The 121,896-nt window shown below is 39.5% G+C and overlaps 1 protein-coding gene across 5 annotated transcripts; it reads left to right on the top strand.

The window, feature by feature from the left end:
- Positions 1-1,136: 1,136 nt before the first annotated feature.
- WDR59 (WD repeat domain 59) lies at positions 1,137-62,662 on the top strand. Of its 5 annotated transcripts, XM_031949998.1 has the most exons (27): positions 1,137-1,280; positions 10,152-10,201; positions 12,236-12,371; positions 15,627-15,712; positions 19,298-19,378; positions 21,319-21,356; positions 26,447-26,535; positions 30,399-30,515; positions 31,678-31,755; positions 33,590-33,746; positions 35,889-35,968; positions 36,980-37,112; positions 38,213-38,337; positions 39,539-39,703; positions 42,414-42,509; positions 42,627-42,783; positions 43,806-43,875; positions 44,367-44,520; positions 48,408-48,464; positions 53,243-53,376; positions 54,068-54,149; positions 56,445-56,557; positions 58,016-58,163; positions 58,258-58,330; positions 59,146-59,272; positions 59,955-60,097; positions 60,776-62,662. In XM_031949998.1, the coding sequence occupies exons 1-27, from the start codon at positions 1,227-1,229 to the stop codon at positions 61,009-61,011; spliced, it is 2,979 nt and encodes a 992-aa protein (XP_031805858.1). In that variant the 5' UTR covers positions 1,137-1,226; the 3' UTR covers positions 61,012-62,662. The 5 variants fall into 5 exon arrangements, 3 of the variants coding, with proteins under 3 accessions (XP_031805858.1, XP_031805856.1, XP_031805857.1); XM_031949996.1 differs by lacking the exon at positions 48,408-48,464 and having other exon boundaries at positions 1,176-1,280; XM_031949997.1 differs by lacking the exon at positions 10,152-10,201 and having other exon boundaries at positions 1,197-1,280.
- Positions 62,663-121,896: the final 59,234 nt, after the last annotated feature.

Below are 121,896 nucleotides of genomic sequence, written 5' to 3'. Positions count from 1 at the left end.
TGGCTTGGTGAGGAGGACCTTGCAGCTTTGCCAGCAATTTTGCTAATGACCCTTGCTAGTTTCTAAAACAGGATTTAGGTTAAGTAGTTGGTATAAAGTTTTCAATTTTGTTGTCAAATCCCAGATCTTTAAGGGGCTGTAAGAAAGTTGAAGTTTGATCAAGGCCAACCTAGGCTTAGTTCTATGCATGGAATTCTGGCTCTTAGGTCCTTTTTTGAGCTTGGTTTTATACTAAGAAACATGATTTCATTTGAAGCAGGAATCTCTTAATTTGATAGTGTTTGTAACATTAGATACAATTTACATGTTCAAATATTTGTAAAAGGGCTTAGTACAATTCTTGGCATACGTTAGGCATTATAGAAATCTTTATTCTGTTTCTCTTCTCTTTGAACAGAATCCAAGGGAAAGAGAACCAGTTTGAGAACCAGTGCTCCCTCTCATAAGAAGCCCTCTTAACAAGTTCTTTATTTCTGAAAACCTTAAAGACTCATATTTGCCAAAAATGAGAAAGTCTAACCATAAAAAGCTTGAAAACATGAGCTTTTCATAATGTTCTGACATGTTCTAGATACTGCCTGGTAAATGTTTAGCACTTTGGGGGGGGTGTTAACAAGGATGCTGGGAGAGAGGATATCAACATCTTTGTCCTTCCATTCATCCATTTATGTGTCCTTGTATTTGTCTCTGCATCTGATCATCTATCCCGTGCTTCCGTCCGTCCCTCTGTTCTTGAACAGAGTTTAGGATATCGGGAAGGAGGAACCTGAATTGGTCTACCTGTTAAGTAATCTTGTTTGCCCCGCCCACAGCTTCTGCCCAGGTTGGCAATGGACTACAGTACCCGACAGAGCCCGCGGTAAAACGGAGTGGGGCGGGGCTCCAGCTTCAGAGAGCTGAGGAGAGCTCGTCTCCGTGTTACGTCACGTCACCTGGAAGCGATAAGAGCCCTAGCTGGGTCAGGGAGGGGAAGAGAAGTTAAGGAGAGTGGCTGGTTATGTTTGGCAAGGCGCGTGCACGCTAGACCACGAGGGTTGGGGGAGGAGCCAATGCCGATAGAAGAGCCAATGGTTAGCCGGACAGCAGGATGGGCGGGGCGTAGAGGGGGTAGTCTGAGGTGAAGGGTGCGTCCTCCTGCGTGCCGAAGCCCCGGCGCGTGGGGCCGAGGGGAGGAGCGCGGCGGCGGCGGCGGCCGTGGGGCGGCGGCGGCGGTGGTCTGGCCGGAGATGGCGGCGCGGTGGAGCAGCGAGAATGTGGTGGTGGAATTTAGGGATTCCCAGGTGCGCAGCGGGGGTGGGGTGAGCCGAAGGGAGCCGACTGAGCATGCGCCTCGTCCCTCCCCTCCCCCCCTTCCAGGCGCAGTCAATCGTGGGGCGCCACGGGCCGGGAGCGGGGGGGGGCAGGGACCGGGGGTAGCGCTTGCCGGCCGGTTGGGGGGAGAGGAGGGGGACCGGGGTCTGAGCAAGACCGATGGCCGCTGGTGATCGAGCGTTGGGGTCGGCCCGGGGGGCAGAGGCCCGGGGGCCGAGGTTGGGCGGCCGGAGCCTCCCCACGGGCGAGGGGAAAGGCTTGGACCAGCCAATGGCGGAAGCCGAGAGCTCGTCTCCCATGATGCTTCCCTGCAGGAGAGGGATGCAATTCCTCCCACTTCACTGATGGGGAAGCGGAGGCCGGGGCCGTGCCCGTGCCCTTGGTCGAGGCAGGACTCGAACACAAGCTTGGTGACCCCCCCCCTCCGTCCTACCCTGCTTCCCTGGGGCCGCGGCTGACCGCGGTAGCCCCCACTAGGGGAGCAGGACCCCAGACTCACAAAGAGCCCAAAGAGCCGGGGACCTCTTTAACCCAAAACGGGAATCCTCTCCCCAAAGATGGCCTGGCTTCTGCCTCTGGCGTTGACGAAGAGAGCTCCGATCCCCTTTTTAATAGAGGAGGAAACTGAGGCCGGAAGGGGTATCCTAGAGGAGAAGGCTCGGAACCTGGATCCTCTGGCTCCAGAGCAGGGGTAACCACCCGGCCAGCAAACGCTTAAACTACAGAGATGTAGGGACTGAGTAACTTCTCCAACCAACCCTCCCCAAAGCAAAACCCTTTTCCCTGAGAAGCTTACGTTCTATCGGGGGAGGCCCCAGATGGGGGCAAAATAAATGTCGGTATTTGCAGTTGTGTTGAGGGAGCCCTGGCAGCCAGCCTGAGCTTGTCGGAGGACTTGAGGTTGGGGGCAAAAAAGGGGAGCTGCGGGTGCAAAGATAGAGCCAGAAGGATATTCGTAGGCACAATAACAACAAGCAGCATTTACCAGCGCTTTCAGGGTTAAAACCCAAGGGGGTTTACAAACATCTCATCACAACAGCCTTACCAGAGAAGGGTCATTGTTGCCCGTGAGGACACGGAGGCAGATAGGAAGTTAATTGCTCAGGTCACACAGGCAGCAAAGTGAATGTATAGGAAGCCTCAATAGGTAAATTGGAGGGGAGGGGGTTTTCGTTGAAAAGGGGTTCTAGACATAAACTGGGGATCGCAGCAATGGGAAGTACTAGGGACATTATCAGAAGTGAAATTCTCTTCTTTAATTGCCATAGATGATCTGAGAAGCAAAATGGTGTAGCGATAATGCTAATAGCATGGATATAGCACCTACTATGTGCCAGGCATTATGCTAAGTGCTTTACCAATAGAATCTCACTTGATCTTTGCAACAACCGTGTTAGGTAGTTGCTATTATCTCTATTTTGTAGCTGAGGAAACTGAGACGGGTTAAGTCAAGCCCAGGGATCACAGTGTCTGGGACCAACTCAGATTGAACTCGGGTCTTCCTGACTCCAGGGTTGCCACTCAATCCACTGCCTTACCAGCTCCCTTGAATAAAGAGTGAGTCAGGAGAAAGCTGATTTCCAGTCAAACTCTGCTGAATACTGGATTTGTGGACCTTTATTTAGCCTAAAGTGGAACAAGGTAGTAACATCTTATCTCTTTGGGCTTTGGGCTCCACAGCCAGTGTTCTTATCGATACACCACATGGATTCTGCCCTGTAAAAAAGCAGGAAACAGAACTCTTTCCTTCCATAGTAATAAAAATGAATGGATAAAAAGAGGCCCTCATAAGTTCCTTAGTGGTGCCTGGGACTCAGCTTCCCATAAGGGATTTCAGTCACATCGTTTCTCCCAGAGGACACTGAAGTGCTTTGCACTGACTCGCACAGCATGTCTGATTGTTAGGGTTGTCCTCTCCAGGGAAGCACAAGTTATCCAAGGGATAAGAACAGTGTCCCCCTTTATGTTTTTGTTGATTGTTTTTGGCTAGAAGAGACTTCAGAAGCTATGAGCAAATGGGGCCAAATGGGGCCCACTGGGAGTTTGGCTGGTCCCTGGTCAGCCAGCTCGAAGGGCCCAAGCAAGGTGTGTCTTGAGTTCTGGGCCTCTGCTCTCAGAGCCAGTGTTCTTTCCATCCATGCTGCCAGCACAAACCTACCTGTTATACCTCTAATGTGGAAGTTGCTAATCTTCAGGCCTTTCAGGTCCAAGTAGCTTCACCTCCACTTTTCAGTGAAGATGTAATTCAAGCCACCTGCAGTGAGGCTGCTGGCACATGTATTAGGAGGCTGTGAAGTACTATCGGAAATAATGAAGGGACAAAGGAAATTTGCCAATTTCTCTGTGAGTTTTTCTTTCTGTGACTTTAGCATTTAGTAGGAATGATGTGGTTTTTACAGTATATCCTAATCTGTTAAGTAGACTGTGCATCCCATAATTCACTTCTTAGAAGTGTAGTCACTTGGCCCAACCCCTTCATTTTAAAGATGAAGAAATTGAGGCATTGGGAGCTTATGACTTGTCCCAAATTACACAGCCAATAGTAACTAGCATCTTTAAAACTCTTTAACTGCCCTGGCCAGTTTTCTTTCCTGCATAGAAAGAAAGGGGGATGGGGAGATTAAGTAAGGCTCCTTTTGTTGCTGTTTTACAAATTCATTTATGTGTTTTCAAATTAGTCCTAAACCTTTAAAAATACATTTTCATGTGGCTTTCAGAATTTTATAGTGAAGCAATCCTGGGTTCAGATTAGCTTTTTTTTTTTGTTTTTAATTTTAAGATTCCATGAAAAAGTATCCTGTTAGGTCTACCACCATTTAGCCAGTAGTGCTCAGGACCCAAGTATTGGATTAATCCTTGAGCACATATTCATGTCATTCTGAGCTGAAAGTCCTTCAGAATCACCTGATTGAGGGCTTGGGGGATTTACCTGTGTGAAGGGCTTATTCTCTAGGAGAGAAGAAGTGGAGAAATGGTGAAAAAAAGCATGCAGAACCAGGAAATATGGCTAACATTACACAGAAAACTATTGTACAACTCTCAAGCTGAGGGAGCAGCATAATAATGAGCAAAAGGACCCAGGCTTGGCTCTGCTGTTTGATGCTTTATTACTTTGGACAAGTCACCTGGCCTCAAACGGGCTTAGATTCTGCATCGTTGCAATTAAGAAAGTTGGAATAAATGATCTGTAAGATTTCTTTCAATTCTAAATCTGTGATGGGGCATTCAGTATTTATAGGAAATAGTTTCCTGAAAAAAATCATTCCTGTGGTGTAGGATACACTTTGGAAAGACAGGACAGGAAGAACTGGGGAAGATGTTTGGATGCTAGAGCACAGGAAGTCCTTTACTGGGACTTAAATGTCAGTATAGGGTGAAATGAATTCGGGTCCCTCCCTGAGGCAAAGTTGAAGGAGATAGTTTCAGGGTCCTCTCTTCTATGGGAGGAATTCCTACTTCATGGGAGAGATTGGACTGGATCAAGTGATCTAGTCCAATCTCTCCCATGAAGTTGCTTTCAACTCAGGAACTCTGTGTTTCTGTGATTTAAGAATTTTTTTATTGATACTTTTTTAAATATTGCCTTCATTTCTAAATATATCACTCACTTTCTCTTTTATCTCAAAGAATTTTTAAATAGGGGGAAAATTCAATAAAACCAACTCACTTATTGAGTATGAAAGATTATGTACTATTCAATGCCAGTAGTCCCCTGCCATAGCAAGGAAGGGAAGAAGCACATTTTCTCAGCTCTCTCCAGTGCCAAGTTTGATTATTATATTATGATTACAAAGCATTCAAACTTTGTTTTTGTCATTGTTCTTTCCTTTTACATTGTTTAGTCAGGCATATCATTTTCCTGGTTCTGCTTCTTGTTTTTCTTTTTCTTTTTTTTTTTAATTAATTTCATTTTGCATCCATTCATATGTTCTGTTTTTTTGAGTTTTTCATGTTAATTGTCCATTTTTATTCTTTCTAGGATGTACTCCTAACAGTGAGATATGTGGGTCAGAGCATATAGACTTTTTAATAAGTTTTTTAAAAAACATAATTCCATATTTTTTTCCGGAATGGTTGAACCAATTCATTGTTCCATCAACAGTACAGTGTACTTGTCTTTCTACAGCTTTTCCATCATTGACTGTTTCCCTCTATTGTTATATTTGCCAATTGTAGAACCTCAAAGTTGTTTTGATTTGTATTTCTCTTATTAGTGATTTGGAGTTGTCTTTTGAGTGGTTGTTAATAGTTCCTTTGAGAATTGTTTATTTACTTAATCCTTTGGGGAATGACTCTTGGTTTTAAGAAGATTTCTTAAAGTCTTTCTTTTGGGATTATTAAACTCAGGTTTGACTGCTTGATCCCCACCTCCTGGTTCAATCTATCAGAAGATGGGTAACTAACTTTCTTAGACCATTATTTTTTGGATCTGGAATTGAAAATTAGAAAGAGGAGCATTATGTAGACTCTCTGTTGCTGTAATGGTGTGTGATTTATGAGTCTCATCTTTGCTGTAACCCTTCTAGACAGATAGGCAACGGCAGATATCTTTTGCTTGAGGGGAAAAAAATCCATTACAAATTCAAGGCCTTAGCAGTTCTGGCAAATTTTTTTTTACTAAAAAAGAATGAGAAAAGGGGGGCAGACTCTCTTTACTAGTTTCATTTGTTCTGGAAAACAGCAGAATCATTTCTAATAAAAATGACTAGAATCTGAAGGCACCATTTTCATTTTTATTCTCTAGAGAGATGGTGATGCCCAGGGTAAAGTCTGCCAAAGAAAATCACACACCTTCCTCAATATTTCTCATTCATTCAGCATTTGTTGACGCACAGTATGCCAGGGCCTGGAACAAGGTGAAGTTGAGATGAGACATGGTTTTTGTCTTCATTAAGCTTAGTCTAGTTGGAAGACACAAACCTAGACAACTGGGATATACATTATATGATCATGGTTTGTGCAGAAATAGGTTTTAGTTGTCATTTAACCCTTTTACAAATAAGAAAACTGAGGCTTAGACATGTGAAGTGATTCTCCCTGACACAGATAGGTAATGCGCCTTTTATTTAATAGTTTACTGTAAAAGGAAGCTCCCTCTCTAGGAGGAGTTGTGCGCCCAGCAGCCATGATAAGTGTTCAGAGAATATCAGCTAATTTTCAATAAACATTCAGTAAGGGGATGAAGAAGATTGAATACATTAGATCAAAACAGCTCTCCTAGCATCTCTAGTCCCTAATTTGAGAATATTGGATCATGTTATATGAAATTGTCTGATTCTTTTATGCCAGTGTATTTCAGTTCTTGCTTTTCCAGTATGAAATCTGATAATGCAAATATTATAGTCCTTGACCATAGGCCTTGACAAACTGATGTTAAAGAATTGACTTGACTGATTTGCATTGAGTGAATGTTTCTAACATGCATTATTAGAAGAATGAACAGAAAAGTGCTTCCATTTCTTTGACGTTTATTACCATTCTCTCTAGTTCAGCTGGGATGTCAAATAGGAAGGTTTGATATATGTTTTTAATTTTTATTATTTTTAATTAAAGCTTATTTTTCAAAACAGTGGATAATTCTTCAACATTAGTCCTTGCAAAACCCTGTGTTCCAATTTTCCTCTCTTTCTCCCACGCTCTCCCCTAGATGGCAAGTAGTCTAATATATGTTAAATATAGTAGAAATATATGTTAAATCCAATATATGTATACGTATTTATACAATTATCGTGCCGCACAAGAAAAAAAAAAAGAAGCAAAATAAATTGTAAGCAAACAACAACAAAAAAAGTAAAAATGCTATATGGTGTTGCATGCTCTGTTCCCATGGTTCTCTCTCTGGGTGTAGATGGCTCTCTTCATCACTGAACAATTGGAATCGATTTGAATCATTCATTCATTGTTAAAGAGAACCATATCCATCAGAACTGATCATCATATATAATCTTGTTGTTGCCGTGTCCAACGATCTCCTGGTCCTGCTCATTTCACTCAGCATCAGTTTATGTAAGTCTCTTCAGGTGTCTCTGAAATCATCTTGTTCGTGTGTTCACAAGATATGTTTCATAATAAAATTCATCACAATGTTGAATTCATTTTGCTACTACAAATGAGTTATCTTTTCATTTTGAAAACATTTAAAAATAGAAATAGTATTGTTATCCTAGACATAAAGACTAAGGATACTAATCTAAGTTTAGAAAGCATTGAGTGGATCTTCTTGAGCTCTGAGTGGTGGAGGACAGTGGCTTCAATGCCTGGAGTGGGGGACCCCTTGAGGCGAGGCTACCCCTGTGGCTTTTGGGGAGCCTGAGCCTGAGCTGAGGTGAATTTGCATAATGCAGAGTAAGTAAAAAGAGAACTGTCTGTATGGTCTGCGGATCTTCATTTATCAGGGCTTAAATTTTTCCCACCTCTTTTCAAATTCGAGAAATTTTTATATGATCCCCTAGGTATATAGGTACATAAAATAGGCATACAAATCAAGCATTTACTAATGGTAATCATAATTTTGCAATCTCCACATTGAGTTACAAGACTTCATATAGGATAATGAACCACAGTTTTAAGAAGCTACCATATAAATGAATAAATGAAGGGAAAAGCATTTATTAAGTCTTTGTGATTTCAAGCACAGAAGTTACAAATAGAGTTTTAGAGACTCCCTGCTTTAAAGGAGCTCAGTCTCTAATTGGCCATAAAAGATAATCCATCTCCAGGCAGGCAGAAAGGCCTGGACATTCTGGGAGTGCTGCAATGGGGCAGACAGCAAGACCTAGAGATCTTTATAGAGTTATGGTCCTAAGACAAAGGATGGTTAGTGAAACCAAGGTGTTCACTACTCAGATACTGAGAAGACCAATTGAAATTAATTTTTTAAAATCCCAATATTTTCTTCTATACTAAATGTATTTCAAACCTCCAGTTATGGTCATTCTTGAGTTTAGCTTTACTTTAGTCAGTAAGAATTAGACTATGAGTAATACATTTTTATTCCTGCTTATTGTAATGGAAGAGAATATTAGTGTGATAAGTACACTCAAGCCTAGAAGGAGGGTGATGTTAAAAGGAGAGATGCTTTTTCAAAATAGTACAACTATCATTTAATAAGACCAACCTCTGTTACAGTTTGTGGAAATATAAAGCAAAAGACAAAGGTTTTAAAAAAAAAAGTCCCTTCTCTCAAGGAGTTTCTGGTCTCATGAGAGGGGATTCTGTTTGCACATAGATGCTTCCTGTGTTAAGCAGAGCCTCACAACAACCCTGGGAGGTGGGTACTATTGTTATCCCAATTTTACAGGTGAGGAAACTGAGGTCAACAGAAGTTAAATTGACTTGCTCAGAGTCACCCTTTTCAGTGTTTAGGTCTGTATTTGAACTCGGGTCTTTCTGACTATAGGCCCAAAGTTCTATCCACTGTGCCACTAGCTGATAAGTATTAGTACATGGTAGGGAGGGAAGGGGGCAGAGGAGGGATCAGCCCAAGGTATTCTAGAAATAGTTAATAGCAGGAAGAATCTGGGGAGGCTGCATAGAAGAGGTGGCCCCTACTATAAATTACAAATCTTTTCATTGTGTGGAAACTGATGTCTTCTTGCTATCCTACCCTTTGATACTGTTCTCTTACCACCAACTTCTAAGTTTATCAGGCCCCCAGACTCAGGACCAGACTTCCTGTAGAGGCCTTTCATAGCTAGCTGCCCTTGGATTGGCTGCATCACCAGCTGGATTTCTCTTTGCTCACGCCCACAGAATGAAGGCGCACCTGTCAGCCTCTATACAGTTCAGGCCTGAGTCTCTTGTCCCTGGTACTCTGACTTCTTTCTTGAGGTTGTACAACTGTAAAAAACAGCTTCTTTCTAGTCCACCACTTGTGATTATACCCAGATATTCAAAGTGAGATCTTCCTTGATAGTCTCCTAGAAAAGGCATTCAACAGGAGGATAGCAGTAATACAGCTAAAGCCTGCTCAATGCAAGAGGGCTGCTGTGAATGCCGCCAGGAGTAGCAGTATCTAAATTGACTTTCAGGCACAACAGGATTTGAACTTGTCCAAATAGAAGAATCCAGGGCTTTGTAATTGCAGTGATTAAAAGCAACTTCTGACTTTAGTTTGAAGACAGACTTATTTGGTTCAGTGCTTAATTTTGGGAATTGGGTATTGAATGATGAAAGATGCTTCTCTCCAAGAACTGGAGACCACTGTAATGTCCTGGAAACTCTAGATTGAATATGAGCTTTTATTTTGCTAAAATTTAATCTCTGGGGTACCCACTAAGAGGAATTCTTAAGAACTTGGTAACCAAGTGTTTGCTTGATCTTAGATGTACCAAAGATAAGATTTGAATATGACTGACTACCTCTCTGGCACCTAAAATAAATCACGGCCCTTTGAAATTACATTGATGCCTACCTTGTTTGGTGACGTCTGGGTGGAATTTTGGTTCACAGGAGGAGACTTTTCTAATTTCTCTAAATGCATTTGCTAGTCTAGCTTATTTTGTCAAGGTCCTAAGGGCTCCCTATCCTAAGATCTCATCATTAACTCCTTTTTACCTTTTTACGTTATTGTTGAGTATGTGATCAATAACAATTAGAGCTGCCTCTTTTAAAGTTAACTGAAAGATAAAGAGTTTGAGATTCATATTGAGAATATAAGGAGAGAATTAAAAGTTCATCTTTATAAAATCTGATAATTATTAGCCAGAAAGATTTTAGACTCTTGATCTCAGTGATGACAAAGACACAATGAAAAATAATTAAATCTCCTCTATTTGGGGCTTGAGTGATTCTTTTCAGCTCATTTTTAAAATTGAACAATTGTTTATGTTTTTTAACAGGCAACTGCAATGTCTGTAGATTGTCTTGGGCAGCATGCAGTGCTTTCTGGGTAAGTGAGCTCCAAAGTTCTCTTGTTGTATGATTTTTGGGAACAAGAAGTTTCTGATCAAGTGAAGGCTACCTTGTGTTCCCTGCAAGGACTAAGGCTTTGAATTCATGGGGATCATGCTTCTAGAGCTTCTGGAGCCATCCAGCCTGCTTGTTTTATAGAAGAAGAAACTTAGGGGTTATGTGATTGACCCAAAGTCACAGGAGTCAAGCTTTGAATGCAGACCTCCTGATTGCAGATCTGATCCTTTTCCCATTTTCCTATGCTGCCTCCCCACTTCCTAATTTTCATGATCCCTAGGATTCAGAAAGATTTATCTTTTTTTTTTTTTTTAATTCCTGTGCCCACTCTAGTACCTTAGCATGAAACTGTATTTAGTCCTGAAACTAGAAAGTTTAACTAATTTTTACCCGATTTTAGGGTGGGGTAAGTAACTTGTCCAGGGTCATACAGCTAAAAAGTATTAAGGTCTAAGGTTGGTTTTGAACTCAGATCCTCCTAACTCTCTCCACTGAGCCATTCAATTGACCTGCCATTTACTTTTATTAGAGATTCTACTCTTGATCTTCTCACTTCACTTTCTCTTCTTTAACACTGCCCTTCAATCTTCAGTTTCTTTTTCAAAGGGGAAAACATCATCTTATGTACTTGACTTCTCTTCCTGCCCATCTCTTTTATTTGGAGAGAAGTGTCCAAAGCCAAAGCTTGCTCTTAGAAAATCAGAGTTTCTCATTCTCTGAGAGTGTCTTACCATCTTAATGCTCTTTGGAATTTTGCTTGTAGAGCTTGTGCTTCTCTCTCTAGTAATGATCTGATTCTTTAATCTGATAACTCTCATCTGAACTTCTCTTCCCACTTATTTTTATGCTCTTTTAATTTTTTCTTTACTCTTTTTCCTTTAAGTAGGAGCTAATAGTTTTCATACTTTTCTTTGGCAGACCTGCTTATCTTCATGGGTATCTTATGATTCAGAGTTGTTTTTAGCAAAGAGACTGATGTTTACCCAACATGTTTGTGCATGTAGCAAGGAATGTAAATGCACATAACTAACACACTAAAAGTGAAATAGTTGGGGAACAGAATTGAAACACTTAAATTCATTTCTGCCCCTTTCAGTTCCAAACCTTTCAAGCACCTGTTATACATAGTATACACTACTAGGTGCTAGAGATAAAGAGACAAAAAGGAAACAGTTCCTGTCCTCCTGAGGGATATAGGTCATATATACAGATGAAAAATAACAAAATCTTTCAGAACAGCAGAGAGCATTAACATTGTAAGGGGGTAGGGGAATCCAGAAAGCCCTGCTTTGTGAGAATGTTGCTGAGCTGAGTGTTGAACAGAGGGATTCAAGAGATCTAGGGGAGGAAGGACTCACACTCACTAGGTGAGATGTTCTTCCTCACCATAGCCCCTATGAGGGATAGCTTGAAGAGAAAGTTAGGGGTGAAAAATAGAATAATTCATTTATATCAACCTTTTGTGTAGGATGCATATCACTGGCACTCAACATACTTGTTTAATTTTGAGTATAATTTATATTGCTTCTTTCCTCATAATAATCCTTTAATTTGCTTGCTGAAAGATTAAATTTGGTGCCTAAAATAGTCTATTTGCAAGGGAATTTATAGTTTTGTTCCAGGATGTGTGTCTGTCTGTTAAATAGTGTCTTAAGAGTTTGTTTGCTGTTTGCATAGCTCCCATGAGATGAACTTGTCATTTGCCCATAGTGGGCTGCCTTTCAGAGTGGGTAGATAGCACAGAACATGAGTCAGATGCAACCTCATTGTTGCCTTCATGCTGGATTATACCTATATTGGAAGGGCTGCCTTCTAAAATTATGCTGTGACCCAGCTACTTGGTTTCTATTTTGTTCTTTTTATACTCTTAAAATTCTTTGTCCTTTCTGAGGTCTGAAAAATTTTTCTGTTTGGGAGAAGTTTTGAGCCCCTGCCAAGTAGGTCTGGTTTAAAAGCAGACCCTCCACAGCAATCCTAACTCCCTTGCATATATTTGGTACCCTTCCCATTTCAGCCGCCGATTCCTGTACATTGTGAATCTGGATGCCCCATCTGAAGGTCACCGCAAGATCTCTCGTCAGAGCAAATGGGACATTGGGGCTGTGCAGTGGAATCCACATGACAACTACGCACACTACTTTGCAGCTTCGGTGAGTGCACTTTGGCAGCAGGACAAGTTAGTAAACATGAAATGGCAGGGTCTCTGTTCTGAGTGGAGAATGAAACCATCAATTTTCCACGCAGAAAGTCAGTCAGTAGGAAATGAATTTGGATGATATCATTTCCTTCCTAGAGAAGAGTAAGAGAGGCAAATCAAAAACCCAATCAGAGTATTGTCATGGGTGTCCCATTTTGTATCTAGCTTTGAATAGTCATATTTTTCATTCTAAATTTCTTAAAGGAGAATAAATGCTACTCTTTTCATTTGTGTCCCTGTTGGGTGTGTTAATGAGCTTTGAGTTATCTGACTGGCTGATAGAAATGTGCTAAAGATCTCTAATACTTGCCCATTGCTAAGTATTATTGAGATTAGAAAATTTTATTCATTCATTTATTCATCTATTTATATAACATAAACACATATAATATAAACTCAACATAAACACAAAACAAAAAAAATTTCCATATACACAGCAGAATTGAGAGGATTCAACATAAAACCATGAATTTCCATTTCTGACTATTTGCTTTTTTAAGAAGCCGTATAACAAATACTACATGTTGTTTTCAAAGCTAGCCAGCTTTTGTTGTTTGCACTTTTCATTTTTTTTCCTTTCTTGCCCACTCCACTCTAGAGAAGGCTACAATAAAACATAAACATAACACATGATATATGTATATGTTATGCACACATACACATATATACACACACAAAAAAAATACATGTTTCTAGTTATGAATTCTTTCTCTGGAGATGGACAGCATCTTCTTTCATAGATCCAAATCTTTGTATGTTTTTCTAAAATCAACCAGTTCATCATTTCTTAAACAGTAATATTCCACTACAATCATAATACTACAATTTTTTTAGACATTTTCCAATTAAAGGATAGCTATCATTTCAAGCAGTCTGGTAATTGTAAAATAGTCTTCCACTGCATCCAGGCCACATACAGCCCCCTGTTCTTTATCTGTCCAGTGGACCCAGATGATTCTCCAGGAGAAAACGAGGCAAGTGACCCTGCCCAGTCCCAGTCCCCTTCACTCGGATCCGATTAACTTATATGTCCTCGCATCACCTCCCTGCTGCCATGGTGATCTTCAAGAATGAATGATAAAACAACAACACTGTAAAATTAAAACTTGTTTTAATTGGCATTTCATTTCTCTAATCAATAATTATTTAGGGCATTTTTTTCCCCACACAACTATATATGGTTTTCATTTCTTCTTCAAAAACTGCTTGTTCATATCCTTTGGCCATTTGTCATTTGGGGAGAAATTGAAAAAAATTATAATAAATTTTGATTGCTGTCAAATTTATAGATGATTCTATCCTTTTATTGAGGGAAGCAAGTACATAAATAAATATGAAAGATGTCTTTACAGGAAAAGGAAGCGATGTCTAAGGGTGAGCAAGCTTCTTTTCTTCTGTTTAGTGAACCCAAGAGTCTCTGCCCACTTACTGGGCGACCTTGGCTAGAGCACTATTTACTCAAGTCTCTTAGTTTCCTTTTGTCTAAAGTAAGGTCCCATCCAGATCTATAGGACAGTTAAACGTCTTAACGTTGCTTTTTTGCCAAGGTGAGGAGAATGTTAGGAAATCCCTTCTGGATTAGTTGCAGGTAACCAGGGAATGGAATCAATTTATAGTGCTGCCTGGGATGAAATCTTTTGATATTGTCAGCTAGTGAAGAGACAGAGAGCATGTGAGAAAGGAAAGAAGAGTGATTCTGTTTTAGCTACAGAAAAAACAAAGAGCTTCTCTTACAAACCACTCCCTGAAAAGTTGGGTGTCCTGTCAGAAGAGAAGAGGAGAATTAGCTTATTACCTTTCCTTTTTACTCCTTTGCCCAGCTTCTTGTTACATTGGAAGAGTACTGTCTTGTCATCTTCTCTCATTAGTCCTTTAGTTCTCTGCTTTATTCTCATCCAGGTCATTGTCCCAACCTCTTTTTATTGGACTTAAATGTATTATCATTCTATTTGCCACTGAAGATGCTGGCCCCTGAAAGGAGTTGAGACATGTCTTACCTCAGGACTGAACATCTACCTTGTTGCTGTGTTTTATTTTTTTAAATAATATTTTACTTTCCCCCAATTACATGTAAAAATAATTTTTAACACATTTCTTTTAATTTCGAGTTACAGATTCTATCCCTTTCTACCTCTTCTGCCTCTTCCCTGAGACTATAAGTAATCTGATACAAGTTATCCTCCCTTTTTTCAGAGGAGCTTTGGAGCTTCAGAAGAACTTGGGCATCTGTCTGCAGGCTGGATGCAGATGGGCTCACCCCAGTTGTCAGCTCACTCTCCAGCCTCCCTTTGTGGGAAAATCTAAAGTGAGGTCTTTGAGAGCCCCAGCTGCTACTGTTACTGCTGCTCCTTTTAAAAACAGTCACAGTCATCTTTGAAGTTTATTTTCTGCAGTTGTGGCTCCTCTGTAGCCAATATTTCTTTGCCTCTGTCCTGATTGAAGTGCCGATGTAATATTTTGGTGAATTTTAAGGGTTCTGCTTATTCCTTCTTCCTGGGAATGTCTTTTAGGTTGTTTCCCTTCTTCACTCCCTGCCTCAGTGGTACTTTGTACAGTACTGTATAACAGTGTAGGTGAAAATCATGACCTTTGTAGAGTGAGAGTGGGAGAAGGAGAGCTATTAACTGGAAAAGTGAGTGTAGGTCATGGCAGCCAGTGCTGAATTGTGTACCTGAGTACTATAACTTTGGAGGGGAAATGACTTTTACAGGGCTCTGGTATTTAATTTCTGTGGACATGTTATTTTCCTCCAAAAAATGTATTAAAGACAAAAGCAAACAAAGGTAAGTGGTGCCTTCCTTCCTGTTCTGAAACCCTTAGTTGTATCTCCCTACTTGCTTCAGTGAATCTCTGACCTCGTCAGTATGAGTAGTCTCTAGGCACAACTTCTTACTGTGTGTGACTCCTGGCCGTGTCCTCTGTGGGAAGGACTGGTGGGACTTGTAGATTAGCTGTCTGTAATCCCTCACCCTCGCTACAGAAAAGCTGGGGAGGAAATTTGTTCTGGGTATTATTAGCTCTACCTACATTGGATTTTTTCCCCTTTCTTGTGAGATTAGACTATTGAAAGGTTTTTAAGCTTTCTTGGCCAGTTTTCTGCTTAGCTTTCTCTTTTCATTTATTGCACATTAGAGCTTTCCTAAGCCTGGTGACACAATGATTTGAACATTTTGACATGACTTACCTTATTTCTTCTGTTTGATTTCAGAGCAATCAGCGGGTCGATCTTTACAAGTGGAAAGATGGCAGTGGGGAAGTTGGCACAGCACTACAGGGGCATACCAGGGTGATCAGGTAGGTAGCAGAAGGTCTGTGGCTTATTGGGCCGTGATTTGTCATTTTGATTCCGCATTAGACATAGCACATACCCTCTCTGCTGGAGCTTTTTGTCGAGTGATCCCAAGAGCTTGCAGTACCATCACCCTATTTGTCACAGTTCTCAGGGGAACCAAACTGAAAGACTGCCATCCTCCCACGGTTCCAGCTTGAGCATCTGTTTAGTGTTAGCCTTGGATGGCTGATAGGACTTTAGCATTCCCCAAGGTGAGGGCATTCTTACAGAAAATCAGCCAGTGCTTGGGAACCAGCATTAGAGGGACTGTTGTGCCATTTCCCTGAAGAGCTCAGATAGGTACAACCTCTTTCAGAATAAAAGATGAAAGCCACGTCTTGTATGGGAGTGGGAGGAAGTTGAATGAAGTCTCTGTCCAAAGATATACCGAAAGGATCAGAAAGCAAGAGACTGTTCTTTCATCTATTTAAGTGTTTAAAAAATTGACTGTGCTCTCTGGAAGGAGATCCATTAGCCACATGCAGACATTCTCTAGCTTGTTATATCCCAACTTGGTTCCAGATTATTTTCTCCAGTTCCTCCCATTGATCCCGGTTGGGGATGGAGAAAGCCGGTTTGGGAAGTGTGTTTCCATAAATGTGTGATGTCCCAAAGGCAACCTTGGGATAGGTAGATAAGGTTAGATTTCCACAGAGGGCAATCTGGCATTTCTCCAGTGCCCTGTTCAATAGCCATTTGGGTGTTGGGGGAGGCTAAAGGATAGCAGAAATTGGATACTTTTCGAAAATTATTTGTCATTCATTTTAGTAATTTTTTTTGTTTTTGAGGACTTCTTACCCCTAGATTTCATAAACCTCTTGGGATTAGATTTCATGGGATTGGTGAACATGAATGGGAAAAAATATTACCTCTTTCATTACTTTTTTTTTTCCCCAAATATCAATGTAAGCAACAAACTTTCTTCTAAGAAGGGCTATATAGGCTTCAGTTTGCCAGCAGGATCTTTTATGGAAAGAAATGATTAAGAAGCTTGGTCTTGAGGTTATCCTGCTTTAGCATTGGATGCTGGATCCAATGCAGAGCTAGTAGTACTGGCAGGTAAAGCTGAACCAGAAGTTTAGGTGGACAGAAGTGTGCAAAGAAGCATTATACAAGAGAGGTATTACTGTTGTATTGTTTTATCTGTTTAAACAAATAAAATGTGCTGAACCAAGCCAGCTAATTTTTAAATACAATTTCCAAGTATTTGTCTGCCCTAGCTAAAAGTTAAAAATTGTGCTGCTTGTGTCTCTACTGGGCCTATACCCCAAAGAGATACTAAAAAAGGGAAAGGGACCTGTATGTGCCAAAATGTTTGTGGCAGCCCTGTTTGTAGTGGCCAGAAGCTGGAAAATGAATGGATGCCCATCAATTGGAGAATGGTTGAGTAAATTGTGGTATATGAATGTTATGGAATATTATTGTTCTGTAAGAAATGACCAGCAGGACGAATACAGAGATGCTGAGCGAAATGAGCAGAACCAGGAAATCATTATATACCTCAACAGCGATACTGTATGAGGATGTATTCTGATGGAAGTGGATTTCTTCAACAAAGACAAGATCTAACAGTTTCAATTGATCAAGGATGGACAGAAGCAGCTATACCCAAAGAAAGAACACTAGGAAATGAATGTAAACTGCTTGCATTTTTGTTCTTCTTCCCAGGTTATTTATACCTTCTAAATCCAATTCTCCCTGAGCAACAAAAAAACTGTTCAGTTCTGCACACATATATTGTATCCAAGATCTACTGTAATCTATTTAATATGTATAGGACTGCTTGCCATCTTTGGAGAGAGGGCGGAGGGAGGGAGGGGAAAAATCGGAACAGAAGTGAGTGCAAGGGATAATGTTGTAAAAAATTACCCTGGCATAGGTTCTGTCAATAAAAAGTTATTTAATTAAAGAAAAATAAAATAAAATAAAAATTTAAAAAAAAAAAAAAATTGTGCTGCTTCTTTCGCAGCGCCACCCTCTGGCATTTCACAGAATAAAAGACTCAGAATTGGAAGGGTGTTAAGAATCCACTTCATACCTAGGCAATGATTGCCTCATACATTATTAAGTGCTCATCCAGTTTTTCTTGAAGATCTCCAGTGAGGAGGAGCTCACTAACTCCTAAGGTTCTACCTCAATTTCCCTTTTTGTACCTTCTTCTCCCTTGGGGAGAAAAAATTCTAATTCTTCCTACATATAACAACCTTTATTTTATTTTAAATTTTAAAATGCTAGGAAATTTGTGTGTTTAATTGAAGTTTATTTTCAAAACATATGTAAGGATAATTTTTCAATATTGACTCTTGAAAAATCTTGAGTTCCAATCCCTGCCCCCCCTTCTCTTTACTCTCCTCCCTAAAATGGTATGTAATCCAGTATTTTGAAGACAGCTGTCATATCCCTCCAGTTTTTTCTTCTCCAAGCTAATTCTCAGTACTTCAGCTGACCAAAATTAGAGGCCCTTCTCTGTCCTGCTTGATTTTCCTCTGTATGTTTTTCAATTTATTGATGTCTTTCCTAACATAAGCTCTGATTTCAAAAATTATTGTCCAGTAGAAACTTCAGACTTTCGCCTATACCATATGATACACTTGGAGAATGGAATTTTCTTTTTTTTTTGAAAATTTTTCAATAGCATTTTATTTTTCCAAATACATGTAAATATGGTTTTCAAAATTCATTTTTATAAGACTTTGTGTTCCAATTTTTTCTTCTTTCATTATCTCCTCCCTCCCCAAAAGAGCAAGCAGTCTGATATAGTTTAAGTGCAATATTTTTGAACATATTTTCATATTTGTTTTGCAAGAAAAATCAAACCAAAAGGGAAAAAACCATGAGAAAGGAAAAATAACAAAACAAAACCAAAGGTGAAATACATTTAAAAAAAAAAGAAAGAAAAAATAGTATCCTCCACATTGTTGAGAAGATCCAAGTCCATCACAACTGATCATCACCTAATCTTCTAGTTGTTGTATATAATGTTCTCTTGGTTCTGCTTATTTCACTCAGCATCAGTTCATGTAAGTCTTTCTGGATTTTTCTGAAATTGACCTGCTTGTCATTTCTTAGAGGAAAATGAAATTTTCTGGCATTAAAAATAAGTACATTTTTCAAAAGGAATATTGAAAAATATCCCTCAAGTAAACACACACCCTATCCCACATGTGTTATAGCTTGCCTTTCCCATCCCTAGTCTTGGTTGTATTTAAGGTTTCTAAGTGTTAATAATCTTTTTTTTTTTTTAAGTGTTAATAATCTTGTCTCTACTTCAAAGAGTGCCTGGATTTTACTCAGAGGAACTATAAAATCCTCTTCCCTTCTTGTCCCCTTCCTCCCCCTTTTTTTTAAACAAAAATAGTAGGCAGTTGGAGTAGCTGGGAATCACAGGGAGTGGATCTGCAAGTTAGAGGCCTCTTTGAGGTCTAGTTCTTTCCCAACGATACTTTGGAGACAGGGCTGCAGAAAGATGGTGGCTTTTTGGAGCCTCATAAAATCTGACTCTGACTAATCCTGCCACTCCTTGTGTTGTTTGTCTCTTGCATTCTCAGTGACTTGGACTGGGCTGTGTTCGAGCCAGACTTGCTGGTTACCAGCTCTGTGGACACCTACATCTACATTTGGGATATCAAGTAAGAACAAGTAGGAGGCATTCTTTTATTATGGAACTTTTGGGGCCAGGGACTTTGAGAGAATGTGACCCTTATTTGCAAATTTTTATTGATGGCCTTTTGTCATCATGTCACAATTTTTTCTAAGTATGGGGAAGCGTCTTTCTTGTTGAATCCTTCTCCTCCCCCCCCCCCCCCCCCCCCCCCCCCCCCAAAATAAAATAACCCAAGTTATAGTGATAGAATCTGACAATATAGCCTAGTGGTTCCTAAACTTCTAAGGAAGAAAATTAGGATTTTCCAATAATTTCAATTCTGGCTTTCTTCTAACAATTATTTCATTTATATTACTGTAGTTATTGTGGTTAAATTTTTTTTTTGTTTTGTTAGCATATTTCACTGGTTAAGTTCTTACAGACTCATTTCTTTGCTTTCACCATTTTAGTCATATCTAATTGTAAATAGTGTTCCAGGCACTCATATATCATGTTCAGCTTTACCCTAGGTCATGGACACCCTTTTTGTTTCTTCTAGGGTATCACAGAGTATTTCTAGGAATGTTTTTGTGGACATCGGGTCTTTGTTTCTACCTTTGACTTGGTATATTCTTAGCCCTGGGATTGTGGGATCAATTTAAGAATTTTTTTTGAATAATTCCAAATTGGTATCTAGAATAAATGCATCAGTACACAGCCCCACTGTCAGTTTGTAGTGTTCCTGTCTTTCCACACTTTTCCGATAGGACTGATACAAGAAATTTGGGGGGGATAGACCTGTTCACCATCATTCCTTTAAATTAGCCAAGCTTAAAATTACATAGTAGGCTATATGCACAATTCTAACTTTGGATAAATGGCTCTGAAATGTCTTCTCTCTAGCATGGCAGGAGGTGAAATTTGTTGTACTCTGCAGAGCCTAGCAATGGGAACAGATGCTTGTTCTCTATCTCTCCTGGACCAGGGGAAAAAAGGAAGAGAAGGGAAAGAGGGTCTCATTGTTTTTTATATTTAGAATAAGGGGACTCTGCTGAGCTGGGGGCAAAGCCCTGGGGGCAAAACCTGGGCTAGTCTGCTGTGGCCAGGGCCTATGCCTGTCTTTCTGGCTTTCTCCTGCCCCTTATGTAAATAAGTAAAGCACTTCCAGGTATGCTTTGGAAAAGGGTGATCATGATAGAATGTAGAAGCCAGGGAAACAAAAAAGAGGAAAGAGAAAAAGATGTAGAGAAACTGAAATTTGAGGAACCAGACTTTGGAGAAAATTGCTCTTGTATACTCAAAAAGTTTCATTCTAAAATGATAGATTAATTTTGCTTTCTCCAGACCCAGCGTGTGTGTATGTCCATATATATATATGTGTGTGTGTTGTCTTTGAGTAAGGATCTTTGAGTCTTAGAATACTGCCTCACTTTTAGCATTGTCGTTTGGTATAGAAGTTGTCCTATATGTTTGGTCTGAGAGGTCAGATGTAAGACTTCCTTTCTCTCTGTGAGTTGGCTAGGTTCACTTTTGTGCCCAGAAAGCTTTTTATTCTCGGTTAAAGGGTTGTTTGGAAGCTTCATGTAGGGTCACGCTTCATTGGTAGTCATCTCATTGCTACTGTGAGAAATGACACCATAGAGGGACTGTTTTGGCTTCTCCCTGTACATCAGGGTCACCCAGGCTCTGCTGAATCATGAGACTTCACCTTGGATATGGTTGACTGTTTTGAAATTCAGACCTAGAAAAAGTTGTAGCTGACTGAGAAATGAGAAAGTTCAGTAACTCATTTGATATGGAGGAAAGGGGGTGCTTTTTTGCAGCAAGATGACTTTCTCATTTTGTGCTAGAGAGCTTTTATCTAATTCATCCTAAGTTCCCATTGGGTAGAAAGTGAATAGCACTCACAAAAGACATCTAGGCTACTGGAAATAAGCTTCAAATGGCAAAAGGATCAATATATGATTTGGGACTTCTGTGTTTCAGAGACACAAGGAAACCTACTGTTGCACTGTCTGCTGTAGGTGAGTACTTACTCCTGTTGTTTGATGTCCATACATTATACTGCTCTTCCTTCATTCCATTATTTTTGTGCTCTTTATATTGGATCATTCAGCTGACTAGGTGCCTCCCTACCTCATCACTCTACTGCTTGGGTGAGATGGCGGTGGCTTGAGGCTCGGCCTACACTGCTCTTAAGGCTTTCAGGGTACTAGGACAAAGAAGCTTTCTGAGGCTATGTCAGAAGAGGTTTAGGAATCCTAAGACAGCAACATCTAGTTTTGAAACTGTTTCTGATTGTCAGTGTCTCCCTTTTGTGTGGGGTACTTGAGTAGAGTACCCCACTGTCATGCTGAATAGGGGAATCCTACTTTATTTAGCATTTCTTCCCCAACAGATCTATGGTTCTCTCTCAAGGAGAATGCACCTTCTTCAGATTTTGAGAGATTTCACCCCCTTTCTCTAACGAGGCCAGAAATTCAGTTATATTTGGGGATAGTGACTGTCTATGTAGGGCACGTTAAAGGTAAACTTCTTGAAGAACAGGGTCTATACCATTTGTAGTTTTGTTTCCTCAGTATCTAACAGAATACCTTGAGAGAAGCAGGACCTTCATGTTTTTTTTTTTTAATTGAATTTTATTGGTGGAGGTGCTTCTTCTGCTGACAGGAGCCAGCCCTTTCTGCTTTAGTAGAGAAGCCTTTCTTCAAAGAAGACTTCAAAAAAGTCACATGGTGACTGACATTGTGATATAAGCCTTTCCAAACCTAGCTGAACAAGCCATCAGACAAGAGATGCATGAATTGTCACAATTTTGAAGATTTTATGTTTTGGTATGGGGCCTGACAGAATGTGCACATTGCAGACATAATTCTTAAAAATTCCGGGTTACCTAAGTGTGGTGTGGAGCTGCAGTGTTACTAAGTCCATAACAAGTGACATATGGCACCTAAAAAAACTTGTGTATAACTGGGCAGTACATACTTAACAGTACTTAAACTTCTCTGACTTCTTGGCCAAGCCAGTCTTTGAATTTAAAGTCAAGTAATATTGGTCAAATCCTAAAAGTTTTTTCTTAATGGTTTTTTAAACTGTGGTTACCTATCCCCTCCCACCCTTTTAATTTAACTATCTCAAGTGATTACTCTTGTTACTACAGCTTCAGTGTAAGCTTCTTGAGGGCTGGAACTACAATCATTTCTGTTATTTTACAAAATACATTCCTTCAAAGCTCCATGCTATGCAAAATTGCACAATAACTACAAGAATTTTTGGGGAAATGGGATTGGGGAATAACACTCAAAAGTTTCATCAGTGACACATTTTTAAAAAGATAGAAACTTTCCTTACAGAAGGCAGTTATACTGCTTTTAATACAATTTCATTTTTGGTTTTAATTTTTTTATTATGAACTTACAAATGCCAAAAGCCCATGAGCATTTCATATACCAAATATAACACACACAAAAATTTATATATCATGGAATCTACATTTCATACTGTTTCCTTTTTTAAAAAAGTACATATAGCTAAATTAATCCATTACTTTCAGAACTGTCCTGCTAGTCTGTACTTCTTTTTGAATTACTTTCTACACTCCTTTGTGCACTTTAAAAAATGTTTCATTGTCTATCCTTTTTTTTCCCCTTCCCTTTCTCAACTCTTCCCCCACCTCCAAAAAACACAACCTTATAACAAGTAAGCATAGGCAATAACACAAATCAATGGGATGGCCCAGTCCTGATGGCTTGATTGAGTCCCTTTCCTGTTCTGTCTGGGAGGTAGCAAACTTGTTCCATCTTAAGTCCTCTGGAGAGCTAATTGGTCATTGCTTTAATTACAGTTCTCAGCTCTTAACAAAGTTGTTTTTCTTTACAATATTATCTACTGTGGCTGTGGATAAAGAATGAGAATTGGTGTCAGAAAGACCTGAAGTCAAATATAGCCTCAGTTGCTTACTAGTTGTGTGAGCCTGAGTAAATCATTTAACTTTCCTTAGTCTTAGTTTTTCATCTGTATAATAAGGATAATAACAGTATCTACTTCCTTAGTTATTGTAAAGATCAAATTAATTAACATTTAAAGTATTTTTCAAACCTTAGTGCTACATAAATATTAGCTATAATTATTATTAATCATCTAAAGCTCTAGCTACCCTTTTCTTTGTATTTGTATATTCTTTGCACTTTTCTTGTGCACTTTTTTTTCTTTCCTCTCTTATAATGCTTAACATAACCAGTCTACTCTTAGTCCTGTTTTTAACTCCCTAAAGGACCTTTGAAGATATTGAATTTATGAAAGGGCACTTAATTCTTCTCTCTTTATTAGAATGGAGAGCCTCGTGTATCATACAGCCCCTTTTAAGGAGTCAAATAAATTTACCTTTCTAGATTTTTCTTAAATTTTGTTTTTTATAGTTCCTTCTCAGCACTAGAATTTCCTTCAGAATGCTTACAAGTTTCCTATTCCATTCAAGGTCCATTTTTTGTCTTTTAGAAAACTTTGCAGAATAAATTATTCTTTTTTTTTTGTATAGCTTTTTATTTACAAGATATATGTATGGGTAATTTTTCAGCATTGACAATTGCAAAACCTTTTGTTCCAATTTTTACTTTTCTCTTTCCCCCACCCCTTCCCCAGATGTCAGGTTGACCAATACGTGTTAAACATGTTAAAGCATTAGTTAAAATTCAATATATGTGTACATGTCCATACAGTTATTTTGCTGTACAAGAAGAATTGGATTTTGAAATAGTGTACAATTAGCCTGTGAAGGAAATCAAAAATGCAGGCGGCAAAAATACAGGGATTGGGAATTCTATGTAATGGTTCATAGTCATCTCTCAGAGTTCTTTCTCTGGGTGTAGCTGGTTCAATTCATTACTGCTCTATTAGAACTGATTTGGTTCATCCCATCACCGAAGAGGACCACATCCTTCAGAATTGATCATTGTATAGTATTGTTGTTGAATTATACAATGATCTCCTGGTTCTGCTCACTTCACTCAGCATCAGTTCATGGAGAGAGGTCTCTCTAGACCTCTCTGAAATCATCCTACTGGTCATTTCTTACAGAACAATAATATTCCATAATATTCATATACCACAATTTATTTAGCCATTCTCCAATTGATGGGCATCCACTCTGTTTCCAATTTCTGGCCACTACAAAGAGGGCTGCCACAAACAGAACAAATTATTCTTGATTATAAATCCGTATCTTTCCTCTTATGGAGCTTTGCAAAATAAAATTTCTTCTTATTTCCCTTTCTTTTTTCTTTCTTCCTCCCTTTTTTCTTTCTTCCCTCCTCCCTGCTTCCTCCTCCTTTCCTCCTTTCTCCCTCCCTTTTTTCCTTCCTTCTTTCCTTACTCCCTCCCCCCCATCCATTTTTTCTTTTCTTTCTTTCTCTTTCTTTTCTCTTTCCCAACAATAGTAGAACTTCTCCTTGTGCTTTGGCAAATTTTCCTGGGTCTAAATTTTCTCCAAAACTTCTAGAGTTTTAGCTTCTTGACCATGGGTGGGAAAAGCCTCAAGTGAGAAGATTTTTGCTTTCTTTACTTCTTCATCATGCTGTTTGTGAGTTACCCTGAGAAAATTGTCATCTTGGAAATTGTGAACTATCCTATGCTCAGATGAAGTTCTTTTGCTTTGGTTCTTTCTGAGTAGAGAAAGGGGTGTCCTTTTAACTTTAAAAATGTTCAGTTAGTATCTTAATCCTTGTTGTAGCCCATGTTCTATATACTCTGGGATCAGGCTAGCTGTCATATCAAAACCCTGTATTTACCTATATTCTCACTGGATTTTTGTAGCAATTCTGTGCTAAGGCAGCATTCACTGTCATTCTTTAGAAGCCGAGACTTGGAGAGAATAAGAGATCTGTGTTGGCAGCTTTGTACTGCTCTTGTTAATATAAGGCTTTATTCTGTCTTTCATTCTGTCTCTATACTATTGAACAATTTCAAATGAAGATTGACAGAAATGAAAACTTGGAACCTAGAGAGTCAAAATTCAGTATCTCTGGGCAGAAGCATGATTTGTGCCTTAACTTTTTAATTTAGATTGAGTTCTCAATCATTGATCCATCCCATGTTCTGTGGACTTGTTCTATCAGAGCTTTGTACCTGAAGTGATTTTATTTAGGAATGAGCTACAGGAGAAGGAAAATATTGAAGCAGTGACATGATTGATGTGTACCAGAGATGTGACATGTGTTGGAACTCTTATTTTATAGGTTAGCTTGTCATTTTTTGGGTAGAGGATGAATTCTTTTCTTTTTAACTTTATTTTAAATAAGTTTGTAATAGCTTTTTCTTTTTCAGAATACGTGCAAAGATAGTTTTCAACATTCAACCTTAGAATGAATTTTTTTCTGAGAGCCAACCCAAAGGCTCTTGTGCCTTGGTTTTCTCAGTAGAGACTGGATTTTTCCTAATGGTTGAGTCCTGTGGGCCCTTGAGCAGCTTTTTAATTGCTATGTCCCTGTGTTGGCAGAGTGGAGAAAGGGACTGCCTGACGCTGGGTTTTTTTTCCTCCTTTATCTGGCTTGAAGCAATAGCAGTGACTATGCTTTGCCCTGGTGGCACACAGTGCCCTCTACATAGTACATAGTTGGAGCTTCACTAGTTGCTGAATTGAATTGGTGTAGAGTGGAATACCTGGGTATCCCATATAAACCTCTGTTTCCATTTGAGAGATGGGGTGAACATCTGTGTGTGCTTCTTCTGAGCCCATGCTTTAGTGCCCTCCCTCCTGCCCCCGAGCAGGAGTCTGATTGGGAGGCCTCTAGGAAGGATGACTGTTGGATGAGTTGTCCCAAATGAGCAGTACTGTGAGTCTGTAGTAAAACCATCCTTTCTAACTGGTTCTACTGCCAGATTACCTTGAGGTTTATTTTTCTCTTGCGTGAGTTCCCACTTAAATCCCTATGATTCTTTTCCCATGACTTAACTTCCTTGGGGCCTCATTTCATCTTTAAATGGTTCATTTGGTGCCTGCATAAAAGAACCTGACCCTGAAGGAATTTTTGTGGCTCTTGAGCCAACTGTGCTACAGGACAGCAACTTACTGAATGGGCCTCTTTTCTTTGCCCTCACCCCTGATTTTCCTGTTCAGCGGGTGCCTCACAGGTGAAATGGAATAAGAAGAATGCTCACTGTCTTGCCACCAGTCATGATGGGGATGTTCGGATATGGGACAAACGGGTGAGTTACCTCTTCACAGTCATTCTGCAGCCATCACTATACTTGACCATGTAGGTGAATGATAACAGTTGATGTTTAGATAATGCTGTAGGATTTACCAAATGCCTTATATATTTTATTTATTTCTCTCATGTTAAGAGAGATGCAATGAGTATTATTCCCATTTTACTGATAAAAAAACTGAAGCATCAGGAGGGTGAAGTAAATTCCCCAGAATTATACAGCTAGTAAGTGTCAGAGGTGGATAAGAAGGTTCTGTGAGCAGTTAATGAGTCGTTCAATTATTTTAATTTTTTCTGACTCTTTATAACTGTACTGGAGGTTTTCTTGGCAGAGATATTGGAGTGGTTTACCATTTCCTTTTCCACTTCATTTTACAGATGAGGAAACTGAGACAAACTGGGTAAAGTGACTTGTCCAGGGTCACACAGCTAGAAAGTTTGAACTCCGGTCTTCCGTACTCCAGGCCTAATATTCTATTCACTGTGTCACCTACCTGTCCCAGTTAAAAAATACTAGATGTCATATGCATTGTGGATATTGCATTGTGAGCTCAGTGTGGAAAGAAGTTGTTTTCCAGCCCAGATTAGTGATAAGCTAAAATAGAGACAATGGATAGAAAAATAGTGGAAAATGGTTACAAGTTGAAGATCTTAATCCCTGTTACTTTTTAAAATAATACTTCACTTATATGTCATGTTGCAATTTGAAAAACATCTCATTTTCTTCTCCCAGCAGCCCTGGGTGAAGGGTGAGATAAGTGTGGGCTTCATTTGTCAGATGAGGATGGATATCAGATAAATTAAGTAACATATGGTAGTTCCCACAGTATTCAGTAATGCAGTCAGAACCCAAATCTGGGTCTTTTAAAAACTTCTGATTTTTAGTAGTTGTCTTTTATTTATTCAGAGTATTCCTTTCCTGGACTCTCTCCTTTTTCCCTCCTCACCTAGGGAATCTTCTCTTGTAACAAAGAATAAAAAAGAGGAATAGAGAAAAGTTATTCAGAAATGCAGCCAGTAGTTGACAGAGAGAACCAGAATTACTATAAACAATCTGGAAGCCTGGCTGCTCTTTGCAGCAAACAGGGAGGTGCATTGATAGGATTATAAGTGGACTTTTTGATTTTGATTAGGACTTGTGGAGGTCTCTGGTAGAATCTGACCTGAAGTCTTTGCATTAACTAAACCATCATAATTCCATAGTTACTGAAAGCCAAGTTAAAATGTTAAACCCCTGGGTTATATTTCCCCTATAAAAGATCTACTCTATGTAATTCCCATGCTAACTTTTTTTAGGGTGCTAAGCCCTTTGTAGAGTTAGCCTGCCAGTCAATTGTGAAACCTCTCCCCGTCTCCCCCATATACACACACTTGTCATGCCTTAATGACTTCTCCTTTCTGGTGTAAAATCCCTTTTCTTTGCTAAAAACCCTTATGGATTTAGCCTGCTATTAGCAATGTCATAAAATCTTTGAAAATCTTTGCCCTTTGCTTTGAAAAAAAAAAAAACAAACAGAAAAAGAAATGTAGCCAATGCATCCCCCAAGCTTGATAGTCTCTTTAGTATGTCCAATAGCTCCCCTTGTTTGGAAAGAATCAGTAAGTTAGTAGGTATTTATTAGAAATTGATTCTTATGTACTAGGCCCTGTGCTGGGCACCAGACATGTAAGTACAAAGAATGAAACAATCCCCTCATAAGGAACTTATATTTTAATGGTGGAGAAAACTATCATTAAAAATAATGTGCATCATAAGGCATAGGTATGCAGGGATGCATCCTGGGTGTATGGGAAGGCCAGGGCAAAGGCATGGAGTTGAGAAAAACGGCATGTGCCCAAGGAACAAAGATCCCTGAGTCATGTCTCCCCAATAAGGAGGCATTCTGTGGGTGGTATCCTGCTGGCAGAGGAGACTGAGGAGGAGCAGGCAGGGGGTGGGAGGCTGTGTCCTGAGGAGGACGGGTATCAGCCTTCCCTGTAGCCCCATCTTTGGACTGAGCTCAGTGTTGTTTTACTCCAGCACTCAGTTTAGTCAATTGGGAGAACAAATTGTGTCTCCAAATTGAGATCATTTACTTTGCTTCCTGCAGACAGCCTTCTGATCCCTGCTCCCTGAGGGTAGCCAGTAGTTCTCAGGACTCATTCAGCTGAGACCCTTCCCCAGAAGACTGGTGGGGGGAGGAGAATGTCTGGGCAGGCAGAACATGCATGGAGCTTGAATTCTCCTGGAGTCTGGATATCCCATCTGCCTAAAAATAGTCTGTGGATCACATGCTTTCTCTACAGCAGCCCCTGAAAGCGTTGGGCGTGTAGGAGACAGCAGGTCCTAGGCTGCTGCGTCGGGAGCTCTCCTGGAAGTTTGGTTGTCTCTGAGTAACATGGAGTGTGCCAGAGGTTCCACAGTGGGAAGAAGGGGACTTTACTGATAGCCAGGGTGAGGAGGACCCATGTCTGAAGCCTCAAGCTTACTATTGTGAGGGTGGGTAGAGGTGGGAGGAGAGAGGGGGGATAGATGGGTCAATTTATTAAGCAGAGAAGGGGAAGGAATGAACATTTCCTTCCCCACCAGGAGTCTTGGTGAGCCGTGGAGACAGGAAAAAGAGATTTGGTCAAAGGCAAGGTGGGGAAGATGGGTTGAAGAAATGGGGAAATCACCTGCTGTAGGGAACATTTCTGCCCAGCCCATCTTCAAAATGGAGTTAGACCTTTTCTAAACTCTTGAGTCTTCTTGGACCCATGATAGTTTTGAATGTGAATGGTGTCATTATAGTGTTGTGAGTGGTTTGCTAGAAAGGTGATTACACAAACAAAGGAGTGAGGACACCCTAGGATCCTGTGGGTTCATCCACGGGACATTCCCTGCTCTCTCCTTCCTTTAGGTCAGTCTTGATAAGTAGCTACTTGCCTTTTTCCTCATCATTGGTTTAAATTGGACATGCAGAAACGAAAGTTGGTTTTTCCTCATTTGCCCTTCTCTGAAGTAGAGGGGATGGCTTACAGAAAAGTGTACGTAATCAGTTGGAAGAAGTGATAAGATTTTTGAGCCTGCTCCCAGACTTTCAAGCAAAAAGAAAAAACGCCACATCCAGACACCTTGGCTTCCAGCCATTTATTCTGTCAATACTTGTTTCTCGAAGCTCTCCTCATTGTGAAATACACTGCTTAGTGATTCCCTTTTCATTTCCTGCCTCAAATCGATGTCGATCACAGTTTGCTGCATTTTTTATCCAGGAAGGTTTCTTATAAGAAGTAGGGAAATAGTTTTCCAGCCCTACCTGCTGATTGTCTTCTTCAGTTGTTAACTTTGAAGACTGCCTTTGTCAGTGGTTTCCCAAACAGCCCAGAATGTAGGGACCTGGGTGTGATAATGAACTTGGAAGCCTTAATTTTGTAATAATGGTGTCATGGAGAGGTCAGTGCTGGCCTGGCTTTGATCAAACACTTTGCAGACGCTCATCTGCTCTCCAGATGTGAAGAGGAGCAGCTGTAACAGCTGCAGCTGCTGTTGATGCTGTGACCCTGCTCCTGGAAGTTGTGACCTTTGGGAAACCTGCTTCTGTAGGAGCCATGGTTTCCCTTGTCTAAAATGGCAGTCATACCATTTGGCACTTTAGCTGTAAGCAACGGTGCTTTGTGAACTTAAAAACGCCATTTTAGATGCACATTCTCACAGCCTTTTTAGTCCCATGTTTAGTGTTTGCTTCTTTCCTCCTCATTATCCAAGCAATGTCTTTGGTGTCAGAAATCATCCATGGCCTGAAAGCTCACTATTAGGAAGCACTAAGCAGAATGTTGGACATTTTAATGCTAAATAATGTTTTATGGGTTTGAAGAAGAAATTGGGTGGTTTCTCTGTTGCAGAAACCTAGCACTGCAGTGGAATATCTTGCTGCCCACCTGTCTAAAATTCACGGGCTGGACTGGCACCCAGACAGCGAACATATCTTAGCCACCTCAAGTCAGGACAACTCTGTCAAGGTGAGTGGGAGGGTCTGGCAAGGGACCTCTACGTAAGGAAAAGCTGGGGTACGTAGATGTTATTAGGCCTGATTACAGAAGGAAGAAGTACTTCTTGTTAGCCATACCATCAGTCTGTACCGGTAAGTGGGGAATAGGGTATGCCTGGCAGCAGCCTTGTAGGCTGTTCAGGAGGACGCCTGCTTTCCCAAGCTCCAGCTGGTCATGACCATCAGGATGGGAGGGGACATTATGGTGGACATCTGTTGTCTGCCTGTTTTTTTCAACTGCCCACTTAGAGCAGATGGCCCATGGAGAGAGCCAGTGACTAAAAGCATCCCTCTGTGCACCTTTGGGTTTCTTGGGATCTAGAATATTATGTAGTCCAGATGACTTTATATTAAATCCCAAAGATGCTATACTTGGATGTTTCTACTTCATGCCTGTATGGATATTTGCCACTTGAGATTAATTGTATTAACTTTTCAGTATTGTGGAGAGAGGATCACTGAACCACCTTGAACTAAATTAGAAGGCATTTCATGTAGAACATCTTTGTAGATGATATTCGATTTTCTTTAGGCAAGCAGTCCATGTCTTTCTGGCAATATTTCATTTCTCAATATACAGTTGCCATTATGGAGTTGTATTTGCCATTTTATCCAGGGAATACTAGGTTTTTTAAAAGGGTTTTTCTCAATCATAATGATTCAATATTTTTTTAAAATAAAAAACTCAAGTAATTAATTTTTTTTGTCTAGAGTGCCTTTTGTTCATGATCACAAATATTGATAGATCAGAGTGCCTTCTTTGGTTAGTGTGGGTGGAGAATACAAATGAAATGATCAAAATATCTTGCTCTGTCCTTGGAGCATAAGTTTATAGTCAGGTCAGTGTATATCATGAATTGCCATCATTGGGGACCACTTAGAAAATTGTCTTGTAATATTTGTAAGATAACAACTATGAGAACCTATTTTCTTGGGACCAAAGTGGGTCATGTAATCTAAGAAGCGTGGATCTTGTGAACCATGCTAAAATGATACTCAGAAATATGTCTCACAAATACAAATAGCAATAAGTTATGAGGAAGCATCTTTTTTCAAAAGAATAGAACTAATTTAGTCAGTAAGTTTAATCTTTATGACATTTATTCCATAAATCTCCTCCTTTATCTGTCTAGTTCTGGGATTACCGCCAGCCTCGGAAATACCTCAATATTCTCCCTTGCCAGGTGCCTGTCTGGAAGGCCAGATACACTGTGAGTAAGATACTTGTAACCCTGCTCTAGAAAAAAAATCATTCTGATATCCCAGAGTCAAGGAATCATTCGAGTCTTCCTAGATTTTTTTGTGTGGTGGATTGTTTACTCTTTCTGTTCTGTATTTGGTTGGTCTCTGTTTTTTGTTTTATTTATGAGTATAGATGTGTCAACTAGTCAAAACTTGGGGGATACAAAGAAATGCAAAAAGACAGACCTTCCCTTTGAGAAACTAACAGTCTATTGGGGGAAAAACAAGTAAACATATACGTACAAACAAGTTACAAACAGGATAAACAGAAAATAAGGGAAGGCACTAGAATTTAGGGAAGTTGGGAAGGACTTCTTGTGGAAGGTGGGATTTTAGATGGGATTTGAAGGAAGCCAGGGAATCCTTTAGTTGGAGATTAGGAGGGCGAATATTGTAGGCAAGGGGCCATCCAGAAAAAAATTCTTCAGGTTGGGAGATGGAGTATTTTGATCATGAAGCAACCAGAAGGCCAATGTTATGGGATCAAAGAACACTTGAGAAGGAAAATAGGGGGGGATTTAAGGCATAAGTAAAATGGCAAGTGGGGAGAGCAATTGGCTATGAAAGACTTTGAATAGTGGAGGATTTTGTTTTTTACCTTGGAGGTAATAGGGAGCCACTGCAGTTTATTGAATTGGTGTATTGACCTGATCAGACCTCTTGGGATGAGGGATGGTGGTAGCAGATGCTTCTATCTCTGCCTTTCTCTCTGTTCATCCTTGGATCGTTTGAAATCTCAAAAATCTTGATATAATCCTAAGATAAGCAGATGTTGCAATTGGGAAATAGAGAAATATTGACAAACTAGAGAGGAAGATCTTAAGGGGATATCTTGCTGTAGCCATTTTGCCATGGCTCTTTGAGCTGATGAAAAGGGAGAGGCCTGTGAGAGAATCTGATTCTGTTTTTAAATTACTGCAAAAGTTAGGCTTGGAAAAAATAAAACTGCCTTCATGTACTTGAAAGGAGCTCCAGGTTTGCATGGGATGTGGATGTGAATGTGGGCAATTGGTTGTTTTTGCACTTCAGAGTTTTAGGCATCGAATTAGAGAATGTCTTTAAGAACTAAATACTTCTTTGAATTAAATATTTGATTTAACAAAAACAACCAACCACCCAGCCAACCAGACTGGGTATGTTGTGAGGAGGATCACTCCACTCTTACTTAATGCCAGAAACTAACAGTGACTATCGTACTAATTAATATTAGTGCTAGCAACCAGCCCAGGAGCTGATATACAGAAGACATTTGATAGATTGTTGAATGTTCTTACAAGAAATATAAATCCAGATGACCCACTCGGTAGTTCAGAGGGTAGGGACTTAGTCTCTGGTAAAAATGAAAATGTTTGCTTTTTTAATACTCTTATTCCTGTTGTGCTGTCTACTTCTAATGATGTATTTCTCTATGTAAAGAATAAAGGAGATGATCTGTTAGCTGCTAGACGGTTTCTTTGAGATAGCTGTGTCTGCTTTTTCTGCAGTGCTCTAGAAAAATTGACTTGCTTGGACTCATCCAAGAGAACATATACACAGCAGAAGAACTGTGCTGTGACTACATTTTCATGAGATAGCACTTGGAACCCTTTGCTAATTTGGAGGTGGAAGGACTTCTTTCCTAGAACCTTTTTACTGTGACTTCTTTCTTTTCTCCTTTCAGGATCTTGGGGTGGGCTAGGAGTGGAATGTTGAGAATGTAGCTGCTTAGGTTGGGTCCTTTATTTTAATTCATTAGAGAGGAAAAGATTGATGAACTAGGCCTCTGTCTCCAATAAACATCCTTTGTTATTTTCTTCCTTTAAGCCTTTCAGCAATGGGTTAGTGACTGTGATGGTTCCTCAGCTTCGGAGAGAAAATAGCCTCCTTCTGTGGAATGTCTTTGACTTGAACACGCCAGTGCACACTTTTGTGGGCCATGATGATGTGGTGCTAGAGTTTCAGTGGAGGAAACAAAAAGAAGGTGAGTGAAGGGTGGGACAGGGACTGCCAGAACTTTTTCTTAGGAAGCTCATTTGCCAGTGGCACCATCACTTAGGACCGTGTATTAAAGCAGGGAGAAAGTAGAGTTGCAGACTTTAGAGGTTTTTGGTTCAGCCTTGGAGCCAGATTTCATTAGTGCGAGGAGCTTTCCAATGAGGAAGCTTCCTCTACTAGTACAGATTGGCCATGTGGTCTTAGAGCTCTGAGGACTTCTTGGTGACTCATTCAGCATTTCATAGCTGATGCGTGTCAGAGGTGGGACAGGGTACCAGACTCCAGAGTTGTCTCTCAATCCCGTTAAAACACCCCCTGAACAAGGGGATCGCTTATTGAATGAACCAATGACTTGAGTATCGGAGGTAGGGCTGGGATAGAGTGTCTGTGGAACCTCCCCTTTACATGGTAGTGAGGAAAAGGGGTTATGCTGCTTTTGACTGTGAGCCAAAATTCTTCCCATCTTTCCTCCTTGATTTTGGATGTGAGCCCAAGAAGACATTGCTCCTAGGACTAACATGGGGTTGAAAGTCCTTCCATGAACATAGGACTCTTCCCTCTTTACACTGAGGCTATGGATAGTCTTAACCGTGTGGCAAGCAGAAAACTTGGTTTTTCGTTCCTCCAGTAACTCAGAATATAAAACTAACCACTTCTTTTTTCTGTTATCCCATTGTTGTTTAGACTTTGCCTAGTGCTATAGCTTCTAAACATTTGATTTAACTGCAGTGGTTTTTTGGTAGTTGTTCCCATTCAGTAGAAGTAAAACCGAGACACAAATAGATGATCTAGTTTACCAAGAGTTTAAAAAAACAAGCATTACCAGAACTGGGGTTAGAGTAGTCAGTTTTTGGTTTTCATTTGCTTTGGGATCTTGTAAGCTTTTCCAGAGCATGTTTGTGATGACTTTAAGAAACCTCTCTGGGCACTTATAGTAGGCTGTCTCTGTTCTAAATGTTACTTCTCCTGCCAACGTCCTCCCCTCCTTTGCCCTTTTCTGCAGCTTTATGCCCTGTGCCAGTCCACACTTTTGTCTGTCACTGGCTATGTCATCAGAAGTGACGTGTCTCAGCAGAGACACCTGAGGGAGGGAACCCTCCTCCCCCCCCCCTACCCCATTCCCTGTACAACTCTTAGTTTTTACCTGTATCCTTGAACTGCCCTGAAATGGAAGTGATAAAACCACTAGACATTCCTAGGAAGAGTGACAGCAGCTTGCTGGAACTTGGTGAACTGTGTTGAGAGTCTCTTCACTTCTAAGATCCGTGCTAATTTTCTTGCTCCCTGGCCTATCCAAACTGTGTTCCTACTGGTAGGAACATAAAGTCCAGGGAAAAATAGTAGTGGCCACAGGCAGGACTTGGGATGCCCTTAGACTTGTCCATCAAATAGATAATGGGAATCCCCATCAAATGGCTTAGAAGGGGCTGGGTCCTCCAGGGTTGAATTGGAGATCCTGTAGTGAGAGCTCCTTGTGGTAATTCAAGTCACCTTGCTTATCTGGGCAGCCAACTAGTGAGTCCTCAATCTAGGAGTGATGAACAACACCTTCCAGCCAGTGTGCTATGGGAACATCTTCCCACTCTGTTTTCTCCTCAACCTCTTCTAGAGGATTTTTCCTTTAGTAACAGGAGTGACTTGGTCTCAATGCTGTCTGATGTCACAGATGGAGTTGCTTGCTATTATTCACTGTCACTAAAATAATTTCCTGCTCATTAGGTGTTGTGAGAGAGGATTTTTAACAGACTCATCGCCATTTTGGAATAATTGGTGGATTTGATTTAAACAAATCCAGTCTGTGAAAATCCAGACTTGTCAAATAAACAGTCAGGAATGATTGGTAATTCACTTTATAGAAAGACTTAATAACTTTGATCTATAAGATTCACCAGAAGATTCCTTATTAGGCTACTTAGAATATTCATTTTTTAAAATTGAGACAGCTTTTCAGGATACACTAATCATATAAGGTCAAGTATTTCTGTAAAAAGAAAGTGCATTTATTTGGGTTGTGACGTGGTTAAATTCTAGTGCCTTACTTCATGGAGCCTCTTTTTTGGCCATAGAGAATTGTCCCAGTTTGTTTAAATTGATGCTGAATCCATAAGATGTTCCTGGTGATTTCTAGGGTCCAAGGATTACCAGCTGGTCACCTGGTCCCGGGACCAAACTCTGCGGATGTGGAGAGTCGATTCACAGCTGCAGAGGGTAGGTATTAAATGCTTTAAGTGGTGTTGAATGAATTATATCTACTTTGTCCCAGAGCCTTTAAAAAAAAGATTCTAGAAGTTGTATTTTTGCAGGTCAGAAAATGTTTCAGAGTTCCTGATTAAAAACTTGCTGTTTGATTGACTTGTAGTGTATGTATAGCAAGATCAGACCCAGGAGAATGTGCCCTTGGAGAGATCTAAAACTTTTGGTGTATATAGAATGTCGACCCCTCCATTGTCTAAAGTGCTCCTGCCATTCATAGATAGCTCTTTTAATAGTCCTTTATTTTCTTGCTCTGCTCTCATTTTGATTTGTGAGGCAGTATGAGATATCCTAAAGAGACACTAAATGGCCTGGAGAAGGAAATCAGTTGCATCTGCAGAATTGCAGAGAGCCCTCAGAGTTTCCAGATGATCCGCTTCTAGTTCCACTCTGAATATGAGGGAGTTAGTCACTTTGGCTGCAAACATTTTTAGGGCATACAAAAGCTTCTGCTCCTGAGAATCTTTGAGGCTCTGTAGTTCATTTTCATGCTTCCCCAGCTTTTTGAGGCTTACATCCTCTCTTCTGAGCCCCAGACTCCATCTTTTCAGCAAGTAGCATGCCACTTGGTGCATACATGGCTAGTGCTTTATAAATGTTTTTTCATCAAAGTATATTCCACATGCTTAAAACATACTTGGAAGTTTGTATTCTCTTTCCCAACCAAATAAGCTTATGGAACCGATAAGATTTTTTTTGGAGCTCTACGTCAACCATGAAGGTGTTCTTTCTATTCTAATTCAGCCATCTTTCTTGTTCTGTTTTTAACAGGGAGAGTTGGAGTTGGGTACAATTTGATCATGATATCAATTGGTAACTGATACATCTGTTTTTCACAACCACCTGATTCCACATACTCTTACCCAAAGACAGATGGTTTCTCCTTTTCTGCTGTGTAGATATTATCATAAGCCTGATGCCCTTAGAGTCTTGTTAAGGAAGTCTGCATGTCTTTTCTCGTTTCAGCTCTGTGCAAATGATATTCTGGATGGTGTTGATGAGTTCATTGAAAGTATTTCCCTTCTACCAGAACCAGAGAAGATCCTCCACACCCAAGATTCAGATCACCAACCTAGCTCAGGCCATGGGGAGGAGGAAGGTAATCTGGCTGTCGTGTGATTTGGGTGATGTGATTCTCTCAGTGTGTAAGTGACACAGTGATGGTGCTAGATGATGCCTTAGGGTTCTAGCATCATGTGGAATTAAAGGAAGGGAAAAGACCTTGAGAGTCAGGGAACTGAGGAGAGCTCTTTCTCTTCATTAAGAAATGGGGATTTTTTTGGGGGGGCGGGGGGGGAGAAGACAGCTCTTTCTGAAAAAACTTTGAAAATGCAAAATCATCAGATTTAGATCTGAGAGAGATCTTAAATACCATCTTGTTTAAAACTCCTTCATTTACAGACTGCTGATAAGGAGAGGATTTGGTTTCTGTCTTTATTCTCTGTAATTGGGAAGTTTGATTTACTAACATTGCTTTCTAATTTTAAGAATTTTGTAAATTCTTCAGTTAGTTTCTGGAACTTAAGCTGGTTTATTTTTGCCATTCCATGATCGTAGCTTGTTATTACCTGAAAGTACTTATTCATCATACTGTATTTATGCTATATGTGGAGGTAATAATACAAATTCAAAAGATTTCAATTTATTTTAGTTACAGTCACTATCACATTCTGCATAATGTCTAGGGCCACTCAGGGCCACTTTACTTTTCTTTGTCTTACATCATCTCTTAACCTAGGCTCCCTGAACTTAATGTTTTTAAGAGGTCTAGGATATGATAAAGGCTAAGAGGCTGTAAAGGGTGTCCATGTGGACTAGGAGCAGTTTGCTCTAGCTATTCTCCTTTGAAATAGGGATTATCTTCAGGAAGTGCAGTATCTATTGTGACCTGTAGTAAGACAGAGACATCACTATCACCAGTAGGGAAAGAGCTCTGAAGAAGTAGTGCCCGAGCATTAGCTTTTTTTCAGTTGTTTCTAGGGAGTACAATACGAATGGGTGACCTGGACTAATAATGCCTAATTCTTGTTAACCTCAGAAAAGGCCCTTCCAGAAGACTGGGGTATTTTAACTGTCTTAATTCTCAGCTGAATTTGTGTACTTCTTTTCTTCCCTTTAGTCAGATGCTGGGAAGTTGATGACTTGGGTACATTTCCCAAAGTGATTTTTCAACAAAAATCCTTTTCTCTCTACTATCAGCTTCAAAGGAAGACTCCCCTAGCAGTCTTCTGTTGGGGAAGAAATCAGAACAGTTGGGGTTACCTCAGACGCTACAACAAGAATTCTCCCTGATCAACGTGCAGATCCGGAATGTTAATGTCGAGGTAGTAGCAGTTTAAGAAACTTGATTCTCTAATGTGGGCAAGAACAGGAGGGAATATTCCAGGTGTGGGTTTCCAGAAAACTTGGGTTGTCCAGTTGCTTTAAATCGCCAGTGGTTTTCTTTTTTGTTCCCTAGAATACCCACAGTTCAGTTGGGATTAAATTAAGGAAAGGAGGGTCACCCCTTACTCGGCTGTCAAGTGGAAAGCTAGGATACTTTAGTGCCTTTGCATTTTTAGAGCCGAGAGTGACTCTCGGAGATTATTTATCAGAGAGTCAGACCTTTCCATTTTACATTATGGGGAAGCTGAAACCCAGAAAAGTGAGGTGCAATGTCAAACCTACTTGGCTAGTTAGTGATGGAGGAGCTCTTAGTTTTTTGTACAACTCCTCATGGGCCCACTCGATAGTAAGCACACTCTCATTGACAGGTTTATTAGGTGTAATCACTGATTATTTGAAGAGTGTTATTCTCTTCCGTTCCCCCCTCCTCCTGTTTTATTTTTGGAGGTGATATTAATGAACTCTTAGGGAATTGGGATTTTCCTCACACCAGGAGGGAGCTCATTAGGAGTTCATTGACCTCTCCTATCTAGCACGAAGTATTGGAGCCTAGTTCCGTTCTTCTTTTTCTCCTGCTGAGAAATAGTGCAGACATCTAACATTGCTTGAGAATAAAGAGATCGGGGCAGCTAGGTGGTGCAGTGGATAGAGTACCAGCCCTGCAGTCAGAAAGGTCTGAGTTCAAATCTAGTCTCAGACACTTAACCACTTCCTAGCTATGTGATCCTGGGCAAGTCACTTAACTCCAATTGCCTCAATAAAAAATAAAGGGATCGGATTTCACTTTCCAAATGAGCTTTATGTCTAGAGGCAAATAACTTCTATACCTTTAATACCATCCTTTTATATCTTGTTTTCTTCACTTGAAAATAAATATAATAGATTATGTTCTGTTTCAAGGAATTAGGATGAAATAAATTTTCAATGACATTAAAACTCCTGAAGCCTAACTGATAAAATGCTATTATAAATTTAAAATAAATCTCCTTTGGGGATGCTGGCTAAATCATCTAGTTCTCTTTGGTTCAGGGAGATCCTACATTTCAGTCTGACCCTGGAAGCCTGGGTCTGACTTCTGTTTTAAACGTTTTAGAGGCCCTCTGAGATCTGATTCAAAAGCAGCTGATTTATCTCTTACAGATGGATGCTGTTGATAGAAGCTGCACAGTGTCTGTTCACTGTAGTAACCATCGAGTCAAAATGCTGGTGAAGTTCCCAGCCCAGTACCCTAATAATGCTGCACCTTCTTTCCAGTTCATTAACCCTACAACTATTACATCCACCATGAAAGCAAAACTTCTAAAGGTGGGTATCTTTTGATAGAGTAGATATTTGGGTTCCTGTCCACTAGTGCGCAAATTAAGAAATGAAGCCACCCAAAATTTATACGTTAAGAAGTGAATGTTTTCTGTTCTTTATCTTCCATATTGTTAACTAAATGAAACTCTTGAGTACACCAGAGTTCAGTCCTCTATCTCTTTCTACCCAGTCCCTCTGGGAATCTTACAGCAGAAGCAAATAATTGTCCAAGAAGGGGGAGTTCCTAGGCAGTGCCATTCATGAACACCAATCAAATCAACAAGCATTTATTAGGTATCTACAATTTGCCTGCCCCTGTGCTAAATGTGTGAATATAGAACAGAAGGCAGAGACTTCCTGGAGAGTGTAATCCCAGATTTGCACCTTTTGGTCAGAGAAAGGGAACTTCTTAGGCAGCATCAACATTAAGGGTGGCCTTGGGAGTAAACCCAAATTGCATATAAGGTTTTCTGTCAAGAAAAGGGGAAGCCTCTGATCAGTGTGCTTCTTACAAAGAAAAAAGGTAAAGGGAGCCCAGGGTTAAAAGGAAAGTCAGATAGAAGGAAGAACAGTATGGAGGAACCAGGGGCCTATACTTTGTAGTCTGTAAGAATTCCCTGGAGTATCAAGTCACTCACTGAACTGTCAAATTTTTGTCCACTTAGCTACTTGTGTGTTTCCTTTCCAGAGGAAACCATCGATTTGGGGTAAGAGGTAGGAGAGGGAAAAAAGAACCATCTTCTTTGAAGGATTTGCTGAAGGGGAGTACTCCTCCTGACAACTTCCGAGTTCAGTTGCCCTTAGCATTACAAAATCTGAATTAGTGAAAAATCTGGAAGGTTTTAGGGACTAAGTAGAAAAGTAGGAATCACCACAGAGGGTAGAGAATTGTATTGATTGCTTACAGACTATTGTATGTCCTTTATTTTCTGCATTTATTAATGGACTCTTCTGAGTTTTTGCATTTTCTATAGGGTGAAATGCTCACTCTATCACTATACTCAGTAAATGTTTAAAAAAAATTTTTTTTTCTTGGTGCTTGTGTGAGAGCAGTGGACCTCTTTTACCCATATGTGGAGACCTAGATATGAGCTATATTTGGAGATTTTCCCAGTAGAGGTTCTGGATTAGGGCAATACCAAACAGAGAATGATCTTTTGGGGCCACTCTCCAATCATCCCAGCCTGTGTGAGGTCCGGGTCCGGGTCCGGGCCCGTGCCCCTCGGTCCCAGGTAACAAAGCCATGTCTAGAAGATGAATGCAAGGACCACTAAAGGATCTCAGACTCAGTATAGGTCTGTAGGAATTATGTCAGAAGCACAAAAGCTCAGAGTGGGCTGGGAGGCTAGCGGGAAGGAGCCTAGGAAAAGAAGAATGGGAATGGGAGAGTTAGGTGGTATTGGGGAAAGGTGAAGAGTGAGGTATAATCATGGACCACATGGGACAGGGGAAATGATACTGGCAATGGAGAGATCTTAGAACTGTTCCTTCCTGATTGTTTCTGTTTTCCAAAGAGAATAAAGTTGGAGTAGAGAAGAGAGAACAAAATCAGAAAGAAGATGAAAGCAAAAATAAAGAGTAAGACCCCCATTGGTTGTCTTGGAGGAGTTCTAGTAATAGGCTCAGATCAGTGACACCACAGGGTCCTGGAAAAAGTGGTAGAGGGGATTGCTGAATTTCCCATTGACCTGCAGGGGAAGGGGAGGTGTGCCCTAGCACTGGAGAAGGGACAAGATGCCAGTTTTCTTTTAAAAAGCTAGGGAGTACAGAAGTGATACATAAATAGAGTACATCTTCCAAGCTAAGTGCTGGGCTCTATTTTGTAAGATGACATTCAGTTGAGATAAGTGTAAAGTCTTATATTTGTTCAAAAATCAGCTTACAGGTAGAAGAAGGAGGCGTGACTAACTAAGCCCATAGTAAATGGTCTGGGAGTTCTAGGATGCTGTGAACTCAGCCAGACGTTTTGGAGCCCCACGCTTTAGGAAGGGCATGAGTAGGCAGGACAGCAGCTGGGAAGGGGAACAGGGTTGCGATCACACTGTCTGAGAATGGGCTGAAGAAATTTGGGGTGTAGAGTCTGAAGAAGAGGCCTCTTAATGGGGCCATGATCACTGTAAGAACATGGCTAAAAGGCACACATTAGTTCCACGTCAGCTGGAAGTGCTGTTAAAATAGTGATAATAGCTAAAATGTATATATGTTATAACACTATGTGCCAGGCACTTTACAAATATGGTCTCATTTATGCCTCACAACAATCCTGGGAGGTAGGCGTTGTTATTGTCCCCATTTCACAGCTGAGGAAACTGAAACCAACAGAGCTTAATTGACCTGCCCAGAGTCACTCAGCTGGTCAGTGTTTGGAGCTGGATTTGAGTTCAGGCCTCCTTGACTCCAGCCCCAGGGCTCTGTCCACTGTACCGTCAACTACTTTGAGATTTGGCCTTCTTGGTCCCAGGAGAGCAGAGCTGGCAGTACCACCGTGGGGAAGTTGCCAAGAGGCACATTGCAGCTCTGGCAACCAGAGCTAACCCAGAGGGGCCTGGGCCGTGTCAAGCAGTATCCCGTCCCTGGAGGCCTTTAAGCAAACCTAGATGGCCTGTGGCCAGAAGGTCTTTGTTCTGAAAGGACCCAGCTGCACAGTCCGAGGTCTCCTGCCCCCCTAACCTTCTGTGGACGTGCTCTGACTTCTGGCCTCTTGGTGCTTTCCCAGATTCTGAAAGACACCTCCCTGCAGAAAGTGAAACGTAACCAGAGTTGTTTGGAGCCCTGCGTGCGCCAGCTGGTTTCTTGCCTGGAGTCCTTTGTGGTAAGCAGAGCGCCTCCCTGATGAGCTGTTGATGTCCACTCACCCAGCAGGGCGCCCTCATTCACAGTCCTTAAAGGGCTTGTGCAAAATACATTAACAGACAGGTCTGTATTTCAGAACCAAGAAGACAGCACGTCTAGCAATCCCTATGCTCTCCCCAACGCCGTCACTCCACCCTTACCCACCTTTGCCCGGGTGACCAGTGCTTATGGATCCTACCAGGACGCCAACATCCCTTTCCCTCGGACCTCAGGAGCCAGGTTCTGTGGAGCAGGTTTGTTACTTGATGGCTCGGTGGGTCCAAAGTCTTGGATTAGGAGCAGTCAGAGTGTGTGTCTGCTTGACTGTACCACCTGACTCCTCCACAGAGATGGGTGTTTGATTATGAATTTTGTAATTGACTCTGATTCCATGAGTCTTTAGAGAAAGCACCAAAGTTATTCATTAGGAATTTAAAAGACTTAGAGAATGTGAGTGATATACTCATTCTGTGAGTTGCCACTTAAAAATCTAATTTGACTTCTAAGGAATTAATCAAGAATGGATTTTGGAGGTATGAAGCAAAACACAGAGTATGAAAGCTGTACTTCTTTATTATTTTTAGCTTGCTCTGTTTTCTGTAATTGTTTCTTAAAGCACACCAATTATAACACCTATGTTATAATTCCATTTGGCAAAAATAGTTCAGGAAAAATTTAGTGATTTGTAAGATACCCCCATAATGCAGAGCTCAGAGCTCTGTGCTCTGGGAGAGGTGGTGGTTATTCAGAGTGACGGGACCTGGTGGATCTTAAGAAGGATGTGTTTTAAGAACTGCCAACTGCAAGCTTGTAAAGAAGTATGGTTGGGTATCAGAGGGCCTAAAGCATACAATAACCTAATAGCCAGAGGAACCCAAGGGATGAGCACATGACAATTCTGTGCCATGTTTTGGACAGGTGTCCTCAAAGCAGGGCATCGGCAAGCTTTTCAAACTCATTTTCCACCAACATCCTTCTCATGGTTCTCTCTCTTCTGAACTAGTGAAATTTTTTGTTTCACCATTACTTACCCAAAATGATTCGTTTTCTACTCTGTGAGAACTGAGGAAGTTTCCCATTGTCTGTCAGCGTTTAACCTGGTCAGTTCTCAGTCTTGAATTGTGAACCCTCTTGATATAGCAATAGGAAATTCATCCAAACTCTTTAACTTTTTTCTCCTGGCATGGTGAGGGTGTGGGGAATAGGTGCTTTACTTAAATTTTCCATGTTAGCTTAAGTGATATCAGCTGATTTGTTTGGCGTCTCTTTTCTGCAGGTTACCTGGTGTATTTCACAAGACCCATGACAATGCATCGGGCAGTTTCTCCAACAGAACCTACTCCTAGGTGTGTTTGGAAAGCTGCACAAGAGGTCTGTGCTTATAAGACCAAAAGCAGTTGGACTGTTAATAGGAACTACCAGGAATACACTGCTAACTGGTGCAGGGAAATGAATAAATTTCTTTGATGAGCTCAGTTTCTCTCTCCTCTTCAGGAAGGAGACGGTCACCACTGGTTCTTCTGACATATACTGACCTTTCTTGTATCAGTTCACCGTCAAACACGTAGGATCAGCTTAGTAAAAGCAATGGCTAAATCAGATCAAGTCTCAAGTTAGAATTTTTGCATTTTAGCAACTTGGGAATGATGCCAGATACCCCTGAAATTATGTCCACAGGTCACGGAAGCAGCACACAAAATTTTTTGTTGACACTACTTAGAGTTGTGCATTCTCTCTCTCCTCCCTCCCTGTCTATTTGTTTGTCTGTCTCCCCCCTTCTCCCCCTCCTCTTTTCTCCCTCTCCCTTGTTCCGACAATGCTTTATCTTCGATTACAGGTCTCTGTCAGCCTTGTCTGCCTATCATAGTGGTTTGATCACACCAATGAAAATCCGCACAGAAGCTCCTGGGAACCTACGTTTGTACAGTGGGAGCCCTACTCGCAGTGAGAAGGAGCAGGTCTCCATCAGCTCCTTCTACTATAAGGAACGGGTAAGTTTCAGAACAGTGGACTTGGGCTTTTGTCCCTTTCCCTAGTTTTTGGTTCCTCTCACCCGAGGCCACCACTTCTCACACAGATGGCTGATTTGGTCTCCTCTCATTTTTTAACAGCCTGTATATATTTTCTGTTGTGTTTTGGGAAAGCTCATTTCCTTTCTTCCCCATCTAACCTCACTCATTTCCATTCATTTTATGAATTATCTTATTCCTTTATATAGAGTGGGTTAGTTTCAGGTTTTTCCCAATGCTCATCCACTATGTTGGTGATTGTAAAGGCTCCACAGACTTTGATGTTTCTAAGGTTTAGTCTTTGTATAATCTTTCCTTTCTGCTAGGAAATGGGGAATGGTCAGAGCGGGGGCATTTGTGTCATTAATCTTGATTGCTCTGTTGAGCAGTTTTGCCTGCTTGTTTTGTTCTTGTGTGAAGGAGACTTCCCTGGGGTGGGGGCACCCCCTTTATCAGGAAACGATTATGATGGCAAGAGGGAGACCAAACTATGAGTGGTCTCAGGTCAGTCTGAGCTAAAGCATTTGTGATCCACATGTCACTTAGGCCCAACTTTCCCTGCCCAACTTTTTGGGCTAAGAGTATTGTAAGATTCAATTGGGACATAAACATCTTCTTGGTGATAAACAATAGGTTTAAAGCGATAGCTGTGAAAACTTAGAAATGCCAAATAGGTAACAGGTCTGTTTTTAAGCTAAGTTGTAATGGTTCCTGTATTTTCAGGAAAGCCAAACCAACTTCCCATTTAAATGGGTCTCTTGGTACAACGCTCACTTGAACTTGTGCCAGGGCTCTCAGATTCTTGAGAACACTCACTGACCCTCTCTGTGATTACTGTGAAAGGCCTGAAGTGGTTAGTAATTTCTGGACTCTTAGTCATGCTGAGGAGAGCACAGCTTCCCTGGGAAGTGGGTGGGCATGGATGGGGCATCTTCCTGATTGCCCTTAACTAGGGCTTGCCTAGCCAGAGTTGTCTTTTTCAGAATGAGACTTGAAGAGACTCTAGCATGGACCAGAAGCTCAGCCATTGTATAGCTGGAATTACAGGCCTGAGATTTCATCAGGACAAGTAATTCCTGAGGAAGGAATTCTTTCCCCAGTGCAGCTCAGCAGCCAACTTTCCTGTTTAAAGTTGTCTGCTCCCCTGAAGTCGAGAGTCACACATTCATCCTTGTGTCAGAGATAAGACTTCAATCCATGTCTTTGTGGCCTTGAAGCCAGGTTTTTAGCTATTGTACCATTATTTTTCTTACCTATTAGGCAAATTTTATTCCCTGAAGGAATTGAATTGAAGTCTTCCTAGTTTTATTGTGAATTTCGAGCCAGTTGTAGGACATGTTAACAAGAAGTTGAGAAACCCAGAAAGGTTTATTCCCAAGGTCACAGAGCTAAAAAGTAGTAGCAGACCACAAAGGGGATGACCCCTCAAGTAGGTAGGAGAGGCTTCACAAAGGCCTTGGAGGCTTGGGGTTCTGTTTGTTAGGCCCCCAATCCTAGGACTCCATTTCCTAGTTATCTGTGGAATTTTTCCCATCTTGCTTCTTTTCATTCAGGCTTTGGTGAAGCTCAGATGAGATAATCAGGTAAAGTACTTCACCAGTCCTAAAGTAATCTTTCCATGTGAGTTGTTTTTATTGTGATTTTTCTTCCCTTTCATGCCCTGAGAGCTCTACTGAGTGCTTTCTGAATAAAATGATTTTTGTGAGGCTTATAATACTGGATAGTTATAACCTGTAAAAAAAAAAATACTGAATTACTGATAATTATGGTACTCTACATAGAGAACATTTGTTCTTCAGAAGTAGATCTCTCTGGAACACATGGTATAGACATGCCCTGTTCTGTTGCAGATTCCTTGAAGATAGGTTGCTTGGAGAGTCCATTACAGAGTTTTTCTCCAGTACAAATTCTCTCATGTACATCAAGGCCTTTTACAACTGAAGACTTTTCCACATTCATTACATTTTTTAGGGTTTCTCTCCAGTATGTATTCTTTTGTGTGAATTATGTATTCCCTTACAGTTGACTTTTCCACATTCATTTATTTCACTTATAGGATTGGAGAGTTTATTTCAAGTTCTCTTCTTCCCACACCATTTGGTGTGTCTGAAGAAGCTAAATTAGGGGAACACAAACTTGATTTTGCTGTAGATTAATGTCCTTAGCTCAGCCAGCCCATAATGAAGGCCTACTGTGGTACCAAAACTGTTTAGAAAGGATAGAATTGTGTACCTTGGGACTCTGCACTTAAAGGATGACCCAGGTGGTGCACATTGTTTAGCCACACATTGAAAATCAAATCTGCATCTTTAAAAAGTGTTATACAGCCAAATCTTTTCCGTGGAAAAACAAAGGAAAAACTAAACATCTAAGAAATTAAATAGGAACAATGCCTCTGGCCATTGGTCTCTTGGGGCTCATTCTGTAGTCTTCTATAGAAGAGATTCCCTGATCCTACTTCCCGTTTGTTTTGACGTATGATTTTGAAAGCCCATCTTTTCTTTGAGCATTTTTCCTTTCTTGTAGATTCTCCCTTTTACTTCTTTGAGTGAATCAGAATAAAGAATACTGCCACTGCACAGTGAAGGGAAGAGAGCCGATCTTTGGGGATCAAGCTCACCAGTAAGCAAGTTAGCTGTTTTGGCTGGCTGCTCACTGCCCTTAGTGGGGTGCTGTTGGGTGTCTTGTGTGTAAGCTCATCCAAATATTGTTTTGAATTTTGTTCTGGATGGCATCGTAGTCTCTACTTTTGATTGAGACCGAACTCAAAGCCTGGGAAAGTATTAGTAGAGAGTTAGAAAGAAGGGACCCTTCTAGTCATCAAATTGATGGTTGGGAGGCTCCTGAGACATTGCCAAAAATTATACATCTAGATGGAGGTGACAGGCTAGGTGGCACAGTGGAGAGAGCACCAGGCCTGGAACCAGGAAGACTCATCTCCCTGAGTTCAGATCTGCCCTCAGACCCTTCCTTGCTGTGTGACCCTGCTATCGTCCTATTTGCCTCAGTTTTCTCATCTACAAAATGAGTTAGAGAAAGAAATGGCAAACTGTACTCCAGGTTTTCCCAAGAAAACGCCAAGGGGGGGGGTCATGGAGACACATGATTGAAGTGACTGGACACCAAGAGCACCCCTGTAGCTGAGGTCTCACACTTGCAGGATTGCTCACATCACAGCCTTTGCCCCCTGCTCTGTCAGAAGCTCTCCTTCAGCTGCTGTTCCCCATCAGCAGGGATTTCCTGTTTGATCTCAAGCCCATGGGCTGCTGTGGTAGCCCAGTGCAGATGAGTACTGCCCCCCCCCCCCCCCCCCCCCCCCCCCCCTCCGCGGGGGGGGGGGCCCCCCCCCCCCCCCCCCCAGCTTCTCCTGCTTTCCTGCCCCTCTTTGTTTCTCAGTTTGCTGATGGCGTTCCCCCAGCCCCTCAGACATTTCAGGTTGATCTTGAGCCCCAAAGACTCTACTCTCCAGCCCCCCATCCAGCTGGTTAGAGGCGCAGCCGGGCGTCTTTACATGGTGGGCAGCTGTGACTCGGTCAGACCTTTCAGGCTACACAGAGCTTTGGTCAGTCTCTAGCCCCTTGGCTCATGGAGGGTCTCCTAGCCTCCCCAAACTTTAAATGGAATAGGCTGCCAACAGTTATGCCTGATGTGCCTGGAGTTGGGGTGGGAGTGGGGTGGTGGAAGAACAAAGTACTGTGAATGCTTAGGGTTTTGGTTTTCTACAAGTACAGTTGTGGTTTTGTAGTAAATCAGAGTGCTTTCTGATCCATCAGATGTTTGGAGAAATTTCATTTTACTCTATATTTTTCCTTTTTAATTTTCTTGGTGTTTTTCTTCCCTCCTCTTGGGTGTAACGTTTTCATGCACAGATGTCTCCTCGCTCTGCCCGGCGACGTTGGTCCATACAAGCAATTAACGACTTCCCGGTACTGTGCGCTGTGCTAATACTCTCCTTAACTAACCCTGTCTCCTGAGGGCCCAAGAATAAAATGCCGCCTGTCTGGCTTTGAGAAACCCAAACAACAGACTGGGTAGCTTTCTGATGATGATGAAGTTGTTTTCACTTTGGTGGGGTGGGCAGTGGGGATGGATAGGTACAAATGGTGGCAGTGGTGGTGCTGGGAGACACCTTGAGTGGATTGCTGAACATGGGTTCCAATTCTGCATTTCTTGGAAATGACCCCCATGGGAACATTTTGGGATGAATGCATGTTACTTTTGAAAGATTCAAAATAAGCCATTTTGGGGATGGAGGAAGGTATGAGAGGGCTCAGCCACTTTGTCCCTCTCAGCAGCTTCACTAATCCTTTCAGAAAAGGAGGGCCATATGTGTACTCCCTGCCTAGAACTGAATGTGTCACAGTTGATTCTTTAGGGAGTTTTCAGTGGGAAAAAATTTTTTCATTCTTTGTTTTAATAACAAAGTCTTTAGGTTTAAAAAAAAAAAAACAAAAACCCAAATTCATTCCTGTTGGACCATCTACCTTTTTCTGGCCTTCTTCCCTATTTTTTGAAATTGATGGAAGTTGTGCCAAGGGTAGAGGAGAAAGGTCTTGGGGGGGTGAGTGTGTGTGTGTGTGTGTGTGTGTGTGTCTATGCATGTGCGTGTGCGTTGGTCTGGGCCTGTGATTTCATTCGTATGGGGAGTTTCTGATGAGGAAACTCCCACTTGGGATGCACATTAGCATCTCTTCTATAGCTTTCATCTTGCCTGGGGCCCTGGGAGGTTTTCTCACAGATCACACAGCCAGAATGCCCCCGCTGTGAAATGGGAGCCTAAGGCCAATCCACACACACCTCAGTGGATCTGTATAGATTGTGTCTGTATGGGTCTGTGCACTGAAAAGGTGAAAAAATCGCCCGTAGTCATTTTCACATCAAAAGCTGATACCAGGAGCCCTGGTTAAGAGCATCTCCCTCATGCTAGCTGCTGTCGGTGAGAATCCCTGACGCAGCCACCATCGCTAAAAGGCCCCGACTGAGCCAGCCTGGCTGCTGAATTTGCCCAGTTCTGAAGGAGCCTGGAAAGGTGTGGGTAGCGGCCCACTTTGCTGATTGTGCAGGGCTAATTGGGATTACTTCGAAGCAGTTGGCGGCTTATTCTTGGGCTACATGTTTTTACATTTAACCCATTTAGTGGCATCCCTGTTACCTCAGGTGACAATGACATGCTTAAATCTGGTGGTTCAATTGTGAGCTGGCTTTTTTGGTCATTATTCAGTGGTTTTTTTCACCAATCCTCCCTCCCGATACCTACTCCATTTCTCTCTTCCCCATAATTATGTGAACTCTTTGGTTCCCCATGCATAGAATGGCTGATTGGGTCTCAGTTGGTTATCATAGTAATTGGCACATGTGTTTCAGTTTGTCTTTGTCTCCCTGTTTTTTGTCTTCTCCTTGATTCTGAATCCCTGTGGCAGGAGCGCTTCCTACCACTGGCGTTGTTCCAAAAACCCTAAGAGAGATTCTGGGTCTTATACCAAATATTAGAAATATTCTACATTTAGGCTTGTCAGAATGAGACTGGAGCAATGCAAGGTATGTGACTTCAGTGACTTTCTCTTCCCCGTGAAATGCTGGTACCTGCTGCACTCTAGGCATAGCAAGGAGCCCGTGTTTTGTTCTGATGGTAAGTTGCAAAGTGATAGGAGAAAATATTAAGGGAGAAAATCTAATTAGGAGAAGCAGAAATGGAATGTTTAATTTCTTATCCCCAAAGCATTGTAGAAGCCACATTAAAAATTGCTTAGTCTCCTGGCAAGGACCAGAACTATTCAATATGGGCTAGGAGATTCAGCAGGTAGAGGTCCCCACCTGTACAGCTTTTGTCTATCCAGCACTGGAGATTATTTGGCCATTGTGCAACCTTGTTTAAAAGTTTGGCCTCTCTTTTTGTAGCAAGATATAAAAATTCTGTCCCATGGAATATCTAGGCAAATCTCTTATTTTATGTAATTATCCTATAGTTGAATTAAAAGACAGAATTTTATAGGGACTTCTGTAGATTGATTATTGGAGGCAGATACCCTCTGTGATTTGGACGCTGAAAGCCTCCATAATACTTTGCGTTACCAGTAAAGAATGAAGTATCATCCTAGAAGATCAGAGATTCTGAAAAGTCCCTGCAACTCTAGGCTCAGGATCTGCTAGTTCAGTAGGTAGATAACGACAGAAAGTCATTACAGCATTTTGAGTTGAGACCTGTGGAAGCTGCAAAACTCAGTCTACAATCAGATCTCTTATTGTTCAATGCTGTGTAGCTGTAAACTCCTTCAGCTAGCCTATTAAAGAAATAGTTATAGTTCACATTTACACAGTGGTACAAAGGGCTTCCATTTACATGTTCATCTGACTTTTACACTCTGGGGAGGGAAGAAGGGAAATTAATCTAAAACTGTATGTTCTTCATTTAACAATGAGAACTCTGATGCTGCATGGTGGCAGGGAATATTAAATTTGGCCAAGATTACCTGGTGGAATTGGAATTCAGAACAGAGGTGGAATTGGAATTTAGAACAGACTCAATACTTTTACTTGTAATTCCAAGCCTGTTATTATTATTTCCTGTCTTTTTGCAGATTGGTCCGTATATTTTCAAAGGGAATATTTTCCGCATACAGTCCATGTTTTAATAAGTATGACTTTTTTATTGTTGAAAACTAAGAAACCAGAAAACTGCCATGAAGTTAGTTAATGTCCTTGTCTTCTAGAGCAGTTGCTACTTGTGAAATAGTAGGAACACTTTCCCTATGGAGCTTTCATTTAATTCTATACAGTGTATCATTATTAGCATTAGTGAATTGCTCACATAGTTAAATATTTCATCTTCTCTTAATATACTTAATACGTTTTTTAAAAAGCACCTGGTTTGGCTTCCAGGAAGATTGATTTAATACCCGATTGGTAAACTCATCCAACACAGAAGACTAAATGAAATTGTTCAATGTTTAGCATTTGAAGAAGGGATGTTGTTAGACGGATCCTGGTTTTGCTTAGAAATGTTATGTTACTATAGTTGGGGTAGCAAGTAACTCGTCATCTGACCTAGTTTAGCAGTACCCATGAGAGAACAACCTCTAGCACATTCTGTGTCTTTACAGATTTGGTTACTATCATGGTAAAGGTGAGCTTAGTTATTCTTTTTGTAATTGACTTAGAAAATACCTGAGCAAATAACTAGGCACTCTTTGAGGTCATTGCACAGATGAATGCTAAGAGGCATATTAGTGTCAAATGGTATTTATTGTATGATAACATGAGAGTGTGTTCTAGCTGTCAACATTGCCTGGCTCCAGCCTATTCTGACAGTCTGTTATCTTCTAACATACTAATTGCTTAGAATTTGGGCACTTCCTCCACTTGCATGCATTTCATTGTTTGATCATTGAAATATTAATTAGTTTTATCAGCATGCATGTAGATATGCTTAAGAAAAATCTGAAAGAATTGAGGGGCTATCTAGTCATTATGGACTAATCTTCCTTTGACATTGCAGCATAATTCTATTTATGGTTAAATGTGGAAAATGTTCCTTCAGAAAAATTGGTTTCAGGTCTCAAATGATAATGCATTCACATTTTATCTCATAGGTTTTTAAAACAAGGTTATTCCTTCCTCTACCTGCCATGACCTAACTTCAGGTTCTTAGAATTTTGTTGTTCCTGTAGCATGTAATGATCTCTTCAGGAGAATTGATTAATTGTCCTCTTTTAGGAAGGAGGTACTGGAATTTTGCAGGAGAGAGAGCCATTCTCAAAAAGGTCTACACTCGGCTTGTGATTTAAGAAATAAAAGACAAATTTTGTTCAGATGAACTTATAGATGTTTTTAAAGTTTTCTTAAGAATCTGAAGTTTCTGAAGAATCTTTAGCACTGGAATGCAGTCCCACATTAGCAAGTATCTTTACTTCCTTATCCAGTTTATCTGTCCTGGGAATAATCACACCCTTACTTAACCTAAAGGTTATGGTATGATAAAGATAAAGCATTGATGTCTAATGTTACTGAAAAAACCCCAATGGGAGGTAAACATTGATTATTCTCACTGCAATGAGAACTTCCCCAAATAGGCACATTTAAATTGCATGTAAGGCATTATCTATCCAATACACAATCCCTTTTCTTCCCAACATTTTAGGTATTCCTAGGTGACCAGCTGTAGAAAATAATGGCTAGTAATTACAATAGGGAGGATTCAGGCTATATCTTGTTTTTAGCTATCAATTTTCTCTCCTTCCCTAGTAAAAGTAGTAATTTTCTTCAGGATAGATCAGATGGCAAAACCACATGGATGTGCACTGATGAAAAGTGCCAGCAAATTCTATTGGAATTGACTGAAGGGAAAAAAAATATGGATGTCAGTTTAAATACAGAATTTTGATTCAAGTGATGAACATAGCTAAAACGGTGATCTAGATTCTTTTGTTTCAGATGGCTTTTTGCTATCTTTCTATAGCTCTGTTTTGTTCTAACTTCATTCATTAAACACCCACTAAGTGCCCAGTCCTGTACCAGGCATTGACAACCCTTTCTGGGGTTTTTGGGTGCCCGTGGCATCATTTTACTTCCAGAAGATGCTGTCTTATGGGCATGCTGCAATGAAAGTGTTTTAGACTAGGCACTGACTCCAACCCACTGAGTTATTCAGTCCTAGGTTGGTATTGTTGGTGACTTGTTCTTAACATGTTTGCATCTCTTCTTATAGAAATCTCGGAGATGGAAGAGCAAGCGGGAAGGTTCGGACTCTGGCAACCGTCCAATCAAAGCTGCTGGAAAAGTCATAATTCAGGATATTGCCTGCCTCCTTCCTGTACACAAATCATTAGGAGAACTCTACATGTAAGTAGAGAATTCCAAGAGTCCTCCTTGTACCTGGAAGTCAACGATTGCTTTTTTGTCACTGTTGTTGGCATTTTTAGTTGGGCTGAACCCTTTGTGATCCTCTTTGCAGTTTTCTTGGCAAAGATGGTGAGGTGTTTGTCATTTCCTTCTTCAGCTCATTTTACAGATGAGGAACTGAGGCCATCAGGGTGAAGTGAGTGGCCCAGAGTCCCACTGCCTAGGATGTGTGAGGCTGGATTTAAATTCAGACCTTCCTTGTTCCAAGCACTGTGGTGCCTCTTAGCCACCCCAAGGTTACAGTACCTATCCTTCTGTTCTGCAGTTCCTCTATTCTGAATAGCAAAAACTCATTCTTTTGGAGTTTTATTTGCAAAGTCCATTTTTATGGTTTTTATGTCATCTGACATAAAACTTGACTGGTTGAAAAATTAGTAGCTAGCTGTGGCTTCTTCTGACTTCTCAGAGCAATGAGTGATTCTAGTTTAGCCCCTGTCTGTTCCCACAAGACTGGCTAGTGCCCCAAGTGATCTTTGCTTTAGTAGGGCAAGGAAGAGAAGATCTAATGACTGAGATATGTCTGGGATCCCTTTCACCTCCAAGCATCTGTCTGTCGGTCTCTTTTTAAAACCAGCAGGGGTTCATTTGGAAAGATTATCTGGTAAGACTCATTCCATTTTTTATTTTTCAGATTGAATATTAATGACATTCAGGAAACCTGTCAGAAGAATGCTGCCTCAGCCTTGCTTGTGGGACGCAAAGATCTTGTCCAGGTATTGACTTTCCCTTTGCAGAGATGGCAGCATCTGGATTTTTTCATTGAACTGGCTGACTCTAGTTACTTTTTCTGATTGGCTGGCATTTTATAATGTGTCATGTCAAAATCCTTTCTTAATGGTCTGTGCCGGCACACAGGACTTGAACATCTTCCCAGTTTTCTCCTATTTCTTGCTTAGTGTGAGGAAGTTGAACAATTTAAAGGTGTTTCTTATTGTTTCCTCTTCTTGGCTAACACGTAGGCCAGTATCAAACATCTTATACTTGAATGTCATTAGCCTAAGAATCTCTTGTTGAATTTTGTTGTTTACATGATAATCCTTTTGCACAATATTAAGATTGGCTGTAGGGAGAGCAGGCTACTTCCCACCTGACTATTGTTCACCTTAACTTTTTTCTTTGTCTGTACTCCAAACAAGAACCAGTGGTGAAATCCTGATTTTTCCCTAAATAAAATATCCTTAATGTCTCTCATTTCAGCACATTTAATGGTACTCTAGCCAACATTGCTAAACTTGATTAATTCTTTGGGATTTATAATGGGAATTCTAGGTTAATTTTTAGCATTCTAAGATAAGCATATTGTTAATTTCTCCTTCCTTGCCTTGTTCTTGGTATGAATGTCTGGCTTTGAAGCAGAGTGACTCTTAACAGATTTTAGTTTCAGTGGTATTCTCGGATAGAAGGTAGGCTATTTATCAGTCTATTAGTATCTATCTTTTTAATTTTTTTTTTATTTTTTTTTTAGCTGAGGCAATTGGGGTTAAGCGACTTACCCAAGGTCACACAGCCAGGAAGTGTTAAGTGTCTAAGGTCAGAATTGAACTCAGGTCCTCCTGACTTCAGGGCTGGTGTTCTGTCCACTGCACCACCTAGCTGCCCCTATTAGTATCTATCTTAATAAAGTTGGTGAAATGACAGATTGGTGAAAATACTTGTAAAAGAGTTTTTGCTATTTCCTTTAACTTATGCTTCAAACCATACATTAAAGATATCAGATGCCTTTTACTCAGCAAGGAGCTACAGAAATGGACTGTGTCATTATTTCTTAAGGAGGACTTCAGGGCATATTTACCCCAAAGTTATTAGTAGTTCGAGATGTTTCATAGCAAAATCAACAATTAAATTTCTGCCAAAAAACTATTAGGCAGTTACCATAAAGTGAGTTGCTGATGTTAAGAAACTAAAAGAAATGCATGCTCTCTTAAAATAACTGCCTTTTCCAGGCCAGGTGTTAATTATATGAAATAATGAGTGTCTGTTATGTGATAGGTGAATACAAATTTTAGATAGTACCACTGACTTTCCTCCCTTCCCCCAGCTCAATTTCTTTAACTCTTAGATATATATAAATATTCATACTTCTATTAATTGATTTTACATAAACTGAGGAATTATTATTTATCATTTGTTTTTACATATTTGATCACCAATTAATCAATTAATGTTAATAAACATTAATTAAGTGCCAATCAGGCACTATCCTAGATGCTAGGGTTACAAATGCAAAAGTGATACAGTCCCTGCCTCCAGGGAATTTACGTTCTAGAAGGGAGATGCAGCTTGTCCACATATAAATATAGTATATGTACAAAATGTCTCCTTGAGGGCAGAAATTTTTTTTTGTACTTCTTAGTATCTGCTACTCTGCTTTACCCATAATAGGAATGGAATAAAATTATTTTACTAATTAATTGTAAAGGTTATGCCTGAACCCCATAAGCTGATAGTTATAGAGCCATTCCCTCAACTTGATGTTAGCCAAAAAGAAATCCAAATCCCTCAGCTTCAAAGGGAAAGAATAGGTTGCGATAAAAATAATATAGCAGAATTCTTCAGTGCAGTAAAGTCATCCTCTATTTCAAAATGAAATATGACCTGCTAAGGAGATCTGAAACAAGAAATCCAGATGTCATTTTTCTTTGCAGATAACCTGAGAGGCAGCAGCGGGGAGTGTAGAAAAGAAACCCTAAATCTGGTTTTCAGAAGAGGCACTAATGGCTTTACAGGACTCATACCAAGTGGCTGATAACTTTTCTTTCCCCAATTAGGTGGAGCCAGAGCTTCTACGAGATGCTCTTGCAGGGCCAAACCAAACCAATCTAATCTTCCTTCTGCAAGATAGCCCTTAATTTACATTTTAAAATTCATGTGTCATTCCATCCCTAAATGATGGGTAGCTTAGAATCTTTTGTGTCCTGGGCTTCTTTGGTGGTAGATGAGTTTTATTTACTGCCTCTGGTTTCATCCTCAGTGAGGTATATTGAAATGTGTTTCTTTGGTCTTTCTAGGTTTGGTCACTGGCTACAGTAGCTACTGATCTTTGCCTCGGACCAAAGTCTGATCCTGATTTGGAGACACCCTGGGCCCGACATCCGTTTGGACGACAGCTGTTGGAATCCCTGTAGGTTCTTAAAGACTAAACTGTGGGAAGTTATTGGCTTGTAATAGGGTTAAAGAATCTAGTCATTAAAACATATTAATCTAGTTTCCATGATTATTAAGAAGAAGGTATAGACTTAGGTCTATTTCTTTATTAAGAAGAAGCTCCTCATATACGTGTGTACTTTAAAGATTTTTCATTGGCCTGTAGACTACTTCATTTTAATAATGCAGATGGGAGACCTCTTGATGTAAAAGTTTATAAACAGTAGAAAGCAAATTGCGAGTCACTGCTTGCAGCTACTTTCTTGAATTTGTTCCTTGATGGTTAGAGTCAAATTGTTTCAGTGTACTGAGTCTGTGTGAAGTGCATGGCACTTTAATCTGATAAAATAGAGGTTTGTTAAGACTTAACCATATATAATATTTAAAAAAAAATTTTTTTTTTAATTTTCTTTTTTTATTAAAGCTTTTTTTCCCCTAAATATATGCATAGACAAATTTCAACATTCATCCTTGCAAAGTCTTGCTTTCCAAAATTTTTTCCCTCCCTTCTCCTCTGCTCCCTCCCCTAAACAGCAGGTAATCCAATCATCTAATATTTCTTAAAAGTGGACTCCCCAGCAGGACAAGCTGTGAAAAGATTTTGTGAAAAGATTTCATTTTGTGAAAAGATTTTCTCCATTCCTACAGGCAACATCTGGATTTATCTAATTGAGAATAGAGTCTGGAGTAATACCATTTTTTGGAGATCTCTTTTGTAAAATGAGAAGATTACTACCTCCTCTGCCTATCTTCCCAGATTTCTGCAAAACTTAAATAAGAACATATATGTGAGGACTCTGTAAATTATAAAAGGTCAAACCCTGCAAGATAACATGGCTGTCGTTATTTATTCTCAGAGCAAGGTCCTTATGGTCTTTTATTTAACAGTCTAGTACAGGGGCATTTTGTAGCATGTTACAAGCTCTTTCCTAATAGGATACACTTAGAGTTCCACCTCAGGGCTTCTTTAACCCAAATACCTGCTCCCTTTTAGCTAACTTCTCAGTTGCTTTAGATGTATTATAATAGGATTGTGATGATTACAATTGGAAACCAGAAAGAAGCACTTGTCTACTTCAGAATAAATGTTTACTAAAAGATCATGAGGGGAAAAAAACCATATTTGCACTAAATAACTGGTCTTTGTGTTTGAATATCAAACACTAAAATTTTGAAGCATTAATGGAAAGCTAGATAGATTTTCTGAGAATTGTATCTTAGTCATTTGTAATCAGATCAAAAAGAAAGCAAACTATTTGACCTGTGGAAAGCCTCAGTTCTTGCCATTGAGTTTAAAATCAGAATCTTATAGTTAATGTGAAAATTCATGAGTCATTAAGAGATTGAATTTATACTTGCCAAAACTCTCTGAGATTATTATAGTTACCCTTTTTTAAATTCATTTTAATTCATTATCCCTTCCTGCTTTCCCTAGGCTGGCCCATTACTGTCAACTCCGGGACGTCCAGACGCTAGCCATGCTTTGCAGTGTGTTTGAAGCACAGTCCCGGCCACAGGGAATACTGAACCCCTTTGGGCCCTTTCCTAATCGTTCTTCTAATCTTGTGTCCCACAGTCGATATGTAAGTCTATTGATTTCTTGGTTAGTTTTTATTTTTACTAAATGGTATTACCACTGGGATCCTAATATTTTGTGATCATCTTCCTTCGTTGCAGCCTAGCTTTACTTCCTCTGGCTCTTGCTCAAGTATGTCAGACCCAGGACTCAACTCTAGTGGATGGAATATAGGTAGGCATGTAAAGGACCTAATCAGAGTTGTATTTCCTAAGGAACCTGTGCAAAAATACTAATGCACAGCCTTTATTTAATTGAAATCCTCATCCTATTGTTTATTGTGCATTTCATTTTCTCCTGGAATTCATTTATAATAAAAGTCCATTTAAAATAATGAAAACCTTATTGCAATGAGTCTGTAGACTTAAGGTTTTTGTTCTCTAAATGAAATTTTTCTACGGAGAGACTTCTTGGCAGGCCATCATCCCTTTTATATGCATCAGTCATATAAATCATGTGTAATAGGCCTTTTCCAGCTTTGATCTGACAGCCTTAAACCATGCCATTTACTGACCCTGTCTTCTTCATTACCTGCTGCCTGCTAACTCACCTTCCAGTGCCCCTCTGCCAGTAAGGAAAACTAGGAGACAGGTGGCCTTATAGACTTGTAGATGAGAAGGTGTAGGAGCACCTGCGTAGCACAGTGAATAGAGCACCAGCCCTGAAGTCAGGAGGATCTGAGTTCAAATCTGGTCTCAGACATTTAACACTTCCTAGTTGTGTAACCCTGGGCAAGTCACTTAACCCCAATTGCCTCAGAAAAAAAAAAAAAGAAAGAAAAAGAAAAAAATCAATGAGAAGGCATGTTTACATTCAGAGTTGTACAGTTGTCTTAATGATAAGTGGGAAAATCAAGCTAAGGAACAGCGGGGTAGTTCTTGAACAGCAGGTCTCTGAGTTTCCCACATTGCACTTGGTGAATTAGACCCAATGTGTTACTGAACCAGCTTTCTGAGTCATTGTCCTTTCTCTTTTTGACTTTGGTAAAGTGGGTAGGGAAACAGAACATGCATCGTCCCCCTGGGGAGAGTCTTCACCTGATGAATTGCGCTTTGGGAGTTTGACTTACAGCGACCCTCGTGAGCGAGAACGAGACCAGCATGACAAGAATAAAAGGTAGTTCCCTCTCTCCATGGAGATCGCTGTTTTCATCTGAGGCTTTAAAACAGTGTTATCAGAAATGTACATACAGTGCCCTGGCCATCATCTGATAGTAAAGTCCTGAGCACCTTAATATCAGGGCACAAAAGTCGTTATCTTATCACTGGGGATGACTAGAGCCTGTGATCTAATTTTTACTTGAGGGAACTCCTAGATTTCCTAGAATCAGGATACTCACTTTGAAAGAGGGATGTTCAGCAACTTTACTGTAGAGAGAGGTAGAAACAGTAGTTTTCTTTGTTACATGTGGATATTATAGATTCTTCGTGGCATGTTTTTCCTCAGAGCACAGAAAAATAACCATTTTGAAGACTTTATTATTGGGGACCACATATATTAATATCTGGCCACATATATTAATATATAAATATATTATATTTATTATATTATATATTTCATATATTTTATATTATATATTATTATATATTATTATATATTATATAATATGTAATATATATTAATATCAGAGCCTACTTTTTCCTCTATGTACCTGTCCTGTAACTCAGGGAAAACACTAATTTATATTTGAAAGGCTCTTTAACAATTGTGGGTATATGATGTTTATGCTTTTAGAAGGGGGAATGGGTGGAAGGGTGTAGCAACCAACAGAAGAATTTGTGAATTTTCCTGGCTCCAGGCTCCTGGACCCTGCCAACACCCAGCAGTTTGATGATTTTAAGAAATGTTATGGAGAAATCCTTTATCGTTGGGGTCTGAGAGAGAAACGAGCTGAAGTTTTAAAGTTTGTGTCCTGCCCTCCTGATCCTCATAAAGGAATTGGTGAGTGCTGTGGATTTCATTCTCATCCTCTTCATTGTCTGACAAGTTCCTCTTATTTAAATCGCTTGGTGTTTAAATCCTGGAGTAAATGTTCAGTCTCTCATTTATAAGCTGAACTTTTGCTATTTTAAAAATCTTTTCACTGAGCTTGTGAAAATTCACTCTTCAGTTTACGTTTATCAGACAGTACCAGGGGGCAGACGATTCCTATCTCTTCAAATGTTGATGTTTAAGAACCTTGTTTATTTGATTGACTGACAAAAAGAGCTGGAAATAATTCAAAAACATAATCAGCTTATCAGATTATCAGAAGTGTTAGTGCAGTCTCAGGTAAATATATCCCACTTTTGCAATTATTAGTTTCCTTTTCATTAGAGCTAGTCCTGGACACAGCCATCACAGTGATCTCTAGCTCTCAGGCCTTGGAGTTAAGGAATATCTAGGTTCAAATCCTCCTTCTGAAACACTCCAGGAAATCACTTAACCCTTCAGTGCTCCAGGCTCTGAGGAACTGAGGTGCAGAATCACATTGGCAGAGAACACTTTCCCCATGAAGAGTCCCTGCACCAGTAAAGTCACAGGAACAAACCAGCCAATCAGACAAGCAAGCAAAAATCCACTGAAACAAACAAAAAAAGCTAACTTTAACTTTTTCTCTCCATCTGAAACCATTTCCAGAGTTTGGTGTGTATTGCAGTCACTGCCGGAGTGAGGTTCGTGGAACACAGTGTGCCATCTGCAAGGGATTCACATTCCAGTGTGCCATCTGCCACGTAGCGGTGAGAGGCTCCTCGAACTTCTGCCTGACCTGCGGACATGGTGGGCACACCAGCCACATGATGGAATGGTTCCGCACCCAGGAGGTGTGTCCTACCGGGTGTGGGTGCCATTGCCTCCTTGAGAGTACATTTTGAAATCCCGGGCTGTTGACTCTGTGTGGAGGATGTCCCCAAAGTCAGGGGATCAGACTCCCTTCCAGGACTGGAGTCCCTGCGCCTCTCCAAAAGGGCTGGTCTTGTTCACCGAACCTGTTTCTGACCTGGCTGTTTTCTCTTGGGATTCCTTCCCAATTTATCCGCTGCTGGCAGTGGTCACCACTTGAAGGAAATTGAGTCAGACACAAAGCAGTGCATTATGTATTCTCAGCCCCCGGGGAGCCACGTTGGACGTTTTCTTGGAGAAGAGCCCTTGCTTCCAGGGCCAGTGGGTCGATCAGAACAAACAAGAGAGACCAAAGCCAGCCGCAAAGGACAATCTTCTCAGCCTGCTGACCATAATTGTTCATTCAACTGAAAAGTGTTCTCTCCTTGCACTGGCTTTGGAAACATGATTGTACATTTAATGAGCTCATGGGCAGTGGCCTGTAAGCTATGCCATTTAAATTATGAATATATGATGTACTTAAGGATTTTTAAGATGGTTTTTATTTTTGAGCTGCTATTTCTTGGCCAGTAAAATTCTGGTAATTGTGTAAGACAAAGAATTAAACAACATTTTAATGGAGCATGTACCATGTTCTTGTTGTTGTTAACTAAAATTGCTATAAAAAGATCAAATTTGACCTCAGAAAATAATTTCACTTAGTAAATGGAAGATGGAAGAACGTTCCTAAGAGAAGGACCCTCTTCCTTCTCTGGATGAAGATGGAGGTGATGTGATGGCTCCTGGAGCCATTTTCTTCTCCATTTTTCTATTGGTGTCATTTGTTTTGAACTTTATTCAAGGTGACATCCTGGGTGGACGTGACTGAGGGGCTGACCTGTCCTCCTGAATGCTTTCTTCTCTCTCATCCTTCGGCCCTCCTGCCTCCACTTGTTAGTTTTTTACACGGCCTCAGTGGATCTGGGAAGGGAGACTCCTAACTTATTAGCAAATATTTCTGTTGAGTCAATCAATCTAAGCAGAACTTGAAAGTTTACAACTCCAAATAGATACAGGTTTCATTAACATGGATACAGTACAATGATACTCAAGCATCTGTGATCATGCTTTGGACTAACTGTGCCTTAAAGAAACAAGCGCCAGTCTTTGTGATAGCTTGAAGACTGGCTTTTTAACAGGATTTCAGACTTAACCAAGAACCTTGCTAGTGCACCCGCATCCCCCAGACTACTGGCCTCCTCAGCAGGGAACATAAAAGAATTGGCAGAGCCAGGAGCATTGAAGATGCCCAGAAGTCAGAGAGACCAGGAGTTCCTTTCAAATGCGTTCTTGTCTTATCTGTGCAGTTTGAGCGCTGACAGTAACAAATGAGAGCCTCTGGTAGCCGAACCCAGCTGAACAACGCAGAGGCTGTCTGAGATTTGCACAGAGGACAAAGGATCCATCACATTTCTTATTGGAATCCCAATTTGCACCGAGCAAAAAACACTTTCCCGCCTCCAGGTTGCTTGGTCTAATGTGAATGTTTGTCTCTCTCTGTTCCTATCAAGAATCAAATGTATTTTTTGTGTTTACAAGTATGCTGTTATGTAAAAGTCCTTCCTTCTGGAGTTGTTTGAGGAGAAAAAAAAACCAAACCCAAATCAAAGTTTTGTTAAAGTCTTGTTGAGTCTGTTGTTGCAATCGTGTGATATAATTTAAAGCTAAAAAGTATTTCTCTTTGCTTTCTCTCACCTTTCAAAATGGAAATTCCTTTTAGAATTTATCTCATTCCAAAGTTAAGATTCCTGACTTTCCAGGAACATACTTCTCCCTTCAATTATACTAGATCTTTGAGTGCTTTTCACAGTGGTGCTCTTTCTTCTTCTCCCTTCCCCCTCGGCCCTTCTCTCTTTCCGAATAGTAGGATATTAAAAGCAGATCAGTCTTCTCACAAAGATATAAACAATTTCTTATTGTCTGATCCAGGATGTCTGTTTTTCTTCCGTTCTTTCCTCCAACAATAGAGTAGAATTTATCTTTGAAAGTACAGTTAAACTGAGAGAACAAAAGAGGAAAGAAATGGGACTTGAGGGATCCCTACCCATCCTGTAGAGAGAGCACCCCATAGAGGGTTTGTATTTGCTCGGGTGAACTGTGATTGAGAGAGCTGGGCAAAGGCCATTTAGTCTTAAGGCCTGATTTGCCGTGTTCCATTTGGAAATCTTCCTCCCCAGCTTCCGAGTGATGAATGTTGATTTTTTTTACATATACATGCATCTTCCCCAAGTATCAGGGAAGTAAGTACCTGGAGCTCTCTAGACCTGAGGTGTGTCAAGACCAGGCTGCTGCCTGCGGCCTGTAGTCTTGTCTTCCTAGGGTTCCAGAAGTGGCCACAAGCTGGGCCCAAGGTAGAATTTCTCCATTTCCTCACCCAAAGGGGAAGCTTTGGGAAATGCCTACTTTGGGTTCTCACATAGCATCCTCAAAGGAAGTAACCAATTGTACAGCCAGCAGTTGAGGGGTCCACCTTCCCCCAGCTCCCCTTGTGGTTTCCATATCTATGACTTCAGCTTACTCAGTCAGTAAAATGTTCGCTGGTCCATCTCACCTTTCATCCCAAAGTTTGTATTGAAACAATTCTTAGGGGCATTGTGCTATTAGGGAGTTCTTACAAACCAATTTCATCCCCTCAGGCAGAGTTTCAGCCATAGTCTTCATTTTCATCGTTATTCAACTAATGCAATAAAAGAAAAGAAAAAAAGAAGGGAAAATGAGAAGGGACTATAAGAGCTTCACAATAGCTTTGGAGTCTGGCTCTCAGTCCTCTGCTGGAATATATATTTTGGGGAAATTTGCTGTAAAAATGATGGGTGATTTGGAACAAAATGCCCCACGTAGATATCCGGCTGTGTCACTGATTCCTGGTAGGTTTCTTTTGTTTGTCAACGGCTTGATAAAAGAGGTGTGGTGCATCTATTAATAGGTCTCATATATTAAAAGTCAACATTTTGAAAAGCTAATTTTTTTCTAGAAAATGAAAATATTATATAAGCAGCCTTGTAAAAGTATACCAGATTTTGAAGACGGTGGTTTCCCCAATTTGTGGGTGGGAAAACCATACTTGTTTTTGTGCCAGCCTTTGACAGTAGGAGTAGCAGAAGCATTAAATAACATTAATTACATGCCGACTTATGTGTTGTAAAAGCAGTTGTGTAGACATAACCAGTACCATAGCAGCTTACCCATCTAGGAGAAAATCATCAAATTTCTTACGGAGAATGAATTTGGAAGCTCTCAGTTGTAGGGAAAAAAACAGGTTTTGGATCTGGTTTAAATTCACTTATATTAGTTCTTATTGCACAAGAATTTCATTTTGATAGTAAATATGATTTAGTGATGACAGCTTTGGAAGAGTAAAGTACCTGACCTTGGAGCCAGACTGGGGCATGCCCTTGGAATTTTCTCCTCCACTGTGCTTGGAATTGCCATGTCTGTGATTGAGGGGAAAGTTCCCCTAATTAACCATTGAAACTCATTAATTCAGTCTTTGCTAGAGAAATGGCGTCAATTTGAGGTGATCTTCCGAAAATGTTTTTTCACTCTTACTCGAAGCTACTGATTTAATAATTAAACAGATTCTCGGATCGTAAGGGACTTAAGAGACCGTCACACCCAAGCCATGTTGAATATAAATCCCTTTGACACTATCTCCAACAAATTGAGGAATATCCCCCCTCTTCTGAGGTAGTGCTGCCTATCCACTTTGGCATCAGATAAATAATGTTCCCATATGTAAGCTTATATTTACCTCTAAAAAATATTTTTTTTCCTCTGTAACTTTTTAAAAATTCAACTTTATTTTTACTTTTAGTTCTAGATTCTCTTCTACCTTCTCTTCCACACACTGAGAAGGCAAAGAAACAAAGCCCATTATAAATATGTATCAATACGCCAAATTCCCACATTGACCATATCTAAATAAAAAGAAAAAACATCCCTCTATGAGTCCTTCAGCTCTCTGTGTAAGGGTAGGCAACATTTATCACGAGTCTTCTGTAACTGGTGGATCTTTGGGTTGATCAAAGTTCATGAGTCATGTTTATAATATTGTTTTTATTGTATATAAAGAACTTGGTTCATTTTGTATCAATTCATATTGAGCTCAGATTTCATTGAAACCAGTCCCTATTAACTATGCAAATTTTTTCCCCTGAGGCAATTGGGGTTAAGTAACTTGCCCAGGGTCACACAGCCATTAAGTGTTGTGTCTGAAGTCAGATTTGAGCTCAGGTCCTTCTGACTTTAGGGCTGGTGCTCTATCCACTGCCCCACTATGCAACTTTCATGGATTATTCCTAGTTTTGTCCTCTTTAGTTATGATCAAAAAGGGTCAATTTCCTTTTTTGTGAGTCAGCACATGAAATATTATAAGAAATTCTCAGATCCCCCAAGTTTTCTCCAGAATAAACTTACTTAATAAACCCTTTCAGCTTTTTCCCACATAATTTTTCCTAATTCTGGACTTGGCCCCTTAGAGAGGTGGAGGATGGGAAAGAGACCAAAAGCCTCAGATCTCTTCTAGGGTAGCTCCTGCATAAATGGGTAAGTGAAGGAAAAGGCCTGCTTCCCAGGGCCCGAGCACTGGGCTGAGTGCCAGAGATAGTGGTGAACAGAGCATCAGAAACCTCCTCATGCCCATTTTAACGGGTGGAGAGAACACGTAGTTCTTAGTGTGCAGTAACAAAGCAAACAGTAACGTGCCTCGGTGTCATTTCCATGAATCAGACCACCTTGAGTTCTGATCTTGGATGATTTGACCGTGGTAAGGACTTTGAGGATGAGAACTGTCTTTTGAAGGGCTTCCATGGGCGCAATGCCTACAGAGGCGGTTGCCAGGTCACACCCCACGTGGACTGCTCCCTTGGACCCTGGTGGTCAGGACCAGGTCTGGAAACCCAAGGGAACGCTGCTGCTGTTTGTTCTGGGCAAACTCCAAGTGGTAACATCAGCAGTCAGTAGTGGTGGTGAAGGGTCGAGAGGGTTTCTCCCCTCAAGGGCTGCTAGTGGGCTGGGGCCCTTGGGCTCTGCCCTGGTACGTGCTGCTTCCTGCGAGGCCCTCAGGATAATTTAAAAAGTAGTCAAGAAGTCAATGGATTCATCCCAATTCACAATGAGGTACATACTAACAGTCAAGGTGGGAGTCAGGGCCTGAGGAGCCTCCAGGGTGCAATCTGTCACTGTCGCCACAGTTGGGAAAGATGTGTGATACGGGCGAGTGGCGTGGACCTGCCGGCTCCCTTAAACGTGAACATGGACATTCAGAGTTAGTCTTATATAGAACCATAATATCTACAACGCTTTTCCACTGCCATTCATCTTATTAAGTACAATAGACTGAGCTGGCTTCCAAAAAATGCAAAAAAAATGAAAGGTTATGGGTTTGTTTGTAGCTTAATGTGAAAATATGCCTTAATGAATAAACATCTAACTTGTTTGAAGAGACATTGGCAACACCGAAATGACCATAAGCAAATTGGATATAGTTTAAATACAGGAACGGAAGATGGCCCAGATCTAGAAAATATAATCCACTACATCATTAGGCTTCAAAGACACTGCTACTGATAGAAAAGACCATTATTGGTTTTCTTTGAATGTTTTAGTTCTCAACAGCATAAGATCTAATACACTGAAATGATTTTTGGAAAGTGCCCATGCAGAATATGTCGACTAAATGAGTTTTTCTGCAGAAAAACTTCTAACCCCTCTTTTGTTTTGTTTTGTTTTTTTTTGGGGGGGGGGAGCAGGACCGAGCTAATTGCTATATTAATAGCTTTATGTCACGCTTTTATATTTGCAAAGTTCTTGTCACGATTAAAAATCTGCAATGAAGAGAAACTGAGGCATGAGCATGATCAATTTATCAGCAAGCCAATAATTGAGATCTCATTCCCCTCAGCCAAAGCTAGAGCATTTTTGATATTTTTTAAAAATATTTTTGAAGATATGAGATGCTAAAATTAGTTCTGTGGTAAAAAATTAAACTAAGATGGTAATTGGCCCTATCAGTCAGAAGTAAGGATGGGCTTGCGTTTGGCCCGACTCACACAAGGGCAATAGAGGGAAGTCCTGTTAGGGGACCCCTTACACCAGCGTGGTCTAGTGCTAGGCTTATGACCAGGAAGAACATATTGTGGTCATATGGACTCATCCTCCCTCCTCCCTTCTGGCTTAAGATTGAGTCCAGGCTGTAGCCCAGAGAAATAGACAATTTAAATCTGTGTAAGTCAAAGTGTCTTACGAGCTCTAATGTTAAGAAATAAAACTGTCTTTTAAAATCAAACTAATTCCCACCAAAACCTATGGGATGCAGCCAAAGCAGTTCTTAGAGAAAATTTTATATCTCTTAAGTAGCTACATAAATAAAAGAAAAAGAGGAAATCAATGAATTGGACATGCAACTAAAAAAAAAAAAAAAAAAAAAAAAAACTAATTCCCAAGTACTGTTTCCAATGATTAGATACAATTCTCAATTAAAAATCCAGAACAATGTAGGGTATTCCTAGTGGTGCCATCCAGTTGGCTCAGATTCTTCTTGGATTTAGAGCTGGCTGTGATTCACTAGTTTTCTTTTTTTTTTTTTTAATTTTATTTATTTATTTTTTTATTTAATAGCCTTTTATTTACAGGATATATGCATGGGTAACTTTACAGCATTAACAATTGCCAAACCTCTTGTTCCAATTTTTCACCTCTTACCCCCCCACACCCCCTCCCCTAGATGGCAGGATGACCAGTAGATGTTAAGTACATTAAAATATAAATTAGATACACATTAAGTATACATGACCAAAACGTTATTTTGCTGTACAAAAAGAATCAGACTCTGAAATATTGTACAATTAGCTTGTGAAGGAAATCAAAAATGCAGATGGGCATAAATATAGGGATTGGGAGTTCAATGTAATGGTTTTTAGTCATCTCCCAGAGTTCTTTTTCTGGGCATAGCTATTTCAGTTCATTACTGCTCCATTAGAAATGATTTGGTTGATCTCGTTGCTGAGGATGGCCTGGTCCATCAGAACTGGTCATCATATAGTATTGTTGTTGAAGTATATAATGATCTCCTGGTCCTGCTCATTTCACTCAGCATCAGTTCGTGTAAGTCTCTCCAGGCCTTTCTGAAATCATCCTGTTGGTCATTTCTTACAGAACAGTAATATTCCATAATATTCATATACCACAATTTATTCAGCCATTCTCCAACTGATGGACATCCATTCAGTTTCCAGTTTCTAGCCACTACAAAAAGGGCTGCCACAAACATTCGTGCACATACAGGTCCCTTTCCCTTCTTTATAATCTCTTTGGGATATAATCCCAGTAGTAACACTGCTGGATCAAAGGGTATGCACAGTTTGATAACTTTTTGAGCATAGTTCCAAACTACTCTCCAAAATGGTTGGATTCGTTCACAACTCCACCAACAATGCATCAATGTCCCAGTTTTCCCACATCCCCTCCAACAATCATCATTATTTTTTCCTGTCATCTTAGCCAATCTGACAGGTGTGTAGTGGTATCTTAGAGTTGTCTTAATTTGCATTTCTCTGATTAATAATGACTTGGAGCATCTTTTCATATGACTAGAAATAGTTTCAATTTCTTCATCTGAGAATTGTCTGTTCATATCCTTTGACCATTTTTCAATTGGAGAATGGCTTGATTTTTTATAAATTAGAGTTAATTCTCTATATATTTTGGAAATGAGGCCTTTATCAGAACCTTTGACTGTAAAAATATTTTCCCAGTTTATTGCTTCCCTTCTAATCTTGTCTGCATTAGTTTTGTTTGTACAAAAACTTTTCAGTTTGGTATAATCGAAATTTTCTATTTTGTGATCAGTAATGATCTCTAGTTCTGCTTTGGTCATAAAGACCTTCCCCTTCCACAGGTCTGAGAGGTAAACTATCCTATGTTCCTCTAATTTATTAATAATTTCATTCTTTATGCCTAGGTCATGAACCCATTTTGACCTTATCTTGGTGTATGGTGTTAAGTGTGGATCAATGCCTAGTTTCTGCCATATTAGTTTCCAATTTTCCCAGCAATTTTTATCAAACAGTAAGTTCTTATCCCAAAAGCTGGGATCTTTGGGTTTGTCAAAGACTAGGTTGCTATATTTGTTGACTGTTTTATCCCTTGAACCTAATCTATTCCACTGATCAACTAATCTATTCCTTAGCCAATACCAAATAGTTTTGGTAACTGCTGCTCTATAATATAATTTTAGATCTGGTACAGCTAAGCCACCTTCATTTGATTTTTTTTTCATTAATTCCCTTGAAATTCTTGACCTTTTGTTTTTCCATATGAACTTTGTTGTTATTTGATTCACTAGTTTTCAAGCTTGCCCGACTCTTGGTGACTCTTTTTCTTGGCGGTGACTCTGGAGTGGCTTGCCTTCTCCAGCTCATTTTACAGATGAGGAAACTGAACTAAGACTTGCCCAGGGTCACACAGCTAATACATGTCTGAGGTCAGATTGGAACTCGGGAAGAAAAGTCTGTCTGATTCCAGGACCAGCACTCTTATCCACCGTGGCTCCCACTTGCCCTCGTGCCTCAAAGAGCACTCAGTACAACCCCCTGTTTACAGATGGAGAAATTGAGACCCAGAGAAGTTAAGGGATGTCACACAGTGGTGAGGCAAAGGTCCTCAGACTCCCGACTGCAGCGATCTATCACCGAACCCTAGAGCTTAAATTCCTTACTGATCCTCCAGATCAGAAACGAAGTCTCTCCGTGGGGGAGGAAATCCTGGGAGTGGAGCTCGCTCAGGAGGGCGTCTATGGCTCGTTTTTTATAAAGTGAAAGGGTTCCTTCCAGCTTGAATTATTTTTCATTCTTCACAGCTGAGGAGAGGTGGCAGCAGAGAGCTAGATCATGGAGGGAGCCTCCAAAGCACTATTCTTGTCAAGTAAATATGGAGCCCCACTGCAGAGCTCATAAACTAATTCACACTTTTTTTTTTTTAATATATCATCCATAAAGTAACTATTTCACTCATTTTCATGGGAAACTATGAGGACCACTAGGGGCAAATATTACTAATCCCATTTTGTTATTTGGGGTTTTCTTGGCAGAGATATTGGATTGATTTGCCATTTCTTTCTCCAGTTCATTTTACAGGTAAGGAAACTGAGGCAAACAGGGTGAAGTGACTTGCCCAAGGTCACACCGCTAGTAAATGTCTGAGGCTAGATTTGAACTCAGGAAGAGGAATCTTCCTCCCTGCAGGCTCAGCACTTTTATTCCCTGTTCCATCTAGCTGCCCTGATCCTATCTTACTCATTAGGAAATTAAGGAAGACTGGAATATTTTGTTCCAAGTTATGTAGCCAAGGGGAGAGAAGAATAAACATCTACTGCCATCCATTGTTTTCTCTATGTGAACCGGACTATGGTGGTTCAAATAGCCATTAACATCTGATCCTTAAACATCATAGTTTTGGTATGGGTTTTTTTTTTTTTTTTTGGTTGAACATGCAATTCTTCTAACCATATTTCCATATTCATCATGCTACACCAAAAAAAAAAATCAAAAGGGAAAAAACATCAGAAGGGAAAAGAGAAACAAGTAGAAAACAACAAAAAAGATAAAAAATACTATAATCCACAATGTCTCTATAGGTCTCTCTCTGGATGCAGATGGCTCTCTCCATCCCAAGTCTATTGGAATTGCCCTGAATCACCTCATTGTTGAAAAGAGCCAAGTCCACCACAGTTGATCATCACATAATCTTCTTGTTGCTGTGTATAATACTTTTCTGTTTTTTCTCACTTTGCTCAGCATCAGTTCCTGTAAATTTTTCCAGGCTTTTTTGAAATCTGCCTGCTCATCATTTCTTATAGAACATAATAGCATTTATTATTATAGCCAACATCTATAACAAAATTATTCTCATAGAAACATAACATTCATCTACCATAACTTATTCAGCCATTCCCAACTGATGGGCGTCTACTCTATTTCCAGTTCCTTTCCACTTCAAATATCTTTCCTTTCCACTACAAAAAGGGCTGCTTTAAATATTTTTACATATTAAACATATTTTGAATCCCAAAATGTGAGCAGGGCATGGAGGACCAATAACGAATTGTCTACAGTGGAAGGAGCAATGGATCAGAAATGTTGAGACCTTAATTTTAGGTTCTGGCTTTGTCCCTAAGGTGTTATATGATGCTCTGGAAAGTTTTTCCCCTCTCTGGGCTATAGCTTCTTCATTTATAATATAAGGGCTTTATATTATGTAATCTCTTGAGGTTCCTTCATCCCACCTCTAGATCTTATGAATGTAGCAATACAGTTGAGGGACATCTAAACAGCTATTGTGCATTAAGTCCCATGTTAAGGTCAAAGCCAAAAAGAAGACAGAAACATTTTATCACTGAAAGGGATTGATGTCATCATTAGATTTATCTGTGTAATAAATCCCCTTTTGGTCCCTTGGCTCTGGTCCTTCTCTGCCAATGACTAATATCTCACATTGAATAGAATCAGTCATTCATTAGTAGGAAGCCCAATGACCTTCTACCAAAGTAGAATCCTCCCATCTGGTCTTGGTCATCCAGCCTTTGCTTAAGGCTTCTCTGGGAGAAAATTTGTACTTCCCTCAGAATCAACATTAGATCAAGCCTTTGAACAAATATTGAAGTGACAGAACCCCCAAACATTGGAGTGTAACAAATTTCCATCTTAAGATATCTCAGAGGGACTTTGAAAAGGTCTGTCTCAATTAGGCAGGGAGAAATGCAGTCCAGCAGGATCCAGCCAGGGGAAGGCTGGAGTAGGGAATCTAGCAGGAGGCTCTTGGCCAAAATACAGCAGCATGGGTTACTCTGTCATGGTTTAGAAGACCACATCAGTAGACCATCTGTGAGACTTCCAGTGCCACCACAGAAAGCAAATTGTGGTTCCCTGAACCCCAGCAAACAGGTGGGACTTGGCCAGACCCATTCAGCACAGTGGGTCTGCAGCACTGACCCCAGCATAGTCAGTGAGAAGCCTTGCAGCCCTGTAAAGGAAGCTCAGGACAATCTCCCTTCAGGAGACAATATCCCCAGATTTCAACTTTTAAAAATGAGTGAAAAAGCAAAAATAGCTCTGAAAATAGGGAACTACTATAGAGACAGGGAAGGTTAGAACACAAACCCAAAATAGTACAGCAAAGACAAAATGCCTCCAGGTAAAGCCTCAAAGGGAGAAATGATCTCTAGTTTAAAAGGCTCTCTTGGAAGAATTCTAAAAGGATCTTAAAAGAGATCTAGAAGAAAAATGGGGGGGGGGGGAAATGAGAGCTATAAAGGAGAGTTATGAAAGTTTTTTGGGGGGAGCCAACAGTTTGGAAAAGGAAGCACAGAAATTGACTGAAGAAAACATCTCCTTAAAAATTAATTTGATGAAATGGAAAAAATATATACTGAAGAAAACAACTGTTAAAAATAGAATTGGTGAAATGAGGGGGGGAAATCTACTGGAGGTGAGGGGGGAGAGAAACAACTCCTTTAAAAGTATAACTGAACAAATGCAAAAAGAGGTAAAAAAAAAAAAGTTGATCAAAGAATGGGACAAATGGAAGTGAATGACTCAGTGAGACATCAAAAATTAGTCAAACAAAATTAAAAAATTGAAGAAAATGTAAAATACCTCATTGGAAAAATAACTGACTTGGAAAATAGATCCAGGAAAGACAATCTAAGAATTATTGACTATCTGAAAGCCATAATGAAAAAAAAAAATCTTGACAACATCTTTCAAGAAATCATCAAGGAAAAGTGTTCTGATATCTTAGAACCAGAGAGTAATTAATAGTCATTGAAGGAATCCACCAGTCATCTGAAAGAGACAGCAAAATGAAAACTCCAAGGAACAAAATAGCTAAATTCCAGAACGAGTAGATCAAGGAGAAAATACTTCAAATGGCCAGAAACAATTCAAATATTGAGGAGCCACAATCAGGATTACCCAAGACCTAGCACCTTCCACATTAAAAGATCAGAGGGCCTAGAGTGATATTATGGAAAGCCAAGGAATTTGGACTACAACCAAGAATCAACTACCCAGCAAAATTAAGCATTATATTTCAGGGATAAAGATGGACTTTCAATGAAATAGTGGGTTATTAATTATTTCTGATGAAAAGACCATATTATTTAAAAAATACATAGAAAGATTTAGATGAACTGATAGAGTAAAGTAATTTATGCTATAACATCGATATTAGGAAAATACTTTTGAGAGCTATAAGCTGAAGAATGAAATGAGCAGAACTAGGAGAACAATTTATAAGATACTTTCTTATCTAAAGAACAAATTTATAGCTTTGTATTATCTGCCCTTTAAATGTTTAATCAAATTCTCTTTGGAAGTTTGTCTGAAGGAGGTTTGTTGGATTCCTATCCCCCCCCCTAAAAATTCACTTGATCAATTTCTCTTTTTGAGAGTATATTGTTCAACAGATCTATTTTTTGTTAAACTGAGCATTTTATGGTTTTGTAGGTAATTATCTATCTGTTACTGGAATAGAAGTGCACATACTAATTTCTGATAATTCTCCACACACACATTTGTGAATTCATCTTGTTTATTATTTATTTTCTCAGAATGAATTTTCTCTTTCTTTCCTTTTGTTTAAAAAAAAATCAGAACAGCCGATAGTTCAGTATTTTAAAAAAATCTAGTTCTTAGTTTTATTGATTGTAGTCTCATTTCCAGCTTCACCTATTTCTCTTTTTATTTCCCTTTTTTTCTTTTGTGCTTGTTTGCAGCTTGTTAATTTGTTGATTTTCTAGGTCTTAGAATTTTGCATATTCAGCTCAATCAGCTCTTTTTGTGTTAACATGTATTTTAAGAGAATTTTTTCTCGTGATAATTGCTTTATAATTTCCTGTGCTAATTATTCCATAAACTTTGTTATACTTATTGTCAACCATTTCCAATAAACAGTTATTTGTTGTTTCAATCTTGTGTTTTCTGACCTACTCATTATTTACACCATCAGCACCTGATCTCCATTTAGGTTTCTATCTTTTGCTTATGCTTCCTTATTGATGATTATTTTTTTTTACTCATAGATGAAAAGGATGGCATAGATCATTATCTAAAACTATCCCAACAGTTACAAACACAGGAATAAAATAAGATGAAATCTAATGAGGATAAAAGTAAACTCTTACAATAAACTATGTCTCATTAATTGTGTAAGTACAGGATGGAACACCTGTTTAAAGAGTACATCTTATAAAACAAACAAACAAGCCTATGAGTCAAGAAAGGACACTAAAAAAGTGATTACAACGTAGGTACTAGAAAGTATCTGGATCAATAGCACTAGTAGAAGTAATAGTAGCAACAATAGCAGTAGCAGCAGTAGTAGTAAGAGTAGCAATAGTAGCTGTAGTACAGTGGCAGGAGTAATGGTAGTAACAGTACTATAATTATAATAATCACAAAAACCTTTTAACTGATCTGTGATTTTGTTGGTGTTAGTGCTCCTTCCATCAAATTAGGAGGACGTTCACCCCTCTCAGACAGGTTTGTGAAGACTCCCTCTCTCCTCCATAATGGGCAGGTAAGAACAATTTGTCCATTGGCCATGAAAGTAGCTGAAGCAGGTGCTATGGAGAGCTTAGAGATTGGTCAAATATTGAAGATACCAAAGTCATCCATTTCAGTGATACTGGAAGAGAAAGCGAGATGCCATCTTTTTGCAACTCTGCCTCACTTAAATCCAATTCATAAGCAAGTCAGGATATCACCCATCATGTTATTGGTCCTCTTAAAAATGAAGGGAGAACTACAATAACTCCTTCCACCCAGTCAACTTGCAGTTTTCCCCTTTACTGAGTAGAGAGTATTTAAATATTATTTTGGCTAAAAGCTTCTTTATTCCATAATCAATTGTCTTTGTTCTGGCCAGAAACTCTGAAGGTCTTTGCTTCCCAAACTGATTCTTTATGAAGGCAAACCAGGCTATCTTTTGCCTCATTCTCACCTAGCCTTTAATTACAGAACGGACATGGGCTATATTTTTGTCCGCCTGCATTTTTTATTTCCTTCACAGGCTAATTGTACACTATTTCAAAGTCCGATTCTTTTTGTACAACAAAATAACTGTTTGGACATGTATACTAATATTGTATTTAACTTAGACTTCAACATATTTAACATGCATTGGTCAACCTGCCATCTGGGGGAGAGGGTGGGGGGGAAGGAGGAAAAAAGTTGGAACAAAAGGTCTTGCGATTGTCAATGCTGAAAAATTACCCACGCATATATCTTGTAAATAAAAAGCTATAATAATAAAAAAAAAACATACACTGGACATTCTCTCTGATTGTCCCCATGCATTGAACTCTCTCCTTTCTCACCTCTGCCTCCTGCCTTCTCTGGTTTTCTTTTTTTATGTACATTCATTTTTTTTTTTTACATATTTCCATATGAGTCATGTTCGGAGAGAAAAATCAAAATAAAAGGGAAAAACTATGAAAAAAGAAAAACAGAAGAAAAAAAGGTGAAAATAGTATACTTCTATCCACATTCATTCTTCATATTTCTCTCTCTGGGTGAGGATGGCATTTTCCATCCAAAGTTTATTGGGATTGTCTTGGATCACCACAATGCTAAGAAGAGATAAGTCTACCACAGTGGATTATCATGCAATCTTGCTGTTACTGTGCAGAATGTTCTCCTGACTCACGTAAGTCTTTTCAGGCTGGTCTGAAATCATTCTGCTCATCATTTCTTATAGAACAATAATATTCCATAATATTCATATACCACAGTTTACTTTCATGTACCATAATTTATTCAGCCAATCCCCAATTGATGGGCACCCACTCATTTTCCAGTTCTTTGTCTGGCTTTCATTACATCCCAACAAAATTCTTTTATAGGAAGCTTTCCCCAGCTTCTCTTAATCCCAGTGCCCTTCCTCTGCTAATTACTCCCTATTTATCCTCCGTATAGTTTGTACATATTTGTTTCCTTATTGTTTCCCCCATTAGATTGTGAACTCCTTGAGAGTAGGGACTCTTTGTATCCCCAGCACTTAGGGCAGGGCTTAATACATGCTTATTAACAGTCCAACTGATCAACAAAGACCTTAGTTCAAATCCTGCCTCAGATACATATTAATTGTATAACCTTGGAGAAATCAATTCACCCCTCTCAACTTGTTTCCTCTTCTGTGAAATGGGGATAATACTAGAATCCACTTCATAAGATTGTTTTTTGTGTTGATCCGGTGAGATAAACTTGGCAAACTTTAAAGAACTATATTAATGCTACCTATTATTTTTTTTATTTTCAACTACTATAACTCTCAAAATTTGTTCAGTTGTGCTCTGATTGTAATCAGTAGCAGTAGAAAGTAAACCGACACTAATGAAATCCAGGTATTTGAAGTATTAAATATTAAAATTTTACCTAAGCATCCACATAGGAAAAACTAAATGAATAAAAAATGTCTCTTGCCCAGATTATGCAGCTAGACAATACAGAGAGAGCCTGTACATCCGTATACACATATATGTATAATAATATAGGCATGAATATGTAGATATCTGTGTGTATGTGTCTGTCTCCAAATGGCCAAATCATTGGGTCCAGAATTAAACAGAAGGAGAGTAGGCTACATTGCCTTTGGGATGGGGCAACTAGGTAATGAAATGGATAGAATGCTGGCCCTGGAGACAAGACTTTAAATCTGGCCTCAGACACTAGCTGGGCAAATCATCTAACCCTGTTTATCTCAGTTTCCTCATCTGTAAAATGAGCTGGAGAAGGAAATGGCAAACCTTTCCAGTATCTTTGCCAAGAAAACCCCAAATGGAAGAATGAAGAGTCAGACACAAGTGAACAACAATAAAAATTGTAGAGTTCTTTGAATGACACCTCGGCTGTTGCCCCATCCCAAATTTTTCCCTAAAATAAACGTCTGCCTTTTTATTACCAATATTCTTAGACAGGTATTATATAACTACAATACATTGTACACCCTTGTCTCCAAAAAAATAAAAATGAGCAAAACAGAGCAATGGAGAACAATAAGTTCTAACTTATATAAGCAATAAGTAAGGGAAAACTGCAACAGACAACAAACAGGGAATTTCAATAAAGACAAGGCTATCAAAAAATTAATTGGGGATGGGGATGGGGGGAGAGTTTCCAGTTAGTATTTTAACAAAGGATCAGATATAAACTATAGAATCATGGGTTTTCGAGCTCGAAGGGACTTTAGTGCTTATCTAGTCATAAGGTCATAGAATAAGGGCTTAAATATTTATAGCTGGATGGGACTTGGGAGACCAACTAGCCCACTCTTCTCATTTTACAGTTGAGGCAATCAAGTCCCACAAATTTCCACAGAAAAATACCCTCATCAAATAGCAAAATGTTTGAACATTAAGAATCAAGTTGAAAATACCTGCATTGGAAAAGAGCTAGGGCTTTTCTTACCCATCCTCTTCTTTCTCTCTCTCTCTGTCTCTCTGTCTCTCTGTCTCTCTCTCTCTCTTTAATTAAAGCTTGTTATTTTCGATAGATAGAGATAGATATGTGGATAATTTTCAACATTCACCCTTATAAAACCTTGTGTTTTAATTTTTTCCCTTCTTTCCCCGACCCTCTCCCCATATGGCAAGTGATCCAATATGTTAAACATGTTCAATTCTTCTAATTTGGGACCAAATTAGCCAATGGGGTCATGTAGCAGAACCAGGATTTAGATCCAAGTCTCTTGGTCCCTGCTTTTCCATTAGAAATACATAGAGTTAGAAGGCAGCTAGTTGGATCGGTGGATAGAGCAACAGCCCCGACGTCAGAGGGATCTGAGTTCAAATTTGGCCTCAGACACTTAACACTTCCTGGCTGTGTGAGCCTGGGCAAGTCACTTAACCCCAATTGCCTCAGGGAAAAAAAAAAGAGTTAAAAGAGAACTTTTGTTGTTGTTGTTTAGTCATTTCAATCATGTCCAATTGTAATCCCATTTGGGATTTTCTTGGCAAAGGTATTGGAGTGGTTTGCCATTTCCTTTTCCAGCCCATTTTACAGATGAAGAAACGGAGGCAAACCAAGTGAAGTGACTTGCCCAGAGTCACACAACTAGTAAATGTCTGAGGTTAGATTTAAACTCAGGTTTTCTGGACTCCAAGCATTCTATCCATTGCACTGCCTAAGTGATCTAAAAGGAAACTTAGAGATCATTTAATTCAATTCCCTCATTTTAAAAAGGTCCTAAAAGTCTGAAAGATTAAAATTAAAGGTACTAAGTGGCTAACCTGGGTTTCTAACCTAGATGTCTGCCTTTAAATGTACCATGCTCTGATTTCAGAAAAGCCTGAAAAAACTTACATGAACTAATTTTGAGCAAAGTGAGCAAGACCAAGAGAACATCATACAGAGCAACAAGATTATGTCATGATCAACTGTGATGGACTCGACTTTTCTCAACAATGCAGTGGTTTGAGACAATTCCAATAGCCTTGGGATGGAAAATGTTATCCACATCCAAAGAGAGAACTATGGAGAATGGTTATAAATTGAAATTTATTATTTTTACCTTTTATTTGTTTGTCTTTTCTTTTTCACAGTTTTTTCCCTTTCACGTCTAATTTTTCTCATATAACATGACAATTATGGAAATATGTTTTAAAAGAATTGCACATATTTAACCTGTATTGAATTCATGCTTGCTGTCTTAGGGAAAAGGGAGGGAAGGGAAGGAGGGAGAAAAATTTGGAACACAAAAATGAATGTTGAAAATTATCTTTGAATGTATTTTGAAAAATAAAATACTATTGATATCTGCAAATAGATAAATAAATTTATCTTACAGTTTCCTAATAAGTAAATAAATAGATGTACCATGCTGCCTCAGCCAAACCAAAGAAATTTCTTTCCTAAAATCCACCAAATTTTATGTTAATATCTCTCCCCCACATAATCTCTAGCTTCTGACTCATGCAGTTGTGGAAGTACCAATAGATGCTGGTGGGAAGATCTGGGAGGATAACACTGTGATTTCCTGTTTTCTATTTCAGATATCTCATTATTTTTCTTTTAAGAGAGGATGAGTCATAAGCCATTTTTTGACCTTAAGACTATGTTCTTACATACGGCTGCCCAGGTTTTACTAAGCTAGCAGCTGCTTTCCCCTAAAAATGAATAAGGATTTTTCTTCATCTTTTTTTATGCAGGAAAATACCCCCATCAAATAGCAAAATGTTTGAACATTAAGAATCAAGTTGAAAATACCTGCATTGTAAAATGACTAAGGCTTTTCTTACCCATCCTCTCTTCTCTCTCTCTCTCTCTCTCTCTCTCTCTCTCTCTCTCTCTCTCTCCCTCTCTCTCTCTCTCCCTCTCTCTCTCCCTCTTTCTCCCTCTCTCTCTCTCAATTAAAGCTTGTTTTATATATATATGGATAATTTTCAACATTCACCCTTACAAAATCTTGTGTTATAATTTTTTCCCTCCCTTCCCTAATGCCCTCCCCTAGATGGCAAGTGATCCAATATGTTAAACATGTGCAATTCTTCTACATATTTCATGCTGTACATATCATGCTGCACAAGAAAAATCAGATCAAAAAGGTAAAAAAAAATGAAAAAGAAAACAAAATGCAAACAAACAATAAAAAATGAAAATACTATGTTGTGGTCCACATTCAGTTCCCACACTGTCTGGTTCATTCTCTTTTTTATTCAAATGTGGGTAATATTAATTTTCTTTCTTTTCCGAAAAATGTCCATACCATAAAACAGTAGGTACTGAAGTTAAGAATGTATTGGATATTTAGAAGAATTGCACATGTTTAACTTATACCGGATTGCTTACTGGCTATGAGAAAAGATGTGGGGGAGAAAGGGAGAAAAAGTTGGAACACAAAGTTTTGAATGTCAACTATCTTTGCATGTCTTTGGCAAAATAAAAGCTATTAAAAATCTTAAAAGACCAACAATTACCAAGAATGTAAAAAAAAAGGGGGGGGGGACAGCTAGATGGCACAGTGGATAGAGCACCAGCCCTATAGTCAAGAGGACCTGAGCTCAAATCTGCCCTCAGATACTTAACACTTCCTAGCTGTGTGACCCTGGGCAAGTCACTTAACCCCAATTGCCTCAGCAAAAAAAAAAAAAAAAAAAAAAAAAAAAAAAAAAAGGATGTATTGGTTTTTGTTTCATGAAACTCTATATTCTGTATCATGTGAATAGAACATATGCTAATTATGCTGTATAGAAGTCTAGAACTGTTGGAAGGTGGTGTTCAGTCTGGCAGTATCAACCCACAAAAATAGAAACATGTTTCTCAGTTAAGGCTGTGGCTCCTTTCTGTGGTGTCAATAATATTTTGCATTTCCAGTACCATTGGGCTCCGCTAGAAAGCACACAACTTATTGCTTAATAAACACTTTTTTTTCCCACTTCCAGAGTAAAGGTAGTTTTGTGTGCTGAAAAGAGCTCTAGACTTGGATCTAGGAAATCTAGTTCAAATTTTGATTTTTATCTAATGAGTCTTGTAATCTTGCGGAAGTCACTTCATCAATCTCAATTTCTTTTTCCTTCTCTCCAAATAATATTGGCATTTCAGAGCCCTCAATAATGATTGTTGTATGGTCGGTGACAATATTTATGATTAATTTTGATATTAACATTATTAAATAGTTGATAGGTTGATTTGAACTGATATTTAGTTCCAGCTATTAAAGTTTCTCCTCCCCAAACTACTCTGCTTTCATTTTGTTTATGTACTATCCATTCTGGTCTCACACTTTCCTCATTCTTGCTGCACTGTTGCTCTTGAGACTCCATCCTATATGATCCCCTTCTCTTATCAATCAACTAATCCACACAGCACTCAGCTGTCAAAATGGCCTTCCAAGTCTTCCCAGGTCTATGTCAGTCCCTTGCTTTAACTTTTAATGGATCCCTTTTGCCTCCAGGATCAAACCTAAAACCTTCTGTTTGGTGTTCTAACTTGCTGTGACTTCATATTTCCAGGTTTCTTAGATCTTACACCCACCTCTTTTTGCTGTTCCTCACAGAAGACCCTCTATTTCCTGACTCCAGCCATTTTTATTGGCAGCCCCCATTCCTGGAGTGCTCTCTTCACCTCCTAGTTTCTCTGGATTCCTTCCAGTCCCAGGCAAAAACCCCTCTCTCTCCAAGTTCTTCCCTCTGTTGAATAATTCTTCTTCATCTCTATACAGCTTGTTTGGAAATGCTTACTTGTTATTTCCCCCATTAAAATGATCTCCTTAAGAGCAGGGCTGTCTTTTTCTTTCCTGATTAGCACAGTGCCTACCACATAGTAAGCACTTAATAAATGCTCATTGATTGGGATCAATTAGTTTTTACAAAAGGATATTTGCTGAGAAATATAGCAAGAACAGTAGTTAAAACAGAATCCCCTCAGGCGAGAGGCCACACTCTTCCCCAAGAGGCCACACATGGTCCCCAGGGAGAGTGTTGATGCTCTAACTTGAAATAGTTGCTAAAAAGGAAGTGAGGTACACATGTAGAAAGCGTGTTGGATGGAGGGGTACTTAATGACTCCTGGCTCTGGGACTCCTTTTCTCCCTTTGAGGAGCAACACTAAGTTTATTTCAAGTTGTACGAGCCATGGGAAAGTGTCTCCTTTGTTCAGGTAGGTTTGCTCCTTATGGTGCACCATTTATCAGCTGATAGTTCATCCACGTCTACATTAGGTCAAGAAGGATCTTATCTGCTCTATTAGCTCCCACTCAGTTTCTACTACCAGGAGCTTCAGGACTCTGGCTGTGGGGCTCAGAGTGATCTCCCAGGCAACCGGATGCTTTTCAGATCAGGGGGAAAAATCAACGGAAACAGAGTCCTGTGTACTCAGGGATATGTGGTGGCCATGTGAGAGGGAGGAAAACTTGGCTCTTCTTCACCTGGGGGCTCTTAGCAGTCTTCCTCATTTGAAAGCCAGCACCAGGAAGAGAGATCCCCTAGAGCTCTTTTTCTGGCTCCTTAGCCAATTATAATGCTGTTCCTCATCAGAGCACCAGCCCTTTGGTCAGTCATGGCTAGAAGCAGTCTCACTGTATTATACTTCCATCTATTGCATTGAAACCAGGCAGGAAATATTATCCATGTTCTGTGCAACCTGGTAGCAAGAACAAATCTGTGGATTAAGGACTGGAGACTGGTTTCAACATCCTCCCACAACATTTATATTTTGTGTATACCTATATAAGAACATGTTTTCTTGAAGACAGTGAATCTTTTGCTCTTTCTTTATGTTGCCAGCTTTTAGTACAATAACTAAACCAGATGGATATTTCCCAGAAGACATTTTTTTCTCTTTATTTTTTTATTAAAGCTTTTTATTTTCAAAACATGCATGGGTAATTTTTCAACATTAACCCTTGCAAGTCCTTGTGTTCCAATCCCCGCCAAAGACATTTATATACTTGCTGATTGAGCAATTCAACATTCTAGTCAATAAGCATTTATTGGGCATGTATAGCACTAACCCTACTGATTGGGAGAGGGTAATGCAGAGTTTGCATAGAGGATGGTTCTTTCCCTCATAAAATACAGCATCTAGAAGGGAGCATAGACCATATCTACTGATAACTGTGATGCATAATACAATTATTCTTCCCACATCATGGGGGTTAGAAGTGTGGGTGCCCCAAGACCTGGAAAATCTGCCTTCCCTTTGTACCAGAGAAGACTGAAATTTTTATTTTTCTCTTATGGGGTGTTTACAGTACTTTATTGTAAAATTTGAGTTAAGTATTTGGTCAGAGGTTCAATGTCATTTACTGACTTTCACATGTCATCTTGGGCTTCCACAAAACTCACCCCGAATTACCATTTAATTTCTTTTGAAACCACAAGGTTTCAAAACCATGATGGACTTAGTTGAGATGTGAAAGGGATAATTGTAATATGCAACAGGTGCATTGGAAGGTTACAACCAGGTCCCAGTGGGAAAAGGTAATTCTTTGCAGTAGAAAGATTATTTGACTTAGAACTGGAAGACCTGGACTTGACTGCCATTTGCTAGATGACTTTGAGCTAACTTCACCTCTTTAGGCTTGTCTGTGGAATGGGAGTTTTTGGATCCAACAGCGATCTCTGGGATCCCTCACAGACTTGTTGTGGAGATCAAATGAAATAATAATTGTAAAGTGCCTGGCACTTTATTAAGCAGGTGCTTAATACATGCCTATTTCCTCCTCCTCCCAGGATGGAGTGCTGTTAAATAAATTTGAATAAATGCCATTTCTTAAGGATTTCTCCTTAAAATGAATAAAAGAACTGATTAAAGTCTTTTATTTTGAAAACAAATTTCTCTCCAAATAGGCATTTATAAGATAAAAGGCATTGGAAACAGCCCACCTATGACATCTCCTTTTCCAAATGAGAAATATTGAAGTCATTTTAAAAAATTAATATTTTCTTTCCTCCAGTTATATTTAAAACATTTTTTTTTACATTTTTAAAAAACATTGAGTTACAGGTTCTCTCTGTTCCCCCTTCCCCACTTTCAGCCCCTTTTAGGAAGGTACATGTGAAATTACACAAAATATTTCCATAAAAGACATATTGTGAAAGAAAACATAGATCCTTCTCCCCCACCAAAAAAAAAAATTTTTTTTAAAGTATGCTTCAATCTGTATTTAGACACAATCAGTTCTTTCTCTGGGTGTGGATAGCATTTTTCATCATAAGTCCTTCATAGTAGACTTGGCTCATTGTATTGCTGAGAATAGCAAAGTCTTTCACAGTTGATCATTTCACACAACATAGCTATTACTTTGTCCATAGTATATGTCACTTTGCATGAGCTCATGGAGGACTTTCCAAGTTTTTCTGAGAGCATTCTGAGCATCATTTCTTATAGAATAATAGTATTCCATCATAGTCACACACTACAATTTATTCAGCCATTCCCCAGTTAATGGGCATCCCCTTAATTTTCAATCTTTTGCTCTGAGAAAAGAGCTGCTATAAATATTTTTATACATATAGGTCCTTTTCCTTTTTTTAAAAATCTCTTTTGGGATACATACCCACTAATGGTATTATTAGGTGAAAGGGTATACGTGATTTTATAGACCTTTGGCCACAGTTCCAAATTGCTTTACAGAATAGTTGAATCAGTTCACGGTTCCACCAAAACACAATAATATCTCCCTTTTCCCACATCCTTCCAACATTTGTCATTTTCCATTTTCTGGCCCATTAGCCAACCTAAGCTAAGGTAGTACCTCAGAATTGTTTTAATTTGTATTTTTCCAATCAATAGGAATAACATTTTTCATATGGTTATAGCTAGCTTTGATTACTTCATCAGAAAACCTCTTATCATTTGATCATTTAACAATTGAGAAATGTCTCTTATTGTCATTAAGTCATTGTTTTAAAGTTCACAGTTGGGATTGGAGAGGATTGTGTCTGTCATCTGCCTGATTTGGGTGCGGGACTGGGGCAGATAGAGCAGTTTACATAGATTGCTCTCTGCATTCTCTATCAGGGGCAGCCGAGTGCCTCAGTGGATGGGGCACTGATCTTACAGTCAGGAAGGCCTGAGTTCAGATATGGCCTCAAACTCTTACTAATTCTGTGACTTTGAGCAAGTCTTGGATGGTGATGGCACTTACCTAATAGAGTTGTTGCCAGGATTAAATGTGATAATGTCTGTAAAACACCTTGAAGTCAATTATTATTATTATTATTATTATTATTATTATTATTATTAGTCCTATCTTGAACTCGTTGGTCATTATGACCCACCCTTTCCAAGGTCTCTCAAACAGTGACTGGTGGAGAAGCCAGATGTCATCTGTGCTCCCAGTTCTACATTTTGGGCTCTTTCAGCATCATAACTAGTGATTGGGTAAAGAAAGGGAAAAGGAAAGGAAGGACATCCTGACTTGTACCATGGCTTACCTTTGGACCTGCTTTCATAGGGATAAGATTTTGTTCTTATTGTCTTTGACCGTCCTCTGGAAGCATTCCCAGAGCCCCAGGACGTGCTCCCATTCACAGGGAGTCATAAGCTCACAGTGAACAAAGGTGTGAAATGTTCTCATGGTTCGGATTCTGTTGTCAGCTTTGCTGAATCAATATCCACATGGAGTATTTCCAAGGAATTCCATTCCTTCTACTAATGTAGGTCAGTAGATCTTCAGTAATTTTTGGTCTTCCAGAATTTCCTGGAGTGCTCAACCGAGAACGTCGGTAATCATATACACAATATGTGCCAGGAGAAAAACGAACAATATTTGAATGCTGGTCTTCTTGACTTGTAACTTAGCCTCTCTAATGATATCACAGAACCATAGATTTAGTCTTTTTTTTTAATAGCCTTTTATTTACAGGATATATGTATGGGTAACTTTACAGCATTAACAATTGCCAAACCTCTTATTCCAATTTTTCACCTCTTACCCCCCCCCCCCCCACCTCCCCTAGATGGCAGGATGACCAGTAGATGTTAAATATATTAAAATATAAATTAGATACACAGTAAGTATACATGACCAAAACGTTATTTTGCTGTACAAAAAGAATCAGACTCTGAAATATTGTACAATTAGCTTGTGAAGGAAATCAAAAATAGGGATTGGGAATTCAATGTAATGGTTTTTAGTCATCTCCCAGAGTTCTTTTTCTGGGCATAGCTGGTTCAGTTCATTACTGCTCCATTGGAAATGATTTGGTTGATCTCGTTGCTGAGGATGCATAGATTTAGTCTTAAAGAGATCTTAGAATATCTTTTGCATTTGAGGAAACTGAGACCCAGAAAAGTTAAGTCATTTACCTTGCATCACTCATACACAGCTAGTAAGTACCTGAGGCAGGATTCAAATCCAAGTCTCCCTTCCTCCCAGACCAACTTTCTACCCATCATGCCATACTTTTTACACAATATTATCAGACAGTAAATATATGGAATTTACTGATCAGTGCATTTTTATGCCCTCATTGTAAAATCACCCTTTCCATAGTAGGAATGGTTCCATAGATCTAGGAACCACTGTGACATTTGCCTTCTCATTCTGGAACTTCCCTCTGTGAAGCCAGTCCCATTCTTCCATTGGGAGTTCCTTGTGGAGCTTTTTGGGAAATAGACCCAAGTCATCTTCATTTCCCTCCTAGCTATACTTCTGACTTTGAACTTTACCATCTCTCCTTCTCAACTCCTGTTTATATGGTGTCTTCTTCCATTAGAACGTAAGCTCCATTTGGGGAATAGACCCAAGTCATCCTTCATTTCCCTCCTTGCTATACTTCTGATTCTAAATCTTACCATCTCTCCTTCTCAGCTCCTGTTCATATGGCATCTTCTCCCATTAGAATGTAAGCTCCATTTGGGGAATAGAAACCATCATTCTTTTTGCTTGTATTTTTAACTCCAGTGTTTAGCCCTTGTTAGCCCTTGTTATCCACCTGCCTGAGTTTAGGGAGAAAGAAAGGGAGCAACAGAGGATTGATGCAGTGAGAAAGAGGGAGAGAAGGGGAGTTGGGGAGGGAGTAATAAAAATAAAGTTATTCTGATGCTTGAGAACCCAGTGGCAAGAGAAAAGTGCTAAGAGATCTTCCTGTTTCTTCTCTATATTGAACCCAGAGGTAACTCCCTGTTGTAGATGTCAAAGATGGCCATTGGTGTGGCCTCCTCCAACTGCTGTGTTGTAACTGAGGAGGGTAGCTCAGATAGCCAAAGGCCAAAGAGACTGATGTCCAGATAGGGAGATTGTTTAGAGGCCCATTTCTCCAATTGTTCTGAGCCCTTCATGAAACTAAAGAGGACTAAGGAATTGAAAGATATCCCCACGCTGAATAGGGGAAGAAGAAGGGAGTGATGAGTGACTCCTTCCAACCACTCAGGGTGGGTTAGACCAAGGAAATTCTGTATGTATCTGGCTTTTGTGGTCTTAAATTAGTTTAAGATTTGTTTTTTCCCTCCCCAGCAATGAATAATGGAAGCTAAACACTTCTAATATTAGCTTAACTGCCTGAACATACCTGCTTGTTTTAATCATAAAAACAAAGGAGAGCAATATCCCTGCTATGGATGATCTAAGTTGTTTAGAAGGGCTCCTTTCCAAGGAGAATTTCATGGCAGTGAAGGGAGATTATCAAACTTGATTTTGTAAGAATGTAATATTATGATGTAATATTATCACAGTTAAAATTTAATGAACGTGTTTAAAAACAGAAGCAAAGACCAAAGTTCATTCTGTGGTGTCCTCTCCTTAATCTGTCCCTTGTTCCATTCATCACCATATAGGGGAAAGGACTCTTCCATGGTAGTCTATAAAAAGGCTTTTTCTTCCTCTCCATTATTCATAGGATTGTTTGGTAGGATTTCTTTCTTCCTTTTCACCAGGGGCTTTATGTAACATCAAAAATGGAAAAGTACTTAGCTATTGGAAATACCCCAGAGGAATAAGAAGTAGCCACACTTTGGATAACATGTAACACCAAATATCTAGAATTTTTCAGTGGCCCTGCCATCAGCTGTTTTTGAGTAATGTCCAATTCAAGGTGATTTTGATTTCCTGGCTTTTATCAGCCAGGAAAAGCTTGGTGTTTCAGACTGATTGACTCTGGAGTTCAGTGAATCAACTCAACCCGTCAGTCCAAATACATCTGGCCTAATTTACAAAAGTCTCACCACCACCAAGCCATACACCCTGAAATGAAAAGATAAGAACAGTAGGTCAGAGGCCAGAGAAGTAAATCACAGTCCCAAACCCTCTGGAAGATGAGTTGCCTTCTTGTTAATGGGTTGGCCATAGCCCAGGAGGAGATTAACAACCAAGGACACCCAGATCAGGCTAGAAATTGCTGAACTAAAACTCGAGCCAGCACAGCTCCTTGGGCTGATAGTCAGCCGGTGCTGGGGACCTTGCCTGGTGGAGAACAGATGATTTATGGCCGTCACACCCAAGATGGGCAGAGCAGGACCCCTGGTCACGGCCTCCTTCTCTTGTTCACTGGCTCACTCTAGTACTCTGGGAACTGAGCTGCTGAACTAAATAGAAATTTATGTAAATGAAGCCACAAAGAGCTAATAGCAACAAAATAAATGGAAGAATTCAGCTTAATTAAGGATCCAGGACATCAGGTCTTCTCAAAAAATACTAAAAAACCTCAAGGTGTGAGGGGGAGGGGTTACACAGATCATCCAATTTTTTAGATTGTAGATTTGCCCTTCATTGGTTTCAGTGAGTAATTTAGGGGAAAAAAAACTAATAAAAATATTTGTACTTAATATGAAATCTTTTTTATCCCTTTTAAGTGTCCTACACCCGGAGAAGTGCCCCCCAAACCAAAGGTAACCAGCATTCCAATACCTAATGAGTACATTTCCATGTTCTCTGTGCCTGCGCTTTAATAGGTGTTCATTGGCAATGATTTATTTGATTTATTGTTTTATTTATGAATTCATAGAGTTTGTAGACCCCTTTAGAGACCACTGATTCCAAGTCCCTTAATTCCCACATGAGAAAAGGATGCTGACTGGGGTCACACAACTAGTAAGTGTCTAAGGCAGGATTTGAATCCACATCTTCTTGATTCTAACCTCAGGGCTCTATCCATTTATTCATTCCATTTTTTTAAAAAATCAAAACAATCTGATCAAGATCGTTAAGGATGGCATGTCTTTCTGTCTTTGGCTGGGTCTATTTGAAAAAAATCCAGTTTCTGGAGTTGGCTGAAGTAGGCTCAAGTGGAAGCCACTTGCATAAGGCAGCCTTGCACAAACTCTCCAAGTCTCATTCCTCATTTGTAAAATAAAGATCGTAGATGAAATTATCTCTGAACTCCCTTCCTGTTCTAGATGTGTGACCTGATTATCCTATGGCACACTGAACTTGTAATTAGAATGCTCGGGTTAGAGCTGGGCAAGTATTACTGTCCAGAAATTCCTCTGGTCTTGCCTTCTCCAGCAGGCCATCTGCTCCCCCTTTCTCCCCCTGCCCTTCTCTAGAACCTTTCTCATGAGGGATCTTCCATTCTAGGGTAGATGTTTCCTTGCTGTCTCCCTGCCCATGACCACAATCAAGACCTGTGACAAGGTCTGGCCCCTCCAATTCCCCCAAATGCTGTCACCTGGACCTGCCGAGACCCAGGAGCTAGCCTGCTTGAATTTGCCTGAAACATGGACCAGAGTCCCAGGAAGAACTTGTTATAACCACATACCAAGCTGTGGGAGCTGTCAGCCCAAAGGCCTTGCCCTTGAGGCTCCCAGACATCTTTCCCCATTGTCCTTTTTCTTATCTGCCTTCCCAATCTTGCTTTACAGGGGTCAGTCCCAGCCCAAGTGTGAGAAAGTCCGGAGCTTTTGGTAATTTGATGCTATCAGTTCTTGCCTCAAGGTGAAGGGCTACTCTAGAACCCTTCCCTTGTCAGTCAGACACTATGTTCCAGGCACTGTGTCAACTGCTAGGGTTACAAAAAAAGGCAAAATAATAATAATAATAATAATCAGTCCCTGCCCTGAAGTAGCTCATGGTCTAATCAAGGAGACAACATGCAAATAGCAATGTACAAACAAGATATATACAAAATAAATTGGAGTTAATCAACAGAGGGAAGAGTTATAGGGCATGGAAAAGGGTTCTGTTTGTTTGTTTTAATAGAAACTAGGATTTTAGCTGGGACGTGACAGAAGGAAGGAGCCGGAGATGAGGAGAGAGGGAATTGCAGGCTTGGGAACAGCCAGTGACTCTTGCATGTACATTGTTCCTGTCTTCCTCCTACTCCCAGGGCTTCTCAAGTTAAATCATGTGACATCCCCCCTAAGCACACAAATAAAAGGCTTTGCTGCTTTCTTCACTGACAAGCTCATTTAATTCTTCTGTGAAGAGGCTTGTAGACCTAGCAGTGGATGTGGACTGATGACAGGACCATTCTTTTCTGCCAGCCTCAGTTTCCTCCAATGTAAAATAAGATAATTATATTTGTATTATCTATCTCATAGCGTTATTGTCACTAAAATGCTCCCTAAACCTCAGAACTCAGAGGAAATGAGCAATTTCCAAGAGAAGAATGGGAAATAATAAAATTTTTAAAAAATGCTCCAATTCATTGATAAGAAATAATAATTGATATTGATCATTGAAAATGAAATAGATAAGTTGCATTAAGGAGGTAAAAAGCAAGAATAGGAGTAGATCTATAATTTCTCTATTAGAAGAAGTTCCCAGTTAAGGAAATCCTCTCTATGGATGCAGATCAATACTTTCTAGGAAGAGTCTTGTAGAGTTGCCTGGAAGATTGAGTGGTTTAGTGACTTGCCAGTACATGTCAGATGCAGGAAAAAACTTGGCTCCAGGTCTGTTTGGCTTGGAGGCCTACTCCCCAACCATGATATTACCCTTAATATCACTTGGTTGATTGGGTGATTCTCCATGAAGATCAAAATGACATCATTATATCAGACCCATTACACTGGGTCTAACTGTGGTTGATCAGACCAATGTCGGACACAAATAGTCCCTGTGAACATTTGGGTGGATTCTCTTTGTACATCTTGAGTTTCTTCTGGGCTACTTCAATTCTGCTTTGCTCATAGAGCCCAGCACCTTCTCTGATGAGGGCCGCCATGCTGGGCCATCCTGTGCCAGGGTCTCCCATGTCAATCAATTCTAGTTCTTAAGAGAGACCTTGAGAATGTCCTTTAACACTCATTGCTAAAGACTAAAGATGGGCTCCACTCATCTGAAGGCAGGATCTAATTTCCCCTAAGATGAACAGGCAGAAGGTGGGGAGGGAAAGGGAAGAAAGTAGAAGAGCAGAGATGGAGGAGACGGCATAAATCCAATCTATCCAACCCTCCTATCCAACTAGGAACTTCACCTTCCAGTGCACATTTTTATTGGAGAACCAACCACAATGGAAATTCAGCTTTATGATACCAGTTGCAAACAGCTCTCCATCTTAGCCTCCTAAAAAAGGGACAGAGCAATTGGGTCTAAACAATTTAACTGACTTGATAAAAGCATCTGGAAGAGCTCTCCTAAACTATGAAAGTCAACTTTTTTTTTTTAAGTTTTTCTGTGAATTAATCATAGAACTAGAAAAAGCCTGACAACTTCTGGTAATCCTTCCCTCCACTTTTAGCCATCAAATTTCCAAGAAAGATGTGACTAGCACAGAAGTACTGGGTAAAGCAACGAGCTTTTAGCTACTTCAAATAGCGGAGTGAGTTTGTTGTAACCTTAATGTTTCTTATCAGGGCCTCAGTTTCCCACCTGTAAAGTGAGGAGGTTGGACAATGTGATTTTAGGGTCCTCTCCAGTAGGGGGTAGAGGATTAATGTTAGATCCTTAAGATCCTGACCTTTAATTTATACCATGCCAATTCCTATTATCTTATGATGATGAGAGCCATCAGAGAGAGGACTGTGGGAACTGAGTGTGGAGCACAACACAGCATTTTCACTTCTTTTGTTGTTGTTTGCTTGAATTTTATTTTCTTTCTCATTTTTTTCTTTTTGATCTGATTTTTCTTGTGCAGCATGATAGTTGCATAAATATGTATGCATATATTGGATTTAACATATTTTACCATGTTTAACATGTTTAATATGTTTAACATATATTGAATTACTTGCCATCTAGGGGAAAGGGTGAAAGGAAGGGGGGGAAACTGGAACACAAGGTTTTGCAAGAGTTAATGGTGAAAAATTATCTTTGCATATGTTTTGAAAATAAAAAGTTTCAATAAAAAATTTTAAATTTTAATTTAATTTAAAAAAATTTATACCATGGGTGAGTCAGGCTAAATGGGTGCTTTCAGCTTCAGTTCCTAGGATCCTTCTCAGCATCTTCTATGACGCTCAGATGCCTATATCTCTTCTCCCCTTTCCAGCCAAATTCTTAGGAAAAGCTATTTTCATTGGCTGCTTTCAGATCTCTTCTCTGTCCTCAATCCTTTGCAAATTGGCTTCCAGCCTCATTACTGAACCACAACATCCTCTTCAAAGTTGCCAATGATCTCTGAATTATCAGAACAAATATCTTCATCTTAATCCTTATCCTTTTTGATTGTTTTGTAACATTTCACATTGTCGACCTCCCAGATCTCTTCTCCTCTCCTGGTTTTCCTGCTCTCTTGGTTCTCCTCCTACCTGTCTGTTTATATCTGCTCACTTTCCCATGCTGAGTCATTATTTATACTTTGCCTTCTTACCATGAGTGTATCCCAAGATTTGTCTTTTCTCTTTCTACCCTTTCTTCTCTTAATGACCATATTAGTTCACATGATGTGAATTATCATCTATCTACAATCTATATCTACAGTATAATAATGGCCAATAATTGTATAGCAAAACATTTCACATCTTTTATCTCCTTTAATACTCATAACAGTCCTGTGAGGTAGGTTTTTTATCCCCATTTTGCAGATGGAGGAACTGAGGTTGGGAAAGACTTTGGAAAGTCACAAAGTTATTATGTGTTTGAAACAGGCTCTGAATTTAGATCTACACTCTTTCCTTAGCTCTAACTCCATATCACCAGCTGTCTATGAGATGTTTTAAACAGGATGTCCCGTAGGCACCAAACTCAACATGTACAAAGTACAACTCATTGTCTTTTACCCAAAGCCCTCCCCTCTTCCAGCTTTCCCTATTACTGTCAGGTTACCTAGGTTTGAAACCTCAGAGTCATCCTCAGCTTCTCACACTTCTTTGTTCTACATATTCAATTCATTAACATGTCTTATTGACATGACATCCACAACAGCTCTTACACTTATCCCCTTCACTCTACTCACATAGCAACTGTCCTATTTCAGAATCTCATCAGCATTTGCCTGGAATGTGAAAATAATTTTTTAATTGATTTCTCTGCCTTGAGTCTCTACTAGCTTCTGTCTATTCTCCATTTAGTTGCAATGGTGATTTTCCTAAAGCTCAGGTCTGACCTAGTCATTCCTTCATTCAGTAAACTCCAGTGGCAACTTATTTCCAGGATCAAATACAAATTCCCCTGTTTGACAATGAAAACTTTTCACAACTTGGTCTCAACCAACCTGTAGTGTTCTTAGTTTGGTTTTCTGGTGGTCTCTAGGCAGCCTTCCTTTCAGCAGATTAATCACCACAAGAATAGCCAGGTGTTTAAGTCCAAAAGTCTTTATTGTCTCCCTCGCCTGGTGCTCAGCTTAGCTTTCTCGTGGCCTTCAGAGGGAACTTGGTTTCAGTGGAGAAAATGCAGGAGGACAGGCCAGCCACCACAAGGCTGATGAAGATGGAAATGAATCTCTCTCTCCTTGGCTCCAAGAGCTTGAGCTCCCACCTCCAGTCCTCTGTCTTCTCTAGCTCTTAGTCTGAGTCCGAGGGCTTTTGCTTCAGCCTCCAGCCATTACAAAGGTGGATGATGGAATGAATCTGTCTCTGCCTCTTTTAGCTGAGTTTGTCTCAGCTTATATGCTCTACACTGAGTATAAACCAATAATTATGTCACTAGGAAACCATTATTTGTTGTAAGATTAAATCAATCATGCTGAACCAGAGAGCTATTAAGCACCATGCTAAACTAGATAACCATTATCTCATTAATTCCACTGACTTAACATCTTGTAAGAATCCTTGTTTCAGAGTTCTGGCCCATAACATCTCCCGCTTTCTTTTATTTTAGAACATAAGGTGGTCACACCCTCACTGACTTCTCAAGGAGGTGAAAACACCAAAAAAGGAGGTGATCATGCCCTCCCTGATGTCTCAGGAAGGAAGATGAAAACCAAAGGAAAATGGGGAATCAAACCAGATTAGCAGGTTTCTGAAGGGTCTCACTTGAAAGAGGTATGCACAAATCCATCAACATGGGAGGGAGGTATTACATAAGCACATAGCAACATGAATCACTATGAGGAATTATACCTGTCCATAAGTCCTAAAAATAGTCCAAAACCAATCTATTGTCCATTACTTCAAGTGTCTGGGAATTCAATGATTCCTGCAAGTTTTGAAGTTCTGCAACAGTCTTATCAACAATTTTTCATCTCAAGGAATCCAATGATTCCTGCTGATTTTAAGGCCCTGCAACAGTCTCATTATCAACCATGCTCTTTCAGTGTTGGATGTTTCTTAGGTTTTCTCCTTTGTTTCTAGGTTTTTCTCTTTTTCTGTTTCTCTCCAGTTGGTACCCATCTGATTCCTTCTCCATCTGTAGAGATATAAGCAAACCCTCTCTCCCAAGCAGTTAACCTATCTAGTCCCTTCCATTCACCACTTTCTAGATCTCTCCACATCAGCTGGAGATTATATTGGAACTGCTTGCACTAAACACTGCCCTTCTGTCAGGTTAAAAAGTCTCTATTCTCCCCAATTATAATCCCTTTCTCCCATCTGATTGCTTCTCTGCTGATTGATCATATCAGAGTCCTGAACTTCTAAAGACTCTCTGGGTGTAACCTCAGCTGCCATCATGCCCCACTTGGGGCCTTGGAACTGGGCACTGCCTCTCATTTCCCTGGGTCAATCTACATTCTGAGGCCCAGTGGAAGCCCTTGTTGCATTTTGGACACACAGTTTTGGGTTTTATTCTCTCACCCTATCTATCTCTTTGCCTACATTGAGCTTTCAGATGCCCCACTTTCCCACACTGAAAGGACTGATGAGTCTCTCTGGAAGTCCCTTGCCAAAAGGGACCCATCTTCCCATGTTCTGCATCATAGCCTGGGTATAAAAAGCATTTGTGCTCACTTTGGCACAGTGTCTTATGATCTTTTCTAATGGAGCATCCTTGTGTAGTCCCCATATAATTCTTCTGCAAATCTCATTAGCATTTTCCTTAGCAAGTTGTCTTATCATAATTCCTGTAGCTGCATTTTCTCCAATGGTTCTTGTGACAGCTGTTTGCAGACATCCCACAAAATCAGCAAAAGGTTCATTTGGACCTTGCTCTATTTTCGTGAAGGCTTCCCCTCCATCTTTTCCTGGGAAGGAGCCCTATGCTTTGATAGCAGCAGCAGCAATTTGCTCATATGCTGCTATGGGGTAATTAATCTGTGCTAAAGCTTCTTCATACTGACCTTTACCTGCTAATTGGTCAAAGGTGATTTGTATATTAACTCCAGTTTGCTTATTTAATTGGGCTTGTATCCTGCATAGTTCACTATACTCTGAAAGCCACAAGTTTTGTCCAGGTTCTAAACACGTCCTTGCTATGGATTTCCAATCACAAGGGGTTAAGATTTCATAAGCCAAATTCTCTAGTAACATCTTAACATAAGACAATGTAGCCCCATAAAGAGTACAATCCTTTTTCAAATCTTTAATAATTTCCAGGTCAAAAGGAGTGTATCTTCTTCTTTGGTGACATGACAAGTCAAGCTCTTCAATCACAGGGTATGCATTTATTTTTAAATCAGATGCATCCTGTCCTTCATTTTTAGCTTTAACCAGTGCCTTTTGTAATCTTGTGATAGGCTGCCTCATAGGTGGTGCTGATTGTGTTACTGCCCCTCCCCTCCTCCTTCTCCCTTCACCCATGAAAGGTTAATTGAGAGGAGTAGGTTAGGGGTTGGGGAATGCCTTAATGGCTCCTGCTGTGAAGCACCACATTCCTTAATTTCATCAGCTTCATACTTAACTCCTTTCTTGTCTAATTCTTCAACCTTTTCACCTACTTTGTTAGTATCCTCTCCTCATGCGCTTTCTTCTTTTTCCTTATTCTATAACTTATATAATTCCTTAAAGCCAATTGTATTAAGTTATATGTATAAAATGTTTTTTTAGGAATTGAATTAGGACCGTTATCATTGTAATATTCACTTAGTTGCTCTCCTACTAATTTCTGTTCATCTGGATCTAATTCTTTTTCCTTAGAGAACCAAGGAGATGTGTAATGTAATATTTCAAAGAGTTCAATGATCTGCTCCCAAGTTACAATCAAATTTTGGCTTTTAATGAGTTTAACTGTGCTTTCCACACATTTTCCTTGAAGTGGAAAACAAGGCTCCTTTCTAAACATCTGTCCCATTTTAGCTGAAGCACTAAGTTAGCCCTTTACAAAGTTTCCTTCTTGTCTATTTTTGTACTTACCCTAATTTCTGGGTCGCAGATGTAGGTTCTTGGACCCTGTTTGGGCACCAAAATGTAGTGTTCTTGGTTTGGTTTTCTGGTGGTCTCTAGGCAGCCTTCCTTTCAGCAAATCAATCACCATGAGAATAGTCAGGTGTTAAAGTCCAAAAGTCTTTATTGTCTCCTTGGCTTAGTGTTCAGCTAGCTTTCTCATGGCCTTCAGAAGGGACTTGGTTTCAGTTAGAAAATGCAGGAGGACAGGCCACCATGGTGGTGTGAAATGAAATGAGTCTGAGTCCAAGGGCTTGAGCTCTTCCCTCCAGTCGACTTGTCTTCTCTAGCTCTAAATCTGGCGGAGGCTCCCAGCTTATATGCTCCACACTGAGTATAAACCAATCATTATAGCATTAAGAAACCATTGTTTGTTGTAAGATTAAATCAATCATACTGCACTTAGAAAACTATTAAGCACCATGGTAAACTAGGTAACCATTGTCGCATCAATTCCACTGACTTAACATCTTGTAAGAATCCTTGTTTCAGAGTTCTGGCCCCTAACACCAACCTTTCCAGGCTGATCATGCATTACATCTCTTCAAACACTCAACAGCCCCTTCAAACTGCCTTTCTTACTCTTCCTTCCACAGGATACTCCACCTTCTTTTCCTCTACCTTGAAGGAGAAATATCAAGAGTGAGAGCAAAAGCAAGAGCAAGAATGAGAGGGAGGGGGTATAAAGAAGGGGAAATAGGAGAGAGAGGGAGAGGGGGAGAGAGAGAAAGACAGAGATAAAGAGAGGTGGGGGGAGGGAGGAAGGGGGAGAGAGAGAGAAAGAGAGAGAGAAGAATGAATGCTTATTCAGACAGAGATCTCCCACCCTAATTAAAAATAAAACCCTAAGAAAAATAAAGTTGAGAGAGACAGACAGAAAAGAGAGACAGAGACAGAGAGACAGACAGACACACAGACACAGAGAGAGAGAGACAGAGACAGGATGGGGAGAGACTGGGATTATTGACACTTGGGCCTTTCAAAGTATATAAAGATGGGAGTAGAGCCATGATGGCAGAATATAGGCAAGAAACCAAATGAACTCTCTCAACACTCCCCTCCATGCAACTTTAAAATAATACCTCAACTCAAAATGTGGAATAGCAGAGTACACAAAAGGTCAGAGGGAAACAGTTTTCCAGACAACTGGCAGGAGCTAGTCTGGAGCACAATAGGAGTACTAGCAGTGAGCCTTGGAAGTAGTAATGATGGCGGCAGCAGCCGCTTCCAGAGATCTCAGCCTGGAGAAGGTAAGTGACTCAGACAACTAGGCAGAAAGAGATTATCAGGGCCTTTTGCTAGTACATGATATAGTTGATGCTGATTGGCAACTCTATTGTCCATATACAGTTCTGGTCACAGTTCCAGGGCCAAGACTAGGGCTATACTTGTGGCTGCAAGAGAACAATGCCCTTCCTGGGTAAAGACCAGAGCACAGACCAGGAAAGCAAATCTCTCCTGAGATCACATTACCTTGGAAGCACCAAAATTGTGCAGATCCCCAGAACTAACTCTGAAAACAGCAGCATGAAAAAGTCTGAAACTTGGGGCAATGTCTTCCCAGCCCATCTGAGCAGAGGCCAACTTTAACATAAAGTTCAACGTCAAAGAATAGGTTGGGGAAATGAGTAAACAACAATAACAAAAGGAACTTGACCATAAAAACCTAGAATGGCAGGGAAAACCAAGAAATAAACGCAAAAAGAAAAAAAAATCCACAGTACTATGAAAACAGCTCCCAAAAATCCTCAAAGAAAAATGCTAATTGAAACCAAGTCCTACAAGAATTCCTAGAATAGCTGAAGAAAGAGATAAGAGTGGTAGAGTAAAAACTGGGGGGAAAAAACAAGAGTGATACAAAATAATTATGAAAGAGAAGTTATAATTTAGTATAAAAAAAGCATAAAAAAATTGAAGAAAATAGCACCTTAAAAAACAGAATTGATAAAATGGTAAAATAGCTCAATGGTAAAAGAGAGATAAAAATTCACTGATGAAAAGAACTCCTTAAAAAGTAGTATTGGCCAAATGAAAAGGGAATTTTTTTTTACTTGTTAAATATTTATTGATGTTAAAACCATATTATATCAGCACAATAAGTAGTAGGTTACTTTATATGATTTCTTTATAAATGTGAACAAAAGGTAGCAAAATAATGCTCCTTACAATAAAAATCAGTAAATTGTCAAGTCATATTCAAAAAAAGTTAGCAAGTGATACATGAATCAAGGAGTTAGGGTTACAACCAAAAATAATCCACCCAACAAGACTGAGTATAATTCTTCAAAAGAAAAATGGATATTTAATGAAATAAAGGATTTTTCAAGAATTTCTGATGAAAAAACCAGAGACCAGAGAAAAGATCAGAGAAAATCTAACATTCAAACACAAGACTCAAGAGAAGCATAAAAAGGTTTACAGACTAAATAAAGTTAAACTGTTTACCTTCTTATAGGGAGAGACGATGTGTATAACTCCTAAGAAATTTATCATTATTAGGACAGTTAAAAGGAGTTAAAGCAGAAGCCCTGGATATGAGTCAATTTTGTTGAATTCTCAAAAAAAAAAAAAAAAAAAAAAAAGAAAAAGGGGTAAGAGAAAAAGAGAAGCACTGGGAGAAGAGGGAAGAGGGAGGTAGAATGGGGAAATTTTATCACCTCAAAGAGGCTTGCAAAGAAGAACTTTTATACTGAAACAGAAAATGGGGAAGGAGTTAGAAGGCAATGCTTGAACCCCATTCTCATTAAAATTGGTTAAAAAAAGGGAGGAGTATATACATACTCAGGTATAGCAATCTGTCTTACCCAATAAGGAAATTAGGAGAATGGATAAGAAATATGGCCAGGGGAGGGGAAAAGGTTGGGAAAGGAGAAAGGAAAAGGAGAGGGATAGAGATACGGTCAGAAGCAAAACAGACTTCTGAGGAGGGACTGTATTAAAAGGGTGAAAGAAGGATTAATAGAGGAAAATAGCATGGAGGGAAACAGTAATACTGCTTGTGAATGTAAATGGGATGAGCTCAACTCAAAACCAGAAATAGATAGCAGATTAAATTAGAAGACAGCATTCAACGGTGTTATTTACCAGAAATATGCTTAAAAGAGAAATAAAAACAAAGTTAAAGGGTTGGGATAGGATCTATTATGCTTCAGTTGTAGTAAAAAAAAAAAAAAGTCAGGGGGTCACCACATGATCTCAAAGCAAAAGTGAAAAACAGACCTAATTAAAAGAAATAATCAGAGAAACTACATTTGCTTAAAAGGTACGACAGACAGTGGAGTAATATATAAAAAAAAAATTACAGCAAGTTTCTCTGTTAAAGATCTCGTTTCTTAAAAATATAGAGAACCAAAGTCAAATTTATAAAAATAACAGCTATTCCCCAATTCATAATTGATCAAAGGATTTGAATAGAAAGTTTTCTAAAGAAGGCATCAAAACTATCTATGTTAGATGAAAAAATGACACTGTCACTATTGATTAGAGAAATGAAAATTAGGTATCACTTCAAACCAATCAGAAATAGCAGATGCTGGAGAAAATGAGGAAAAATAGGCACACTAATAAACCGTTGCCTAGTTTGATCATTCTAGAGAACAATTTGGAACTACGCCCAAAGGGCCATAAAATTGTGCATACCCTTTGACTCAGCAATAGTACTAGTAGGTCTGTATCTTAAAGACGGCAAAGAGAAAAGGAAAAGGAAAAACATATACAAAAATATTTATAGAAGCTCTTTTTGTGGTGGCAAAGATTTGGAAATTGGGGTGCTCAGGAATTGAGGAAATTGATGATGCTCATCAATCAAGGAATGGCTGAATGACTTGTGGTATATAATGTGGTAAAATAGTATTGTGCTATTAAGAAATGAGGAGAGGTGTGGTTTCAGAAAAAAAAAACAAACCATAGCAAAGCCTATATGAAATGATGCAAAGTGAATTGAGAAGAACTGGAAATTACTATGCACAATAATAATGTTGTAATGATTATTACATGTAAAAGACTTGGCTACTCTGAGCAGTACAATCATCTGAGACAATTCCAAGTGGCTCATGATGCAATTCATGTCCAGAGAGAGAACTGATGAACTCTGGCATAAATTAAAGTATAATTTTCTTGCTTTATTTTAGTTTATTTTTAGGCTAATATGAAAACAATTTTCATAATCTCATACATATAATAAATAGACATCATTTTGCTTACCTTTTTCAGTGGGTGGCAGAGGGCTATAAAGGAGGCAGAGAATTTGAACTCAAAATTTAAAAAGAAAAAATGTTATAAGTAAATATCCCCCCCCCCCAAAAAAAAAGCATAGAAAAAATGACTGGATTTTGGAGCCAGAATTGAGTCCTGGCACTCCTCACTAGTTGTGCTACCTTAAGTCATTTCTCTTATTTCTCACTTATAGTCCTCAATTACCTTATCTGAAAATGAAAGGGGTGGACAAGATCTCTTAGATTTCTTTCAGCCATGGAAATAACAAACTTTAGACTACATTTTTATTTTAAGTCCTTCAGGTCATTTTTATGCTTCCAACAAGTCATTATTAGGAGAGTTGGAGGGTTTTTTTTTTCCTTTAATCCCGGAACTCATATTATAAAGCAGTTTTCAAAAGGACATAGAACATAAAATGAAGGAGAGAAATCAAAGGTAGGCTGTACCACAGATTTTTACAAAATCCAACAAAAATAACATTCTATTTAAGAAAACATATGAACAGGGCACACAATTCTCAGATCTTGCTTGTCATAGTGATAAAAAGAATGCTACAGATATTAGAAAAAGCTTGGTCAGCGGTAGTGCTTTTCCAGGGGGTTTTAGCTCACACCTCTTCAGATTAGATCCTTAAAATAGTAACCTTTAATTACCAGTTCTGGCTCTTTAGGTTTTCACATAACTCTAAAGGAAATGCTAGAACCCCCTCGATGTGCTAGGCTGATTGTTAAAATTTCAGTGTTTAACATTTATACCTCACAAATAGTCAAATGCTACAAATCAGGGTTGGATTTATTGATTTGTTGATTGTCTAGACTTAAACTAATGGGGAAAATATTAATAAGGTAGATTACATTTGAAAATATGTGATATGGACAGATTCCCTCCTCACCCCACCCCACCCTCAGCTGGTTGCTAAGTATTTATCAACACTGCTGTGACCCTGTAAGTAATGTCTAGCATTCAGAGGTTTTTCATTGAATTGGACATTTCATCTCTGTGTAAAATGGCTTAAATTGGCAGGGTGGATGTGGGGAGGAGTAGACTTAGCGGTTAAAATAACAGGGTCTACCTCGATGGTCCAATAACCAAAAATAAAATCTGTGTCCCTCTCTTGAATCTGAGGAGCTGAACTTCTAGGATCTAGGAAGCTTCCTTTATATCCCATGCCCGAGCCTGCTTTTCTCCATGTGTTCTAAAATGCAGTAACCCAAGCCAACCCAAGGTCTCCAGTTACTGGGTTTACATTGTCACCAGCCTACAGAGGCATGAATTACATCTCTATCTCTTCCAATTTTGATGAAGAGCAATGAATGGGGAACAGGCAGGTTTTCAGTCTTTGGTTTACAGTTCAGAAAGGGATTAGATCTGGTTCAAAGGCTCCTAGAGAGGGATTTTTAGAGCAGAGCCTTATTAATGCATGGAAAGGGCGATCCTTCCAGACAGCCTCTGTTGAAGTTTGTCCTTGAGCTAAATCTGGGAATTAAAGGTTTGTTCAGGGCATTATCAACTTAAGTGAGACAAAAGAAAAATGTAGTTACTGTGGTAGAAAACAAACTGGGAATACACCCCCAATTGATGGGAGAGTCACCAAGGATGCTTTGGAAGTGGGGGGACGTGTGACTGGAGGAACAGTTGGAAGATACCTAAGTGATCGATCGCCTAGTCCAAGCTCCTCATTTTACAGATGAAAAAACTAAAGCTCAGAGAAATTACTCGACCCTTCCAAGGTTACTAAGAGGATGTGAATCCAGGTCCTCTGTCTCTGAATGAGATTTCTTTTGTATAGGAGCCCTCTGAATGAGAAAACTCCCTTTATCAATGTAATTCAACACCTCTGTCTAAGACATTGAGATAATAATAACAACAACAATAACTAACATTTATATTTAAGATCCATAAAGAGCTTTACAAATATATTATTTTATCCAGTGAATTGTCATGGATCATCCAGTCGTTATATGTTCTGGCTCTCGGGTCAGCCTTCTCTTCATGATCCCATGCTGACTTTTCTCCAAATAATACTAAAATGTATACAGCTTAGTTTCCAAAGTACTTCACATATAACCTCTTATCAGATCCTTATATCAATCTTGGGAGTTAGATGCTATTATTACCCACATTTTACAGGTAAGAAAACTGAGGTTGAGAGAATAAGTGAAATGTCCAGGATCACAAAGCTAATAAGTTTCTGAGGTAGGATCTGAACTCAGGTCTTCTTGCCTCTGCTCTGCCCCTCACTCAGGTCCAGAACACTGATCTCCGCCACAATACTTATGGCTTTTGGGATTCAGATTATAATGCCAAAAAAAAAAAAAAACAAACAAACAAAAAAGAAAGACTTCATTGCTAAAAAGGAAGAACTTAAGTTTCTGCCTTTTAGATAGTTCTGATTTAGTGAAAGTAGTTTTACTTTTTGTTGTTAATCATATTCACTTAAGTATCCTCTATAGTTAATGATATTTAAATTTAAAATTTAAATTAAAAAAGAATTTTTTTAAATCACATTTTTTTCCCAGCTGCACTAAAATGAGCAGCCTACTTTGGGGGACTTCTTCTCATGCAATAAATACACAACTATTATTTGCTAGATTGTAAATGACATACATTTCCACCAGTTATTGGTGGGACATGTCACACTGAGTGGTATAAAATTTGTCTTCTGAGTCACGGTGGCTTTTTGGTATTATCTTATTGATGAATCAGTGTCTAAATTCATGTATCAGAGGACATAGATTAAAGTATTTTAAAATGAGAGTGCAAGGACAGGCTGTAATACGTCCCATGAGGGACAGTGTGCACAAGCACAAAGTGTGAGGACAAGTTCACCCCTGACAAGGCTATTGGGAGAGTCAGATGTATTCACCTCCATCATCTTAAAGCTCTGTGTAAAGGTCAACTATTATATCACTGCTCTATTGAGTAAATATTTATGGATTTGGACCCAGCAATATTCAATTAACTTGATTCTAACTATAGCTTGTCCTTGAAGGTAACAAGACTGAATTTCTTTAAAAGAAAAAACCTTTGTTTTCAAAGGGGTAGTAGATAAGACTCAGAATGTAGAACAAAAGAACATTGGTTCTGTTGGGAACTATCCAAGGACTGTGCTAACTAACACTGCCTATCATAGTTATGAACATGCAAAGATCTTTGAAAAACCAGTCTTTACTTCTGTGCTCACTGCACAGACTCAGGGTTTTAAAAATGGCCAATGAGCAGAAGACAAAGTTTTTCCTAAGGCTTATATAGTTTCTAGTTACATCAAGGGATAAAAATACAGTTTTTATATTCAGAGCTGCCAGAAAGGGATAGGAATTTACAGCTACTAAAAGGGGAAAGAATAAGTATTTTTTTTCCTACAGACACACTTTTAAAATTTACATTTTGAAAATATGCTTTCAACATGTCCAAAGATAACTAAAGAAAAAAAACCCGTATTGGATCAAGTTGTAAAATTAATCAATAAATATGGAGAGGAGTTTTCTGGGATTTACAGCAACCAGGTGGCTATTGTAAAAACTAAGCTCAAATTCTTTTATGATTAATCAGTTCTTTATTTCGCTTAAAATAATTGAAAGTCTCAGTTAGTTTGCATATCAGAAGAAAACCTTAAAAAAACATAAGGGCAGTGAGATGGTGTAGTGGATAGAGCCATGGGCTCTAAACTTCATGAGTTCAAATCCAACCTCAAGTATTTACTAGTTTTGTGACCTTATGCTAATTATTCAACCCTGTTTGCCTCGGTGTCCTCAACTGTAAAATGAACTAAAGAAGGAAACAGCAAACCCTTCCACTATCTCTGCCAAGCAAAGGAGTCACAAAGAGTTGGACACTGCTGAAAAAAAAGATTGAACAAAACTGCTACCGTAGGACCATGGGCATTTCCTTCTGTATTAAATGAAGGATTTGGACAAGGGTCTTTCCATTTAATGGAGAAGGCTACATGTTTATGGGAGTGCTGGCCAAGGATGTGATGGTGATAAAATATGATTTTGTGGTCCCCTGATTTTAAAGGGGGAGGGTGCTTCAGTTCTGACAATAAGTCAGTGATTCTAGATCTTCTGGCTTTGGAGTCTACCTCAGGAAACTCCTACATCCAATCCTGTCTGATTCTGACCACTCCTTAGTCAGATAGTTTCTGGTCTCAGAATAGTGCCACAGATCAAATTTCTGAGACAACAGTGAAAAGACTACTCAATTCATTACTTGCTGTCAGAAAGATAATCTGTCGGTCTGAAAAACCAAATTCAGGAGACCATCCCTCCGTCCTACTTCTGAGCTATAGAATTAGCAGATCTAGGATTGAAAGCTGGATAAATGTATTTCCTTGCTTCTGTTTCTCTGCTGAATTCTCTTAGAATTCCACTTTGTAAAGGCATTACTAGTACAAAAAACTTTGCTCCTTGGCTAAAGGGATGGGTTCAAGCCTGCAAAATTTTGAGACACCTCGTTGACCTCAAACTTTTAGGGTCCCCCCCTTCCCAACCTCCACAGTGGCATTTGGTCTGTGAACCACAGAAAACCACTCAGGCAAGCACTTTGCTTCTAGCTCCAAACTCTGGGATCTACTCTCATTAGCAAATAAAATGTGGTTTGGAATCTCCACACTCTAGATCCCCAAATGTGAGAAAATGTTAAATACACTTTGTTTCTCACCCATTACTTTGTTCAAATTAATGAATTTCAACGGGTCAAAAGTCCTTACTTGCAATGAGAAAGAGAATAGGAAGAAAAAACTGATATTTATATTCAGGACTTCAGGAGTCAGTGATTCTTTGGTTTACCAACATGGAGCCCAATTCAGTTAAAAGGTTTAATTAATTAAACTAATTAAGTGGTTTTCATTCATTAGCTGCCAAACCAAATCTTTTGGGCTTGTAGGCAAGCTGGAGGTGAATCATTCTGAATTTAGGCTGATCCTTGAATAAACAGATGTATAATATGTGAAAAGACCCACCCTCAGAGCTTTCCCAACTTGGTAGACCTGCCAAAGCTTGGGCATCGTCGACATGGAAAAAGTCAAGAACTCAGAGGTCATGAGACCTCCAGGATGAAGCATCAAAAGAGTACTTGAAGAAGGGACTCAAATTCATCAATTTCTTTAATGTTTACAAAGGACATTTTTTGTAACAATCCCAAGAGGGAGGTAGTACAAGGACAATCCCCATTTTACAGATAAGGAAACTGAGGCATAGAGGTTATGTGCCTTTCCCAGCATCACATAGCTATTAAGTGTTGGATCCAGAACTCAAGCTCAGGTTTTTCCATTATTCCATACAACATCAAACAATGGAAAATAATGATAGAATTTTCAAAAATTCTAAAATGTATCAAAAAATTGTCTCACTCTAATACTCAGATTTCTTTTTTACCTTCCTCTCTCTTCTTCCCTTCCATTTATAAATGTTTTACTATGGAGGACCACTAGAGTCCTTTTAATCCCTTTGAAACGCAAACCCTATTTGTGGCATTTGACCCTACTGACCTCTCTCTCTTCTCTTAAATCTTCATCATACTCCTCTCTTTTAATTTTTCTCCTATTTGTCTGACCATTCCCTCTCTGTTTTCTTTGCTACTTATCATCCATATCCTGATCCTATCTCTTCACAGGATATTCCTCAAGGTTCTTCACTAGGTCTGCTCTTTCCATCTACATTCTTCTACTTGGTGACCTCATCACTTCCCATGGGTTTAATTATCATCTTGTGCCAGTGACTCACTCACTATTAGCCAACCCCAGTCACTCAACTGATCTCATGAATTGCCTGTTGGACATTTCAAATTGCTTTTCCCAGCAGCATTTTAAACTCAATATGTCCAGAACAGAACACATCTTTCCTCCAAAACCTACCCTCCCCATCATCTAGATTTTTCCCTTCTCTTCCTCCTCCTCTCTCTCTCTCTCTCTCTCTCTCTCTCTCTCTCTCTCTCTCTCTCTCTTTCTCTTTCTCTGTCTCTCTCTGTATCTCTGTCTCTGTCTCTCTCCCTCTTTCTTTTTCTTTCCCTCTTTCTCTCTCCCTCTCTTCCTCCTCTTTTCTTTCCCTTTTTTCCTCTTTCTCGTCCTTCTCTTCCTCCTTCTCCTTCTCCTTCTTCTCTTTTCCTCTTTCCTTCTCCTTCTTCCCCATTATAAAGTTATGAGTTCTTGAGAGCAGGAATTATCATTTTTCTCCATAAGCCTGAGTGTTCAGCACAAGTGTTAGCACATCAGAGTAGTTTAATAAATTTGTTGACTTGAAAGTCTGTCCAATTAAACTCTTGAAATGACCAGGACCAGACAAGGACAGACGGGAACACCAATTTCTTGATGTGTCATGCTTATCCATACATTAATAATCTTAATTATTAAAAATCTGAATAACTCAATAAGAAGGCAAATTAAGGACTTTCCCAGTAACTTAAGAATAAAGGAGTGCACAGAAAGTTGGACTCATCTGATCCACTTAGTCTTCTATTGATACTCTCTTCAGAGCAAACAATAGTGTTAAAATCATGAAGATGAGATTCACCAAGTCTAAAACTTTGCCAAACCAGGAACTTAAAGGACCAGCAATTTCATCAGTGTAGGAGTTCACCATATCACAACAGAATTAAAGCTGCCTTAGTGTTTGGTGGTAAGACCTAACTCCAGTAGTTACCTGCCTTTGGAAAACGCACTTAATTGGGTTTTAGCTTCCTCAGAGAGGTTCACCTATAGCTTGACAGGAAAGCAAAAAAAAAAAATTTTTTTTAATCCAACAGTTTACTAAGACTAATTCATTATGATTGAATTGGACTCTGTTGGGGGATGAAAGAATCACATACCTTTTAAATATTAAAAAAATGTAAGTAAATCCTACTTCAAACACTACTCCACTTCCCCACCCATTTTATGATAAGAAAATTGAGGTTGCTCATGATTACATTAGTTTTATCTGAAGTAAGATTTGAAATCAGGCCTTTGTAAATCCCAGAGCCTCTCTGCTCTTAGCTAGAGTGGTTTTTTATGATAAGACTCTCAGTCTTGGGCTTGTACACAAGGCCTTTCCAGCTTGATGGGCCCGACTAGAACTGATATGCTGCTGGAAAAGCGTTCAGGAACGTAGGCTTGCTCCCCTCCCATGATGGAACTAAAGAGGAGACCACAAGTGAACATTTGACCAGAATTACAGAATCTCCAAGTTGAGAGAAGCTTCACATGAAAACCATCTAGTCTAATTCACACCTGAACAAGAATCTCCCAACTCCCTTTATAGCATCCTAAGCCAAAAGTCATTTAGTCTCTGCTGAAATCTACCTTGGGAGCCCACGTGTGACAGGATCTACCAGCACCTCAAGAGGGACAAAAGATTCACTTAGGAAGAAAATCAGAACATTTGAGAATCAAGTATGATTGCAATGACACAATGGCATTCTTCTCAAAGCAAATTTTATTTAGATATCACTTTTCCAAACATTCTTTGCCTCTAGTTCTCCACCTTTATTCAATATTGTGAATCTTTTTTTTTTTATTTTTAAAAATTAAAATAATTTTTTTTTAAACACCATGGGTCTTAACTCACATTTACCTTCCTGGTTTGGTACAAGGTGACACACTTTTAACAGGCTAGCGTGCTTTAAGAGAAGTTTCTTATCAGAATCAGATTTGGGACTATAAAGGACTATAAAGGTCATGTTGATCAACCTTCTCATTTTACCAAAAAAGAAAAAAAAAAAAAAAGAGGTTATTCCCTCAGTGAAATATAAATTCCTTAAAGGAAGGAATTGTTCTCTCTCTCTCTCTCTCTCTCTCTCTCTATCTGTGTGTGTGTGTGTGTGTGTGTATCTCCACACAGGCTTTACCTTTCTTTACATCCCTGGCACCTAGCATCGTGCCTGCCTGGTACATAGAAGGTACTTTAAAAATACTTGGTGCCTAGAACATAGTAGATGTTAAAAAATGCTTACTGAATTGAGCTGAGTTGAAGTGAATGGCTTACTCAAAGAATAAATATTCACCTGATCAGAGAGAATCCCTGGGGATGAGAAAGGGTAATGGGGTATGCTGGAGCCAGTTCTAACCTGATAGCTGATTGTTAGTTTTCTAATATGAGCATTTGCCCCTAAAATATCAGCGATTGATATAAATCAGAACTTGACTTATTACTTTTTGATTGTCCAGACTTAAAGTGTTAATAATGAATATTAAACATGAAATAATGGATAGAACACTTTTGCTTTCCCCACTTCTTAGAGACCACAGACTATGTACCAATCAACCAGCAAGCATTTATTAAATGCCTACTATATCCCAGACACTGTACTAGGTATAGGGATATAGAGATAAGAGTGATCCAGTCCCATCCCATGCATGGCTGAAATAAGGAGAAGCTGAACTATTTCCTCAGTGTATGTATTGGGGAAGAGGAAAGGGAGCATATTTGGAAGATGCTTTTATAAAGTAAAGTTGATTTAGGTTTGGAAGGACTGGGTTGGAGTTTCCTCTCAGGATCAAAGGATTTTGTCTAAGGGATTTTAAAGATCTACAGAAGAGAAAACTAAGGCCCAAAGATAGCTCAGGGTGTGTATATAAGAATCGTTTCCTCGGCATCCCCGTCTTGGTCTCCAAGGCAGAGCTCAGCAAGCTTTCTTCCTCATACCATCTGGGCTGGGCTGGGACTGCACCACCCCAGGAAACAGACCAAGCAGGACTTCTTAGCGCTCTTGGCGTGTGTGGGTGCTGTCTGCAAGCTGTCTGATCGGCTTCGACTGCGGAGAAGAAGAGGAAGAAGCACCATCAGCCAGAGGGAAGTCCTGCTCTCAGAGACCAGAGCTTTTTTATGGAGGGAAGAGGCCAACAGGATGGGGGATCCCACTAATTTAATCTGGAGAATACCAAGTCATAACTAAGAATGTTTTCATCTGAAACTGAAGCAATTGGGAGAAGGGGGAGAGGGCACAGAGGAGGGTCCAATGTCATCCCAATCATGTAAGGAGGAGGCGTTTGATCCTTGCCACCTGCTCCCCACATCCCCCCACCAATGGAAGTACCATGGCAAAGGGATCCTAAGTAGGGTTTTTGGGGGGTGATGGTTCCATTTGGCAGTGCTCAAGTCTTTTCAGGAAAATGTTTTATTTGTATTTATTGATTTTTTAATTTTTTCTTATTATTGAATTTTTAATTTTTTTTAATTATTGAAGAAAATTACTAAATATCAATTACAGAGTAGTAAAAGTCAAGATATTGGTTGTTTTTTTTCTATTCAAGTTCATGGACTCCTGAAATCTATACATGAACCTCAGATTAAGAGCCACTGTCTTAGGGAGATAGCCTGGTATAACTGTGCAGCCTTGAGAAAGAGGGGTACCAGGAGGAAGAAAGATATAGCACCATCCCCCAAGAGCAGTGCTCTGTAGCAAACCATCCTCTCCCCATCCTAATTATATCTCCTCCAATACGCCCGACTCACCTCAAGGCTTCAGGCAGTGGGGTGTCCTTGGACGTCCTACTGTCCCGAAGCCTTACTTGCTTTAATGCCCGAATGAGCCGACTGATCTGCCGAAGAGTCATCTTGGGGGCCGGACAGGCCAGTGGTTTCCGGGGACCAGCAAGGCAGGGAGGGTTAGCAAAGAGTGAGAAATAGCTGCCACGGCCCAGCATCTGCATGGCTCGCTTCTTCCGGTAGCATGAGGCATACTGTAGAGGAGAGGGGACAGCCTGGAGATGGGTGGCCCATGACTCCATGCCTGCATGAGCCTTAGAAACAGTATTCTAAAATCACTGACTCAGATAGATGGATGTAATGTAAAAACAAAACACATCAATAAAATGTAAAATCGCAAAAAATAAAAATAAAATTCTGAAGAGTGACTGTAGTCTGGAATAGTGGACATGGTGTCTTCTGTATTCTGTGGGACCTGTCTGACAAATATCTTACATTTTTTTTTACAGATTAGTATGTTTTCCTCTCCCCTCAAAATACCATGGCTTCCAGGCATCTAGATGGCTCTAGCATCAAGAGGACCCAAGTTCAATTTGGTCTCAGACATTTAATATTTCCTAGCTGTGCGACCTGGGGCAAGCCACTTAACCCCAACTGCCAAAAAACAAAAAAAAAAGAAAGAAAGAAAAGAAAATGAAAAACAAACAAAAAAATTCACTATGGTTTTATGGACAAGTTTCACATTTAAAGGAATGATAAATAAATAAATGGGAACTCAGTGATTATTTAATATAGTTCTTAACCTTTTTTTATGTCATGGACACTTTGAAAGACAGGCTGGTTGAAGGTTATTCACTCTTCAAAATCATGTTTATAAATGCATCAAATACATAGAGTTACAAAAGAAAAGATTTCATTTTTTCCCATCCAAGTTAATGGACCCCTTGAAAACTACCTATAGGTTTGGGGTACACAGACCCCATGTTAAGAATACTTGGTCTAATCCAATCTTCTCATTTGAAAGATGAGAAAACAGAGCCCAGAATAATTAAAAATGGCTTGGAGTTAGTCATCACAAAGCTGGGCTTCACAACCAGGTCTTGGAACATCCTGACCAAAGCCCTCTCACCGTACCACACACTGACTCGTTCTAATGGGCCACTTCCAAGCCTTCTTCCTTGATCCTTTCCTATTCAGCCAATTAAATTTGAAGCCTCTTGTCTCACTGAAATCAGCCCTGAGCAAATTATATTGTCTTTATTTACTTAAATACTTAATTCATATTGACACAGCATGGTTGTGTTTAGGGCTAAAGATAATGAACAGCTGACAGTCAAAATTGTGTCCTGGTCCTGGTCCATCGGGAACTGGCTGGACCTTCCTTTGGCCACTGGGCCTATAAATATAAAAAGAATCATTGCCAACCTTGCTCTTTTCAGAAGCATAAAGTGAGTGCACAGTGAGACCATAGTTGTTATTATATGGGAGTTAGGACCCAGCAAATCAATCCCAAGTCCATCAGAGGTTGAGCAAGGCTAACAGCCCTTTAGATAAAACATCATCCAGGTAAGTAACCCCATCATAGCTTGTATAGCTGAGAAAATAAATTCTCAGGATACCTCCCTAGGTGTCACTTCCCACACCCTTCTTGAGAAATCATGCTACTTACTGGAACAAAGGTGGCCATCCTTGCCAGAGTCAGAATAGAGCAAGGTGTCTGAGAAAGACTTCTCTGGTTTTCTCAGTCTCTTTCTTATATCCATGAAATTCCAGAGCCCACAAATAGCAAGCTCCGCCTAGATTCAGTTCCAGACAGTCCTTCAACCATCTCCATTTCTCACATCCCCTCCCCAAAAAGTCCCATGGGATGGCTATATCTCAACTCAGGTTTCCCAGAGCTACTGCAGCTCAAGCTAGTGGAGACTCAGGTTACAAAAAACTGACAGAATCAGGGCATCCATTATTGATCCCTCCATTGTGGGTAAGATGGACCAAAATTCCATCCCCAACTCCCCCCACTTGGGACAAACAGGAGAAACTAATCCTGGTAGGGTTAGAATGAGGCTGATGTTAATATTTTTGATAGGGTCATAAACTATTTCTTTTCTGTGTTGTCAACAAGTTCAACCCTGTTTAACAAGCATTTAGGTGCCTATTACATTTCAGAACTTATGGAGGACTGCTAGGATGCTCTCTTAGTGCCTTTGGTGAGTTAACATCAACTTAACCCAGCTAAGCTCCATTCCAGAATATCAAAAAAATAACAAGTCAGTGACTTCTGAATGATTGTGAAAAACCAGAGAGGCCATGTGGGATTGAGAAAAAGCAATACCCCAAATTTCCCCCAAAAAGAAAAGAATGAAATTTGAAAATTTAAACCATTGAGTTTGACTTTGGTTCACAGCAAAATTCTAGAATGAACTATGAAAAAGATCATTAGTGATAACCTAGTAGAAGAAGGAGACATCATGAAGAGTCAACATGGCTTCTTTGAGAAGGTCATGTTAAATGAGGCTTCATTTCCTTCTTTAGACAGGGCTACTCTGTGGTAGTAGTGAGGACAAAATGAGATAATATCTGAGATAATATCTTGCTACCTTAAAAAATGCTAGCTATCATCTTCTTATCATCATTATATCAGAGGAATACTGTAAATACAGTTTACCTAGATTTTAATAAAGCTTTGGACAAAGTATCTTGTATTATTTATATGAAAAAGATAGATAGATGCAAACTAGGTGATCCTACGGTTAGATAGTCAGAGCTTGCTGAATAGTTGCACTCGAAGAATATTATTATTTCAATGTCAGCTTCAAAGAAAGTCTCTCTATTGAAGTTCCTTGGGGATCTGAGTTAGCCCTAGTTATTGAACCTTTTTATCACTGACCCAGATAAAAGCACAGATGATTTGCTTATCAAATGGCTTACACCACAAAGATAGACAGTCCAGCTGACAACATTAGGAGTGAATAAGAACATTGGGCCCTATCTAATTAGGTGAGATTTAATAGGGATAAATATAAAGTCTTACATTGTGTTCTCTCTTGGTTCTCCTGCCTGAAGGACTGTTCCTTCTCAGTGCCCCTTGATGAGAAATTATCCATATCATAGCCCCAAATAGTGGGTATTCCCCAAGGCTCTGTTCTGGAACCAACTGTCCCTTGGTGATCTTCTCTGCTCTCGTGGATTTAATAATCACTCCGAGGCAGATGACTTCCATATCAACATAAGTCTCATATCATGAATACTTATGGGTCATTTCAACCCAGTCGCCCCAAAGATATCTCACTAAAAATAGTGAATTAGATTTCAGTCTATTAAAAACAGTGAGTAGCCATAGACCCAACAGTCCAAAACAGAACTCATTAACTTTCTCCCCACACTTGTACCTCTTCTGAAGTTCCCTGACTCTATCAATGATATCATCAATCCAGGCACCCAAGATCTTGGCCTTGAAGCTCTTTTCTTCTTCCCTCTCTCCTTTATGTTCAATCAGAAATCTCACCATTCTTGCCTCCTCGACATCTCTTATATCCATTTCCTGCTCTCTTCCAACCAAAGTCACCCCTGAGTTTCCTAGTTTCCTAACTAATCTTCCTGACACAAATCTTTTACTACTCCAAGCCATCCTCCACCCTACTGTCAAAGTGGTTTTCCACAGTTCAAATTGTATAACCCCTTTCCTCAATAAATTCCATCAGTTCCCTTTTGCCACTAATGTCAAATATTAATTTTCCTGTTTGACACTTAGAACCTTTCCCAGTCTACCTTTCCAAATATATTTCCCATATTCCTCTCTCCCTACTAGATAATCCAATAAAATTTGGTCTTTTTTTTGTGCCTTGCACATTCTATTCTATGCCCCAGCTCTGGAGTGTATCATTGGCTTTCTCCTAAGCCTAGAATATATTCCTTCTTTCCCTCTGCCTCTTGGAATCAATTCCTGGATTCCTTCCAAACAACTCATTCCTTCCTGAAGCCTTTCCCAATCCCTTTAGCTACTAATTTTCCCTCTCCACAAAATTAGCATTATGTATTTACTTTGCATATTCATGTATACATGTCTTCCCATCTTAGAAGGTAGCTAGGTGGTGCAGTGATTGGAGCTCTGGACAAGACATGAGTTAAATTTAACAGGGGCCCTCAAACTTTTTAAACAGGGGGCCAGTTCACTGTCCCTCAAACTGTTGGAAGGCCAGACTATAGTAAAAACAAACTTTGTTTTATGGGCCTTTAAATAAAGAAATTTCATAGCCCCGGGTGAGGGGGTTAAATGTCCTCAGCTGCCGCATCTGGCCTGCAGGCCATAGTTTGAGGACCCCTGAAATCTGGCTTCAGACATTTCCTAGTTGTGAGACCTTGGGCAAGTGACTTTAGTCTCCATCTGCCTCTGTTTCCTCAACCATCAAATGGTGATAATGATGGCATCTACCTCTCAGGAGAAGATCATACAAGATATTTATAAAGTGTTTGTACAGTGCCAGGCACATTGTAAATACTTCATAAGCACTTATTTACCACATAGTCACATTAGCCTATTGAAAATGAAAGTCTTATAAAAGGGGCTGACTCCTTCCTTTTAGTATTCCATGCTGGGTTAGCATTCCCTTTGAATGGACTTTAACCCACTGACTTCTCTGCTCTTTTTGTGAATTTTTCCCTGAACTTCATCATCTCCTCCTCAAACCATCTTCTCCATCCCTATTGGCCCAGGATATCCTGGGCCCTGAGAGATAGGAATGGGATGGCAAAAGCATCCTCGGATCACTGAGGAGTTGCAAGGGTTTGTGCTTTGGAAAGAACACCCAGAGCTGTGCTATCAACTCCTGAAGTCCCAGTCCAGAAGTTCTTAACCTTGTTTGTCATGAACTTCTTGGACAACCTGCTAGAGCCAATGAGCCCCTTCTCAGAAGCATGATTTTAAATGCATAAAATAAAACATACAGGAGTATGAAGGAAGCCTAGTGTCATAGTCTCCTTGAACTGTCCTACCTCAGTTATTCTACCCCAATCCCCTTCCCTCTTAATCATCAAGATGTTTGATAAGGATAAAGATCTTGTATCTTAGACATCATCAGAATGTCCAGTGCTTCCCCTATTCTGTCATTGTTCTTGTTAATCATCAAAACCCTATAAAGAATCTTTGAGTCCCACGTTCGATATTGGATACTTTGAGATGAGAGTCCGATCCAGTCAATTAATTAAACTCTCCAATAAATTAAATTATTATAACTCTCTAATCTCTATCCTGCCTCAGTTTCTCTAGTATTACACAATTGAAATACTAGTATCAAAGTATAAAAAACAAACAAACAAACAAACAAAAAAAAAAACAGTTCACAGGCCCCAGGCTAAGAGCTGCTGTTTAAAGTTTTTGTGCATGTGAGCCTCCTTTCCTGGCAAGCCATTGACAAACACATTTAAAAAACAACAACTCATTGCATGCACAAGGTACAGGGTTAGGAAATTAAGGAAGTTAAAAGGAAGTCAGTCTTTCCAATAGAGCAGTAATGAATTGAACCAGCTACACCCAGCAAAAGAACTCTGGGAGATGACAACGAACCATTACATAGAATTCCCAATCCCTATATTTTTGTCTGCCTACATTTTTTATTTCCTTCACAGGCTAACTGTACACTATTTCAAACTCTGATTCTTTTTGTCCAGCAAAATAACTGTTAGGACATGTATACTTATATTGTATTTAATCTATACTTTAATATATTTAACATGTATCGATCAACCTGCTATCTGGAGGAGGGATGGGGGGGAACCAGGGGAAAAATTGGAACAAAAGGTTTGGCAATTGTCAATGCTGTAAAATTACCCATGCATACAACTTGTAAATAAAAAGCTATAATTTTAAAAAAAAAGGAAGTCAGTCTGAGACTCCCAGAACATTAGTCTTGAAAGAGACCTTAAAGGTCATCAGGTGCTCTTATCTGGACTCTGAAACTTATTTTTAAACTATCTTAACAATTGTGTTTCCATAAAATTTATTTTTTTATTAAAATTTTTAAAAGATAAAGCATGGATAATTTTTCAACATTAACCCTTGCAAATCCTTGTGTTCCAATTTCCCCCTTCTCCTCACCCCCTCTTCTAGTTGTCAAGTAATCCATTATATGTTAAATATGGTAAAATATATATATACCATATAATTTATTATCCTTTGTATTTTATTTTTGCATTTTAAAACATGATTCTAAGTTCAAAACAAAGTTAAGACCTCATTCTTTTATAGGAAGAGAATCTAAGGCCCCAGTAGCCAATAGCAGAAATGGGATTGGAATTCGCTTCTCTGGTTTCAGTGTTTATTCTTTCCATTACAATGACTCTCATTTCTTTTTTTTTTCTTGTTTTTTTTTTATTATAGCTTTTTATTTACAGATATATGCATAGGTAATTTTTCAGCATTGACAATTGCCAAACCTTTTGTTCCAATTTTTTCCCTCTTGACCTCACCCTCTTTCCCAGATGGCAGGTTGACCAATACATGTTAAATATGTTAAAGTATAAGTTAAAAACACAATATATATATACAATATATGTATGACTCTCATTTCTACTGTACTTTTTAAGTTCACAAAACATTTTCCTGAGATAGGTAAGGCAACTATTGTTATTCCCATTTAACAGATGAAGAACTGAGGCCCAGAGAGATGCAGGAATGCATAAGAGTCTCAAAACTAGTATAACAGAGGTTGAACAGGGCAGCAGTGAGCCAAGCACACATGGTTGGCTATTCATAAACCCTGTCCAACCCCGTTAGCTAGTAAGTATCAGAGTTGGCACTTTAGACTAAAATGATTTATACTGCCTCATGTTGCTTCCCTTTGCATAAGGTAATAATGCTAGCATTTATATAACTCTTCAAAGTCTATTCAATTTTTAATCCCCATTTTTCAGATGAGGAAAACAAGACTGAATGACTTCTCCAAAGTCACAAAAGTTTCTGAGACAGGATTCAAACCCAGTTCTTCCTCCAGTCTAGTAATCCATCCACTATGCCATATTTTCTCTTTAAGATGAGACGTGTGCTCTCCATAACTCATAAACTCTCTTCCACTTCTCAGAATTTTTTTTCTCCCTCTTCTCAGGTGAATGGATAAGTCTTTATGAAATAGCCCTTAGGCCCAGGTTCCAGTAAGAGGAAGGATAGAGGGATAAAGGAGTTCTGAGCTAAGAGCTCAACTCTATCACTTCTAAGCTCTATGACTAAGAGCCCATTATTCCTTTTTTCTCTTTTCCCTTTCTTCACTAGGAAAATAGACTGACTAAGTCATCAAACCATGGAAGCCAGGAGGACTACTGGGAAATTAAGCCTGCAAAACACTCATGATTACTTGCAACTATATCAAAGCAGCATTTCCTCAATCAGATACTGTGTCTTAAAGGATTTAACCAACCAGCAAACCAGGATACACAAAGAGGCAAAGGTGAGGGCAATTAGTGCATGTGAAGTCTTATTCCTTGAAAGATTATGGGCTTAACTTGATTCCATCCCTGGATCAGGTCCAGGAACTGGCAGGATTCTTGAGCTCCTATTGTTATAGGTCATATTTTATGAGTGTTGTTCAATTGTGTGTGATTCCTCATGACCTTCTGGACAATATCCCATTAATACTGTCCACGGGGTTTTCTTACAAAGATACAAGAGTAGTTTACCATGTCCTTCTCCAGGTGATTTTACAGCTGAGGAAACTGAAGCAAACCTGACTTCAGGTTGCACAGCCAGTAATTGTCTGAGACTAGATCTGAATCCAAGTATTCTTGACTCCAGGCCCAGTGCTCTATCCCCTGAACCATCTAGCTGCCTCAGTAGTAGGTCATATGATAACATGCAAAATAGGAGCACCAGGAACAAGGGCAATGTGGATAGTGGCAGCTGCCCAGAGCCCAGACTCTGTTTTCTGTTTGACTGGTGGGGTCCAGGCCCGGGCATAGAGCTGATTCAAAACAGACTTGCAGAATGAAGTCGTGAGGATGTCGAAAGAGAGTCCCCTTGATACCTACTTGTATTAGTCTTGAAGGGATTCAGGAATAAGACAAAGCTGCCCTCTGGTGCCGAAATGGGAGATAAGTAATTTTCCCCAATAGAATGTTTTCTCTTTTGAAAATTTTATTTTAATAATATTTTATTTTTTCAAATACAGGCAAAGATAGTTTTCAACATTTACCTTTGCAAAACCTTATGTTCTAAATTTTTCTCCCACTTCACTCCCTCTTCCCAAATCAGCAAGCAATCCAATATAGGGTAAATTCTTCTAAATCTGTGTAATTCTTCTAAACATATTTCCATATTCATTATGTGGCACCAAAAAAAAAAAAATCAAGAAAGAGAAAAAAAAACAAATGTAAAAAAAGAATAAAAAACAAGCAAGCAAACAACAACAACAACAACAAAGGTAAAAATTCTATGCTTTGATTCACATTCAGTCTTCACAGTTCTCTCTCTCTCTGGATGTGGATGGCATTTTCCATCCCAAGTCTATTGAAATTGCCTTGCATCACTTCATTGGTGATAAAAGCCACTGTTGATCAGCAATGTTCTCTTAGTTCTGTTCCTGTCACTTAGCATCATCCAGGCTTTTCTGAAATCAGCCTGATCATTTCTTATATAACAATAATCATCCATTACTTTCATACACCACCACTTAGCCATTCCCCAACTCATGGGCAGCCACTTAGTTTCCATTTTCTTTCCACTACAAAAAGGGCTGCACAAACATTTTTGCACATGTGGGTCCATTAATGGAGATAACTATTGGAGCTTCCTGCATAAAATACAAAGAATTTGAGCTCTACCTCCCACCTTCCCCCATTTAGTGTCCTCCGTGCCTCGCCCCAGTCTGAATAATGGGTTCTTCTCTCTCACATCCCCAGCACCAACTCTTGTATTGCACCATCCTCTGGACCTTTCCTCTGATACTCTGCACAGAGTGTGCAATCCTCCACCACTCCCAGGGCCCAGGCAATCCATCATTTTGAGTAGGAAGGAATACTGACCCAGCCACAAATGTTCTGCTCAGTAGCAGCATCTGTCAAGGTCACTTCCCATCATTCTCCTTATCTAGTGTCTGAGTCTGGATTTGAACTCAAGTCTTCCAGACTGCAGGTACAGCATTCATTCCATTGATCATGGCATCTAACTACTCTATTTTTGACACCACAAATGTAGAGCTCAGAAAAGTCCTTGCAGATCCCTCACATCCAAGTCACTATTTTACAGATTAGAACATTGAGGCCTATTCTTGGTTAAATAACCACTCTGAGATTACATAGGTAGCAAGTAGCAGAACCAAGATTTGAACCCAAGGCTTCTCATTATTATTTCATATCCAGTGATCTTTCAGCTCAAATATACCACTTTTCTTTCTAATCACTCTCACTTTGCAAATGGAAAAACTGAATCCTAGAGAGATCAAACAATTTACCCCAAATCATATAGATTATAGGTGACTAAGGAGGAATTTGAATTCAGGTCCTTCAGTTCCTATTCAGTGAATTTTCCACTGCTGCACCCAGCTTCACTCCCACTTGTTGAACCATGTAACTTCAAATATCAAGATGGAGCCACAGTTCATAGACTACTGGATCTGGAGCCAAGAAAGAGCTGGGTTTAAGTGAAATGCTGTGTTAGCTGTGAGACTGTAGGCAAATCACTTGATTTTTGTCTGCCTCAGTTTCCTTATCTGTAAAATGGTGACAATGATAACACATCTCTTTGGATTTTTGTGAACACCAAATGTGATAATAATTGTAAAGTGCTTAGCACAGTGTCTGGTATATACCTACTGTATAAATGCTTCTCTTCCTTATTTCTCTTTCAGTCCCCTTGGTTTTGGGGCAGTGCAGTGTAATGGCAAGGATATTCAATTTCAAGAGGACCAAGGTTCAGAAAACCATAGATTTAGAATTGGAATTGATTTCAGAGGCCATTAGTCCTTTCATTTTATTTAGGAGGAAATCAATCCCCAGAGAGGTTAAATTAATTATCCAAATCTGTAATAATATTGTTTGGCATTTATACAACACTTTTAAGGTTTGCAGATCACTTTACAAACATCTTATTTTCAGAAAGTATTTTATTTTTTCCAGTTACATGTAAAGACAATTTTAAAACTTTTTTTAAACAAAATTTTGAGTTCCAAATTTTCTCCTTCCCTTTCTCCCCTCCAACTATCTCCCCAAGACTTAAGCAATATGATATATATGTGCAATCATAGAAAACATATTTCCACAGTAGTCATGTTGTGAAAGAAGGAACAGAACAAAAGAGAAAGCAAAGAGAGAAAATCGTATATTCTGACCTGCAATATTATATTATGTAATCCTCAGAATAATCCTGGGAAGTAGGTTGCTATGGTTTCCCCCATTTTACAGATGGGAAAACTGAAGCAGACAAGATACTTTACTTGTCCAGCCTCAACCAACTAGGAAGTTTCTGAGGTCAGATTGGATTTCAGGTCCAGCTCTCTGTGCATCTTGGTATTCTCATCTGCTGAGGTAACCAGTGGCCAAATTGTATTTGAAGTAAGGTTTTTCTGATTCTTCCCTACATTTCTGTTGAGAAGTTTCTTCCCTTCATCATTGAAATTAGGAGCTTTCTCCTTGATTGTTCCCTCTCACTCCCTCATCTGATCAGCTATCAAACTTTGTCAATCCTATTTCTTCCACATCTCATACATTCTTTCCTTTCCCCTCCATAATAACCTATTGCAGTAATTTTCATCTGGCTTATTGCAATAACTTTCTCATTGAACCTGCTGCTTCTGATGTTTTCCCTGGCTGGTAAAATGATCATAAAAAAATTAAAGCCATCTATAGTTTGGTGGGAAAATGCTCTAAATCACTATTGATTAGAGAAATGCAAATTAAAATAACTCTGAGGAACCACCTCACATCTCTCAGCTTGGCCAAAATCATGATAGGGATGAAAGGGAAAGATAATGATAAATGTTGGCAGGGAAGGGAGAAAAATGGGATGCTAATGTATTATTGGTGGAATTATGAAATAACCCCACCATTCTGGAAAGCGATCTGGAGCTATGCCCAAAGGACTATAAAACTGTGCATATCCTTTGACCCAGCAGTGCCATTACTGGGTCTGTATCCCTAGGAAATCTTAGGGGGGGGGGAAACATGTTCAAAAACGTTTGTGGCAGCTCTTTTTATGGTAGCAAAGAATTGGAAAATGAGTGGATGCCCATCAATTGGGGAATGGCTGAACAAGTTGTGGTACAGGAAGATAATGGAATATTTTAGAAAATGATAGAATTTTGATCTATAAAAATGATGAACATTCTGATTTTAGAAATGCCTGGAAAGATTTACATGAACTGATGCTGAGCAACACAAGTAGAACCAGAAAACATTGTGTATGGTAACAGCAAGATTGTGCAATAATCAATTAAGAAAGCCTTGGTTCTTCTCAGTGAGTCAGTGATCCAAAGCAATCCCAATAGACTTTGGATAGAAAATGCCATCTGCATCCAGAAAAAGAACTAAGGAGACTGAATGTAAATCAGCACATGCTATGTTCACTTCTGACCTTTTAGAACTCACAAGGTCACTGTCAGTCCCAGACACATTCACTACAGGATAATCATTCACTTAAGACCAGGAAAGAACAAAAACAAAACAAAAGCCATGAATTCATAGACAATATCTACTTTCCCTCACTGGACTCTGCAGATAAAATAACTCTTCATCATCACATGGTACAAGTTTCTCAGTTAAGCATGGTGGAAAGCAGTTTTCCCTCCTAAGCTTCCACATTATCAGTTGGAAATGGGCAAGGAATATTTGTGCATGTGCCAAGGAATGGCTGCTCTAGGCCAGTTCACTCATGTTACATTAGCTTTCATTAAGGCCCAACCCAGATGCTATTGCCCACTTTCTCAGCTTCTCCTTATTCCTACTTGCTAATATTTCCTCCCAATTCAAGTTACCTTACACTGATTTCTCTGTGTACATGTTATAATCTCCTCCCAACAGGGAAGGCTTTAGATTTAGAGGATCTGGGTTCAAATTTTACCACTAACAACTGATTACCAAATTGAGAATTGGTCTCTTCACTTACAGCCCTAAATCCTTTGAGCATCCACAATGAGTGAAGCAAGAACTATGAGTTATCTTGCTAATTATGTTATAGATTTGTAGTAATTCTGTACTTTCTCTTCAT

The sequence above is a fragment of the Sarcophilus harrisii genome, chromosome 2, assembly GCF_902635505.1.
Source record: "Sarcophilus harrisii chromosome 2, mSarHar1.11, whole genome shotgun sequence".
NCBI lineage: Eukaryota > Metazoa > Chordata > Mammalia > Dasyuromorphia > Dasyuridae > Sarcophilus > Sarcophilus harrisii.
This window is presented reverse-complemented; position numbering and strand designations above follow the sequence as displayed.

Excerpts from the sequence above, each read along its gene's own strand:
- WDR59 (XM_031949998.1), top strand. The coding sequence starts at position 1,227 with ATGGCGGCGCGGTGGAGCAGCGAGAATGTGGTGGTGGAATTTAGGGAT. Across the intron at positions 43,876-44,366 it reads CCAACAGAACCTACTCCTAG|GTCTCTGTCAGCCTTGTCTG; the intron begins GTGTGTTTGGAA and ends CTTCGATTACAG. Across the intron at positions 44,521-48,407 it reads CCTTCTACTATAAGGAACGG|ATGTCTCCTCGCTCTGCCCG; the intron begins GTAAGTTTCAGA and ends TTTCATGCACAG.